The sequence below is a fragment of the Glycine soja genome, chromosome 15 (assembly GCF_004193775.1).
Source record: "Glycine soja cultivar W05 chromosome 15, ASM419377v2, whole genome shotgun sequence".
Lineage (NCBI taxonomy): Eukaryota > Viridiplantae > Streptophyta > Magnoliopsida > Fabales > Fabaceae > Glycine > Glycine soja.
This window is the reverse complement of record NC_041016.1, coordinates 19,440,175-19,584,353: the sequence shown is the minus strand read 5'-3', so window position 1 is coordinate 19,584,353 and position 144,179 is coordinate 19,440,175. Positions and strand designations below refer to the sequence as shown.

The following is a 144,179-nucleotide window of genomic DNA, read 5'->3' as shown; positions in this document are numbered from 1 at the left end:
TGGGAAGAAGAGGGAGGGTTTGAGAGATGGGGGTGGGTTATTTAAAAGAAAAGGGAATTTAGAGAGGGGGAGAGGGAGGGTCTCGGGTTTTTATAAAACTGAAGGGGTTTTTTTTGTTATTATTAATTGAAACAGTTTGTTTCACCTTGTAGGAGAATTTTATTGGTCTCCTGAGATTTTACTAGACACAAATGAAGGTGAAACTCAAAGAAAACAGAGTTGTCTTTAGCAAATTGACTCACACTTAACAGATTTTTCAAAATTGGAGGAACATGTAACAACTTATGAAGCTTAAAGGTTATGGCAGTATCATTAGGAGAAATAAGAATTAAGGAACCAATGTTGGAGATACTTAAACCTTCACCTTTACCTATGAAAATCTGCTCAGGTCCATCAAAATGAGTAAATTGTTTAATATTTTGAGAATCACTAATAACATGAAAACTGGCTCCAGAATCTGGTATCAAAGTGGAGCTAAATGCACCATTACCATGAGAGGAGGAGTTTGTGAGCATGGCCCTGGGCTGATTGGGACTTGGAACGGTGGACTTAGCATTGGGATTAACCCAAGTATTGGAGGAACTGATTGAACCAATAGAATAAGGGATAGGTTACAGCATGGTGGGATCAAAAAAGGTTAGGGACTCATGTGGCTGAAAACCAATATCAGTTTTGAAAGGACATACATTAGCAGTGTGTCCATAATTAAGACAAATTTGGCACTGAAAATTGGCAAACCGGCCACCTCCACGACCTCTGTTGGAACCACTGCTACCACATCTAGAATTTTGATCAGAAAAGGTGCCATGACAACCCCCATGACCATACGAGCCTCAAGAGCCACCAGAATCACTATTTTTGTAAGTGTTTGGCTACGTGTAACCCTGGGTGTAACTCAATGACGTAGAACTGATCAATTGAGCATCTCAATTGTATCGTGTGAGCCTGGTTTCGTGACCATAAAGAAAAGCTTCGATTTCTGCAATTGGCAGAGTGTGGTTCTTACTCTCAATGATAGAAATTACTGGTGCATAATGATGCAATCCTACCCCCCAAGGATATTGGATAGAAGACTCCAAGAGGATTGGGCTAGATCTACTGAAGAAGGCCCTAGGGTTCTCATAAACCTCGGGGTAGATTTCTGAGTCCATGGGCCAAGGTTGGGTCCATTTTTCTTTGTAAATATTAGAATAGGTTTTCTTTCTTTTAGGTCTTGTATTTTGGCCATATTAGGTTTGTAGGATACCCTACAAATTAAGGGCACCCTACCCTACAAGTTAAGGATATCCTAGTAGGATAGGATTTTAGCCTTGTATTTCATGACATTTTAAGCAGTCTTTGTAGTAGGGACTTTTTTTGTATTTTCATGAATTTAGGGGGGGGGTGACTGTAGCTATTGGAAGAGTGTGTGTTCCATGAGGGTGAGCTTAGCTATTGGAAGGTTGTAACACTTGCTTCCCAAGGAAGCTTCTCAAGGAAGCTACCTAGGCTATAAATAGAAGCATGTGTAACACTTGTGATAACTTTGATGAATGAGAGTCTTATGAGACCCACTTCAAAGTTCAACTTCTCTCTCTATCTTTCCTTCATTCCCATGCCCCTTTCTCTCTCATTCTCTTCCTTCATTGAAGTTTCCTCTCTAAGCTTCTTATCCAATGCACTCTCTTGGTGGTGAAGCTTCTTCTTCCATGGCTTATTCCCTAGTGGATGACACATCCTCTCACCTCTTCTCCTTTATCTTCTACTACAACTCCATGGATGAAAATCACCATTAAAGGACCTCATTGAAGCTCAAAGATCCAGCCTCCATAGAAACTTCTCAAGCAAGCTTCCATCACATAATCATATGTTAATCCTTCGAGGAGCGCATCAACATACTCCTCATGATGAACAGGAACACCTACACTAGCCAGTTCATCTACGTATCCTTTGATCTTGCGCAAATATTCATCAATCGATTTCCCATTAAGAGTGACTGCACACATCACAATGCAGAGTTGATGTACACGAGATTTAGTGTGGAGACTAAAATATTCATGGATTTTGTCCCAAAGCTGGTAGGAATGGTTGGAACCTAAAACTCTTGACAACACAAACTTCGAAAGCGTAGATTGCAACCAAACAAGAAGCGATTGGTCTTGAACTTCCAAGGTTTCATACTTTGGATTGATGCGATCAACAATGCAATCATACTCGGTGAGATAACGAGGCGAAACAACCGAATTAACGACAAATTGCTGCAGCTTGTGCAATTTGATCACTGGTTCGACGTGATGTCACCAGTGGAGATAATTCAAATCATCAAGCTTATTTGTAATAGAGTTAGAGAATGACTGAGAAATGAGATTTGACAGAGTAGAAGCCACGAAAGCACAAAATAGGACCTTGAAGAAATATAGTGATTACGAAAAATGGATCTAGATATGATTTTTGATAAACTGAGAGAAAAATAGAGAAGAAAAAGGAGGAGAATAAAGCTGATTCTATTGATCTGAAAAGTTCGTTATAGGTAGTTACAATCCAGGTATTTATAGACCTCTATCCTGGATTACTAACTAACATGAAATGGGTGCTGTTAGCAAAAGCTAACAACCCTTACAGACATAATAAAAAACTGTTTTTATAGTTATACATTGACATATACTAATACACATCATCCACCAAATCATCACTTAATTATGTTCTGTAATTTGTAGGATTTGAGGAATCACTGTCTTAGTGCTAACAGTTTTTTGTTTTCTCATCTGAAAAATGAGGAAAAATAACTTGTTATGTTTTGTTGGTTCTTCAGTTTTTTTTTGGTATGCATATGCTGAAAAAGGGTTTTGCTCTGCTCCTTCAGAATCAAAATCAAAGCCTCTTTATTGGAAAGTCGACAGCCCGCACTCTCTCCTATCCATCTTCAAGGTTAGTCAACTATTTTTGTAATTGTAATGTTTTTTTATATCTTAAAAAATGATTTTTATTATAATGTTGACGTAAATTGTTTAATGGAGCAGGAAGAAAACAAAGACTGCTGGTGGTTATGTTGGTTAATTTGAAAAATCGAGATGATACTGGATAAATCTGAAGTCGTGTATAACACTTTCAGATTGAATCAAATTTCGGGGTTCAACCAAAATTGTTCAATCAGATAAAATCAGAAGATTATAATTCAAGAGTTTTGTTTTTGGTCTTGTATGTTTTGTCACCCGTTATGCTTTCTGAACCAGAATGATTATTTATAATTAAAGAACAGGTGACTTTTGGCGGTTAATGGAAGTTATTTCTTTTTTAAAAACTGTCGTTGATGGAAGTTTTAGTAACTTCCATGTAACTTCCAACCGTTGATGGAAGTTTTAGTAACTTCCATGTAACTTCCAAAATTTGCCTAAACCGAACATCTCGTTATTACATTAAAACAAGCGTGCACTCTTATTTTAACATAATAAAGAGATCAATTACACTAAAATGTCCAACAAACCTCCCCCATTTTAGTGTAATTACCGATCAAATCACCAAAGTCATAACATACAACAAACTACTGCATAGATGAAATATCGTGACGATTGAATTTCATCTTAGCAAATTATACGTTTCAAATATTCGAATATCAGGGTGTCACTAAGGATTGAACCCTTTCTATTCATAATGAATACATGAAGATAATCTGCACAATAGTTTATAACATTACTCTTGCTCGATACTAGTTTACTAGCCTGTGTCCCTATCCTTCATAAGCATATCAAAGCCAAGTCCCAGCTTCTTGAAGCGGCTAAACTTCATACTTATATAGCTGGTCCTTTTCTTTCTTGCACCTGCAAATGCAATTTTTCAAAAGAACCGTTGAGAAGTTATACTTCAACCTCCTTAACTTACAGAACCGAACACATTCTTTTTGGGATACTTTCGATGATGTGTTCCAATCTCTACATGTTAAGCTTTCCACATTGAATTCAGCACCTAATGTCATATTAGATGGGAATTGGGTATCTTAATATAAGAGATTTCAGATGGACTTTAATCCTAATCCCACAGCCGACCTTTTCACGAGATCTCTACTTAACCCTTTGGTTAAATGATCGGCCAAATTATGCTGAGTTCTCACAAACTCCACTGATATCACACCATGCATGATTAACTCCCGAACCATGTTGTGTCTAACACCCAAGTGTCTAGACTTCCTATTATACACTTGACTATATGCCTTAGCCAAAGTTCATATGGGGTAACCTTATTCCTTTTGTTAGGAATTCGGTTCAACAAGTAACAGGCTGTCAACATAGCCTCACCCCAAAATCCTTCACTTAAACCCGAATAGGATAACATGGAATTCACCATTTCTTTCAAGGTTCTATTCTTCCTTTCGGCTACACCATTCTGTTGTGGTGTATAGGGAGCTGTAGTTTGATGTATTATTCCAGTAGATTGAAAATAAATCGGATCATAATACTCACCTCCCCTATCCGTACGAAGAGTTTTGATTAGCCCATTTTGATGAAGTTCTACCTCTTTCTTATAAATTTTAAATTTATCAAGAACTTCATCTTTTGTATTTAATAAATATACATAACAATACCTTGATGCATCATCAATAAAAGTAACAAGATATTTTTTATGACCTAATGATGGAGTAGCATGCAAATCACACAAATCACTATGAATAAGGTCTAAGACTCTAGTCTCACTTTTAACATCCTTAAAAGGTTTCCTAGTGATCTTGGTCAACATGCAAGTTTTGCATTTTTCAATGTTCATATCAAAAGGAGGAATCATACTTGTTTTTGACATATCTTTTAATCTTTTGTAATGAACATGTCCTAATCTAGCATGCCAAATTTCTGATTTTGTCATATTAGTTATAGAACTACACGAGGCCATACAAACAGATTCATGAACAAAAGGAACATCAATGTTTAATTTAAACATTCCATTACAACGATAACCAAATCCAACAAACGAACCATGACTTGACAAGATGTACTTGTCACTTTCAAGTACTTGCTTGAAACCATAATTATTTAAAACCATACCAGACAATAAGTTCTTACGAATACCAGGTACAAATAAGACATTATCCAAATACAAACTTTTTCCGGAAGTAAAAACTAAATTCACACAACCTAATCCTAGGATTGGTTCAGTTGCAACATTGCCCATCTTCACAATAGAGCCATCATTGATTGGTCTAAATTCCTTGAACCAACGACGACCTTTGCACACATGGCTTGTTGCTCCCGAATCAAACCACCAAGCAACGTCATCATCCTGCACATAGAATGCATCAGATATTAGTGATACATAATTTGAATTCGTATTCGAATTAAAATTATTCACTACAATCTGACCTTGTTGCTTTTCAGGATCATTAGACCCACTTGGACCAGCCTTGTTCTTTCCTTTGAACACCCGACAATCCCTCTTTAAATGACCAGGTTTCCCACACTTCCAACATGACAATTTTGTCTGTTTGTTTGGACCTTTGTTCTTATTTCCTTGAAATTTTCGTTTGTTACCTTTAGCATTGTAATTTTGCTTAACTGTTCCACTTTCCTCTACCATATTAACGAAAGAGGAACCTGCTACGTTTTTATCATTGACTTTGTCAATTTCCTGAGCCCTCAGCGACTCCTCAACCAGAGTCAACTCTTCCTTCTTATGTTTCATGGTATACTTGAAGTCTTTCCAAGAAGAAGGCAGTTTATCAATTATAGATGAAACTGCAATGGATTCATCCATTTTCAAATCATGTTGAGTAAACTGACCCAAAATCCGCAGCAGTTCATTATATTGTTCCATAACAGGCCTCGAATCAATCATTTTGTAATTAAAGAAATTACTAAGAATTTGTTACTTGAGGCATCTTCTGCCATATACTTGGATTCAAGAGAGTCCCATAATTCCTTAGCAGACTCAACATTTTGATAAATATCAAAGAGAGAGTCAGACATACCGTTCAGAATGTGTCCACGACAAATATAATCGTCGTTCTCCCATTTCGAACGCTTCCTTGTTTGATCCAGAGTTTCGTCTTCCATAAACACCGGCATCGGTGTACTCAGCACATACACCACCTTCAATGTTGTCAAGAGAAAGTGCATCTTCTTCTGCCATCTTCTGAAATCCTGCCCTTCAAACTTGTCCAACTTCGCAAACATAACTAAATTTATTTCAAATTTGTTATGTTTACTAAGTTGCCTGAGTATATTCTCGTCGGATGAGATATAGTTGCTTCAGCATACTAGAATCAATTCTTCTAGTCATATAGACTACATGCTCATATACAATGATGCATTTGAATGTTTTTTCCTTCCTTCCTTGAATATTTGAAGTATATGTAAAGACATTGAAAAAGGAATTACTTTGAAAAGGTGATTGCATTTCAGAAAATCTAGTTTCATCCCTCACAAGGATTCTTCTCTCTCCAAAGTGTGTTTCTCTGGTCCAATGCTTCATGTCACACATGTTCAAGAACAAATTTCACGTACCACAACTCTAAAAAGTTCTGGAATGGCAGCTTGAAAGTTGTAACTGCATCCTAACAAAATATTTTTCTTTCATAATTCTGTGTCATTATGTCTGGTTCCATGTTTGTTCACTGTCCTGGAAACAACCTCCACACTATATATCATTTGTCTTTTGTTTTAGCCTAATTTTTAGTGTTTGACAATATCTTAATTGCTTCTATTTTTAGGGATCAAAATAATACTGGATTGCAAATTCCATCATATCCTCCAAGTCTACCTTTACACTTTCCCTTCACTCAGACATAGGATTTCATTTGTGACGTTTGATATTTTATGTATGGTACGTGCAATTCATAGTCTGCCATGAAATTGAATTTTTCTGGTACACTTGTGAGATATGCTTGGCCTCTTTTCCAAAAAATTCAAAATCGGACTATCCCTACCTTCTAAACTTGTTATTTGACTTATTTAAGTTTTTGCATTCTACCCCTCCCCAATTTCTTTTCCATGACACTCCGAACCATTTGACAATTTCTTGCTCTAAATGCATTTTTGATACATTTACAAGATTCTTATGTGTAGATGTATCTTTGTGCTCCAAGGTGTTGTCACCCTCACTAATGCTGCTGGTGTTAGCCAACTACTGAAGGTAAGTTTACGGTTATTATGTAAATGAAGTTGTTCTGTCAGTATGATCACCAATTTTAAGTACATGAATTATTTTTATTAATTATTGTTTTTTTTAATAAATGATTATATGCAAAAATTATTCTTTTTCCTAACAGAGAACGAATTCAATAAGAGTTGCTTTCAATATTATCTGTCATGCATGTGATCCAGAACGGAAGAAGGCATGGAATGCAATGTTATCTAGTCACCTTTTTTCCTGTTAAGTGATAATGTTAATACAGTTTCTTTTCTTTCGATGTTGCACGACAATCTGAGTGTGTGCAAGCCAATTTTAGTCATGGCTTTTTGAAGTAAGCTCACACAAGATTCAAGAATAAATTCTTTGATGAAATGAGAGAAATATGTTTGAAGATCATTTGTTTCTTGAACGATTCTTTAAAAAAAAAAAATCTATCGGATTTTTGAGTCATAGGAGATTTTATGATTTGATTTGGAGGAATTTTAAGAATAGAAAAGAATAACTAAATTGAGTTCATTGATTTGTCCTAGATATCAATAGATCCATAAATAATTTTTTATTCCAAATCAAATAAAATTTAAAAAAAAAAAGTGAAAGTGTACTAGAAAATTATTTCTCTCTACCGGCCGTCCCATTTCTAAATGAGGCGTTGGAAAATTGTTGAAGTAGTTGAATAGGAGGATCCTATTTAATTAGGAAGGACAATGCGTATCTTATTAAGGCCGACAATTATTTTTATATATTGTCATTCCTTTCATAATTATTAATTACATTTGTATAAAATAATCTCAATCATTAAGTATGAAGAATATGTAGAACAATCGATTTTACTTGACATGTTCGTTTTATAAAAAGTAAAATATAAAATATTGATTATAAAAAATAAAGATAATTTATAAATAAATAAATATTAGAGATTAAAAAATTTTGATAAAATGATTCAAATTAAAAAAAATACTGTTTGGTTATTTTGTGGGTTTTTAAAACTGTCAGAAAATGAAATTTTTTTCCAAAAAAATACAAAAATGAACTTTGTGGCAGTTTATGAAACCGCCAGAAAATAAAAAAAAGCAAAAAATGTTTTTTAACTGTCACGAATCACTGTTTTTTTTAGGGTAGCAATACTGAACAAGACCATCATATGTAAGAACTTTCTAGGAGTGGTGTTATGTGCATAGGTTTTGGTTTAAATCACAGTCTAGACTTGGTAATTTATGTAGTGTCACATTTAAAATTGCATGACTAAATATGTTGATTTTTTTTTTTGGTAGACTACATATGTTGAATGTTGCATGAATCCCATTTAAAGTTTGTGAGCTTATTTCTTTACCTAGGGATTTATGTCTTGTTTTTCGCTAGACTTCTAGTTGAAATTTTGTTGTGTCATCACCTACATTTCTCTATCTTAATTATTCTCTAAAATGAGACTCCATCATTACATTCTATTCTATATAGCATTAAAAAATAAGAGATAAATTGAGTAATATAGCAGATCTATGAGAACAAAAGATGAAGAAAAGTCTTTTAACAAGTTTAGAATAGTACAAAGATGTTGACATGGAAAAAAAGTAAAACTGACATGCATGTCCAGGCTATATTTCACGCTTCAAAATTTATAAATAAATAATAAATAATGATTCAGTTCACAGACAAGGATGCTATTTTTCAGGTTGACTAGAACATCTTTTAATCTGCGTATAGAAGCTATGGTATATGGAGTTAAACTAATGACCAGATTATTGAAATAGAATCGTAGAAAATAGGTGCTCTTCTTTTATCTAATAGAGATAGGAGCACATCACTAACTTGATGGTGAAAATGGTATATACAATTGATACTTCAATACACACCTACATAACTACCCCACCTCAAAGAGAATCGCAAAATATATACATTATCTAGCTTCCAAATTATTTTCTGTCAGGCCATGACTTCTGAGCTCCCTAGCTATTCCTTTTTGTGAACACCCAAATCATTAGATAGCTTCTTGCATAGCTACATAACAAAAAAAATGTACATATAAGCCTTGAATTTTCTGGACGAGGGAGCATAGAGAGAGATAGTACTCATACCTGTCTATATACAGAAGCATCTCCACATGACTTACTTAACTCTACTACATATAGGGATGGACTTATTTCAAACACCTGGTTTTGAGAACAAGATAGTTTCATAGTGTCAGAAAACTATATATGCAAATTGCAGATATTTAAGCTGTGGACATCAGTATAAGAAGTTTAGCTAAGTCTCAACATGCATTACCTCTGCTGCCACTGAGAGGTTACCAAGACATTTCTGTGTTTTGATCTCTTGCACCACTTTCAACTGAAATCCAACATTGTAAAGACTATTTAGCAAAACTAATAATAGAATAGTTTAATAGTCATACACTAACAGTGTAAAACAGTTTTGTATTGTTGTTCAATCACAGATCACCGTTGATATGATTTTTAAGTAGTTATTATATTGTGAATGTCAGCAAAGTTACCGTACACGATGATTTGTGATTGAATGATAATATAAAATTATTTTACACCATTAGGGCATAGTCTTTCTTCTCAACTACTAATACTTCAATTTATTAGCATGTGTGCTGGGTATAACACAATAAGCCTTAACAAAAATAATCAATGGTACTGACCATCCCATTTTTCTTCTGGACTCTGAATCCCATTTCAGTTACAATGTCTTCAAGCCTCTCAACTAAATCTTTTGGTGAATGGATGGATGTAAATCTTATTTTCCTCTCAGAAACATCCTGGAATATTAAGTACAATGTGTGCTAAATTGAGTGAACTTCTTAGGAAGTGGTAAATATCTTAGAAGTTAAAACATAGGGAAATAAGGTCAAAACATAATAAATATATGTCCTTCCAAGCGACAATAAACTTCCATGATCCCATATCCTCACCTCTTGCTCAAAAAGACCAGAGAGGTCTAGACTTGAAGACATTGATATCAACTGAAATGCATTGATTAGTGTTGGTGATCTTGGACTCCCTTGATCTGCTTCAAGTGACTGTTACGAAAATAATTGTTCAGATTACAGGCGAAAACATAAAGGAAAAACAAAATAAAAAAAGTGATACCAATTATTAATGATAGACAACTAAATGTTACAAAGTATACCACATCATGGATGGAAAAGTCTTCATCAATATACACACTCTCTTCCTCATCTTCTGGATTTGCAGGACTATAACCCTCCTTGAACCATTCATCTTCTTTGATCATAGCCATTGTTATCCGGGTTTTAAGATTGACATCAAGCATTCTCTTTATAATGTTTTGAGAACCAGGTGATAGCCATCTTGGTATCTGAACTTCTCCTTTAAGAATCTGTGATCCTCGTGGCAAAGAAAACGATATTTAGCTTATAAAAGTACTAAAATAAACTATGTAAAAATGATCATAGATACAACTAATGTGAATACCTTTTGATAGAGAACTGCGAGATTTCTGTCATCAAAAGGAAGGTATCCTGTTAGAATTACATACAAGATAACACCACATGACCATATATCTGATGTTGCACCATCATAGCCTTTATTGGCAAGAATCTCAGGGGCAACATAGTTGGGACTTCCACATGTTGTATGTAGCAACCCATCTGCCTGAAATTTTCACAGTTATCGCATGAGTCAATTACCAAAAGGATGAAAGGGTAAAGAGGAGTAACATCTATCCATAAGCATTAATCTGTATTGACCATGAATTTCAATGATCAAGAATTGAAAAAAAAAATTGATCTCTAGGAATCAAAGACATGTACCAAGGACTTTACAATAACTCACGTATCCTACTCAACCAACGGAGCTAAATCCTCTTGGTATAGTAAGAAACAATATGATACTTTAAAATATTCCAAAATTTTCACTTAATTTCAAAATAACTAGTTAGAATGGTTTTTGTAAAAAAAAAAATATGTTTATACAGAACTAAAATAACTAGTTATAGTAGGCATATCAATGATATGGAAATGTGTTTTTTTAACATATGTTTATTAAGAACTTTCCTAAGCTTCCATAGTGAAAAATAAGAAGTTGCCTTGAGGAATGGTTCATAGAATTGGTATCTCACCCTAAAATGCTGGGGTAAAGCACTAAGGTTAAAATCGGTTATCTTTATGTTCCCTTTGGCATCCACAAGTACATTCTCCAGCTGCAAGAAATTATCATTTGTGTAAAAGTGACCCCAAAATTTGGTAACAATGGAGCATAGTTTCAGTTCTAGCTCCAAAATACTATAACAGATCTCAAGAAGACAAATGAAATACCTTGAGATCCCTGTGGAAGACACCTTTATTGTGGCAGAAGCTTACACAATCAATCAACTGTTGGAATATCTTCCTACCTACAGCTTCTTTTAGTTTACCTTTGGATGCCTGTGAAGACAAATAGTTCATTGATTGTCATTGCCAATTAGGCAATAGATCATCATGTATGTATTATGAATAATAAACAAGCAAATGCTCCTTACAATTTTGTCAAATAACTCTCCTCCATTCACATACTCAAGTACCATATAAATTTTGGTTTTGCTAGCCAAGACCTGCATAATTACAGGTACAAATCATAATCAGAACATCAAGGTTTCATAGAGTCAAGCTGCTTTGTAAATGCAATAAATCACTTTATTGTTCTTCAATCTGAGGTTTGAAGCTGTTAGAGATGTGACAAATCATTCACATGTCTTACACCTATTAGTTTAAACATTTGTGTCTCAATATTCTTCTACTAAAAAGCTGAATAGTAATACAAGACAAATGTTCTTGTGCAATATTTACGTTTTAAGCCTAAACCCTTCGTGTGAAAGGGTGTAATATATAATATAAAATCATTCATGTGTTTCTACTAGGCAGATTAATCTTTTGGAATATATAAGTGTGGTCCATTTGACAGCTGCAACTTATATAAAGAAACTGCTACTTCTAAAAAAAGGAAAGAAAAAAACGAGCTGCTACTGCCTACTCGTCAATTGATGCAGATTCAAGACTTTATTCATTTAGGATAAAGTAAATGTAAGTATCTCTATAACATAATGTATTTTTTTTTGTATACATAATATTATAATGCTTATATGCATAATACATATAGGATTAGAACTTGTATAAATGTTTCTAGAGTAAAAAACTTGGTGTATAAGATTTTATATCTAGTGAGACCATATGATACTTATGCATAAGATGTGTGCTGATTAAACCTCCTGATACGTGTGTTTTTTATTTTTACGGATTAAAAAAACAAGTGTTGATGATGGTAAGTAGAGACTTATGAGGCGCCTCCAAACATTAAACACAGTGTCCTGTGATTCACTAATTTTTCCAGTAACAGACACTGAATTGTTTTATTCAATTATGATCATAATGACAAATTATGGGCGAATGCTTAATGATCGAAGATAAAAAAAGAAGATATAAAATGTAGTATTTAACAAGTAATATACGTAACTCTCATTTACAAATTTTGAATACATCGCTTTATGGAGGGACAGTGTCATCTGAAGAATATGTTATTATTTCACGCATAAAACGTATGCCTGCTCATGATGATAAGTAGAACCATATGAAGACCAACAGTGGGATACTTGAATTATGTATTCCACGGATGAGCCACTAAATATTTAATTTTACAACAACACTGACAAATTATGGGTGAATACTTCGTTGTTAAAAAAATTAAAGCATATATGTTGAATTCCATTTTATATAACAAATAATAATGTAATCCTTGTCATGTGTTGGTATAATACCATTCGTTAAAATTATACCACAGTAATGAAGTGTGCGAACGAAATAGGTGTTATATTTTTAGTATATTTTTGAATTTCATTATTACTCGTGTAGTTTTTAGTAGGTCTCTATATTTGACCATAACTTTATATTAATTAAAATAAGTAATTAATATAATCCTCTCTATATGTAAAAATTAGAATAGTTGTTTTGAATGGAAGTTAAAAAACTACTCTTCATCCAGGGCATTTGTAAGAATTTTTATTTATTTATTTATTTTTTTATCTATAGTTAAAAATAACCTTGTATCATAATTTGTATATTCAAATTCATTTTTTATTTTAAATTTTAGTTATACAAGATTAATAGTTATCTTGTAGTACAGGTTAAAATATTAATGATACTAAACAACGAAAATGATTTTATATAGAGAATAAAAAATTAAAATAAGTGTTACTTAGTACCATCCAAAAAATTATTTAAACCTAAAATTCCAAGTGTAATCCCACCGCCACCGGGGATATTGACGCACGTAGCTAGCCTACTTTGTAGCAAAGGAAAACATTAATTTATAAAATATATTCAATGAAACAATCTATTTTTTTACTCAATAATTCTTTTAGGCAGACACGATCTAATAATTAAGATTGAGAGGGAAATACTATACTATTACTAGTTTTAATGGGTCAATACCACATAAGTGCTAATGACATATATTACTAAATCAAGTAGTCCTAAATTTAATTATTATTTTCGATAGAGGTAACTTTTGAATTAAATATTGTGATAAAAAAATCAATTGACCAACTATTAATAATAAAAAGGTTCAATTGGCCAACTGCACAAAAAAGAAAAAAAATACTTGTTTCAATAATTAATTTTAACGCGAAAAGGAACCGAAGAATAATTCGAAGCATAAAGTACAAGGGTGTAGTTCAAGGTTCCAAAAAAATATACAAAAGCAAAACTAGATTCCAAACGTGTTTTGAAAGACACGTAAGCATAACTGGATTCCAATTTCCAAACGTGTTTTTGAGAGATCGTAATTAGCGGCAAAATTTAGCTTCACCACACGACTAGTATTATTTTTTTATATAATTTTATCCCTTATGAAAACTGCATATTGTTAGTGGTCCTCAATTCAACCCACTAATCAATTAAATCCCTTCAAGTGAAATGAATGCCTATGTTTTTCAATAATCCAATAACTGGGGCCATAGACTTGATTACTCTAAGATCAGATAAAGGGTGACTATGACGTCAATTAAGGCAATTGAGACACAAAATGTGCACCAATGAGGGGAGAATGTAGACATGTGAATCAATAATTGAGGTAAGTGTGGACCTTGATGCTGAGAGATTTGGGTAGTACGTGTGTGAAATAGACATTATGATCGCTCGTGAGATAAAGCGGTAAAAGTGGGTTGTACCCACGAGTTAGTACATATTTAGCTTAAAGTTTATAAACTTCAGTTTTAAGATAAATTTAAGTTTACAAACTGAATTGAATTTGTAAAAGCAATAAAATTTTATTTATATAAAATAAAATTTTTAGACAGAATTTTCATTTTCAAACGTACTTTTAAAAGTAACCAAAAGTGTCACAAAAATAAATTTACTCTTCAAAAATACCTTTAACATCTAAAAGTAATTTTTAAATAGTTAATCAAACATATCCTTAAGCTAGTCACTTCAGGGTTTGAGTAAAGTTAGGTTAGTAAAATCAACTCATCTCAATTATAAAAGAAAAGCAGGTTGATTTACTTATAGAACCTTGCTCATTTGGATCCATGAGCCAACTTTTTTTTTCATAATTTCAAGTGTTATTATCACAACTTCTCACAAATTCAGAGACAAATTTGTGGAGTAAAATGATAGTTTATTCTAAAAAAATTATATTAAGTTTTACCACTCTAATTTTTCTTTAAAATAAAAATATCTAAACATAAATCTATTACTCTAAAATCAATTTTATAAAATCAAATATTCATTCGAAATTAATTTTGAGGCTCATCCAAACACACCAAATGAATTTCACACTGTCGAACATATATGAATACCGAGTTACTCATGCGTGTTTTAAATAGATAAATCTGAATCATCCAATTTTGTTTTAATTACTCCAATTTGCTGACTATGTCAATGAGTGAAGAAACTGTAGACATTATTGATCCGATAACCACGTAAGACATGTTTCCACAAAGAAAATAAAAGCGAAGCTAACTTTTTCTGACTAAGCAGAGAAATGCCAAAACAACACATCAAAAATGGAAATACTTCTAAAATCAATGATTTTAAAGTGCATTAACTGCACTTTTACACGTATAAAAGAAAAAGAAAAAACACATGGTCAAGAAAAAAAATAAAAAAACAAAGCAAACATTAAGGGATAAACGAAAAATAGTGCATCCACCAGTGGATCAATTCAAAAACCCAGAAAAAATTGAGGGCAAATGAAGGATAAGTGGGGACAGAAAATATAATATTTGAAAAAAAAAAAAAAAGCCAATTGTACTAACGTATATAAGAGCAACAAGTGTAACAAAAAACAACCTTAAATTTTGATATCGTTATTTAAATTATGTTTTACGTTTCTTATAGATTGCAGATAGAATATGGTGTGACTCATAGAATTAGGATGTTACCTCGTATAATCTAACAACGTTCGGATGCTTCAGCAGCTTCAAGGTGAATATTTCCCTCTTTATCTGCTATGAAAAAATGAAGATGAGAAAACTGATCTTTTGTATTAATTTGAATCATAAATTATAAGCAAAGAGAGGTAAAGAAACAAACATACATACATAAAATTTGCACAAAAATTGCAAAACAAAATGAATATAGAACCCTATTACACTGTAAAAGTGTAGGACCACCTAATTTCCAGTCTTCTTTTGTGCCAGAAGATTTTGGAACATTTGATTCATGCTTCTCATTGAACTCTTCCCATGAATTGGGACAAAACCCAAGTATGAAAACTCCCAATTTGTGAAAACACAAACTTTGCACAAAAATTGCAAAACAAAATGGATATAGAACCCAATTACATTATAGGACCACCTAATTTCAAGTTTTGTTTTGTGACAGAAGATTTAAGAGAATTTAATTCATGCTTCCCATTGAAATTTTCCCATGACTTGGGACAAAACCCAAGTTTGAAAACTCCCAATTTGTAAAACCACATACCAAAAACAGATTAAAAATGAATAAAAAGCAATAATAATTGAGGAAGTCATTGAACCAGACCTGATCAGTGTTATTGAGGTCAATGATCTTGCTCTTGTCAAGGATCTTAACAGCAAAAAGTTTGCCAGAATGAGTGTCCCTTGCCAACTTGACTTTTCCAAAATTGCCTTCTCCAAGTGTCTTTCCCAACTCGTATTTCCCAAGCCGCATTCCCTGCCCCTCATTTCTCCCAAGGTTTAAAATCACCATCACCAAAATCACCCTCTAAAACACCACGGGTACGCGTGAGATGTTATAAACTTCTGATACTTGTCTTAAATTCCTACCAAAAAAACACCCTTTTGCCAAAAACCAATTCCACTACACTGCCCTTCTCTCCCTGATGCCAAAAGCGATGAAACAAGGCCCCCCAAGATCAAACAAACCCAAAAGATTGCTTCTTTGTGTTGGTGAACCTTCTGGGTCCTTCAATGCTTGTTTGCTTTGATGAATTGCAATTGCAATTTTGGAAGATAATTAATGTGGCAACGGTTGAAACTGGAACAAGCTGAAACGGTTTGGAGAGGGCGACGCAAAACGACTTCTCTATTTATAAGGATATAACAAATGAGATTTTCGGAACAATAAAGGGTGTTGCTAGGTGCACCCAGCATTATTGCTGGTGCACCCAACACTTAACATGAAAAGACAAAAATATCCTTGCGTATTTTTAAAAATATTTTTGTCCACCCAGCTTATTCAAGTTGATCCGCATAGGTTTTATTTGATCCGAGAGTTGATTTTTAAGACTTACGGATCAAGTTGATCCATAAGTTGATTTTTAAGAAGTGTTTCATGGATCAAGTTGATCCGTATGCTTCAAACGGTTGTAACTTTTGATAGAAATGTCCGTTTGAGGTCCATAATATGTCAAAACGCTCGAAATTGAAGGAGGAATCCCCTTAAAATTTCTTGAAGGGGATTTGATCAACTCATTTTTCCAAAAAAACGCCTCTAAGTAGCTCAAAAATAGGATTTAAGATTAAGAAAATAGGATTTGGTCAACTTGATCCGCAAACTTCTTTAAAATGTTTGGTGGTGGTGTTGTTGTGCTGCTCTGCTCTACTTCTTCCTCGTGCATTCTCCTCGACTGGCGTTTGGTGACGTGGTGGTGGTGCTTTACGGATCAATTTGATCTGCATGTACATTTTAAAGTTGCGGATCAACTTGATCCGCAGAAGAATTACGGATCAAGTTAATCCACAATTTGTAGATCAACTTGATCCGTAATTCTTTTGCGGATCAACTTGATCCATAACAATCAACTTGATCTGCAGCTTTAAAATCTACATGCAGATCAAGTTGATCCGTAAAGATTTTACGGATCAAGTTGATCCACTACACCTGAACGCACAAACAACAAAAATGCATACCTCGTATGCCGCTGCCGATCACCGCTACCTTCACCGAACCTAACCGTTGCCAAGGAATCGAAGATAGTACGGCACCAAAGAGAGAAAAGCGAGAAGAAGAGTGCGTAACAATGACTGCTCTGATTTAAAAAAAAAAAAAAAAAACACAGCTTTTTAAAGGAGAAAGAAGACAGGAGCAGTTTTGTCATTTTAAAAGAATGATGGTGCACCAGCAATGTTGCTGGGTGCACCTAGCAATTCCCAACAATAAAACAAGAACGTGTTGTTGGTATTAGGATAAGAAGTGGATTGCGATTTGGAAAATTCAACTTGAACCCTGCTTCCTCTGCTTTCGGTTTGATTCACACAGGAAAGGGGAATAAATGCCTTGGAACACGCCCTTTCCTGTTTTGAAACGATCGTCAATAAATACTTCCAACTCCTTTGTTGAATATGGGGGGAAGTGTTATACTAATATTTTTATTTATTTAAAGTTTGTGTTTATATATATGGGGAAAAAAAAAATGTACTCATAAATAGACTATTCGTAATTTTGATTGGTTCAAATCGTTCAACTTCGACAACTGATTCCCCACACGTATCCTCGGATCACTTTTACGTTACAACATTGGTGGATGGTTCACGCTTGGTGTTCGGTGTTTTCCATCAAAGGAGGCTGGAGCTTTCTTAATAATAAATATTAAATTAATTAAATAAATATAATAATACCACTAGAGTTTAACTCGGTTGAATGAATTCGTTCTTATCAAGTCCTTTACTCCATCGACCAGTTGGATAATAAAGTAAGTGAGAGTTTGAGATGCTTATATGATGAGATCAAATGAGACTTCAATTCTCTGTTGGTGTCTACCTTATAATATTACAGAATTTTTGAAGATCCTAGGTACACAAAGGAAAAAAAAATATCTATATTTGTCTTAGATTCTTACAAATAAAAAAATAAATATAATAATTAAATATATTACATTGTTTATTATATTATGGAAGTCATTGTTTTAAATCATAAAATTCATCAAACAATAGAATATATATCAGAGTTAAAAAAGATTTAATTTATATGACTGGAGCTATAAATTTTTTAGTTCATTGATCAATCACAAATTTATATCTTTAAAAAGTTTGAATCTTGTTTCAATTATCTTAAAAATCACATATATCATAAATTGTGATTAAACGAGGATATAAAATATTTTACATTAACACTGTAATCAAACATCTTTAATAGAGTCAAGCAAAATTTGTAAAAACAATTATTCTAAAATATGTGTTTTAGAATACTAATGTTGCATTAAATATTTTTTAAGACTACCTTTAATCAATACTTAATCGAAATAGTATATAGTAAGAGTAAATAAACAATTAATAAGAGGAAAAAAAGATATATTAGAAAGTGTAATATGAAATGAATGGAGTATTGGGTTGTTAAGTTATCAAATGTTTGAATTATTTAATCTTGGGAATTATGTTTAATCTTGTACGCCCGTGATTGTTAGTTATAATTCTGGTTCAAATATTCGTTATAAGTAAATGTTACTTGTCTTGGAAGCATAGGCAACATCGTTATGTACTCTTTCTTTCATATTACTTTCACTTTTAATTTTTTTATCGGTCTTTTTGAAGAAAATTCTTATTTCATTTATCAATCATTTTGAAATAATATGAATTATTAATTTTAAATATATGTACTTATATGAGAAGAAAATAATAATAATAATAACTGATATGTCAAAATAGTAAATATAAAATAGAAAACATATTAAGAGATTATAAATAATTTTAATATAAATATTATTTTTTTTTATTTATGTATTTACCTTTATATCTTTTATTTCTGAGTTTTTTCTTTGCATTATTTTTTTATAGACCACACGTAGTGTACTACATTGGAGATAGTTATATTTTCTTTTTATAGATTACATGTGATATATTCAATACTTGAATGTAAGACATTTGGTTGAAAGGAAACAATTTTGCAACAATTGATCTAAGTAATTTTTCGTGCATCATCTAGGGATGTTCATGTATAAGAGTCACTTACGAATGTGAATTAACATAAATCAATCTAAATAATTTGGGTTGGATATTTTTTATATTTAGATCAAATTTGACCCAACTCACTCAAACATGTTGGGTTTTTGGTCAGGTCACAAATTTTCATATATGAACCCGCTAACTCATTGAATGACACATTAACCCGTTATTTTGTATTAAATAATTATTATCATTATTATTATTTTTATATATAATATATATTTTTAAATTAAAAAAAATCAATTACTATTATTATAATACTAAGTAACTAAGAGTGAAAGTGTATCTTCTTTTCTCAATTCTCATGATTTTTTACTTAGTTATTCTCATGAAATCAAAATTTCAACTCTCAGCTGGTTGCATAACATCTATTTTAGTTTTTAATTTGTTTCAAATTATTTAAGATATAATTGAACTTTCAATTGCACTACTTATTTGACTATTTAAGAACATTGGAATTTTCAAGCTATGTTGGAATATTTTTAATTATTTTTTTTGAATTTTTTGACTTCGTGGGTGTGATGTTTGAACTTGTTTATTATATTTCAATTTTTAAATTATGTTTAACATAGTATGTTAGCATAAGTGATGACAATGACAACAATGTGATTTCTCCTTGATCTTTTTTTCACTATTTGATTACAAGTAACAATTATAAGATAGTATTTGGTATTCCATTTAATAAAAATGTTAACTTATAAAAAATATTGAATTTTAAAAATAATTAACAAACAAATTTAAATGCTTTGGCTTGTTGACTTAACACAATCCAAATCGTTTACAAATGACTTGGTTTGGTTTTCATTTTTAATTTTTTTTCTTAAAAATCGACTCAAATTAACTCATTCAAATTTGATTGGATTGGATCATGGGTTTCGTCACACTTAACCCAACTGATCTGTGTACACCCCTAACATTAATTTTTTTTTAAAAATTGATATTAATCTTCCTTGTAATTCTTCATATATATATATATATATATGGTTTAATTATTCATTTGGTCTATATAGCTCTTCCATTTGTATCTTTTAGTCCTTATAACTTGAAAGTGATTTTTTTAGTCCCTAAAGTTATATTTTAATTCTCTTTTAGTTCCTGTAATTTAAATGTGATCTTTTTAGTTCTTATAATTTGCATTTTAATTTACTTTTAGTTCCTAGAATTTGAAAGTGATATTTTTAGTCCCTATATTTTATATTTTAATTCATTTTTGGTCTTTACCATCAAAATATGAGTAATATTATCAATTAAAATTAACTACAAAAATATTAACAAGTAATTTGTAACTAATTTATTGCAATATAGTTTGTAATAAAAAAATAGTTAATAATTTATAACTAATTTGTAACTAATTATTTTTATATTTTTTTTAATAAGGACTAAAAAGTAATTAAAATAAATTATAGGGACTAAAAAATCACTTTCAAATTATAGGGACTGAAAGGTAATAAAACTATATATGGGAAGAAAAAAATAATTTTATATATATATATATATATATATATATATATATATATATATATATATATATATATATATATATATATATATATATATATATATATATATTCAAACTGTCGACGTTATTAAAATTGTTCCATCACTACGCTCAAACTTACTTACCACTAAACTTATTATATTTAACTTCTCTCATTTATTAATGAATAAACTAAAAGTGATTGTTTTGACTCTTGAGACCGGAAACTTAACAAGTCCTTACAAAGTTGTGTTTTATTACTTCATATGACTTCCAAAAAGACGTTAACTTTTACCTATAATGTGAGTCACATATTTTGCTATAACGAAATAATATATAACAAAATACTCGTAAAGTAATTAAGTGAGGTTTTACTAATTATTTAGATTATTGGTTATTACATTGAGCTAAAAGCCTATTGTAAGAGCCAAAATCTACTATAAAGAAACAACTTATAGGGAGTTAAAAGTCCTTTTGTAAAAATTTTATCGGAAAATTTTATTGACAACCTCAAAGAAATCTTATGTAATTGAGTGACGTTTTACTAATTATTTAGATTGTTGGCTGTTACATTGAGCTAAAAGCCTATTGTAAGAGCAAAAATTTACTATAAGTAGACAACCTATAGTGAGCTAAAAGTTTCTTTGTAAAACTTTCATCAGTAAATTTTATTGACAACCTCGAAGAAGTTCTATATAATACAATGAGTTAAGTTCACTTGAACTCAACTCGAAGATAATATAATGGGTTTAATCATTAATAATTTGACCGTCGATAATAAGATGACTTAGTCATTAATAAGTAATGAGGAAAAATATATATGAACTAGCATGTATAATGAATTATAGTGGACTAACACTACTAGAAATGTGTGTTTTTACGATAGTCATTCTATGACACTTTTTTTAGAACTGTCTTAGAAAACGAACCGGTGATATTTTTGTAATTATCTTACTGAAAAAAGCCTTGTAGGACACACGTTTTAAGACGATTATTGAAAAGCGTCTTAGAATGTGTGTTGGTCATAAAAGTTACGACGGGTTTTATTAAAACACCATCGTTATCTCAGTGACTCTTCGTCTTCAACATTTTAAACCCTTCACTCACTCACTCCTGTTCGTAAATGTCTATCACTTTTCTCACCATGGCCGAGTCCTGCCTCCTCTCTTCTCCCTCACCAAAACCAAACCCCTCTCTCTTTACACCCCCCTCCAAATCCCTCTCTCTTTAAGAATCCAACCACTCCAATCCATTCCCCCTTTTGACTTCCCTTATAGCTCGCTACTCCTTCCTCTTGGCCCTCCTCCTCCTCCTCTTCATCGTCGTGGCCAACGCCGCTGATGACATCCTAATCCGTTAGGTGGTGTCGGATGCCGTCGGCGAAGCGGCGGGAAAAGAGGATGAGGATCACCTGCTAAACGTGGAGCACCACTTCGTAAGCTTTAAGGCGAAGTTTGGGAAGAAGTATGCGACCAAGGAGGAGCACGACCGTCGCTTCGGAATTAGTCTAATTAACATAAGAAGCATTATTACTTAGAACAACAACGTATTAAAAAAATGCATGGGTCAAAAGGTTCTTAAAAAATGCAAATAATATATTTAAATGTTACTTGGAATAATCAAATAATATAACATAAGAATTTAATTTAAATGTACTATCAAGGAAGTCATCAAATAATATATTTATTATTTTAAGAATTAAAAAATTATTATCTTTTTTAAATTAACTAAAATATTTTAGTACATGAAAATAGTTAAAAATTTAAATAATTGAGAAAATTATTAATGATATTCATTAAGTATTGGAATTAGTCTAATTAATATATACTGATGATTGTTCAATTCTATAAATTATTGGAGTCAATTGAACATAATTAGTGGCCATTTTGACAACTAATTATTAATCCTTTAAAAATGGTATTCAAGTCTTTCCACCACCATCAACAAAGAAAGTAAATTTGACATTAATTAAATTTTGAAACTTATGGCCACTGAATCGATCACTTTACTCAGACATGCCTACAATATTGCATACTATTAATTATCACGCAACCTCCCATTAGAGGAGAGTTCTTAATTTTGGGGTATTTTTTTTGGTAATGAATTTTTTGGGGGGTATTTAACAAAACTAGAAAATAAACTGATTGGAAATTAAAAAGTTAATTAGAAGGTAAAAAAGTAAGGGAACTAGAAGCTTCTTTTTTTCTTTTTTGAGAGGGGGAGCTTGAAGCTGATAAGCTAAGTTAACTAATGGAACTAAAATGTATCATAAAACTAAATATTATACCAGCAAATGAGTGCAAAAATATGTAAAAGGACCTAAATGGTGGAATTATGAATAAAATGCTTAACAAATCTCTATTGAATGGGCATAATGATAGCTCAACCAAATATGACTAACACCAACCATTTTAACTAGTATAGAGGACTGACCAAATTATCTTATGCATAAAATGCTATTTATATTTATAAATGTGAAGCTTATTGAAGTGAAAGTTAACTTTCTACCAACAAGGAGGATATAAACGTGCAATGATCTCAAATTCGTGGAGACTATAATTACATATTATATTTACCGATTCTTTTGAAGATATAAAAATTCTCTCTAAATATTCAAAAGGGAATGTAGTATATAGGCTAAACATAAACCACATTGGACACATGCCAAAGATATTAGAAATATGAGCTTATTCCTGGCCAAGGGACCAACCAAGTTGAAGGCCCATGTTCAGCCTACTTATTTATTTATTTATGAGATTCATTATTCAAGAAAGATTAAAATTGGAAAGAATGTTTAATTTTTCAGACTTTTATCTATTCAATTTTTTTTGAAAGAATTCAAATGTGTGCTATAATATATCACTGAAATTTTCACAACTTTTATGTAGCTGCAACAGATGTGAGCATGTGAGATTAACTGATTATTTATTTAATCCACCTACAAAATTAGATGTTTATAACAAAATTACCTGCTGGTCCCATCGCTGCAACTCTTCAGTGTCATCGTCAAAATGTATCACAGCCTCAATCTGCAATAAATCATAAAAATAGACCATAACTTTTTAAAGAGGTTTAGAAACTAAAAACTAGACATGACAAGAAAACCCATATTGAGTTTGGGTTCAGGTTTTTCCCAATAATCAAAAGTCGGATACGGGTACGGATATGAGATTACTACATTTGCCCCGACCCCGAACCCGGACCAGCCCCGCCACTTGAAATTTTTAGAATTTTTACATAATTTAATCAAAAGGCCTAGAATTTTTATTTAAATTTTTTTACATAATTTAATATTCTTTTTTTAACGATTTTTGTAGACACATGCGCTATAATAAATTTATTGATATATAAGTAGTTAAAAATAAATGTTTAACAGTCAATTTATTTTTTCTAAAATCAAATTTTTAATATGTTCTTTACAAAAAAAATATTTTTCTAATTTAAATCGGGTATGGGACGGGGTCGGGGATACCCGATACCCAACGGGTATGGGGATGAGATAATAAATTTTAACCCGTCAGGTATCGGGTACAAGTATGGGGACATGTTGGGGGAGTCGGGGTCGGGAATTGGGGAGACAATACCTGTCCCTGCCTCGCCCCATTGCCATGTCTACTAAAAACCTTACAATAATGTTTTCCCCACTCTGAGAACATATAAAAACTCTCCTCCTACATCATACCCTTTTACTAGTTCCCATACAGCAATCCAACAAGAAGATTCCTTCAATTATTATTTCTATTTCTTTAGAATACTTTTATAAACAGAGGTTGCAATTGTTATTTATACCTGATCAATAGAGGCACACAGAGCTTAAAATGCAAGAGAGGCACACAGAGCTTAAAATGCATGTAACCTAATAACAATAATGTTAAAATGATCTAGACATAAGAAATAAACTGATAGTATAATTTCCCAAACCTAATATTAGTATACAGTTTGCTAGCACTCAAAAGATTGTGCTCAATCATAGCGCGGTCCAGCACAGTGAAAATGTCTGGAAGAAGAGCTTGCTGTGGGAAATGTAAAAGCTGAGGCATAGTGACTATTACTTCCAAATATATGAAGATACCATATAACTAAAATAACCTGATGTGGTTTCAATTCTTTTGCAAAAGCATCAATTTTTGGTTTTCTGAGAATTCTCTCTAAATACACCTGATATTCAAGAGATTCATGTTATGTGATCAGTGTGGAAGGCCATATGACAGAGGAGGGATGGGGAGGGGGAATTTTGCCCGTGTAGTTTGCTGACTCTAATGCATTTGAATTGGCTTCCATCACCATAGTGTCTAGAGATTCAGTGGCAATAATATGGCACTTTTTTCGAGAGGTGCAACAATTAATTACTTGAAATTGTTGATACAGAAGACATGACTTTAGATCTTGAATGTCATCTGGGGGGATTCTAGGCAAATGTTTTTCTTCGGACCAATGTTTTCTCAGCTGTGTAAGTAAAAAAAAATAATTCAAAGCACACTCATTTAGCTTAGCAGGTAACAATTAAGAAAGTAATGTATTGACATTACCGTATACTACTTTAGTTCAAGTTACAAATTGTAGAACAGAAATTCATGTAGGATCTTTCCATAAACGAGTAGATGTAAAATATAAACTTTGGTAAACAACTTGGCAATTCAGAAGGATGTGGAAGATCATCACAGAATAAAGTGCCCAAAAAGTATAAACATAAAGATTGATGTAATTATATCATCAGCAGGCCACCTAAATTTCATATACCTTGATCAAACAATGAATTAATCAAAAACGCAACTTTCTCATCACTAGTAAACTCAGAGGTGAGTTTGTCCTCCTTTTCACGCAACACTAAAGCCTTCACTAAAGAGAGACTTAAGTTTGCCTTCTCTCTGGCAGATGACGAACCTCTTGATGAAGCTACAAAATCTTTGATCGAGTTTGTTTGCCCTCAAGACTTGGTCAAAAAGCCCAAAATTTTAATAGGCTAGTTGTATCGTTATTCATTAACCTGAAAATCATTCTGAATAACAAGAACAAGACACTCAAATATTTACACTACTCTTGCTTTAGTCATTATGAAGAAAATTTGAACAGCTATTACTGTTGGGTTGAAAAAAAAATGCATTAACCAATTGAGAGTAAGAAATAGACATCTCAGTTGCGAGAATTTGGTTAACAGAATCCTGCCTTATTCGATAAAAAGAATGGGGTATTTGGTCACAGTAGTTAAGCCTTCAACCGAGGGAATTGCTTCTGAAGCTTGGATTAATATTTTATATCACACATAATTAAATAAATCAATATGTGTATTTGAATCCAAAAAACATGCTCAGTTTACTAGAAAGAGTTCTCGGGCAGTTAACCATGAGATTATTAAGCATGGAGTATTAACTCATCACAAGCATACCATGTACGCATCAAATATTTTTCTAGCTTATGAGTAATGAAAGTGACATGTTCAGAATGACCCTGTTGAAAACAATGCTCATAGCTGACACTTGGCACTCATTATCAGAATTTCTAATATATTGGAAAAACTGCCTGGTTTAGAAACTTTTAATTGGAAGATAAAATCATTGAATTAAAATGTTCCAGATCTTCTTAGCTTGGCATCAAGATCATTTTTCACATTGATTGAGGATGTACATATTTTCATCATAAAATGGAGTAGAGGCCATGCTTACATCGCCAACTTTATCTATTACTTCGACTTCCTTTCTCCCTCTTCGCATGTTGTTTGTTCTATCTTGCCAACCCTGCTTTGTTCCTATATGTGGAGGTCTCCACTTTATATGCTTCAGTTCATCAAGAAACTGAAACATCCCATTACAAAAATAAAATAAAATCAATTTTGCCTAATAAGTATCCAAACATAACACAAACAAATAAGTGATCTTATGCTAAGCATCTTAGACTTAGACACATTTTGGACTGTAAGCACCTATCTGGTTCAAAACAAAACAAAATTTATTTTTCTCATTAATCATAATAATGTCACTTAATTTTCACTTTATTTTTCCTGCATTCAAAATTTTGTATAAGAAATGAGTAAACAACTTTTCCCTAAGGGAAGTAACATACAAATACTACGAATTTTCATTAGTTTCATAAAGTGACACACATCAAAGCTTAAGAACCTAGTTCATGTGTATATATTTTTTAGCCAAAAACAAAAAAACAAAATTGCATTTCAACCAACAACTATCTCTAAAATAAGCTAATCCAAACAAACACTCGTGATGTAAATTTTCATTTCCACACTCTAGCTTCATTTAAAACCAAACAAATATACTTCCCTTTGATAATTAAAAAAAAATCAGCACCACAGACAGAAGGGAATATATCAGTACGACATTCCCATAATTCCAAACCGTAAACACAAATTAGATTCAAATAGTTAAAATTAAATTCAACGTCGTCTATTTTTTTCAATACACACACACACACACTATAAGAAAATAAATTCAATAATAACGCAACGAGAAAGAGAACGAGAGAAAAAAGAAGGGAAAAACACGCAATTACTATTACCCACCTAGATCGATTTTGAAGTCCATGAGAACATGCTTCGCTTTCGCGGCTGCGGAATGGAACGCAGTTCGTGCTTTGGACATGAAAGAGCTCGTTTGAGAAGGAATTTGATGATAGAGATGAAAGAATGAATACAAACTTGCAACTGCGCATATGACCCATGGCTGTGGCTATCACTCGCTTGAAGCTGCGCGATGCTCTCTTCTCTCCACTTTGAAACCTAGATTCTATTCTATTTATTTATTTATAAAAGAAAAAGACAGTTTTTCTAAAACTGTCTTAGAATGGTAGTTTCTAAGCCGTTTTTTGTAAAACCGTCTTAGAATAATTGTATTTATTTACAAAAATGCCACCGCTTTTCTTTCTAAAATGGTTTTCTATCAATCGACTTAAAATCAGCATCGTAAAAACAACTTTTTCTAGTAGTGATAGGATTATTGTGAATAGGACATCAATAATCTAGATAGATAAATATATATGTAATGGTTTTTATTGGATAAAGATTAATAGATCTCATTTATTAAATTGCATATATAGAGGATGTATATGTGGATGTCATCATTGAACTGACTTAATTGAGAATTCTTAATAGTTAATATTACCTTGATATGTTAATAGAAAGTTCTCAAGAAGAAATATAATAATTTCCTTTGACTTGAGATTATCATAGTAATTAACAAGTTATTTGTTATATTTTAATTTCGGACACCTAATGTCTTAGGGCACTAGTTGAATGAATATTGTATATGATTAAATACTTGTAAAGTTAGTGATTAATCAAGAAGGAATTCATCAAATCTAGGTAATGAGTTTGAGCTCTATGATAAAATTAAGACCTTAGTTAGGGCAATTGAATGAAAGAGGAAAAGAGTTTCTTAAGTCATTCATTGATTGAATGTGTTAGCTTATTAGAGTTTGACAATAGTACGATGCTCTATAGTTAACCTTGAGCTACAAATGACATAAGAAAATATTACATTATTCTTCTATATATTGGTTCTTGAAGGTAAAAGATGTTACTTCATGCTATCTGGACGTTAAGGAGTGTTGTTAGACACCTTCCTTGATTAGTAAATTAATTATGATTAATTTACTACCAATTTAGTATTGAACATACGGGGTCACACACCAACGAGTGTTCCAATCTTTGTAAAAGAAAATAATTTATTTGATAATTAAATTAGAGAATTTAATTTACTCAAATAAATATTTTAGTGGAATATTATTATATTTTTTGCTAGCACCAATAATATAATTAATATAAAAAAGAGAGTATTATTTTATGAATGTGGAAGTTGTCCATAAAATAAGAACAATATTCTATTGCTACATATAAGGATCAGATCATGTGATTAATTATCGTAATTAGTCAAGTAATTAATTATGAAATATCTTTGTCGTATATTAGGAAGCTTCTTAAAATAAAAGATATGAGATAATTTTTATTTTTGTAAAGATAAAGAGATATGAAATTATTTTAAATAAAATATTTTCTTTTTTTTCTTTGAAAAAAGGCCTAAATCCATATCTCTTTAACATTATAAATAGAAGCATCTACCTAAGGCAAATTGCGCTAGAGACAAACTAGAAAAGTTCAAGTCTAGTTTTAGACTTAAAAAGTAGAAAGAAGATTTGTTCTTTAGAGTTCCACTCATCAAAGAGTTGATGATAGAGATTGGTCTTGGTGTGGATACATGTAAAGTCTTCACACTATTGAGAAAAAATTTATTGCTTCAAGAATGCACATCCGGGTACACAAACCTATTTTTCTCTATTTATTATTGTGGTATATTTTTTAATGCGAAATAGATCATAATTTTCCACTGCAAGTGTTGGGAACACTTCTATGTAACTATGAGAAGGCTAGCATAGTCTAGGCTAATGCTTCAAACCTCTCTAGAGGCTTCTTAATCAAGCTTTGTCTTATAAACGAAATAAACCATTAATAGCTAACTGTAGATAACTAAGAATTTTCTTCTAGGATGTTCGTTGGAACTAAAACTCTAGATTCAGAAGGAGTTCTGCTTCATCAGTCAACTTGCCACATGAAACGCTAAGAAATATATAAAAATTTGCTTCTTGTAGTTTCTCAAATTTTTACTATTGCACTCTATTCTTTCTTCTATGCATACATCTAGCATAATTTGAATTTTGAAATGTAGCTATTAGTGTTTTTTGTTATGTGGTTACCCTTATAACATCTTTTGGTGCTTGTCATGGGTGTTGCTTTTGAAGATTGTTCTTCTGCAGAATGTCACTGATGATGCTTTTGATGACTAGAGTGCTTATGTATCAGTCTTGTTGTCTTTAGGTTACTTTGTCTCTTCATGTGGACTTAATGACTTATGCTAGTTTGTACTCATGAACACCTGCATTTCTTCTTTAGAACTTGCAACTTCTAATTGGGTGTTTCTAAGCACTTTGCATAACTCTTGCTTATCCTATTGCTTCTGGTGTATGCTTTTGAATAATGAAGATATCTATATCTTGTTTCTTTTAAGTTAGCACCAGTGTCGTGTACGGTTGTGGTCAATCGACCATGGGTCATCCATTTCACATAGGTCAGTTGAGGACGACCGTAGTGACTCTGCTACAACCATGGTCAATTTGTTTTCATTATATGTTAAACAAAAAAAAAAGGATGGATTTTCTCACGACAACTTTGAGGCATAGATGGATTTTCTAAGGTAGCTGTAGGACGGGACCGCTTCTTTTGGGGTTCACCTCTATCTAGAGGAGGTTTTTCTTTTTCATTTTCAGTTTTTTAGTTCAACATTTATGTTCAATTGTTATTTTAGTAAACTAGTTTAGTCCATTTTATTTCAGTCTTTTATTTTGTTCTTATTCTCTTTTGATGCATTGAGGACATTACATGTATTAAGTGTATCATTGCTCCCCCAACTTTGAACCCTCTATGATATACGTGATTTTTTGCATTGTTTTGGTTCTATCACTATGAAAATTTCTTGGGTTTAGGATTTTGTGTTTTCAGTTATTCCCTTGTTAAATAAATAAATAGTGTGTATTGGGGTAATTAGAGTTTTCTTTAGGAGGGAACATTAGCATGTATATGACTATGAACCATTTCTTAGAGCTACCCTCAGATATATGAGTTTTGAGCCTTGATTCTCTTGGTGTGTGAATTGATCCTTTTAGTAGCATTGTTTTATTATGTGTTTGACATGAATATCCTTGGATGAGTTCTGAATTTTCTAAAAAGATGAGACATTGATAAGGTTGCTTAGGACCTGTGAATCTCTTGATAAGTTTTTCCCTATTTGATCACTTTGAGCCTGAATGATAATCTCTTTTTGGTCCTTTGAGCTATATTATGTTAACGGTTGATGTGAGGAAAAAAGAGGGAACTAATGTATAATATTATAGGTTGTGCCAGAGAGTAAATCGCAACTACTTCTCTCAAGTGAAATTAAAAATAAAAATAGGTTGATAAAAATAAAAATAATTAAAGCAAATAAAAAGAGAGAATGAAAAATGGATCAAAAGTTTGGGAGAAAAGAAAGATGCAAATATAGTTAAAAGTTCCTTCTTGCTTTTTGAGTGTTTTCATATGATTGAGTGGAACTCTTTGTTAGCCTGTTTCTTTGAGTACCTACCTTACATTACATACATAGCCCTATTACAAACCTAATATTTCTTACTTGTTTTGAGTTTTTGGGATTTATCTAAGTTGAGTTGATTGATATACAAAGTTTTGAACTTGTTTATTGAATTGTGTTCTTGAGTATGACTTTCTATTTGTATAACACTGAGAGATAGTGAGCTGAGTGAACTTGAAGTTCTTTTGAGACTACTTGCATGTTGATTATAAGCCTAATGAATTCCTGAGTTAATTTCTAATGCCCAAATGTGTGAGTTTTACTTTTGAATAAATGGGGATTTCTTATACATGAGTTTATTCTAGGGAAAATTTGTTTTGATTTAGAACTAGAACAATTTCTTGGGGACAAGCGATGTCATTTTTATATGAAGATTTGAAGACTTTGCCACTTGGTCACGGTCGTAATTATATGGTCAACTTTTCCACTTCTACTCGAAATGGGACTTCATCTCACACTTGTACTCCAACAATCTTTTTCTTAAGTGTGAGTCTCTTCCACACGATAGCCTCCCCCTCGAGTGAAAGTCATTATCATCCACGAGTATTTCATAGTAGCCCTTAGTGCCCATATGCTATGGGTACTTGCATTGCCGCTCCACCCACGAGGAGATTTACACCAATGAGCCATGAGCAACCACATAAGGGAACTTGATACCATACTTTAACCCAAAACCTTAAGGCTCAGGTTTATGGGTCTTTTCCTCACTTATATGGTGCTTAACTTTTCCACTTCTACCCAATGTGGGACTTCACCTCACACTTGTACTCCAACTAGTATGACCATAGTCTGCCTAATTATAGTAATTATCCTTAGGAAGCTATAAATAGGGTGCCAGTGTTTGTAACTTGAGACTTTTTGCCAATTCTATGAATTAGAAAGCACTTTTGAGGGTTTTGAAGGTTGTGAAGCGTAGGCAACACCATAAGAATGAATTGTAATCATAATTCTTTCCTTGCTGGTATGTCTATGCTAATTTCATATAGGCTTTCTAGTTATGCTTTGATCATGAGCGACTAGTCACCTTAGTCCAAAGGTTATGATGTAATTGTCCAATTGTACTCTTTTCTCTAATCTTAATGGAATTCCTCAGTATTTTATGTTAATTAATTATCTTCTTTATTTCTATTGTTATTTGGGAAATGATCATTCTTATGCTTAATTGAATGTACTGTGGTGATCATTTATGTATGTTTGGTAGACGAAGATAGAGAATGTTTTATACCAAATTTCATGATCAAACTATTTGGGTAATCTTTGATCGATTAATTAATCCTTAATTGATCATCTTTGGCATTGATCACATCCTTTAACTTAAATTAATATATCTATGATAATTAGAGTATTGATTTAAGGCAAAGAGCATCCTTTCACCTTGATCATAGGTTTTGGTTGACCTTGGGAATCAGTAATTAATTGTGGGAGGAATTTCATGAGAATTAGGATTGAGGGAAAATTAGTAGTAGTGAATCATAATCTCCGGTCACTTTTAATATCACTTAAATCTCTCTTTCGTGATACTTTATTTGTTTTCTCTTAAAATCAAAAACCACAAAGATACTTCAATCGTTTTTCAATCATCTCAACTGTTTAGTTTAATAATTTTGACTATTTTGAAAATACCACTGATTTCTAGGGTTCAATATCCGGACTTTTAGTTCATTATTACTACTGCGTAGGGTACACTTGCCCTTGTACGAATATTATTTTTACACATTAATGCTTCTTGATCTTGCCTTGTCTTATAAACACATTTTCAAAATAAACCATTAATAGCTAAGTGTAGATAACTTAGAATTTGCTTCTTGGAAGTTCATTCTCATTAAAACTCTAGATTCAAAAGGAGTCATGCTTCAACGATCAATTTGCCACATGCAACACTAAGAAATATATAAAAATTACTAGCATGTTAAGAACTTTAAGTGAATCAAGTTTAAGAAAAAGCAATAACATAGTATAAGACAATCTTCTCAAGATACATCATCAACTTCTTAATGTCAAGAAAGACAAACTAGTTTAAGATACATGCATTCCTTTCTGATGCTGCGTGCCTTGGTCTCAAAAACTTCTTGGAAGAATTGCATAGAGCTAACTAATAAACATAAGAATTTTCTAGTTTATCACATTTATAGGAAAATACTTGAGCAGATAAGCTAGATTCCCATGTTTGTCTATTCTTTCTTTTTGTTGGTTGGATCATCCTTATTCTTTTATCAATGAGGAATTCTACCATAATGGATTAAGCCTCCCTAACTATAGATATAGATGACTTGTTGTTTTGTTGTCTTAACGGGTTTGGTTAATGCCCCCTATGCTTCTTTTTGTTGGTTATTCTCTTTCGATTTTTAATATTATTTTGGTATGCTGCTAATGAGCTAGAGATAGGAGTGTCAACCTTGTTGGGATGCCTATCTCTATTGTAATGCATCTGTATATCATTCTTTGTTTTTTTTAAAAAATAGCAACACCAAACTATAAATTTGGAATCAATACACCAATTATTATGTTATTAAAAGATATAAGATTAAATAAATTTCATGATTTAATTATATCTTAATATGATTTCTAATTAGTTGATTGTATAAAACTTTTAGACCTAAGTGCATACAAATTAAACTATTAAAAATCATATTATTCTATCATATTGTCTATTTTTTAAGTCATGTTCACCTTTCTTGTTCAAGGGTAGAAGATTGCATATTCTCCCAATTTTAGACCGAGTTATATATGTCTTAGATATTCAATCCTAAATTAACTCTTCACAATATTATCACAAAATTTAACTATTAGCGATATAAGATCCCCGGTTGCAAGAGATCCATTGCATTTCGGATCATCCCTAACTAGCTCAATCTTAAATCCTGTTGACATTTGAAAAGCAAGACAAAACACACTTTGAATGGACTGATCATAGACAACCTTCAGCCTGTTCTCTGTAGCATTTTTTGTGATCGAAACATTTTGGTGTTTATGGTAGGACATGCATGGTAAAACTCTTCCTCACATCACGTCCCTATTTCTTGTTTGGGAGTGACACTTACATCGTAATTTGGACTTAGGATGGTACTAAGAATTTGTTCAACCATTTTGGTAAAGATGCTTTTGTTACAACGACTATTGGAGGCAAAGATGAAATTAAAGGGGGAAAAACATGTTTTATTAAACCTGAGATGTAGTTGGCAAAAACGTGTTTTGTTTACAGACTTGAACGACGGTGGTGAAATATCTTGGACCTAGAATTTAACTAATCAATTGTGAAACAACATAGGCTCATTGGATATGCTTCCAGCTACAACAACTAATTTTCTAGTAAAATGGCACATAGGAACATTCAGAAAAAGAGTAATTAAGATCAATCTCATGGGACATCAGTTTAACAACATTACGCTTCTCAATCCATGTTTCTCCTCTTGTAAAAAAATAAAATTCATGTTCCTCCTCTACCATGACTCTATCCTCTTTGCTCTCCTTATGAAATTATTTAATTTAATTTTATGCATAAAAATACTATATGCGTTTTTTTATATGTTTCACCACCTCATTGTATACTACTCCCTTTACTCTTTATTATAAGCCATAATTTTAAAGAAATTGGTGGTTCTTTTTTTACAACTGTGCAACATTTATTCTTTTTCTCAGTAGTTGCCCTTGGTAAATAGTAGCTCAAATATTTGCATTTTTTATTGATAGTGGTACACAATACTCTTCTCCTTTGGTAGTTAGGATAAGATATGATATAATAGGATGTGAAGATAAGATAAGAACAAACTAAAATAAGAACATGATAGACTATAATGTTATCTAACGTTCGGGGTGCACCAGAAAAGATAGGATATGAGATTTATAAGCTTAGTTTGATGGTAAAAGGAAAAGGAGAGAGAGAAGAGAGATTGTGGATTTGAATACCATGCTAAGAAAAACCTAACAATTTAATATGATTTTCTATTAACTTTCAATTTATTTTTTATAAACTATACAAAATTAATTTGTCTAAATTATATTTTATTTATGCAATTACTTTTCCTGAAATTATAAAAAGAATTATATAAGTATTTTAAAATTATATCTATTACTAAAATATGTTTCTTTAAAAACCAATTATTAATTTTTAGTATTTTAATTAATATTATAATTCAATTTACGTGTTAAAATTATTATATATATATATATATATATATATATATATATAAATTAATATATTACTATGTATTATATTTATTGTATATCTTATATACTTTTTTTTACATAATAATCATATATATATATATATATATATATATATATATATATATATATATATATATATTATATTAAAATACTACTGCATATTATGTTTAATATATATTTTTTGTGTATATATAGTGGTGGATGTATAATTTTTTTTTTGTGGAGTAAATAGTTTATAATATTTTTATAAAATAAAAATATCATCAATTTTTACAAAATAATGACATCATGACAAAAAAGTCCAAAACAAAAATAGAGGCACATGGTGCCTTTATTATTCAATTTGAGGGATTCATTGATAATTAGAATATATTTGTAGACAAGTTTACATATTTGGTCATGAGAAAAAACCAATAATATTGTAGTCACTCATGGTTATTTTGGCCCATTGATATCCGAATATGTAAGTTTCAAAAATTCTCATTCTTTACCTTTCTTACTTATCCTAACAAATACTCACTACTCTCATGTTCTTAGTCTTTTTTTATATTCTATTTTTTTCGCTACTAAAAAAAGGCTTTTTAACGACGGTTAAAAAGGCCTTTTAATGATGGTTCAACCGTTGTTAAAAATCAAAGTTTTTTTTTATGATGATTATTATAACAACCGTCGTAAAAAACTTGATATTTTTAAGATAGTTATTAAATAATAACCGTCTTAAAATGTCTACAATGAAAGACATTTTAAGACGATTATTTCTTGTTAATCGTCTTAGAAAGTATATATTCTAAGACAATTATTTTTAATAACCGTCTTAAAATGCTTACAATAAAAGATATTCTTAGACGGTTATTTCTTATTAACCGTCTTAAAAAATATACATTCTAAGACGGTTATTTCTAATAATCATCGTAGAATGCCAACAATGAAAGACATTCTAAGACAATTGTTTCTTATTAACCGTCTTAAAAAGTATATTTTTCGGATAACCGTCTTAGAATGCCTACAACGAAACACATTCTAAGACGGTTAATAAGAAATAACTGTCTTAGATAATACGTACAAATTAAATTTAGTTCTACAAGTCAAACAAATTAAAAACCTAAAACCATGGTGTGCTACACACTAACACAAAATTATATGAAATCTAAGAATAAGAAACATCTATTTAAAAATAGAGCTAAACATAAACTAAAAAAGACATGTATAGCCATATAAATTAAGTCATTGGAACACAATTTTCAACTCAGCAGCATCTTAAATATAATATAATCTAAGTAACCTATTTTTAACAACATATGATTACAACCAATGACAAGTGAAACCAATGAGATACTACATTAGTGAATTACCTGGGCAGTGATACATGCTTTCTTTCAAGTGACATAATTGGACAACATTTATGTGCATAAAACAAACACACTAAGAAGACTAACACCAACATTGTGTGCATGTTAACCAGTCATTGTAACACATGAAACTCCCATGTATAAAGATTCACAAGTCATGGTTGCTTTAATAAAATTCTTAAGTGCTAAAATAATATTTTTAAATTCTAATGTGTCCAAACTAAATGAAAAAGACAGAAAAGAAAGATTACCATGGGCATAAGACAAGTTATTGAACAAACACACCTTATTGCATTCTTCTTATCATCATAAGTAATACTTTATCACAAGCACTTGCCTAGCATTCAATAGTTAGAATAATTATCATATTTCAAATGCATGTATGTATTATGTGCAAGAAATACAAACAATCAAAACAATAAAGTGGTAAAAATGTATAATACATGTTTAACATTCACCAAAACAACCAAGAAATAACCTGGTAACATATATTTGTAAACTGTCTGGTGCTTCTGTAGATGCTATTCATATAATGCTGTTTAAAAAATAACTAAATAACTACATAACTATGACAATGAAATACATATGAAGTTAGATTTTGACAACAAAATGTAAATTCCAAAATCTAATGTAAATTTTATTGTTTTCATACTACGACATGATTAGCATCACAAACAACCATCCTTAGCATAACTAGTTAATTACTAGATTTTAGGATGCAAACAAATTAGTAAGAACATTCTTTGGTTTGGCTATTTTGTTTTTTTTTTTCATAAAATAGCTTTTCGGTAGAAGTTCTCAAGCAGTTTGACTGACAACATTTCCAGATAGAAAAATAAACTAATTCAAACACACACCAAGTTTTTAATTTACACGATGCTACTACCTACATGCCTAGTTGAGTCACTCTTTTAGCCTTTATACTATATTGCAGCCATATCCAATAATCACCAACGATATGGAAAAGGTTAAAACTTAATAGAGAAACAAAAAGTGGTGCCACACATAATACAACATTCATAGTCAACAAAACCAACATATGTATGAATAAATAATAACAAAGCCAGAGCTTATGCAGGACAAAAAAAAAAGGAATACAAAAATATATATTACCTTATGTCCATTAGAGAATAAGCTTGCACATGATTGTGGTTAAGAAGAATAAGTGGCTATCAACTCGTAGTGGTTCTAGACCTAACTTCTCTAGTGTTGAAAGAAACCTTTGTCTCACACTATCACAGCAAAACAATTTACATTTAAGCACAAGAAGAGAATTTGGAAATGCATATAGTATCTTTGGCCATACCTGCAGTACCTTGGGTGCAATATGAAGAAATAAAACAACATAAGTTAGGGGATACATGACTTACCTTTTACAATGTTATTAATAATCAAAATATAATTACATGATATATTTAAGAATATTACTACCTTAGCAAGATCGTTAAAACTACCAAATGTAACAAAGCCATTGCAAAGAGCAGGAGTTGGACAAACAGGACTAGCCTTAGGGGAAGGAGTGTAACAATGGAAGCTATCTGGTAATCGAACTAACTCTTCAGCATGCCTGTAATTTGGGAAAGCCCCAATCCATTTAAAATAAGCATTATTAACCAAGTATTTCAATTTCTATTACAAAAAAATGAAAATCACATTAATTTGTAGCATAATACAACAGAAATTGAAAGTGGAGGGTGCTAAGATAAGCTAAGAGCCTTAGTAGGTGTCAGTTAGTTAGGACAGCTAAGATAAGTAACTGTTAGTTGGTAGCTATTAGTTAGTTAAGAAACTATAAATAGTCAATTGAGGGAAATTAGTAAAGGTTACAGACAGAGAATTTGGAAGTGGAGGGTGCTGAGACCTCGAAACTCATTTGTATTCTGTCTTGGGTGTTGGAAGCAGCATAATAATAATACACATTTTTTTCCTCTATTTCTGGTCCTGTTCTATCATAATACAATGGAACCTTCAATTTGTATTACACAACATGACTAACATCAGAACTCTAGAAATTCTAGAATTGTCCAACAACATTTCCAGTGGTTGTCACAATTTCCCATGACTTTTCTGCCCATTATCAGACTTTTCCAACAATTTTTTTGCCTCCCATCAGAATTTTTCAGGTATACCTAGGTTCAATGCATCTTAGGAAGTCCAATTTGCTAGGTGGAAAAAACACTCAAGCACATTGAGAAAAAATTTCCTTTCTCTTTTGCTTACAAATATTGGTTCAATGTATCATAGACATCTACAGTACTAAGAAGGTAATTTATAAATCAATCCTCACCGGAATGACTGAATAAAAACCATTTGGTATTGGTTCTGAAAGCACTCCAGGGCGCTAGAGTGTTTGTGATGCTTTCTGAGAAGACAAAACATCTTTTTCAAAATGTCGAGGAGACTCCTTATTAGTTAAGGTCTCATCCTAAGAACCCAAAGAAACAGGTCCAAATTTTTCAACAAAATCTGAAGGCCACCACAACACATTAGATGGCCCTTGCTCTACCTACCCTGCATTTTCTCGTGTCTCCTCCATGTTCTTATATATTTGGAATGAAAAACCATTTCTCCACAATTATAAACCCATAAGAGACATATCCAGGCTAAAGGTTTTTCTTAAAATACAAAATCATTAAAATATATATTTCAGTAACTCCAACTGCTTCAAGCTGGAGATCATGTAACCTGCATGAACCAAAAAACAAGGATATGGTAGATTAAAAAAATAAAACACCAGATAAAAAAGGAATGAAAATTTTCAAAATCATAACACATAAAACTGAAGCTTAGAACCAAGTGCCAAAAAAAATTACTATACAAAAGGAATGAACAAGTCAAATGAAGAGACGTAAGTGTCCTGCATTCAATTTTATGAGTTGCATCAAGCTGATGGCCACTATCATGTAGCCATGAATCTTCCAATTAGTGCATATCATCTGGAATGCTTACATATAGGGAGGAAAAACAAGCATTTGCATTACATAAATAGGAATGTTTGCTTGCATTCGGCTTCACTGACCTACGTAACTATCATAATTAAACGTTAAGTTAAGCACGTGTTTGTTTGCACATTCAATGTGTGCGTCTAACAAGGGTAAATGCATAAGCAACTAACTATTTTTTGCTTCAGCCAGGAGGCATATCCAATTTTGTTAAACATAGAAGCAAACATGCACTAGAAAATATAACATAATTAGGGAGACATGGAATAAAAAAGAAAAGAAAAAAAGTGAATAATTTCATAAATTGATTTATTGGGTGTCCCAAAGGCCAGATTCTCCATACCTAGGTCAATTGTCAAACAATGTTAATATAAAAGCAATCAGGAAATGTCTATCTATCTTTTGTTGCAATTCTTAAGTCACATTTAGTCATAATTTATAAATGATGCAACAAATTTTCATGAAATCCAAAACACTAATGTTCATGACATTTTAAGAAAAAATTTTCTTGCAGAATGTATCCTAATTACATATTCCTCTTTCCCCTTTTTTCTGTTATCAAAATAGGGACAATTGCACATAAATCTCATGGGACCCACCCAAATAAATACTCTAAAAAATCTAAATGATGGGATGTTCTTTCATAGAAGTTCTTCAAATTTTAAGTATCTGAATTCAAATTTTGCTTCCTTCTGCACTATTGACATAAGTGATAAACAATGAACACACACTCACACAACAACCTTTTTAAAATATGACATCACCCCAATAGATACATAAAGTCAATCTTTTGGATGGCTACGAGAAAACAAAGGAAAGCACCCTGCAATGAAATGCTTCAAAAGTGAAAATATAGTGATCTAACAAAATAGCAGGTATCATAATAAAGTGAAGAACAGTTGTTTGACACAAAATAATTTGAACCTGAAACTACCATCATAGTCATAATTGTATTTTAACAAGCCTCAACTTCTGAAGTGCCTGGAATCTAGTTGAATTAGATTCATTTTATTTACACTATCACTAATTTCTCTCCATACAATCTGATGTGGATTCATTATATAGGAGAGCATAAATTTATGCTACTTTTATATCAAACCAAATTTTTTGGAGAATTATGTTCAGATTTTTTAAGATGAGCACATTCATATAAAAATAAAAACCATAGTCAATATAAGGTTAAAATATATGTGCTTAAGCTTAACTCTGCAAATGAGTGTGGATGCAGTGGAATCAAATACTATCACAACATTCTTCATTCCACAGTATCTAGTGGAAATAGCAACTTAGATTGCCTTATCACCTAACAGGTAAGCATGGATCACAGCAGCCAACATAACAAACTATATCCTACTCAATTTATAGCATTAACAATACTACTTTTCAAGTGTCCTATTATTATCACTTCCATGTTATATCATATCACATATGAAAACATTAGTAGCAGGCAGCAAACAAAATAATCCACCTATATTTGATATTGATGAGATACCAGAAAAAAGGATGCATTCGAAACTCATGCACGAACTTCATCCATGATGGTACAATCAAAATTAGGACAATTCCAAGGGAAGCAACAAACATAAGAGATCTCCCAATCTCACAATATCTTTTTGCTTCAGTAGAAGCTGTATTTATAAACCACTCGCATATTTGGAGAATATATTTCAAAGCTATTGGATATAGCAGAAGACCAAGCACAAGCCCCTACAATAATAGAAGTAGACGACTTTAATTGATCCAGCTATACCATTAATAATAAATTCGTAACTTATGGACAAATACCTGAATTATAATGCTTATCTCACTTTTACTTATTTCATATTCTACATTAACTAACTCTAATGACATCAATAGTCCATGTAGCTGTTCAAACAGTTTAATCACTAATTATTATGCACATATATACATATACGTAGGTCATCTGGGAACAATATCATGTTAAGAAGCACTAACCTTTTTAATAGTAAGCAACAACATGTCACCAAAATAGAGAACAATACCGAAAGTCACCAAAAATGTTTTGCCTGGTATCAGAGGCAAAAATAGGATTATTAAAAGAGCAGATGAACCAATTTCAATTGATATGACTGGTCAAGATGATTAGATTAAGAAAAATAGAAAGTGCATTCATCTTCCATAGTTAAGTGAAGGAATCCATGAACTATAAAAACATATCAATTCCAAGCATTTCTTCCTCTTTTTTATGAAACTTTTAATCCCATATCAATTGTGACAAAAGTAAATCCCAAACACCAAGAATAATAGGTGACTAAGACCACAAGTATAAAATAGAAATACCAATGAAAGCACATAAGGGAAAAGTTCTAAGGAAATGCTGAATTAGTTTCACAGATGCCAATCCATGACAAAGGACCCACACTAGCTTCAGTGCTGGGTGAAACCCTGCGAAGGAAGCTTCAGTGCTGGGTGAAACCCTGCGAAGGAAGAGACAATGAAATTTAAGCAGAAGGTGCATCCAAAACCTATATTGAATGGGTTTCATACCAACTTAGGTTGTTCCAAGGTCTAGTTCTTAAAAGATAACATCAAATTTCCCTTATGAACTATACATCTAATCCAATTTTGTACATTCCTTTTTTCTTTCAATTGAAACCCTACTTTAATGTTTTTAAATATTGATATTTTTATTACATATATGTTTCAAACATTCCAAACCTTAACAACACATCAAGCAGTCAAAATTAAGAAATAGCCACTGACCCATTTGCAACCAAGTCAACAATGTAGCAATTTTTAGTCACAAAGAACTCATTGATTACATGCGTCTTCCTTGCAATGATCCATACATCAGCACTAAAACAAGCTTAAATCGTACCTGCGACATCTCTTCAACACTACACGCAGCTTAACCTACCTAAGTAAGTAAGTGACTAACATACCATGGACAAAGCCCTGCTCTTCACGAACTGCCACTCCTTGATTCAAATGAACTTCGACCCAGGAAGAGTCATCCACGTCGTCGGGTTGAATGGAATAACAACGAAGTGGGGCTACGAGGTTTCAAATATTTAAGTGTTCACTCAATTACGACGAAGAGGGGCTAGGGTTCAAATTGTAACAAAGAGGGGGTATGAGGTTTGAAATGTCTAAGTCTTCACTCAATTACGATGAAGAGTGGCTAGGGTTCAAATTGTAACGATGAGGGGCTAGGGTTCAATTGTAACAGCAACGACGAGGCTAGCTAGCTGCTTCAATGCAAGGTGGGAGGTTCAGAGGCTATTCGCGCTTTTGTTTTTTTCCCCAATTACGACGCTCTTTAACTAAAACCCGTCGCAAATTTTATTACATATAACATTCTAAGGCGGTTTTTAATAACCGTCTTAGAATATGCGTCGTAAAATGCAATTTTTGTATAATAATTACAAAAATGCCACCGCACCACTTATTAAATCGGTTCTCTAAATAACTGTCGTAGAACACGCGACGTAAAAAGTGATTTTTTTAGTAGTGTTTCTTTTTCTTTTTTGTTTTTAGTTTAAATAGTTAGAGGCATGGAGTGCCTCTTTCCACTAATCAATAACTATTAATAAAGACAATTATCTCTTTTGGTGTACACTTTTCTTATTCTTAAATTATCCTTTAACATATATAATTGTTTTTATTTTCTTTCTGAACCTTCAAGATGTAACTGTTGTCGTCTTTACCTAAAAAACTACTATCACTACTTTCTTTAACTATTTTTTTTATTTTTTAAAAATAAAGATAGAGGCACATAGTGCCTTTTTTTCAACTAGTAAACATATAAACAAATATCAAAATGGAATTGATTGAAAACTTTAGAACTTATTAATTGTTATACAAACGGGTAAATGAGAGTGGTGTAAGTTTCTATTGCATTTACACATGTGAGAATTATCTATCTAATGATCTGTTAAAATTGTATAATAAAAAAGGAGAAAAAAAAATCAAAAGTTGAATGATAAAAAAAATTATATGATTTAATTAACCTGAAAAAATGGTAGTTTTTCTTTTATTAAATAAATTTTGTTACTAAATATATTTAATAAATCAATTAGTTATCAATCAAACACAATTAATGCAGTCAAATATGTCTCATTAAAACAATCAAATACTCAATAAATCAACAAAATTTTAACAAACTATAATCAATGTGTATATATATATATATATATATATATATATATATATATTACTATAAATTAAAATCTTACTGCATATTATGTTTAACATATTTTTATGTGTATATATAGTGGTGGATGTATAATTTTTTGTGTGTGGAGAGAATAAATAGTTTATAATATTTTTATAAAATAAAAATATCATAAATTTTTACAAAATAATGACATCATGACAAAAAAAATCCAAAACATTGGAAGATGATGGAAGAAAAATGGGATCAACTTTAATGAAAAATATTAAAGTGAACCTTTTAGAAATAAGATCACCAAATTAAACCTAAAAAGTAAATTAGAAAATTCTTATATACCTATTTTTTGATGGGACCAAGGCAAAAAAATATTATTACATACATAGATACAAATAAAACAAATCTTACGGGACAATTACTCTCACACCCTAATGAGTGGATCCATAATTGTGTGCGCATGTGTGACTAAGAAATAGATTCTAGAAGCTTAAAAAAGATATCCACATATATAGAGAAAGGAAGAACTCTTATCCTATCATGTTCTTTGTAACTCAGCTCTAGATAAAAAAATACATTAGAGATATATGATAGGATAAGTAACAAGATAACTCTATCATATTCTATTGATGCAACAAACAATGGATTATAACGAGACATGATAGTTATCTCATTACCACTAACAAGTTAATCCTATCATATTCCCTCCTATCATGGCCATCAAACGAAGGATTTTAATATTTTCTCATTACCACTAATAAGTTAATGATTATTAATAAAGATAAAATTGGTGCATTAGTAACATTTTTTTAAAATCAACAACATTAACTCTTTTTATGATAAGGATCAGATGGAGTACATTTGATATACTACATCTTTTACAACTTATGTTGTATTTTTTATTTTATCATTCAAAAATTAAAGACAAAATGAACTAAGAACGCATATGAATAGTCCCACTTGCATCTGACAAGATAGCCTGATTTAGGAAGGATGGGCACTTCTCTAAAATCACTAATCTATCTAAGGAAGAAGATCCTCTCCTAGCCAAAATGTGAGCACAAACATGGAGAAACTCCAATTTCTTGAGATTAAGATCTCGATCTGATTCAGCAAAGGAGCATAAATGTGAAAAGAGTCGATTTTAGCTGAAATCAAATCCACCACGAGTTGGGAATCAAATTCGCATATGATGTTAAAATACCATGATCCCAAGCCAAATGCATGTTGGATCAAGTGGCTTTAGAATAATTAAGAAGGGGGGTTGAATTAATTATTCCTAAACCTTTACTAATTAAAAATTTACTCTTCTAAGGCTTTTACTATGTTGTTAAGAGAATAAGGAGTAGAAGAGAAACTTAACCTAAAGTAAAAGCAGAAATTAAAATGCACAGCGGAAAGTAAAAGAGTAGGGAAGAAGGAGACAAACACACAAGAGTTTTTATACTAGTTCGGCAACAACCCGTGCCTACACCCAGTCCCCAAGCGACCTGTGGTCCTTGAGATTTCTTTTCCAACATTGTAAAAATCCTTTTACAAGCAAAGATCCACAAGGGATGTACCCTCCCTTGTTCTCTTTGAAACCCTAGTGAATGTACCTTCCACTAGAACTGATCCACAAGAGATGTACCCTCTCTTGTTCTCAGTCAAACCCAAGTAGATGTACCCTCTACTTGTACCACAAAGGATGTACCCTCCAATGTGTTAAGACAAAGATCTCAGGCGGTTAAACCTTTGATACTTTGTGAATGGGGATACAAAAGAATTCTCAGGTGGTTAGTCCGTTGAAATCTTTTGTATAAGGGAAAGGGAAAAATCAAAAGAATTCTCAGACTGTTTTGTTTTGAATTCTTTAACAAGGGAGATTGGAGACACAAAAGAATTCAGGCGGTTAGTCCTTTGTTCTTTTGGAAAAGGGAGAAGAGAGACACAAAAAGAATTTAGGCGGTTAGTCCTTGGCGAATTCTTTTTGGCAAAGGGAGAAGAGATGAAAAGAATGAATAGCACAAATTTTCAAGGTTTAGAAAACCAGAAAACTTTGGAAAGCTTTTGGCACAAAGAAGAAGAAGAAGTTCAAAGAGATTCAAGGCTTGTAAAGGATTGTATTGGATTGATATAAAAGATAGATTGAATTTGGATAGATTTTAAAAATGCAAAACAAAGCCTTGCTTTTATAGACTCTTCATGTCTGGTCAAGAAAACCATTTAGAAGAGTTATGACTTTTAGAAAAACTTAAAACCATTTTGAAAAAGTCAAAAACTAGTTAAAGAGTTACATCTTTTGATTTATTCAGAAACAATCACTGATAATCGATTACCAAATCAGTGTAATCGATTACACAAAGCTTTTATGTGAAAGGATGTGACTCTTCACATTTGAATTTGAATTTCAACGTTCAAAGGCACTGGTAATCGGTTACCAAAACATTGTAATCGATTACAACCTTTTGAAATCAATTAGAACGTTGTAAATTCATTTGAAAATTTTTTCAAATCCATTTTGCTACTAGTAATCGATTACAATAATCTGGTAATCGATTACCAGAGAGTAAAAACTCTTTGGTAAACATGTTTTGAGAAAAATCCATGTGCTACTCAGTTTTTGAAAAAACCTTTTCATACTTATCTTGATTATGTCTTCTCTTGATTCTTGAATCTTGAGTCTTGAATCTTGATCTTGATTCTTGGAAGCTTGAACCTTGAATCTTGATTCTTGAAGTCAAATTTCTTCTTGACCCTTTAAGTGTTCTTGATTCAATCTTGATTATCTTGTACATCTTGATCATCTTAAACATCTTGAACTCATTCTTTGATTATCATGAAGTGACCTTTGAGCTTTTTGTCATCACCTTTGTTATCATCAAAACATCTTTGAATCAATCTTGATTCATCATGAAGCTTTGCTTCTACAATGCAAACTTTTGAGAAATTGCAAGAAGTTCAGCATGAAGACTTGTACTATGACCACAGTAGCGCGAAAACCCCATGATGAAATTGCCCAGGCTATTTCGAATCAATCCACCAATACCAACAGCTCTTGGATTGTAAAGGCTACTACATCCGTATTGAGCTTGAACCAATGATCATGAGGAGGACACCGACTAATCAAACAAAGAGAAGCAACTGTAGAAGGACGAGGATAACTATTATGAACTAGCTTCAATAGGGTCTTGATCTTGTTAACTATCAACCACGCATGCCACACTTTATCTCAGAAAACTTAAGCATTCCTCGCGAGCTAAACAAACCAACAAGAAATCATCGAGTGTTGATTTTGAGGGGAAGAGATAATGAAGTACACCTAATCATTGACATCCATCTTGAAGAAATTTCTAGGAAGTTCATGAAATAACACAAGCCAAACAGTTTTCACCATGCTACAATCACAAACAACATGCAAAGAAGATTCCTCAGCCAAACAACACCTATTAAAGGACAAATCATACATAATATGATGGTTAAATCTAAATCTATTTGTTGGGAGATTCTCATGAACCAATAGACAAAAGAAGTGTTTAATGTTTTCTGGAATTTTAGCATTCCAAACCCAAGGCCAACCTCTATCATGGGCAATATTAGTGGGATACTCTTCAATAAGCCACCATTAAGAAGATTTGGATGAATAATTCCTAGAAGAATTCTCACCCCAGATAATAAGATCATCCTCCAAAGGATAAATGGTGAAGCTCTCTATTTGATTATGCAACTCATTAGGAATTATAGTTGCCAATCTATTCCAGCGCCAAATTCCATTATCATAAATGTCCTCCACTATCAAATGGGTATCCATAATGTTAACATAATCCTCCTGGGTACACAGTGGAACTTCATCAACTCAAGTATCATACCAAAGAGAGATGTGACCTCTACCAATTCTGAATTTGAAACCAGCTTTCAAGTCATGCACAACCTTCATGATAGATTGCCAAGTATAGGATGCCTCATCCTTGGGTTCCACATTAAGAATAGAGACTCCCTTCAAATACATAGCTGGAAGAATCTGCACCTAAAATTTATTATGATGATGCAACAAGTCACAAACATGTTTCCTAAGAAGAGCAATGTTAGTTTCCCTAGCTCTACGAATGCTAAGGCCAACACAAGACTTATGTTGAGTAATAGTACTCTCCCAATTCACCCAATGAGTTGAAGGTTTGTTCCAAACAAAGCCTCTCATCAATTTGTCATTATTATCACAAACTCCTTCAGGAGCCAAAGATTTAGCATGTTATAGATAGGCAAGGAGGTTAAAATAGATTTCCCAAGTGTAATCCTCCATGCTTTACTCAATAACTTACTCTTCCAACCAACAAGCTTGTAATTCACCCTATCCAAAAATGAGAAAAGTTGGCATTGGTGACCCTTCCCTTCAATAATGGAAACCCTAAATATTTCCCAAAATTGTAGGTGTGAGGAATGCCCATGATGGAGTGAAACTTATCAATTTTGTTCCAATGCATATTGGAGGACACATTGAATTTGCTTTTCTGAATATTAACTTTGAGCTTTCCTTGATGATATGAACTTCACTAGACTTGGCATGAGCAAAGAGAAGACCGCCATCAGCAAAAAACAAGCGAGACACCATAGGACCATCTTTGGATACCTTGATAGGAAGCCATTTGCCTTCAATAACTTTCTCCTGAATAAGTAAAGCCAACTTTTCCATACAAAGAACAAAAAGATAAGGTGACATGGGATCACCTTGTCTAAGACCTCTATTAGGAGCAAAGCTATCAAGTTTTTCACCATTCCACTTTAAAGACAAGTAATAAGTTGTAATGCAATTCATAATAAGAGCCATAATGGGAGGAGGGAATCCGAACTCAATGAGAGTAAGACGAAGGTTAAGAGAAACATGCATGCATATTGTACAATTAAAATATTGATGTCAAATACTAATGATAAAGTAAATGCCTTACAAATTACAACTGACCTATTAATAATTCCTTTCAAGTAGTTGTTGGGCTTATTGTGCAAGGAACAAAACTAGACGATAACATTGTCCTTAGGCCATATAACGACTAGTTTCCAATGTTCATTGCATTGAAGAACAATAAGTTATTATAGTGTATACATCATTTAAATTGATTTGTTTGGTTTTACTTACCCATTCAAGTAGGCTCCTAGGTAGATATCTCTCTATGAATCATGCATCCATTTCTTAATATGATCCTTAGATTCAAATTGTGATTGCCCTGATCTCTGTATGGACTGTGGCTCAAGGAATCCCCGATCACAGACTTAACTCATTCATATGCCTATTATTGTTAAAATAAAGTAAATTATGCACCATGTTCTATAGGTTTTGACGGTCCCTCTGATCCCAGTTTATCCTACACAGTTAATAAACACAAGTCAATGACAATTAACACTTTATTAATGATAATCCTTGTTTATCCTTTTTTGATAATAATAAACACACCAAAAAGTAAATACCTTTTCTGAAAAATGTTGTACAAGATGTGTTGTCCAAGCAAGGAAGGTGTTAAGGGTTTGCCCCACTAACTGAACCACTTCAGTGGATATAGGGACGCGAGCATCACCATCTCGAACTCCCTCAACACCTACCTTCACCTGATCATTGCCCAAAGGGACGGTTGTGCACGATTGTGGACCTTTCATAAACTCTTCCAAGGGCAACTAGGCACGGATGACTGTCATCAACATACAACCCATGTCTGTCTGGTGCACCTGTGTCTAGGTCCTGCCCTGAGGGATCGACACAACTTCCCTTTGTGCTGACAGGTACAGTAAAATGAGCAACCTCAGGCTCAGGAGAAGGTACGAGTCCCTGGGATTGCATCTGGCTGAAAGACAATATTAGTTGTCTCGTCACTTTTTCAGGGATTGACTACTCCAGCTCGTCCCTGATATTCTGTGTCATCCCTCCTTAAGATTTTTATTTTATTCAATGCAACTCTTCTGGCTAATCGATGTAGAAGTGCAAGAGCTTGTTGAAGCTGGTCCAAAGTATTGCTTGATCGTTACACCGTCTCTATCAGCACGAACACGCCTAGACTGCTCTGATCGCCCAATGGAAGCAATCAATACATCCTGACATTCATAGGCAATAAAGTTGCCATGTGCAGACTGCTCTTCCTGGGAATCTTGCAGTCAGCAAAATATTGCATGAGTTTATGAAATATTGTTGTTATTATAAAAAAATGACCATTTAAATAAAAAATAACTTATAATTTTATATGCAATTTCGTGTGCTACCTCAAATGTCATTTGACCAGAGTTTTTTGTGTGAGTCATCCTCCACTTCACGTGTTGTCTAATGGGAGATGCAGGATCAAGGATTGTTTCAGTGCTCCCAGATTAGGCTACTTGCTCCAATTGTTTCTTTTGTTTTTCCTCCATTGACTTTTGTTCTAGAAAATCATAACCCCCGTGAGACAACACATGATTTTGGATGGCCTGTGCCTTCTTTATAACGTCTTGTGAGAATTATACATTATGTCAACAAAATGTTCTTGAAAATAATGCATAAATGTGAATTTCATAAAAAAATTGAAGTCAACTAACCTCTCATGAAGGGTTTCTATGGGTTTGACAAAATTGGTTCCACTCTTCGTTCCTAATACTATACTTCTCAGACTTTCTGATCGTCAACCTCCTTGCCTTGAGCCAGAGCCCATTTAGAGGTCAAATTTGACTTAAATTACTTTCATCGCTCTCCTACGGTTTGAAAGATTTTCTTCTTCATCCTTTGATTAGACGCGTCTAAAATATCAAATTTATCTTGTGATACAAAAATACATTTAATAGTTAGTCAACAACAACAATTTTCTTTTCAGTGTCCCAAAAAATCATGCACACAAAAGGTCATCAATAAAAATGATGTCACGTCAATAAGAGTCACACGTATTATATCCAACCACTACTAGAAAATATGTTTTTTGCATCGATTATTTATGACTTTCAACATTGGTTATTAACCGATGTTGAAAGTATTAACGTTAACATCGGTTTTTGAAAACCGATGTTAACGTAAAAATGATAACATCGGTTATTTAAATAACCGATGTTATATAATAAGAATTACACAATAAAAGGTATCAATGTTCATACTAGCAACGTTAACATCGGTTTTCTACAAAAACCGATGTTAACTTATACATTAGCATCGATTTTTGTACAAAAATCGATGTCGATGTTAATTGATACATTAACCTTTTGGATGGATTGATATGTGCCACCAATTTCAATGCCCTTACGAACAAAAGGAACAGAACCAGTAGCAATGATGATATTTTTTGCAGTTACTATCTTGTCTGAAGAGCCAACTTTCACCTTTTGAGGACCCTGCACAGATTGCACAAAAATATAGAATATTCAAAATAATTATTTTCATTTGATGTGCACTTATAACAATTGAATAATATTGTTGCAACTCCTCTCCTCATGCCTATAAATACAGAATATTTAGACACCTAGTTTTGGGAAAGATTTTGCAGACCATGCTGTTGAGTTGCACAAAAATAATAGAGTCAACTCAAAGTAACTGTGAGGTTAATTGCATAAAAAAGTGAAATAATGCTTAGAGTAGGCAATCCTAGCTTAAATCTTACCTTTTCCTTTTAAGGGGCAAGACAACAAAATATTATTTGTTCTACTATATCCCACTTACTGGATTGAGTAGGTTCAGCCACATCAATCAATTGATGCCACGGACTCCATTAACTAATGTTAGTTAACTGGATTTTGTAAAGTCACTGTGAGGTTCATTGCATAAAAAGTGAAATAATCCTCAGAGTAGACAGTCCTAGCTTAAATCTTACCCTTTCCTTGATGTCACCCAAAGTAAGCAAGTACAACTTATAGAATTCCTCTCTGAATGCAACCACAAACCTAAATAAAGTTTACAAACCAGAAAGAATAAGACAATTAGGATCCATTTCATTCATATAAATTTAAGGGACAAGACAACAAAATATTACATATGCATACATTCAAACTTTATTGACTCACTAATCTTATATTTCCTTAATGTGGGTGTGAGAGAGAAACCAAACTAGGATACATCTACTATTTTTTTATTTTATATATCTGAGGGATTCAAAGAGTGTCAAGATACATCTACTATATTATAGTATTTTCACTTTTAAAGGACTAAAGAGGAATACTTGACCATTATCATGTATAGGGATAACAAAAAAGAATTCACACCTGCAGATAAAATCCATGCCAGAATGAAAAGTTAATGACGGCTTCACGGGTACCTGCTACCTGTGGGTATGAGATTTTATGTTTGTTCTTCTAGGGTCACAACACTCAACTCATCGATGAGGGGGGCTTATTGCGTGTTGTGATCTAAATCGACGAGGGGGGCTTATGGCCATGACTGAGAGTGAATGGAAACCATATTCCTTATGCACACGATGTGGTTTCAGTGACGTACCTCAATCGCGGTAGAGATGAACTCGTTTGTGGTAGTTGCAGCTTCAGCGACAGTGGTAGCTTCAGCAGTGCAGTTTCCAACAGTCACAGGGTCAGGAGGAAGGAGAAAGGAGAAAAGGTTTTGAGTGTGTGGGGGTGAAAATGAATTTGTGTTTTAATTTATGAACAGAGCAACATCGGTTTTTTTTTTAATAACCGATGTTAACTAACTCGACTTATTTACCAAAATGGCGCCGTGCTTTTCTTAATATCGATTTTTTGAAAAGCCAATGTTAATCGTGCGATGTTAAATCTATATATTCTAGTAGTGGACACCTAAATTTTTAGCACCCCATGCCCCAGTTTCATTTCAATCTTAATTCACCTTAATTTCTAATATATACGAGAAGCATGTTCCTGGTGTAGGTGTAATGAAGCGATGATGTTCACATGAAAACAAATTGTCGTCACAAATATTTGAGTTTCTCAAACTCAATAATGAGATATAGATTTGAAAAGTGAATTATGATCTTTTTTGGTTGATGAAAATTGAAAAGTAAAGGTTTTAATTGCCAACCACTTTGCCCTAAGCATAACCTTCAACTACAACAAATTAATCTTGTGAAATTCACGTTTGTGTGTGAACTCAAGGTCCACAAGGCATAAGCTGTAAAGTGTAACCTAAATTTGGTGGTGGGTGTGCAAACTGTGCCACATGTCAATGATGTTCATCGTTCAAGGCCATGGACCATGTATGTGTCCCGTTTCAGAATATCTATATTTTTCCTCTCACCATATCTTTTTTTTTCTCGAAAGATCCTCTCACCATGTCTTTTCATTTGGTCCTATTGAGGTTTTTATTAATAGGAATTGGTACTATAGAGCTATTGTTTACCACACATTAATTTGGTCCTAAGAAAAAATCATAAATATTTGTTTGTTGTCTTTACTTGTGTGAATAATCATGGACCAATTGTCAGACTCAATGGTTATTCCCTTTCATTTCATTGAAGGCAAGATCCAAGGGAGATCAGAAGTAGTTAATTTTACGTTTATTTCTCTTTAAATGAATAATTATTAAATTCACATTTTATAATTTATAGGAATATTTTTTTATATTATTTGAATTATTAATATGTTTTATTTTATTTTATTTTTAAAAAATATATGTTAGTAGATATCTCAATAAGTATTTAAATATATTTTAGATCTACACATGCTTTAGAAAATTACTATTATTGACGGCGTTATCATAGGTAGGATCTCCTTCACTTTAGTAATGTTTTCATGCTTCCTTTTGAATTTTATTAAAAAAAAAGTTGATTTATTTTATTTTTTATTTTAATTTTTGTTTGCACACTTGATTTGAGATAAAAAAAAATTAAGTGAAGTTGTTTAATTACATTTGGTTTGGACGTATGTTTTTATGTTTTACATTTACAATTAATTGCATAGTTTCAATGTTTTAAATATATTATAGCTAATAAAAAATAATTTATTTATTATTTTGATCACACGATAATTTATTATTGTAATTATAATTTTAAAAAAAATAGTAAATTAAAATTAAGGTATTTTATAAAATAAAAATTCTTATAAGATTTAGTGATTTAATTAAACCAAATGTATACTCATGGTAAATTTGTTAATTATTTATAAATTCTGTCAAATATTCTATACATAATATTTTGTTAGAAAGTAATTTAAAATAAAAAATAAAAAAGGAGAAAAAATCAAAAGTAAAATGATAAAAAAATAATTTTGATTATATATTACTATATTTAAAAATACTTATTTTTTACATTTTTACTTTGACCAAAAAAATATAACATATCGATTTACACAGTTATTATATCTACTATATAAAATTCAAAAAATAGAATAAAATTAAATCTGAATATTCAAATCTAAACGATTCTTATATGTTATAATTGATTTATACACTAGTATAAGAATTTGTGCAATGCATGGAGATATATTAAGATTATTAATATATAATAATTATATTATATAAAAATGTTAATGATATTCACATTTTTAAATATAGGTTAAAATATAATTTTTCTTATTATTTTCTGAAATTTTTGATTTTATACCTTCTATTTAATTGAGATATTTATTCGTCACTTTTCAAAAAACTTTCATTGTAGTCCCTTCGTTTTTAAATTGAAATATTTCACCTTTTAAAAAAATCTTTGACTGTAATCCCTTTATTTTCACTTTTAAAAAATTTACGATTTTAGTCCTACTAATTTCAAATGTTGACTATGGGATCTTTTAATTCATTTCTATATAAATTAAGTTTATCAGCAATTAATTAAGCAATTAAAACAACATCAGCTACTTCATAATAGAGTAGACAGTCAATGTTTGAAGTTGACCACAATGAATAAAATAGTGATTTTATTAAAAGTAGAGAAGAAATATCTCAATTAAAAAAATCGGGGGACTAAAATTACGGGTTTGAAAAGATAGATGAACATAAATTATATTTTATCTATAAATTAAAATTATATTCTAAATTTATATCATATCTTATTGAGTGATATTTATTTACTTTTAAATTACCTTGATAAATAGGTAAAATTCATGACCAATCATTATCTCTCACCTAAGTGACAATAAAACATATTTGGTAGTTTGTAAAATAAATGTCAATCAAATCAATAAGTGTTTAACATCAATTTGTACTTTGTTTCATTTTTAAAAATGATCTCTTTTAAAATAAATTGACACCAATTAGTAAATTGTATTTAATACTAATAATAAAGGAAATACCCTTATTTGGTGTACACATTTCATTAGATAATTTTATCTTTTGCTAGATTTTAAAAGCCTCTCAATCTGTCATTATACCTCTAGAAGTTAAAAGAATTATGATCCCCATGCCCCCTAAAATTTGAGGGATTCGTTAATAATTAGAATATATTCATAGACAAGGTTACATATTTGGTCAAGAGAAAGAAACCAATAATATTGTAGTCGTTCATGGTTATTTTGGCCCATTGATATTCCAATATGCAAGTTTCAACAATTCTCGTTCTTTACATTTCTTACTTCTCCTAACAACTACCCACTACTCTCATGTTCTTAGTTTTTTTTTTTTACTTCTATTTTTTTCTTTTTCTTTTTAGTTAAAATAGAGGCATGGAGTGCCTCTCTCCACTAATCTATAGCTATTAATAAAAACAATTATCTCTTTTACCTTCAAGATGTAATTGCTATCGTTTTTCCTAAAAAGCTGCTATCACCAGCTACTTTCTATAACTACCTTTTTTTTTCTTTTTCTTTTTTAAAAATAAAGATTGAGGCACATAGTACCTTTTTTTAACTAGTAAACATATAAAACAAATATCAAAATGGAATTGATTGAAAACTTTGGAACTTATTAATGGTTAAACAAAATGGTAATTGCCAAGTGGTGTAAGTTTTTATTGCATTTACACATGTGGGAATTATCTATTTAATGATCTATTAAAATTGAATAATAAAAAAGGAGAAAAAAAATCAAAAGTAGAATCATAAAAGAAATTATATGATTTAAGTAATCTAAAAAAATGGTAGTTTGTCTTTTATTAAATAAATTTTGAAACTAAATATATTTAATAAATCAATTAGTTATCAATCAAACACAATTAATGCAGTCAAATATGTCTCATTAAAACAATCAAATACTCAATATATCAACCAAATTTCAATAAACTATAATCAACAAGAACATTAGTATTTAATACTATATTTATATTTAATATGGATCTTTTATTCTAACTCCATACATTAAAATAATTTTGATTATATATTACTATATTTTAAAAAAAAATACTTGTAATCAAATATTTTTCATATTTTTACTTTAATAAAATAAAATATACCATATTAATTTACACGCAATACTGGACAAAGTGCTTTTTATGTTGGTCAAAAGACACATTCGACTTTTTATGACGGTTCCATAAAAATCATTTTACAAAAATGTATCATTCTAAGACGGTTCTTAACTAAAAATCGTCTTAGAAGGATATCATTTTATGATGGTTCTTAGCTAAAAACCATCTTAGAAGGATAGATTTTCTAGGACGGTTAGAATGCATTTTTTTTTAAAAAAAATTAAAATATTTTGAGGATTCTAAGACGGGTTTCCCAAAAAAGCATTTTAGATTGTAAACATCTTAAGACAATTTTTCAAAGAACAGTCTAAGAATGAGTTTTTTTTAAAAAAAATTAAAAATTTTAAAAAAATTGAGGCACATGCATACACTGAAATAACAAAATCCAATAGAGGATTTCAAACATTTATATAATTTTCTACAATTGTGAAATTTTCTACACAATTTATATAATCTAATACTAACACATAAAAATTCTCAAACATGATAAAAATGACTCAAAATTCATGATATTCACAATCAACAATAAAAAGGCATGCGTCTTAAACAAAACAAACAAGTAATTACCGATAAAAGTCAAATGCAACTTTCCTAGATAGGAATCATCCCCCTAGTTGAACTTTCACTGTTTTCTAGGGGAAAAAAGTGTTCTATTTAAAAAAGAGAAAGTAGGATAAACCTTTTTCCAATCAACATAATCAATAAACTGATCATCCATTGTTTCTTTTGTTGACAAGTACATAATATTTTTTCTCTCTCAGCTTGTGTCGGTCTTTGAAGATGAAATATTCTATCCATGCGACCTGGCCTCTGCAAGGCCTCATCAATTTGCTTGAGATTTCTAATAGTAGCCATCAAAACAACCCCATCTTGTTTCTCAAATCTGCATAGAATAACAACCAGTTGTTAGCTATTACTTACATATATGAGCATATCTTCATTCTAAGACAATCAAAAGAAGCAAAAACTACATATTACCCATCAAGTTCCACAAGTAGTTGATTGATGAAAGTTTCATGGCCTTGATTTTTGGTATGAATATATGTACCACGTACACCAACAAACAAGTCAAAATCCTCCACAAAGTGGGGCCAGTTAGTGATTGGCCAGCCATTCTAGTCCAGTTCCAAGAATGCTGGCATGAACATACATATAAACATAATTTGAGTATTTGACTAATATAACTACCAGAACAAGTGCATAACAAATTGACTGTTTTCATTGTATCAAGGCACAGTAACAACAAAGGCCAAATGAAACTGAACCATATGAATTATGAAGTTCATTTTAATAGATATCTAGAACATTTTTTAATCTTGTGAGCTATACTTGTGATTAGTAACTTGTTTTACTCAATTATAGAGATATAAACAGTGAAAGATAAGAAGATAAAAAATAAATATTAAAGTGGTTTAAAGAAGATAACCAGATCTCTAGTTGTCTGAAACAATTCACGAACATTGGAGGCACTTTGTCCAACCCACAACCTAGCCTCCAATTGTTGGGCCTTAATTTCAACAATGAACACCTTAGCCTCAGCAACTATAGCCAATGCTAGACATGTCTTACCTGTACCCCTCTCGCCTACAATAAGAACACCCTGCAATATAGAAAATAGTTCCTAGGAGTTAATATAGGTCTTTTCAAACCAAAGTGCATGAGACATTAGATATACAATTAACAGTTCAGCAAAATGTTAGAAACATGGTCAACTACAAGTTTACATTGTTATGAAATGAGATTATTAGAATTGAGAACATGCTTTGATTGAAATGAAGTGAAAGAAAATAGGTAGGCAATTAATATACAAACCTCCCTATTTTCTTAGTGTACCTCCCTTTTTAATTTTTATTCCAAAAAATATGCTTAGTTCAAAATTAAAGACCTGGCCGAAAACTTATTTTCAGATACATGCTTTGGAACACAAATGAAGTTTGGAACTACCTATGAATGTAGCTGAGTTGTTTAGGTCTTCAGGAACACATGTAACTAATGACAAAAAAAAGGGAACACATGTGACAAAGCAAAGGGAAAAATTAAATCAAACAGGGACGACCATTTATGTGAGTCAAGTGTGTAGAAAAAGGTCAAATAATATTTCCTTCCTATAATTTTTAAATTGATGAAGTCGAGTGTATAACTTTCAGGAATTAAAAACACATAAAAAAATGTCTGAAAACAATGGATGGACATAATTAATTACAAGTAATTACCAATAACTATTCTAGCTATTTAGCTATATATTATGTTCATATTTGATAATTATAATAATTAATTATAATTTTTAAATATCACATATAAATGTATTACTAATTATTTTTATTCTCTTTGTGTTCTTAAAAAAAGTTAAAAGGAAAATAATTACTAAAAAAATAAAAAGAAAAAAAACATTTTAAAATTCAGTTTTGGGAATAAAAATATTCTCTCTATGTTTTGGGAGTACCAAATTCTCAATGAAGGTACAAAGCATGCATTCTCTCTACATTTTGTAATGAAAAAACATCAATTCCATAAAATTTTATTTAGGGAATACTTCATACTAGTATATCTTAATAGATTGTACTTGGTAACATAGTTGGGGGGTGGGGGTGGATGGGGTTAAAGGTGTAGCATTAGTTTGAAAAATAATTATAAAGCACTTATGTGTAGAAATATTTAGAGGTCTACCCAAGGGAAACAAACTAACTTATGGCTGCAGATGCAGTAGTTGGGAAGTCAGACAACACACCATCAACAGAGAAACACTTTTAGTTGACAGAGATAGTAGAAATTTTTCTACACTCAATTTCTGTTGCTTGAAGAATGAAGCATGCTGCATTGTATTTTAAAATAGAAGGAAAATGATAAGTAAACAACATAGATTAAAGTTAGACCCCAAATGCATAAATTCAGGACCTGCCTTGAAACAAAAAATGCATTCCAGTACAAGGACAAGAAATAAATACTCTTTCATTTACTTGAACATTTAACCAGAGGCCTGTAGTTGGTGATTTTATTGATTTAGCTACTTGTTCAACAGTGAGAATGTCAAGCTTGTTTCATCAAACTTTCGAGTCCGACAGTACATTCCCTGAAGAACTTTCCAGCAACAAGAAAATTATCAGTGATTACAAGCACATAACAAATCAAATAGTGGAACAAGTTTCCCACTTTTGAGATTATCAAAGGCAAGCACCAAGAACTGCTTTGATGAATATGACATCAATTTAGTCCGGAAATTGATGCAACCAATCAATTAGGTCCCTAAAATTTACATCCAATTTGGTTCTTAACATTATATAATATCAACTCAATCACTTGGTCCTTGAATTTGACAACCATTAGTCAATTTGGTTCCTGATGTTAGGAATCAAATTTACTAATAATTACCATAATTAAAGACTAAATTGCTTTTTTCGTAATGTCAAGAACAAAATGCATGGATAATTGTTAAGGCCAAGGGTTAAATTTCCTTTTTCATAATGCCTAGGACCAAATAGGCCCACTGTGCAAAAAAACTAAATTGATGTTTTCCTCCTAAATCCATACTTAAGTAATCAATGTCATCACAAATTCTAGTTTCCTATATATCTTTAGACAAATATCTTATTTATTTGATAAAAAAATGACTATACACTGATACTAGTAATTAAAAGAATTTAACACAATCACAAATGACTGTGTATGATAAATTTATTAACGTCAATAATAATTACAATAAAATTTATGACAAGATATTATTGACAGATCTTATAACAACAATGCCTCTAAATTATTTTCATCTTCCTTGAGAAGAAACCCAGACTCAGCAATAGCACTCTGATATTCTTTATCAGCAATTAACACTTTCACTTTAAGAAGCTTAGCCTGCAGAAAATAATGCATATAGAGCTAACATGCTGGTTCCACACACCAAATACCAGCCCAAACCCAATGCTTAGAGAGACACAAAACATAAAACATATTTATGGAACTATAAAAGCATAAAAGAGTTACCTTATTGCAAGCTGAAGAAAAAACAAGAACAAGCTTCTCATAATGGAAAGGGCAAACACCAAAACTTGGTAAAAAGAGAATACAAGGAAAATCATCCACGTTTTTGCACCCCGCCTTCTCATAGTGCACATTGAGTTTAGGTTTCCATCCCTAAAAACAACTACTTATTGGAGCACCGGATTCACCTTTTGAATCATCAAGCAGACTTGGAATCAGAACCTTGGTTATTACAGGCTCCTCTATCCCTGAAATATCCCTTGCTCCCTCTTCACCAGGCTTCTTACACACCTAGCTAGAACACCACCCAAAAACCATTTCGGTAACAGAGTTCAAACAACGAGAAAATATATAGGGTTAGAGACGAAATGGATCATAAGACTTGAAACTTGTTTGACAAATCAATATGTTTGTAAGATGATATTGAAACATATATAATAGACAGAAGAAATATGTACGTTCTCGTCAATATCTTAAGGAATTCTGATCCATACCTTCATTCATATCATTTGAACCACTTTTTTTTTGTCAGCATCATTTGAACCACTGGGGTGTAGAGCTGCACATTTTACCACCTCTACATAAATGATACTAGTCCTTTTAATTTAATCTAAAAATGCTAGTCTTTTATTTTTCTACCATATTGGGAGAAACACATTTTAAGACATGACTCACACAAAATAAACACTTTTTCCTCTATAATCAGAAAACCAAACAAGGGAAAAGTTTTTTTTTCTCTACTTTTCTTTTAAAGTTCCTTCTAATTCTATTCATACCAAACAAAGTGTTAAAAGAAAGCATTTTTTTACACTTAATTTTTATAATACTACTTACCAAGTGCAATTCCACCTGTTGGTGCTGGAAAAGAAAAGATTTTCCTACTCTATTTTTAGCATGAAATAATGAGTGCATGAGATCGTAAAAATTGAAGACTGTGAAAAAGTTTTTCTCCCTTTTATTTGTTAATTCTTGATATGAATGAACAAAAGTTGCAACCTTTTTTATTTTTTTCCCTTAAGTTGCTACTCCTTTGGTTAAATGAAACAAACTAAACAGAAATGGTGCAACTTGATATAATAAGAGTTGAGTAAAGTAAAACACTATCTTTGATACAAGGGCGCAAATACTCTCCAGTTTTTGTATGCTCATCACGTCAAACTATTGTATCAATAGCATCATTTGTTCTCTCCAAAAGTGTTGTAAGGTCCATGTATTCAGCCTACCCAAAAAAACAAATTTATTATTTATTAAACACTAAAAAAGTTTTTTTTAATGCTCATGATACTTCTCTTTCCACCTCCTCAAGAAATAAAATAACCTCAAGTCATTTTTATTTTCCTTTTTTGTTTTGCAAACCATAAAATAAAATAGTTGAGTACACAAGCAAGCAAGAAACGAAGAAGAAGGAAGGCTACCTCGGAATTGGCTTTAGAGTAAATAATTTCCTCTACCCTAAGCACAACAACGGGTAGCTTCTCTTGGTACTCTTTGTTCTTCTTAGTAGAAGACCCATGTCGTTGACAACCCTATTATTATTCAACAATAAAAAAAAGATTAAAGTGAGAAACAAAAGGAAGAAACTTTTAGGAAGCATTGTAAATACCTTAAATTCCTTGCTATGTATCTCCTCAATAGCCTTTTGTGCTACCTCTTTTGTTTTAAAAGCCACAAAGGAATAACCCTTGTGTTCTCCAGTGTCCCTGTCTTTCATTAATCGCACTTGAAAATTAAAAATGAATATTTTTTAACAACAATCCTAATTTTCCCCACCTACAGAAAGGGACAGGTTTATAACATCATTAGAGCAATTCGTCAAGGCTTTGACCTCAAGAATATCACCAATAGGTATTACCCTGACTCGGAACCAAAGAAAAAAGAAAATCACAACAAAGATTTTAAAAAATCTAGCACTATCAAGTAATCACCGGAAACTTATTCCACGATCAGCATTGCGAATGATCAATTCAAGTATTCACAAGCGAAAAGGAATAAAACGAGAAAGAGAGTTAGGGAAGTCAGAGAGGAGAAACATAAGATCTAATACAAGGATGTTGAGAATTGAGAAATCTAACTAGGCGAACCCTACTGTAGCATTCGGAAATGGAAATGAAACACGGATCTGAAAGCAAAAGAGATTGATTCGATAATGGAAATGGCAACAACAACGGAGAGAAATGAAAATGCAAAGGGCGAATGAGAGAGAAAGCATATCAAATTACGAAAGGGGAAGTGCACCTTCGTCGTCGCGGTCATCATCTTTCTTCACAAGCGGCTGAGCCATCACTAATCACTGGTGAGAATCTTTGAGAAGTGAGATGAGATCTTTGTTCAAGTATGTAAATGAATCCGTGCTGAAGAAGAAGAATCCAATTTTCGAGGTTGGCGAAGAAGGAGGAGGAGATGGAAGATGCAGAAAACCTAGCACAAAAATGCGAGAGGTTGGCATAGAGAGTGAAAGGGAGAGTGAGAATAAAGAGAGGCGCGAGAGAGTAGAGGAAGATATTTAAAAACAATAGAAAATCTTCTAAGACGGTTTTTGCTAAACAGTCTTAGAATGATTGTATTTATTTATAAAAATACCACCGCATTTCTTTCTAAGACGCTTGTTTATCAACCGACTTGAAATCAGCGTTGTAAAAATTAATTTTTCTAGTAATGACGGTTCTTATATTTATTATATAAGATTGAAAAATAAAATAAATATAAAATCTAAGTATTTCAATTTATAGAATTGTTATATACTATTGGAAATAGAATACAATAGAATAATTATAAAATATATATTAATTGAATTATTTGGAGGGAATGAATATGAAAGTATCACGTGACATCATCCCATGGAATAAAATTCTTTTATATATATATATATATATATATATATATATATATATATATATATATATAGATATATATATATATATATAGATATATTGTAGATAGTATACATTATTAGATTTAATTGCATTTTTTTATCTCTTTAGTTTTAATTATTTTCATTTAACTCCTATGGGTTTTCAAATGTTCAAATTAATTTCCCCATTCAAAAATTCCATCTAATACTTGACAGAAAGGTAACAGATAATTTATATTAATTTTTATAAATTTGAAACAGGAAAATATCTTCAGTAGTTAAATAAAAATAAAAAACAAAACATGACTACTGTACATCCTACGTTTTTTATTTTTTTATTTTTATTTGACTATTTTATACATTTTCTTTGTTAATTTATATAAATCAGTTACATGTCACGGCCATATTTATGTTAATTATTAGATGAGATTTGAGATGAGACTTTACTTAGATTAAAAAATGTTTCTAAGGTTCTAAATTATTTAACAAAAAATTAACCATGTAGACATAATTAGTTCCTAAATCCAATATTGTTGCCTATATAAATGTTGTCCTGAGTATTCTAATCTCAGGTTAGTATTCTCACCCCCAAAGGTGTCTGAATCCAATAATTTCACCAAGACTAGTTTTGCTAAATATGCCCCAATTTTCATATGAATTAAATTAGAGATTTATCTTTCGTGCAAAAATCAGAGGATTAAAAAAATTCAGAGGATTCACATACCAAGAAATTGATGTTTTTTTTTAATGTGACACTACTACAATAATAATAAATTACGACGCATTAATAACTACGGTCGGCATAGACCCGTCTTTGAAAATGACATAGTGGCAGTATTGTAATTATGTAAATTAAAATTTTGAATTTAAGTACGGTTATTCAAAAACCGTAGTAATTGAGTTCTGGTCACTCTCTCTCTCTTTCTTCTCACACTCAGACGCTCCTTCACTCTTCACACAATTTCAAAATCCCTAATCCATCCTTTACGCTGCATTCTTCTCAGATGTGTGTGTTTGGCGTTCCGCATTTGGCTGTGTTGAGGCATTTGGTTTCCTCAGATGCCTCATGTGAGATGAGGAAGAAAATCATAGATCCCTCCTCTGAGAAGAAGTTCCACGGTGTTCGGCAGCGACTGTGGGGGAAATGGGTGGCGGAGGTTCAGAATCTGGCAAGATGAGTGCATCTCTGGTTGCGAACCTATGACACTGCCGAAGAAGCTACTATGGTTTACTACAATGTCCTAATTCATCTTCGTGGCCCTAACGCATTAACAAACTTCACGCCGCCGCAAAGAGATTCTCCGTCTCCATCTTCACTGCCAGTGGTGGCGGAGACTCTGGCGGAGGTTTGTGAAATGAAGGTGTTGGTCATCGAAGAAGACTTCGGCTCCGGCTATGATTCCAGCGAGTATCATTGCTTTCCTAGCTCCACCTCACTGCTTCATATTTTCAGGTTATTGGTATATTAGATAAATTAAAGAATGACAAGAGCCAAAACAAGGAGCTGTTGGATTCATCACCAAATGAGGATGACGATGATTTGGATGGTGAAGATCTTGAAGAAGGCATCATTTATGAGGAATAGATGCCTCCCATTGTATCAGTATCACTATTGTGCCTCTTTCATATTGACAAACCTTTCAGTGTTGATAGGTATGTTTTAATTAACCTACGTCGAGCATTACTTTTGATAATCTTACTTAGTGCTTAATTATAGTTTTATTTTAAGATAAATAGTTAGTCTCAAGCTTTCAACAGGATTTGTCCCAAGTTTGGTTTGCTTCGTTCAGTTAACAAATCAATTACTTATGTGCAGTGATTGGAAACACTTCACTAAAATGCTTGCTGGAAAGATGTTCTACTCTTGTAGTTGTGACAACATTATCTGAACACAAAAGCCTTGCGTTGCTGGAAAGATGTTTTTTGGATCTCTTTTTTTAAAAAAGTATATCTAATATAAATTTGACGATAAATTTGTGCTATAAACAGAGTGTTGAAAAGGAAGAGTCATTGAGGAAAAGGGCATGGGAAGAAAGCAAGAAGATGTGGGTGGTAGCAGGCCCTGCCATATTCACAAGGTTTTCAACGTTTGGAATCATGGTGGTTAGTCAATCCTTCATTGGGCATATTGGGTCAACTGAACTAGCAGCCTATGCCATTGTTATGACTGTCCTAGTCAGGTTTGCAAATGGTGCATTGGTTAGTGTCTCTATACCTTTGGATGAAATTAAATTACTCAATCCAAACAAAAGCACCAAAAAATGAATGAAATTTAAATCATAGCATGTATACATAAATTTGACTACTAATATGAGAAAAAAAAATGAAAAAAGTGAGTATTCAACCATGAAAGTGAAACGACAGGTTCTGACCTTATAGCAAGTAAAGCCCTATATCAGAAAGAGTGTCACTTGGAAAAAAACAATATACATATATAGAAGAGGCTCATATACAGTCTGAGAAAAAAAAAAAGAAATTAAAGTAAGATATAGGATTATGATAGGAATACAATTAAATTGACAGAGACTTCCACTTCCACAAATATAAAATTTCAGTCTACACAATAGAATTTCTTTTTAAATTGAATTCATCTAACATTATTGAGGAACATTAGAATAACACAACCATTAAAATAAGATACAAGCTTACAGACTAAACATACTGCAGCAAAGTTTCTACAACCAGAAATTATAATGAAAGCTTTGTATGTGTATATATATATATGAGCACAAGGATAATAAATAGATTGCAAAATGATGATGAGAAAGCATATATGGCAGAACTTTGAGAGATCCAAGCAGGTATAATATGAACAAAGACCAAATAAAATAATAAATATAAAGAAGCTTGCTAGCAATGTCATTACTACAGCTATTATAAAGGGAGGTGTTTTGTTTCTTTTTTCCACTTTGTATTCGGGAGGTGAGCACCAATTGTGCACTCTAAACTAATCAAAATTCAATAATAATAAAAAATTACAAGTTTAATAATAAAACTCTATACTTTTTAAAAAAATTAGTGCCCTTAGTACTGAGATTTACAAGGATTTACCAAAACCTAGTACTGTGATGAGAGCATAAATACAAGGATTTTCCCTTCCAAGTGAATGGTAAAAGAATTTGTACAACGTAGATTGTATTCATAATCTCATATTTGTGCACCTACAATGTGGATATATATTCAATACAAAATGTGAAATAGACAACTAAATTGGGAAATATAACTCATCCTATTTAGAGATGGGTTGATGAATTGTAAAATGATGCGTTCCAAGCATATATATTTGTGAAATTTCATCACCTCAGTATCAGCTTTGTCGTTAGTCTCTTGATCACGTCCAGAAGGTTCCCTTGATTCGTGAGGTGTACATTCAGACTGGACAAATAAAATTCAAAAGACTGTTATTAACATGTTTTCCCATAAAGCAATGCCAACTCACTAACAAAAGGGAAATTCCTACATTCTTACCTTGTTCTGCATGCTTTTAGAGAGCATTTCAGGTAAACAAAAATAGCAATCTAGTCACCTCGGTACGATATTTGTTTAAAAGGGTTGATATCCAGTGCAAAGCTTCGATTCAAGTAGCCTCCAGTTCACTAGATAATTGCCTGGTCAGTCAAACCATCCCAAAAATCATTCTACAGAATAATCAGTGCAAAATAGAGTACTTGGCTAAATACAAAGGACCCTCAATCATTTTTCAATAGCTTCTACAGTAGTCAAACCACCCTAGAAAGAAAAACCATACCTCCTGGCAATGGACAAGATTGCTCCTACATCAAACGCTTCAGCTGGATCTGCCTTGAGGGCACGTAGCTCTTCATTGGTTTCACGAGCAACCTAACATATAAGCGATAGATAATTTCAAATTTATAGATTAAATGGAAGGAAGCAATGTCATTAAAAAAAAGCTATAAAAAAAACATAAAGCAAAACAATAGATGAGGAAAGAAAAAAAAAATTCTCAAGAGAACCTACAACTCTAATTTTCTCTTCTTTATCTGCTATACAAGGCAAAATGGCTCCAAGAATGTCAGCATAATATGGAACAAGCTGGTCTCCACCAAGCTTGACAAACTCATTTATCTGTAAAAATGAGAACACAAACATTATTTAAATTTAAATAAAAAGCAAATGAATCACAAAATAGTAACTAATCATTTTTCTTTTTGATATAGAAATTTTTTTTAGCTTTGAATAGATGCCAATCCTAAGCATAAAGTATTATAAGAGCAAATGGTTTACTATCAAGTCAAAGAATTGTAGTACCACTTACCCATGTGATAGTTGTTAGCCTAGTGAATTCATCTGGAGAACCTGCCCTATGTACCAGGATTTCAGCCATGCGACCATAATCTACAGACTTCAAGAGTAGCACTGCTCGAGTCAGAAAATGATAAATGAACAAAAAACTTTGCTTTTGTGTCAAAGTAGTAGTTGAAAATGAACCACAACTCTGTTAATTAATCAATACAAGCACAAGCTAACAGGTATATCAACCCTAAAAGATGGATTAGGGGAAAGATAAAAAAAATGGACAATGGCTGCAATAAGTTTTACTTGTACAGCAGAAATGGGGAAACCATAAAAAAAGGGATAATGACCATTCTTCACGTTACAAATGATTAGGTACAATTATTATTTAAATGAATTAAATACATTTTGATAATAATTGTTAATATTTTTCATTATTTTTATTTTTTTTGATGGGATATCAATCAGAACAAATAAAAATAATTAATTTTTTTTATTCAATAATGGTGCTAATGTAAGCACTTCTTTGAAAGGTACACCTTCTAAGACGGTGCTTATATCAGCACGTCTTAGAAGGTCAGCATTCAAAGACGATGCTGACATCAGCACGTTTTAGAAGGTCAGCATTCAAAGATGGTGCTTACATTAGCACCGTCTTTGAAAGGTAGCATTCTAAGAGGGTGCTGAGATCAGCACGTCTTAGAAGGTCAGCATTCAAAGACGGTGCTTACATCAGCATCATCTTAGAATGCTGACCTTCTAAGACGTGCTGATGTCAGCACTGTCTTTGAAAGTTGTAACCTCTAAGATGGTGTTGCTTTAGGAAGATCGTTGAAAACTGCGACTTCTAAGACGGTCATTGTTGCACCGTCGTTGAAGGTTTCGACATTCCACGATGTTGGAATCTACAACGGTCATCCACCATCGTTGTAGGCCGTATTCGACCATCGTAGAATAGCGTTTTTGTAGTAGGGTGAATAACCAAAGGCATTAGTGTGTTTGACAAGGAACTTATGTAAGTTATGAGCCCCTCTATTAACTTATAAGTTATTATCTTCGATCTCAAAAATATAAAAGATTTTTTTGTCATGGTCTCAAATATAAGAAAATTTAAAATAATTTTACTTTATTTAATGTTATTATCTCTAAGATATCTTTCATTTAATTAGAGTTTTAGTTTTAAATACTTTTTTATTCTTGATACCAAGTTTTAATGAAGGATAAGTTGGGGAAAACTTAATTTTAAACTGAAATTGATGCGATTAAATGTAGTTAACTACAAATTTCTTAGTTAGTGTGAATTAATTGTTTTTTGTATTTGAGACTGAAAGGAGTAGTTAATTTCACCAATGTGTTTCGTAAAGGTGTAAAACTAGCTCATAAGTTAGTGGATAGCTGATAAGTAAGGCTTTTGAGGAGCTTAAAAACTCATTTGCCTAACTTATAAGTTATTTTGACCAACTTATTTAATACACAAAGCTTATTTTTCATAAGTACTTCAAGTAACTTGTTTTTATAAGCTAGTCAAAATAACTTATGGAAAATAAACTAGCTTATAAACTACTATTTTTTTCTCTTTTAAATTTTATTCTCACTAATTTATTAAAAAATTCTTTAAATACTTTTATTCAATTAAAAAAAATTCTTTTACACTTTTATTATGTATTTAAACATTCTTACAAACAATAAATAACATATTTATCTTCTTAATTATTATGAAACTTGAAATGCTAATTTTTCTTATTATTTTATTTAATGTTAAAATATTTCTTTTAATGAATAAATACATTTTTATTTTCTATTTTTATTTAAAATATTTGGTCACAAAACAAATGTTCATAAAAATAGTAAATTGTAATTTTTTTTTAAAATAACATTATTAATAAAAAAATTAAATATTAGAATATTGATTTAAACAATATAAGTTTATTTAATTTAATTATACTTTTTGAAAAACGAAAAAAATGATTTAAAAGAGAACAATATGAGTTAAAAACTCTAAAATTTTAAAATTCTTATAGTACAAATTGTGACACCCTCTACCCCGACATATATATAAATAAATAACATATATTGGTAAACAAAATCACATGGGTAAAAGGTTCACATTCACTTCAATTACCAAATAAAACTCATTAAAAACATATTCGGCTCAAAATAAGGCCGTCAAAATTTACAAAAATATTTTGTTAAATCTCTGAGGTGAAATAAAGTAGACTAACATCATAAAATTAACAAAAAAAACTTATATCCCAATGTCACATCTTATCAGAGCGTTGTGTCCCGACGTCCTTCAACACAATATTCCTTAAAGCAGTTCACCTAGTCATCTGCTCCCCCGAACACAAAGTTCAAGATCATCACAGGATCCAAACACAAACAACAAACTGGGAGTGAGTTATCACATTCCTAACTAATAGAGAAACAAGACAACTAGATATACATATCATATAAACCAAATAAAACTTACTTTACACGTAATTCACGTAATTCACGTAATTCCACCACTTTGTCATTCAAAGTTCACTTTTCATCCATCAATCACACTTTTCAATCATCAATCACATTACACAAGAATCACACGCTCTGATCAAGACATAATAACACCTCAATTTCATAATAAACAATTAGCAAGCGCATGAGACAATTATGCTAAGACTCAAGCCTACATGCAATGTGGTACCATGTCAGTGAAAAACCACCCAGGGGCGCTTAGGAGTACATAACAAGACATACCACCCAATGGGTTTTCCAGATCACTCTCACTAAGTAAGATCATAGGGAGACCAGTCAGGGTCACGATGTTTTGCGAGAATGCTCCAACCATATGGGATCAGCATAGGCCTAAAGGAGCACTCAAACCTGATGACCCCCAAGGCCTACACTCCGAAGATTCCGTCAGGGTCTCTCCCTCCTGAATCAGGTCCAACCCCTAAAATCATTTTAGCACACAAACACTGCTAGTGAATTATACAATACCCACGACCTCACACTCGTGTCTTAAATACGTACAACATATTGCGCTACAATTTAACACTGGTTCCTAAATAGGAACCTACACTTTCTCTTTAACACTGGTTCCTAAATAGGAAACCTACACTTTCTCTTTAACACTGCGCATTTACACTTTTCTCAAGATAACACTGGTCGGGTTATTGTACAATTCACAGCTTACAACACAAATAATGTCACATCAAGAGTTAATCACACACTTATTCACAACCAAAACTCATTCACAATTTCACATCTCATAATGTCACAATCCACCATCACATGTTTTCACGTATCTCACAATTCAACACCTGTTCTACTTTACACTTTTACTCAATCTCAATAACAATATTATAATCTCAAGGCAACATATTATTCCACAACTCATCACATATTTCATTTATAAGCACTGCTCATGAATTATACAATACCATGACCTCACACTCATGTTTCAAACATGTTTAACATAATTGTGCTACAATTTAACACTGGTTCCTGACTAGGAACCTACACTTTCTCTTTAACACTGAGCATAAACACTGGTCGGGTTATTGTATAATTCATAGCTTACGATATAATTAATGTAAAATCAAGTGTTAACACATCCACTTATTCACAATCGAATATCATGTCCACACTTTAACATCTCATAACATCACATCAACCATCTCATAACATTCCCAATGATGTTCATAAGGTACAACATACACATGTTCATGAAATTTAACCATAATATTCTCAAACTCCAACACTTAATAATTTTTGGAATCATACTATAACACTCTACAATATTATTTACATAAATTATTAATATAAATAACTACCTCTATATCTATAAACTAGCATACATCATATTGAATCACAAATTTCAAAGTAAGCTTTCAATGCACAAATTCTAAATAATTATATGAACACTTTGGTCAGTTTCAATTATGATATTAATTTTTTAAATTATATATAAAAACCTAAACAGCAAGAAAAAGAGAAAATACAAAATCAATATCTCTCTCTAAGTTTCTCCTTACTTTATTTCATCAATTCATATTAATTAAAAAAGTACTCGATTTATAGGGTTCACGCTCAACACAATAGCATATCAATTTCACAAAAATTGGTCTGTCAAACATATATAATTCATTGTAATAATTATAAGGATAAAATGAAAATTGCAAAAACACCCCAAAACTCATTCCAATTGATATCTCTAAAGATCCCTACACATGTTCTCACTAATTCCCAATTGTTAATAACTCATCCCTTACATCTAAGCGGGCTCATGTGTCTTTCAACAACGATAGTGGCATCTCTAGCGGTTCCCTGAGATTTCTCCAGTTTTTCCTCCGACTGCTCTGATAGAGTTCCCAAACGTCAGAGAGACGGAGAAGGGATTGAAACCTCCATTTGTACTGTCTTCATGCGATTCCTTTTTCTCCCTCCACGAACATTTTCTCCCAAATCCCAACAGTGAAAGTGTGAGAAATTGAATTTAGAAAAACATATCCAAATTTCATTAAAATCCAACGGTTAACGAAACCGGGATCGTAATTTTACTGAGACCGTTTTGGGTTTATGCGGGAAAGGAAAAGGCTACAATTAGAAAGGTATTTCTCTCAGCTCAAACATGATATCAAAATTTCCAACGGTGAGAATGCTCAGAATTGGGGCTGCAAACGTAGTGCTCAAATTTCACGATGATCTAACATTGAACGAGTCCGAGATCGTCATTTTCTGAGATGAGTTAGGTGGTCTGCGGGTAAAAGAGAGAGTTTTGAGAGAAGAGAGAAAAAACGAAATTGTGAGGCAGAGGAGACTAGCATGTTGCTATTTATAGCTAGGGGCATTTACGACCTGTTATTTACTCTATTTATTTATAATTTTATAAAAACAAACTTTATTTTATTCTCTATCAAACAAATAAATAAAATACCCTTTTTATTTTCTTTCAAATCATTATTTTAATTAATAATTATATCTCCTTATTTATTTATTTATAAAATCTTATCATTTTTTTAAAACTCTATTTATTTATAAATAATAATCCTTTTTAATCTAGTTTACGAAAATTGGGATGCTACACAAATTACTTTTTAAGATAAAAAATTATTAAAAATAAATTAAAATATAAAAAATATTAAGTATGTTCTTTTACGTCATTTGACATTTAGGAACTAGTCAATTTATTTTACCGACTATTTTCAATTAACTTAGGTAGCTCGTAAGCTTCTAGTTTTTTCGGTTCCTTACTTATATCTTTTAAGCTTTCAAGTGGTTTTATAATATATCCAGTTTATTTAATTTAAATTGATTGGTAAGATTAATTGATAAGTTAATTGATAAATATGAAATGAGATATTTAATATTCAAATATTTAAATTTATTTTTAATAACTTATCGTACAATAATTTTGAATTATAAAAGAATAGTAAAGATTTGATGATTTTACTCATATTATCTAAAATTAAATTTTAATAAACTAATATTGTTTTAAATCAAAATTTTCCTTTTTTTTTTGGATAAGTTAGATTTACATTCAATAAACTTATGTTGTTTAAAATCAATTTTTTAATATTTAATTTGTTATTAATAATATTATTTTAAAACAAAAAATAAAATTTGTTTTTTCTTTATAATTTTGATTTTTTTTATAAACTTTGGTTAGTGATCAATTTTTTTTTCAAAAATAAACAATGTATTAATTCATAAAAGTAAATAATTTAACACTAAACAAAACAATAAAAAGTAGATTCCAAGTTTCATAATAACTAAAAAAATAAATATGCCATCTAAGTAAAAGAGTTTTTAAATTCAATAAAAAGGTAAAAAAGAATTTCAAATAAATTAATGAGAATAATATTAATATAAAGAAAAAGCTAGTAGCTTAAGCTAACTTATTCCATAAAGTATTTGAAATATGTATTTGTTTTCTTCGATTCATAAGATACGATTTTGTTATTCATTTGAACCAAATACAGGGATTTAATCAAATTTGATTGATCAGCAACAGTGTCACGTCAATCTGATTATACCAACTATAGCTGTATACATGCCATTCTGATTCAGTTGGAAACACAATCCCTTGCATTTATTTCTTTTTGCTTCGGCCTATGCTCTCATTGAAACCAAAAGTCAACTAAAACACCTTTCGGTCTAGGGAAAGTACCTTACTACGGCTTCCTTATTGTTGACCCAAAATACCAATGATCTTTATTTACACGGGGACTTTTAAAGCACTGTTAAATTAACACGATATCTAGGCCTTTCATAGACTTATTAATTTGAATAATATTGTATATCATCATCACAGCATTGTACAAGTTTGAAATGACACATCTTTTTTAAGTCAACAAGATACATTTGTTTCTTGTATTTCTCCACCATGTTGGTCCAATTGTCCATAGGAAGGAAAATTGTCAATTTGAGAACAATAGTGTGTGTATGAATCATGTGCAAGGTTCTGTGGCGGAACAAGAAAGAAAAATGTCTAAGTTTATAACCGAAATAATAACCTAATGCTTTTAAGGATTTGGAAGGGAGGTAAGGGAAAAAAGATGAACTGCATACCTGTTCCTGAGAGCCAAAATACATAAACGGTGTGTAATATAAAAAATTTGACACTCTAGAGGTATATATATCTGCATACCTACAATTGAAATAAATTTAAACAGTTAATTTTCAAGAAAGTGCAAAGTCTGGTATAATAGAGATCAGGGGTGTCTAGAAGAAATAACATACTTCTCAATTTGTCGCATCAAGTGGCTTTTATCCCACAAACCAGCACGCGATAGATAGCCCCACCTAATGTATGCAGATACAGCATGTTAATACCATAGGCATGTGGTATAAATAACTGAAATGCAAGACAAATAACATATATGTTGATTTGCCATGATGAACACTCCATATTTCCCTCTCTTACTAACGCCAAGGAAGAACAAAATGATAAATAGAAAAAAAAAACTCCAATGTATTACAATTTACAGCTTTCAAAAAGTTCAAATCTGATTACTGAGAAATACAAGTTCACACGTGTTCGAGATATAATTGTATCAGTTGTATTAGTACACTCTGCAAACTGCTGAACAACCTGAACTGACACAGGACTGCTAGTTATGTTAGTTGTGATTTAACTGTGTCATTCAGGATCACTAATGTAGTAACAAACAGTGCTCTGTCTAAATATAAAAACTCACTTTTGAGCTGATTGATTTAATAACAGATTCTTTTACAGAGAATTCTGAACTTTCTCTGACTTTCCACACTACTTTCTCTGACTTTCTTTCCTTAGTATGGTTTATTAAATACCGTGAGCATGTTATCCGAGTAATGGCATCAGCTGACAATGCCTTTCACAATTTTTCCTATTCACTCTCCTCGCCATCTCTTGCGACATCTCCTATTAAATTCTCTCACTCAGATTTTGACAAATTGGATGAGGAAAACTCTGTTAAAAAAAATTCCTGCTTATTATCTTTCGGACAGAATTTGGGGCAGAATGTTAGAAATATAATAGTTGAAGACTGTGACTTATGGTGAAATGCTTGAGTGAAAAAGCACTCACCAACATCTATATTTATATTTATTTCAAAACAAATGACATTAAAGACCAATAAAATGAAATGCAACTCCCTAATAAGAGCAGTGATGAGAATTATACAAAGTAGTATCTGTCTTTTCATCTATATCCTAGACATCAATTTCCAATATAGAAGTCGTTTCCAACATCTCCAAAAAGTATTGTATTATTAGTATTAACCTTATGCTATGTTAGCAAACTGCTGAATTGATAGTTACACTGTTAGTTACCTTCACATGCCATTTTTTCCCCTATATGATCTTGCATTTTGGATGTTTATGGCATGCTCACTGTAATATAGCAAGTTAATCCCTACACTCTTCAAGGCAACAAAGAGAAAAGGGAGGGGACAAAAAAAGTAGTAGCTGTGTCCAGATTCATGATAGAGGAGTTTTGAGTATTGAAAAAAATGAAGGGGACTATTTCAAACTCGGATATTTTGACAAAAATCAATCATCAGTCACAAATTCTTTCCCATGGCCAGTCAATAATAAGAATAAGCTATGTGTATATATACAGACCTGTGGCGGAAATCAATAATAACAGAGTATGATAAAGAATTTGTAAATCAATAGACCTGTTCTTTGAACTTACTTTTTATTAAAGAGCTCCCCATCTGCCTCTAGCATTGGAGCAATTTTTCCATCTAGTATTTGCATAACAAGAAGTAACTTTTGCATGCGTTCAGTAAGATTTTCTTTGTTCACATTAGTTGCAGCAACAATCTTCCAATACACAAAATTCAAAATATCAATATTAACAAAGACATGTAGTTGCCATTCTTGAATAATTATTCATATTGAATAAAACATGTAACCCAATGCATATTCAATAACGCCAAGTCGAGAACCAATGAAGTAAACATGTTCAATTCATCTAATCATTCAATCCTATAAGAACATACCAGGCATAGTTCTATAATGTTTGAACCTCTTTTGTGGAATCAGATCCAATATCCAAACCCACAAAATGGAGAGTATATATGAGAAGAAATAAGAAGGGAATATTTCATGAGGTGGGAGAGAGAGAAATGAGAAAATTAGTTGTGAGGGGAATTCGGTTATTGGGGGGGGGGGGGGGGGGGCTAGTCGGATGAGGAGGAGGTAGACAATTTGATGGTAGTTATGGGCAGAGGGCTCTTGCCTCTAGAGGAGCTTAGCTCTGGGAAGTAAGAAGCTTTAATTCCTTTGTATTTTCCTTTTATGCATTCATAACACACATTTCTATTCTCATTGGATATTACTGTTACTGTTGATTTCCTATTTTCTGATTGTGGTTCCTAGCATATAAGTATACACCAACTCAAATATTGTTGTTGTGAAAAGATTAATGACTGCATTGGATGATCATATTTGGCTTAAAAGTGTGGAAAAGGTGAATGAGACAACAAAACATAAAGCTAGGAGGTTCATGTGGGAAATAACATAACAAGGGAAAGGAAAATTCTCAATCAACAATTGCAAGATGGATGTGTACATATACGCCATAGAATATACAATATATATAATAAAAGGAGTAAAGGACCAAACTTACTTGGGCTGGACGCCCTTTACTTTGCCTCTGCAGAGCCAGCCGCAGTTGGTTAAAGAGATCAACAACAACCTCCTTTTGATTGATAAGCTCTACCAATGATTGTCTACGACCCCGGCTACGAATTAGGGCAGTGTACTGAATTTTTAACATTTTATAAAGCACAAAGAAGTTTTCAGCTTTGCAGATCAGTTAAAGTAGAATAGTTGCTCAACACAGTACATATGGTTTGCAAAATAAAAGAACTGTTAAATTAAAGGTAGAAAGTGCATTTTAACTTCATGTTTACTAGCATTCATATCATTTTTCCTTTTTCAACACAAGAGACCATATAACCTTTTTTCAGCTAGAGAGAAACAATTTTAGAGAGCATAATTAAACTAAAATCAGAAAAGTGTTATGTGTGAATTGATTGTACTGACTTCTTCTTCCAGTTCCCGACAAATCAATGCTGCTCGCCATCGCAAATGGACTTTGGGTTGACTAACATCAGTGTAAATATGGTCTCCAATATACAGTATCTCATCTCCATGTATATTTAGGGAACTTTCAACCATCTGCGCACTCCCCCCTGAGTACAAACCACCTGCAGAATATGGTAAGTAAAGTATAACAAAGTTAAATCATTTTAAAAATAACTTCAAATGTAACACATTGCAAAGTCAATTCATTTCCGTAATATATTCACAAGTAAAATTAGCAGCTCACTTATGTTCTGTGCAAATCAACATGATGTTTATTTATGTGATAGTAAAAGAAATAAAATATTGTCAATCAACATTTTAGCTGTATATTATATTGATAGAATCAATAAAATGCATTTCAATCATTATTTCTAATCAATTCTAGGATAGTAAGAACTAAGAACTTGATTACTAATTGTACTTAATAAAAAGAAAAGTCATTAGTGCTTTCCTTCTTTGAATTGGTGGCTTGCAATGCACACAAGTAACAAAAATGTCTACAATTTGTGACTCATCCTCTATTCCAAACTTTATAAAGGTAAGAACAGACCTAAATCCATAATGATATCAGTTATGCATGTAATGTGATAGACAATGCCAAAATATAAATAAATAGTCTTTTCCCTTGGTAAAGGATTGGAATACTATGTCCCAATTGATAAGACTTAATTTTAGTTTAAAGAGAAGAAGTAAATTCATCCAATACTTTTTCTATTTTTCCATTTTTTTTCTTTTGAATTAAAAAGGTAAGGAATAGTGTTCTACATAACATTCTTGATTTGATACGTTAAACAATAAAAGAAAAGTTTGAAGTCACATTTGATGTTCTTTATCAGAAAATCAGAAAATAAGAATAATCTCACACTCTGTGGAAAAGCAATGAAACATACTATATGGACATAGGGAGTACCTACCAGTTTGAGCCTTAAAGCATGGACGCATCAGGCCCTCTTCTGTCACCACCTCATACATGGGGTGTGACATTTGGAAGAATTCTGGTTTGTTTGCCGAGACAATTACCTACTCATGAACGAGAGCCACATCAATTTGTGCATTGCTTATTTCACAAAAAGTAAAGAGAATAATAGCATGTATTTTTCATTCCTCCACTATCAAGAGGATAACTTCATATTGTATTGATTATCTACAAGAACTTACAATGTCAAATAAATCTCTCCAACCCATGTCATTGGGAAGGAATCTATTGAATGAATGATGCATCATTTTGTGTGTATAATGATAATCTGAGTTGGTAATAAGTACAAGTTTTTTGCCTGCCTGTTTCATGAAAACAACCAAGTAATGAGCAGAAGCACATTATGTGCGAGGCAGAGATACACATACTATAAGCAATACCTCTTTCTGATCCAAAAGTGTGAAGAGTAATTCCGGATCAGGCTCCACAAACTGTTCAGGGTTAGACATAATCTCACTCTGCATAAATTCAGTAAGTCAATACGTGCATATAATTAAAGCACAGCATAAATAGATCATCCTAGGCATTGACAATATGTGTATGTGTTCACCTTGAGGCGGCCTTCTACGTGTGCCGCGATGAGAGCTTTTCCAACAACCTGAAGGTCAAGCCTAAGGTGAAAAAGAGAATATTTCTACTCAAATACAATACTGTTAAAATATGTGCACAATACCTTATAAAGCCCGTTATAATCAAAGGAGCCAAGATTGGATGGTATAATCCCACCATCAAGTTTGTCAACCATCTGAAAATAATCACATCACATTAATAAAGTCTCGTCCAATCCCAGTCAAATGTTGAATATACGTGTAAAATAAATGGTTATAATATAGGTAACCCATTAGTCACAAGACAAGAACCAAATAGACAAAATCTGCTTACTGGAGCTGCTTCATGTTAAAACTTCATATTTTAATATTTTGAAACTCTCACTTGAAAGAATAAAACATATGGAATCCCTAGTTGACCAATAAAGTGTAAAATACGGAGACTTGGTAGTTTCATTTAGGGTTCATATATATAGGTAGCAACACTCAATTTTAAGGAACTAACACTATCTATCACGTACCCAGGAATTGAAAAAAAAAAGAAGACAAATGCACTAAGATAAAAATGCTACCATACAATTTGTAGCTGAATACAACTCCAGTAAAATTTGAGAGGTTTTCAACAGGAATTGAAGCATACCTGCATGTAAGCCACAGCTTCGGACACAGAGAAGAATGTGTTGAGAAACTCCCATCGACTCTTTTGCCGCAGGTCCACCAGTTCTCTCCCATAGATCTCACTTCCATGCACATAAAATTAGGTAACACTTGAAATAAAGGGCAAACTGAATATTATTTAATTGATTTCAAAATACAAGCACTAATCAGCTTATATAGTCTAAACATAACCAGGAAATACAGAAATAAAATTTGTACTAATAAACTAATAATTGCATATATAATCTGAAAATTATATAGGATATTCTATGCCAAACTGATGCCCATTTACATATTTACAATATTCTCCCTCGAACAGGTGAATGGATGTCCGTCATTATCAGCTGGCAAATAAGATCTCAGAATCATTATGGTGGAAGCCGCCTGGTGAATACATCTACCAGTTGAAGTCTCAAAGGGATAGAGTCATCACCTTGAGGACAAGGTGAAACTTCAGGGGCGGAGTATTGATATGTAATTCTTGGTTAGATAGTGGTGTTAGTTTGTTAGTGAATCAAGTAGGTAATAATGTATATAAATAGGAAGAGGGAGTCATTCATTGGGTGGGAAATTAACAGGAAGTGTAGAGAGGTGCTAAGGTACTCTCGAATTAACCTCAAGAAGTGAATTCAACTGTTCAGTTAGTGTAACTTGGCAAAGAAAAAAAGTTCTTAGTTCATTGAGCGTTTTTCATGTTTTTCTCTCTCTCTCTCTCTTACCAGTTGATTCTATCATATTCTAATAGAAACAGTATGTTAGGTTCACCAAGTGAACCTCATGGAATTCGAGGACCAGGACTACCTCCGTAGAAGAAAGAAATGAAGAAGAAATGACTTTTTCTTTATTATATCCTCCTTGCATGGAAACAAGGATATTTATAACATGACAAGAAGCTACTAGACAAACATCACATGCCAAAATAAAAAAGCCATAACGAAAAGCACTAATGCTATCATGCCATAACAGTAACTACTCCTAGCACTATGATTCTAACAGAATTGCCCCTCAGCACTAAGAGCCTAACAGAATACACTAACAAATATAATCCTCTAGGTGAGTCATTATCTTCCTCTTCCTATCTCAGTAGCTGATCCATGTGCTACAAGAAGAGGTGAGTATGAGTTGACTGGAGGTTAGTTTCGCGATGGCTGCTTCGATGCAGTCCATAGCGGAGTCAGCCATTGATGCCGTTGAGAGTCGAACTCAATGGCCGAGTCCACTCATTCCAAGGTCTCCTCGGACCGCCTTAAGGACGGAATTGTAAAGCTTACTTCTCATCAACTGTCCTTGAGTGAATCCCTCCATTCCATGACCATTAACCTTGACGAATTGATCCAGAGGCTGCCTGCTCCAGAATCTTCTAGTTCATCTCCTTTGTCCACAAACCAATCACCCCCTGCGACGGCTTCCACTTCCCATCGCATGAAGTTGGATGTTCCATGCTTCGATGGAACAGACCCACTGGGTTGGATCTTTAAGATCAACCAGTTTTTTGAGTACCACGCGACCCTCGACCATGAGCGTCTGACCATTGCCTCCTTCTACATGGACAGTCATGTGCTGGCCTGATTTCAATGGATGACCAGTAATGGTCAATTCACTTCCTGGCCAGTCTTTCTTGAAGAGCTGTAGACACGTTTCACATCCTCATAGTATAAGATCCTATGGGTGCCCTGTTCAAGTTCACCCAGAGGAGTACCGTCAACACTTACCTCTCTAAATTCGAGGATTTGGCCAAACGGATTATTGGTATTCCATCGCCATTCCTATTGAGGTGTTTCATCTCCGGTTTGACTCTGAAGATACGTCGGGAGGTTCAGGCCTTGCAACCCTTGACTTTGGCTCAGGCGGTGGGGCTGGCTTGTTTGCATGAAGAGAAGCTTCTCGATGCTGGATGAACAATGCGCCACAGAATTGCCCCTCAGCACTAAGAGCCTGACAGAATATACTAACAAACATAATCCTCTAGGTGAGTCATTATCTTCCTCTTCCTATCTATCACAGTAGCTGATCCATGTGCTTACGTAAGGAGTACAATAAGAGGGTTAACTTATTTGAGAGGATGGGGCACTGAACCAGTGAACCCTGAGGTGATACTTTGACTTCAAGAAAATTGAATATATGACGGCATTGTATCAACTTCCAAAGTTCATCAATAACTAGATGTGAAATAACATTTATTTATTTAAAGAGAATTATTGTAAGTGATATCTATTTTAACAAGTTGTTACTTTTTGCAGGGTATGTTCATATAACAAATTGACAAGAAGACTCTGCATGACTTTCTATAATCAAAATTCAGAATCACAATACTCAGCACTGACCTCACAGCACGCGTAGATAGCATTTTGGTTCCATGCATGGCTATTTTTATATAACCAAATCGATCAGCTTTAACCAAATTGCCTCCCTCTTTATCTATCACAAGACCTCTGATAACCTGAACAATTTAATGGAATTAAAATACCACTTAGAAAAATCAGACATGATAATAATCCAATGAATCACAAAATGCTTTAGCTTGCCAGAGATGACATGTTACCAGGTCTGGATCAAACGCAAGTCCATCAATAGGGAAACCCATATTCTTGAGGTTTTCCATACAGTAGTCATAAGCACGCCCTTCCCAAGCCTGTTAAAACTTGCGAACATATCAAAGAAGTTCAATTACAAGGATACATACACTAAATAACTTATAGTTTGAAAAAAAATCCAATAAATAACCTCTTTCATACTTATTGTTTGAAGTAGAATACACATGGTTTTTAGCATATATAAGAAAAAAACTTCAAGCAAAGTAAGGGGAAAATAATTTGTAGTTTTGTACTACTACTCATGAGGTAAATTGTCAAAATGAACAAATGCCGAAGAAAGAACATTCATTAAAAAACTCGTGTGATGCCACAATCAGAGTCTGTATCACCTAACACTGTAAAACCTAATTCTAAAATTACAAAAATTCTAATTTATTTTGTTTATATGTATTACATATAATACAAGTGAAGATTACACAAAGTTATAAGTGCAAGCATTGTAGTTAAATTATAATGGTTGTTGATAAAACTATATAACATTCTTGAGATCTCACATTAACTAGAAATTTGGTCAATATATTCCTTACAAGACTTGGACAGTCTTCACCTAACAAGTTGGTTATGTGGGATTGAGTTTGGCATAAACCCAAATTATAAGATCATGCAGAATGTATTCTAGATCCAATATTTGTCTACCTTCTAGATGTCTTTTCCTAGGCTTGAGTGTGTTGTTATTGTCTTATTGAGCCACCCCAGAAAAGACCATTGGCAGAACACTAGAAAGATGATAGTTGAACTGCTCAATCCCAAAATTAACTCAAGAGGCAACCAATGACCAATAAAGGTTCCAGCATTTCTTTCAAAACAGAAACAACTAATTAACACAAATTGAGAATGGCACCAATTCCTTTTAGCATCTCTGCTGGTGTGAAATCCTCTAAAATTAACAGAATAGTACAGCTGAAGATCCTTGGGGCAAATCCAATTCTCACCAAAAACATCAAACAAGTTATTCCAGAGAAGGGAAAGTGCTGAACAATGAAAAAAAATGAGAACCAATTTCAGAACTAGATTTGCACATCACACAGTAATCAGGAGAAAAGCAGCTAGAGGTCTTTGAAATTGAAGGGAATTATTGGCATTAATCCTGTTTAGAACTGCATTCCTTGTAAAGAATTTGACCTTAAAGGAAGCAATTGATTTCCAAATGGACTTATCTAACATGTAGGAATCATTAATGGTAGATGATGTTAGAAAATAAAAATAGAATTTGCAAGAAAAGAAACACAAGTTACAAAGAGAACAAATTCTCTTCTCTGGATTAGAATGAGATTGATTGAATCCGTCAACACCATAAGGTACTTTAAATCAAAGAGTTCCCTATTATGCATTTTCTAAAGAAATGAAAAATCCAGAAAATAGTAAAATAAACTGAAGAATAAAATCAGATTATATGGGCATTGAGCAAACTGAAGAAATGAAAGAGTCTAGAAAAGGCACAAAAATTACCCACCCAAAAGTCCTCTAATTTAATGATCAAACCATCACCCAAGGAAACAAGAGATATAGAAATAGCATAACCTTGAGATTTAAATTTTCAAGGGCTAGTATGAACAAATTTAACTGCTGAATTGGCATCCCACCCAATAGAATGCAAACTATACTTCAGATAACTTGATACCACAAAGAAGTAGTTTGGAGAGGAAAAGGCAAAATCCATATATAAGAAAATATTATTCAGTGTCTTTATATTCTCTTTTCTTTCTTTCCTACTTAAATCTCTACAATTTCAGCAATTACCTTCACATTATAATGCACCAAGGTATAGTCCATGTCATATCCAATAGCACTAATTGACCTTAGATTCAGCGTTCGGGTGCAGAATATTCCACGAGGTGAATTTCTCAACGAAGGACTCTGAATGAGGACACTAAATGTTATTTACTTAATGTACATTGATGAATTTTTAAGCCAAAATCTAAACAGAGTAGAGTGTGAGGGTAAAAATATAGAGACAGTGTCCATATCTTGAGGGAAAAGATATATAACATGTGGTAAAAGATATATAACAGGTCCATATCTTGAGGGAAAATAAAAATATTAGATAACTGTTAACCAGTAATTGAAAAGGAAGAAAAGCAAACGTTCAAATAATACAATGACACAACAAATTAATTTACTACTAAAAAATCCCACTATCATTATACAACTTCCTCAACTCTGACACACCAAATATAAAATTAATCCAAAATGAGTTTAATTTTGATATAGTGCTAGTATAAAGATTTTTCTGCTATCAATCAATTAGAAATCACCCTAAACATGACTTTTAAAATAATTATTAAAAAAAACAAATTTCAGTTATATGGAAATCCATGATTGGACATTAGTGTAAAAAACCTTTACACTGTCTATGTATTCAAATTATATTCTTAGTAAATTACATCAAAATCTCAAGTTTGTGAAACCTATGAAAACACCCTCTCTGGTTTTATATCATATTTAGTTGTTTATTAAGCATGTCAGAAAAAGTTATGCAAGGAGTATATGTACATGATATGAAAAATGTCAATGCAGTTTCTGAAACTAGATAATGGGATGTTTGCCATTTGCATAGGCTTTATAAACAGCCTAAGATTTATGCCGAATTTACTCTATAACTATTCACTTTGAGACTCCAAATTAAAACATAAAGCTAGTAGGACTAGTGCACCGGAATATCCAATTTTTTCAGTAAATCTTCAGCTTTTCTAGCCTCTGTTCTGGCCTCCTCAACTGGACCTTCAAATGCAGCATGTACATCAATTCCTACAAGGGAAACCATGATTGTTGCTACCATAATCAATATGACGGTGTTGGATATATACTTGACACAGACCAAAGATAAATATTTGCAATTAATATCAGAAGTTTGTGATAGAAAGTGTTAATTATATCAGAATTACTAAGCTCATGTTTAAGAAATTTTAAGGAAGAAAAGAAAGGGGGAAGCCCTAAAATTTGTCCTCCCCAAATCGGGGAGTAAGCATTAAATTAGACAACCATATGCATTTTACCCCATTGAAGTATATTCATTTCTCAACTTACCCTACTTAAGTTCAGTTTAAGAGAAAATGTTACTGTAGTTAAATCAAGTAGAAATTAACCTTGAGATACTTAAAACCAAACTTTAGGTGGGATTAAGTGATAAAGGTTAAACCTTTATTTTTCTAATGACAAGGTCATGAGTGTGTACTCTATTTCATTCAATTTAAAGGTAGCATTTTTACTTGAAACAAAACTTTCATGAGTTTTAAATGATTGAAAAACCTGTTAAGTTAAGAAATAGACTATACTTTTACCCCAGACTAAATAAGGGAAACAGCCATGGTCTGAGTGGCTTCCTCCAGTGCAAATGTTTTCAAGAAAAAGATCCTATATGAAATTTTTGTGGGGAAATATTTTGAACTTAGACCCCTAATCAATAGTATTTTTCTCTTTGGCTGCCTTATCAAAATTGCCTAATTTTCTAGCTCTAATTCTCTTCAAAGTATCTCCCCTTACTATGACTATAGCGCTCAAACAGGTGGAGATGACTGTTTCATCTCCTTCCTGCCTTCCCTTCTGCTAAAAGCAAAAGTTGAGCAAGGGTTATACTTAAATAAGGGAAATAGCTCCCCTTTTATTTAGTTTAACTATGAAACAAGGAAAAGAGAACTCTCATCCCTTTCTTACATAAAACATTCAAACAAGAGAAAATGACTTCTCTTTAATTCCCTACCTTCCCTCCCATTCCACTATAAACTGTGAAACATAACACATATCTAGAACAACATATAGAGAGCAGCTCATTTCAAATCATGCATACCTCTTAAAGCCATGACTAGAGATTAAAACCTTGTTGAAGATACACAAAATTGTACAAGACCTAACCAATTCTTCCTCCACTAAACCATATATCCCTCAATTGTTTAGACAAGAAACATATATTGTGGAAGGGGGATTTTGCCCTTTAAATACTTGTTTCGGACTACTTCATGGGCCTCAATAGAATGGGTCAAACAACAAGCCCAATAACATGTTTTTAATTAAGCCCAAGTTTATAATAACATAAGAGACCTACGATACGACAACGACAAAAATAAGGTAATTTTTATAAAACATAGGACATGATATGACTATTATATAATATATAAGTATAGAATTAATAACAGACACACATCCTAAACTAAAAGAGAGAATTGTTGTTTTCAAAGTGAGGATGAGTTATTATAGACATGATAAAATGCTCTAATTTATGTAATTGTTATACTCATATCTGTATTAGTATAGAAGTTTAAAAACTAAAAATATAATAATCATAAAATGTAACTAGGAGTATTTGAATTATCTGTGAAGTGTCAAACATGAATATATCCAACGTGGATATGATACGAACATGACTACTCTTACTGTTCGAAGTGTACATGTATGAATGAGCTCATCACATCAACAAGATATTTTGACTGAATGAGTTGGCATGCTTCTAGGATAGAGGAGTCTACTACATTATCTTATTGTCCAACAATCACCAGCTCATGATCTAAAACAAAAAATCCTGCTAACGGGTTTCCTAAGAGTACTTATTAAGAAATAAGAAAAAAGGAAAGCATTTATTGTAAAAGTAATATTATATCTTCCTAATACTTCATACAGACAATATTATCTGAAAAGGAAAATGTATTAATTTTTAGAAACATGAAAGAAAAATTCAATGCTTACCATACAAAGAAGTGAAGAGAAAATTGTAGAAAGATTTGGAATTATTCATAATGGAAATTACACCATTAAAGGTCGGAAACTTAAAAATCTTTCGTTTTCATTTAATACTTTCGATTGTTAAATTGTTAACAAATTCCCCAACAGGGCTCATTAGCATTTGCCAAATTCAAAAGTTCCAATCAATTAAGCAGAGATGCCAAAAAAAAAAGAAATGATACCAATATTAAGCAGCAATTAACAACCAAAGAAAAAAATGTTACAGACAAATTTAACATCCTGTGACAAAACAAAACCAACTCCATCCAAGCTGGTTCTATTCAATAATCAATTCATTAGGAGAAAGAATCAGAACAATGACTCAAACATGAAAGCCCCAAGGTTTCTATGGATCATTGGGAATAATATAGAGAGAAAAGATATCACAGGGTAATGATGCATTTTCTTTTGTTTAGTTGAAAAGAAAATGAGGAAAAAAAGTTAACATTTCCAAGCAAACATTCAATAATTTCAAAATTTTCCCTCATCTTTAATTTTTTATATGCGGCTGAACCAAACAGAGAATAAAGAAGAGAAGAAGAATCATTAACAATGCAACACAACACAAACCCATACATATTCGATCACATGGCTCCAACTAACCACCAACAGAAGAATTCACCAATCAATTAAGCACAAATGCCAACAAAAGGAAAGGTAGCTAGTAACAGCCAAAGAGAAAATGTAACAGACAAACTCACCATCCTGTGACAAAACAAACCAAATCCATCCAAGCAGGTTCTATTCAAAAATCAATACATTAAGGAGAAAAATCAGAACAACTGCTCAAACTGTTGGTTAATTTGAAAATCGAGATAATCCTGGATAAATCTGAAGTCGTGTATAAACACTTTCAGATTGAATCAAATTTCGGGGTTCAACCAAAATTGTTCAATCGGATAAAATCAGAAGATTATAATTCAAGAGTTTTGTTTTGGTCTTGTGAGTTTTTCACACGTTATGCTTTCTGAACCAGGATGATTATTTATAATCAAAGAACAGGTGGTTTTTGGCGGTTGATGGAAGTTATTTATTTTTAAAAATTGCCGTTAATGGAAGTTTTAGTAACTTCCATGTAACTTCCAACCGTTGATGGAAGTTTTAGTAACTTCCATGTAACTTCCAACCTTTGCCTAAACCGAACATCTCGTTGTTACATTAAAACAAGCGTGCACTCTTATTTTAACATAATAAAGAGATCAATTACACTAAAATGTCCAACAAACCTCCCCCATTTTAGTGTAATTACCGATCAAATCACCAAAGTCATAACATACCACAAACTACTGCATAGATGATATATCGTGACGATTGAATTTCATCTTAGCAAATTACACGTTTCAAATATTCGAATATCAGGGTGTCACTAAGGATTGAACCCTTTCTATTCATAATGAATACATGAAGATAATCTGCACAATAGTTTATAACATTACTCTTGCTCGACACTAGTTTTACTAGCCTGTGTCCCTATCCTTCATAAGCATATCAAAGCCAAGTCCCAGCTTCTTGAAGCGGCTAAACTTCATGCTTATATAGGTAGTCCTTTTCTTTCTTGCACCTGCAAATGCAATTTTTCAAAAGAACCATTGAGAAGTTATACTTCAACCTCCTTAACTTACAGAACCGAACACATTCCTTTTGGGATACTTTCGATGATGTGTTCCAATCTCTACATGTTAAGCTTTCCACATTGAATTCAGCACCTAATGTCATATTAGATGGGAATTGGGTATCTTAACATAAGAGATTTCAGATGGACTTTAATCCTAATCCCACAGCCGACCTTTTTACGAGATCTCTACTTAACCCTTTGGTTAAATGATCAGCCAAATTATGCTGAGTTCTCACAAACTCCACTGATATCACACCATGCATGATTAACTCCCGAACCATGTTGTGTCTAACACCCAAGTGTCTAGACTTCCCATTATACACTTGACTATATGCCTTAGCCAAAGTTGCCTGACTATCACACCTGATAGACATGGGAGGTATAGGTTTGGGCCACAATGGAATCTCATAGATTAGATTTCTTAGCCACTCAGCTTCTTTACCAGCTGCTGCTAAAGCTACAAATTCAGATTCCATTGTTGAATTTGTAATGCAGGTCTGTTTCTTGGATGCCCAAGAGATAGCACCTCCTCCAAGGAGGAATACCCAACCACTTGTGGATGAATAATCCTCCATATTGGTTATCCAACTTGCATCAGAGTAACCTTCAATAACCGAAGGAAATCCAGTATATGTCAAACCATAGTCAATGGTTCCCTTTAAGTACTTGAATACTCTATTCATAGCTTGCCAATGATGAGAACTAGGATTACTTGTAAACCTACTGAGTTTAGCAACAGCATAAGCTATATCAGGCCTAGTACTAATCATTGCATACATGAGTGATCCTATCGCCCTTGAGTATTCAAGTTGAGACACTGCTACACCTTTATTAGGTAATAGCTTCAGGTTAGGATCAATGGGAGTACTTACCGGAGAACAATCTTTAAAATTAAATTTCTCCAATATCTTCTCAATATAATGTGATTGAGAGATGGAAATACCATTGTTTCCACGTTTGATCTTTATTCCTAAGATCACATCCGCCTCCCCCATATCTTTCATATCAAACTTAGAAGATAAAAATGCCTTAGTTTCATCAACTTGATCTTGGTCGGTACCAAAGATCAACATGTCGTCTACATACAGACAAATGATAACTCCTTTGCCATGAGTATCAAACTTGCTGTATAGACATTTATCTGCTTGGTTTATAACAAAACCACTAGACAACACAACCTCATCAAATTTTTGATGCCATTGCTTAGGCGCTTGTTTCAAGCCATAAAGAGATTTCATCAGTTTACACACCTTATTTTCATTTCCTGGCATAACAAACCCTTCAGGTTGTTTCATGTATATCTCTTCATCCAATTCACCATTTAAGAATGCAGTTTTCACATCCATTTGGTGAATCATCAGATTGTGGATAGCAGCAAGTGCTAACAACAGTCTAATAGTGGATATCCTAGCAACAGGAGCATATGTATCGAAAAAATCAATACCCTCCTTTTGCCTAAAGCCTTGGATAACCAATCTGGCTTTGTACTTGTCAACAGTACCATCCACTTTCATCTTTCTCCTAAAGATCATCTTACATCCTAATGGCTTACATCCAGGAGGTAAGTCAACCAATTTCCATGTATTATTTTGCATGATGGAATCCATCTCACTTTGGATTGCTTCTTTCCAGAATACAGCATCCCTTGAAGCCATTGCTTCACTAAAAGTCTTTGGGTCTTCCTCAACATTAAGGCAATATTGATATTGAAATTCAATATCATTCCTTGACCCTTCAACCAAATAGAGTTGAAAGTCATCACCAAATGACTTAGCCTTTCTTACTCTCGTACTCTTTCTAGTTTCAGTACTAGTTGAAGGTATATCCTCAATATTAACTGAGACTTTCGACATGGAATTCATGTCCTTTGGCCTAGGTATAGATGTAAACCTTTGTTCATCAAAGATAGCATCCCGTGACTCTATAACCGAGTTCACAGCAACAGAATCATTAGATTCTAGCACATAGAATCTATATGCTTTAGAATGTTTAGCATATCCAATAAATATGCAATCTATACCTCTTTCACCTATGGTTTTCCTTTTAGGTTCTGTAAGCCTGACTACAGCCCTACATCCCCAAATTTTGAGATAACTCAAATTTGGTGTCTTTTTGTGCCAAAGTTCATATGGGGTAACCTTATTCCTTTTGTTAGGAATTCGGTTCAACAAGTAACAGGCTGTCAACATAGCCTCACCCCAAAATCCTTCACTTAAACCCGAATAGGATAACATGGAATTCACCATTTCTTTCAAGGTTCTATTCTTCCTTTCGGCTACACCATTCTGTTGTGGTGTATAGGGAGCTGTAGTTTGATGTATTATTCCAGTAGATTGAAAATAAACCGGATCATAATACTCACCTCCCCTATCCGTACGAAGAGTTTTGATTAGCCCATTTTGATGAAGTTCTACCTCTTTCTTATAAATTTTAAATTTATCAAGAGCTTCATCTTTTGTATTTAATAAATATACATAACAATACCTTGATGCATCATCAATAAAAGTAACAAGATATTTTTTATGACCTAATGATGGAGTAGCATGCAAATCACACAAATCACTATGAATAAGGTCTAAGACTTTAGTCTCACTTTTAACATCCTTAAAAGGTTTCCTAGTGATCTTGGTCAACATGCAAGTTTTGCATTTTTCAATGTTCATATCAAAAGGAGGAATCATACTTGTTTTTGACATATCTTTTAATCTTTTGTAATGAACATGTCCTAATCTAGCATGCCAAATTTCTGATTTTGTCATATTAGTTATAGAACTACATGAGGCCATACAAACAGATTCATGAACAAAAGGAACATCAATGTTTAATTTAAACATTCCATTACAACGATAACCAAATCCAACAAACGAACCATGTCTTGACAAGATGTACTTGTCACTTTCAAGTACTTGCTTGAAACCACAATTATTTAAAACCATACCAGACAATAAGTTCTTACGAATACCAGGTACAAATAAGACATTATCCAAATACAAACTTTTTCCGGAAGTAAAAACTAAATTCACACAACCTAATCCTAGGATTGGTTCAGTTGCAACATTGCCCATCTTCACAATAGAGCCATCATCGATTGGTCTAAATTCCTTGAACCAACGACGATCTTTGCACACATGGCTTGTTGCTCCCGAATCAAACCACCAAGCAACGTCATCATCCTGCACATAGAATGCATCAGATATTAGTGATACATAATTTGAATTCGTATTCGAATTAAAATTATTCACTACAATCTGACCTTGTTGCTTTTCAGGATCATTAGACCCACTTGGACCAGCCTTGTTCTTTCCTTTGAACACCCGGCAATCCCTCTTTAAATGACCAGGTTTCCCACACTTCCAACATGACAATTTTGTCTGTTTGTTTGGACCTTTGTTCTTATTTCCTTGAAATTTTCGTTTGTTACCTTTAGCATTGTAATTTTGCTTAACTGTTCCACTTTCCTCTACCATATTAACGGAAGAGGAACCTGCTACGGTTTTATTATTGACTTTGTCAATTTCCTGAGCCCTCAGCGACTCCTCAATCATGAAATGACTACCGAGTTGAACCAGAGTCAACTCTTCCTTCATATGTTTCAAGGTATGCTTGAAGTCTTTCCAAGAAGAAGGCAGTTTATCAATTATAGATGAAACTGCAATGGATTCATCCATTTTCAAATCATGTTGAGTAAACTGACCCAAAATCCGCAGCAGTTCATTATATTGCTCCATAACAGGCCTCGAATCAATCATTTTGTAATTAAAGAAATTACTAACTAAGAATTTGTTACTTGAGGCATCTTCTGCCATATACTTGGATTCAAGAGAGTCCCATAATTCCTTAGCAGACTCAACATTTTGATAAATATCAAAGAGAGAGTCAGACATACCGTTCAGAATGTGTCCACGACAAATGTAATCGTCGTTCTCCCATTTCGAACGCTTCCTTGTTTGATCCAGAGTTTCGCCTTCCATATACACCGGCATCGGTGTACTCAGCACATACACCACATTCAATGTTGTCAAGAGAAAGTGCATCTTCTTCTGCCATCTTCTGAAATCCTGCCCTTCAAACTTGTCCAACTTCGCAAACTTGCTTATCATCTTCGAACTATCGTTCGTCATCTCGAAAAATTTGATTCAATCTTTTGTTGGTTAATTTGAAAATCGAGATAATCCTGGATAAATCTGAAGTCGTGTATAAACACTTTCAGATTGAATCAAATTTCGGGGTTCAACCAAAATTGTTCAATCGGATAAAATCAGAAGATTATAATTCAAGAGTTTTGTTTTGGTCTTGTGAGTTTTTCACACGTTATGCTTTCTGAACCAGGATGATTATTTATAATCAAAGAACAGGTGGTTTTTGGCGGTTGATGGAAGTTATTTATTTTTAAAAATTGCCGTTAATGGAAGTTTTAGTAACTTCCATGTAACTTCCAACCGTTGATGGAAGTTTTAGTAACTTCCATGTAACTTCCAACCTTTGCCTAAACCGAACATCTCGTTGTTACATTAAAACAAGCGTGCACTCTTATTTTAACATAATAAAGAGATCAATTACACTAAAATGTCCAACACAAACTTGGAAACCTTATAGTATCTTTGGAACTGTAGAAAAAAATAGATTGCAAAGAAAACACGAATAATGGTTTATTTTCCTATTTTTAGTTAAAAAGAAAAATAAGGAAAATTTGACTTTCACTAACAAAATTCAAATAAATCTTTCTTTCCATTTTCTCTCTTCCGTTCAAATTTCAAAATTTTCCTCTTTCAATTTTTTCTTCTGTTGAACCAAAATAGAGAATAACGAAGAGAAAAAGAATGAATTACTGTGCAACATATAACATCCCATTTTTTTAATACAATAAATTAAAAATGATTTTATTTAAAATAAATATATTTTTAGAAAAATAATGAGTTTTTTGTATTTTATTAATTAAAATAATTATTTTAAGGTAAATAAAATAAATTAGAAAAAAATATTTTATTTATTCATATGACCGGAAGTAAAATAGATTTTCTTTATATAAAATGATAAAATAAAGAAAAATAGAATAAGTAATAGGCTCAACATACCCTAGGTATAAATAGAGACATAATGAGTCACTTTTTACATTTATGACACGTTTCTACACTCTCTTCCTCTCAAATCCGTTCTCTCTTCTCTTCTTTTCAAAACCCTCTCTTTTCTTGCATATACTCAAACCTATCTCAGTAAAACAACGATCCCGGAATCGTTAACCGTTGGATTGTCATGAAATTTGAACATGAGGTTCAAAATTTATTTTAACACAGATCCACCATTGGGGTTTTTAAGATAATATCTATGATGGAAGAAATATCCCTCGCACTGCGCTTTTTCTTTTATCGCATATACTCAAACATGTCCCAGTAAAACTAGAATCTCAGACTGGTTAATAATTGGATCCTTGTGAAATTTGGACACCACCTTTGGAACTCATTTTTGCACAGTCTCACCATTGGGATTTACAAAATAATATTCTTGAAGAGAGAAACTAGTCTTGCACCTTGATAGTGAAATGGAGGCTGCAATCTATTCTCCTTCTCTGTAACGCATGGAAATCCTAGCAGAACAATCAAAGGAAAAACTTGAGGAGTCTCATGGAACCGCTAGAGATGCCGTTATCACTATTGGACTACACTCGTGAGTCGGCTTAGAGGTAAGGGATGAGTTTGTCGCAATTAAGGTTAGAATAAACATGTGTAGGGATCCTTAAAAGATCAAATTGGGGTTTATTTTGGTATGTTTATTGTATTAAAATTCTTCCTATATGATTGTGTGAAATTGTTTGAGGGGTTTTACTCCCCATGTCGTGAGAAACATTTTTGTTTAAATTATTTATACTTTGGACAAGATTTGCTAGATTGGCATAATAAATTGTTATATTGAGAATATGAAATTGTGATTCAAATTGTGAGTAAGTGACAAATTGAACCTGTGATGAATGGTGAGATACATGTGTATTGAGATGTTGTATGTATTGAGTTGTGAGTTATGAACTATGCAATCACACAATTATAAGACCCTTTAAGAATGACGAGTTTTTGCGCGACAAGTATTGTGATGGGATCCACTGTGGGAACCCGACGAATTGAATCACTTTGAGACACAACGAGTTAAAATTATTTTGAAAATGATTAAGAAATTATGTGTATTGTATAGTTCATAGGTAAAGTGTATATGATTCATGAGGTGCGATAATATGTTACCTTGGGATTATACCATTGTGATTGAGACCGAGTGTATGGGATAAATTGAGTATGTATTGACTTGTAATATATATGTGCATTGGGATGTTGTGTGCATTGAGTTGTGAGCTATGAATCATACAATCACGCGACTATAAGACCCTTTAAGGGTGACAAGTTAATGTGCAACGAGTATTGTGATGGGAACAACTGTGGGGACCCGACGAGTTTAATCACAAGCACAACAAGATAAAATTATTTTGAGAACAATTAAGGAGTTATATGTTTTCTATAGTTCATAGATAGAGTCTATGTGCTAAAATATTTTCTGGGTTGGACCTAAATCAGGAGGAAGAGGCCCTGACGAACTATTCGGAGTCTAGGCCTTGGGGGTAAATACACCTAGTTTGAGTGCTCCTTTGAGTCTGTGTTGATCCCACATGGTTGCAGGATTCTCGTAAAACAGCGTGACCTTGACTAGTCTTCCTATGATTTTACCTAGTGAGAGTGACCTGACTTACCAGTGTATGGTCTGTCTTGCTATGTACTCCTAGGCTCTTGACAAGGTTTTTCACTGACATGGTACCACATTGCGTATAGAATTGAGTTTTAGTGTATCTATTGCATAATGCTTGTGTATTGATCGATATTGATTGATTTAGTGATATTGTGTTTTGATCTTTGAGTACATGAATGATGTGAAAATGAATGAGATGTGTTGTGTTGAGATGTGATGTTACACGACAAGTGGTGGAATGATGTGAGCGATGTTTAAGTAAGTTGTATTAAATTTATATGATTTGTATATCTGCATGTTGTCTTGTTTCTCCCTATTAGTTAGGAATGTGATAACTCACTCCCAGTGTGTTGTTTGTGTTTGGATCCTGTGATGATCTCGAACTTTGTGTTCGTGGGAGCAGATGACTAGGTGGATTGCTTTAAGGAACCTTGTGGTGAAGGACGTTGGACACAATGCTCTAATAGGATATGACATTGAGGCATGAGTTTTTGTTTAATTACATGATGCTTTGAGCCAAAAATGTTTATAACACGTTTTATTTGGTAATAATGAAGTGAATGTGAACCTTTTACCTACGTGAACTCTTTTATGTTCATTGAATAAAATCTCATTTTATGTAATTACGTATTTTCATGTATTTTATTATATAAATATGTATATCGGGGTAGAGGGTGTCACACAACGCAACATAAATACATATATTTAGAAAGTGAGTTATGGACCTAACTCAACTCTACAAAACTGGCTTGTAAGGTGAGGTTTGCACCTCACTTATATATACTAACTTGATCATATTATTATGTGGGATCTCCAACACACCCATCACGTGAGGATTGGACATCTCGAGCATCTAGTTTACAAGAATGGACATCTGCGGGTGGTTTGATAGCGGTCCCACAACAGGTAGCACAATAGGTCCCATAACAAATTGTTAGGATAGACTTTGACACCATTTTAGAAAGTAAGTTATGAGCCTAACTTAATCCTACAAAACTAACTTTGTAAGGTGAGATTTTTCCTCACTTATATACACTAATTTGACCATATCAACAGTCAATGTGAGATCTCCAACACATACACACTCACATGCTACAACTAACCACAACCCCTCCCCCCACCACACACACACACAAAATTAAAGCATACACAAAATCGTGACAACAAATGACAATGGAAGAAGTTGGGAGCATTGTAACAACAAAATCGTTGGATAACTAAGTTTTTTAAGCATGTTGTTCTATTTCTAACAAAACAAGTGTGCAAAGAAAATTTTATTAGAAGAGATAAAGCTCACTCCTATGATCTTTCTCAATAGAAATGTAGAAAAGATTAGGTAACAGAAATAACTTTGTTGGGAGAAGCAAAACTTAATTCAATGATCTCTAACCCTCAATCTAATTACCAATTTGATTCCCTTGATTCTGTAAGATTTAGTTTGGTCCTCAAGTTTTTGGCCATTTCCATCCAATTCTGATTGTTTTCTTTTAAGAATGGTGGTAATTATTAGCCACAATTATTTATTAAGTTGTCTTTCATTGATTTGCATTTCGATTTTTGTTAGTGCTTAGCTCTACTGAGTTTTAAAAGATTGGCTAAAATTTTGTTAAAACATAAGCACTTAGACAATGAAGGAAAGCTGGAGTTGCTGCACATGATGTCCAACGTTATGTCAAGGAATCAGATTGGGCTGCACAATGCACAAGGCAAGATAAAATGTCAAATGAAGAATTGAAGCTGCAGGATCCACGATGTCGGATACAATGTCCAGGACATCCTGCCCGAAAATACTGGACACATAAATCTGTTATATCTTTAACAGATTGTGCAGGATCCACGATGTCGGATACAATGTCCAGGACATCCTGCCCGAAAATACTGGACACATAAATCTGTTATATCTTTAACAGATTATTGTGCAGTTAGCAACAGATTAGATGATCTATCTTTAGGAACGAATTAAAAGATAATTAAAGTTCGAATTACAAACTTGAATAGTTCGTTCAGGGATTAAAGATTAAAGATAAAAACTAAAAGATCAAACTTTATCTTTTAGATCTTTAAGTGCAGATTTTTCAGGAGAATGATAGATCTCATCCAGCGCAAGTTGTTGCAGCCCAGATACGCACACTGCTATATAAACATGAAGGCTGCACGGGTTTTATCACCAAGTCCGGGATTGAAGAGTTATTTTGTGAGTTTTGGGACTTGAGTGTTTTGTGAGCCACCTTGATGTTACCCTAACATCAAGTGTTGGACCTGAGTGTGTAGAGTTGATCTCTATTGTTCAGAGAGCAATCTCTGGTGTGTCTTTGATTTATTTGTAAACACGGGAGAGTGATTGAGAGGGAGTGAGAGGGGTTCTCATATCTAAGAGTGGCTCTTAGGTAGAGGTTGCACGGGTAGTGGTTAGGTGAGAAGGTTGTAAACAGTGGCTGTTAGATCTTCGAACTAACACTATTTTAGTGGATTTCCTCCCTGGCTTGGTAGCCCCCAGATGTAGGTGACGTTGCACCGAACTGGGTTAACAATTCTCTTGTGTTATTTACTTGTTTAATCTGTTCATACTGTCAAATATAATCTGCATGTTCTGAAGCGTGATGTCGTGACATCCGGTACGACATCTGTGATCGATATCAGAATTTCAATTTTTATTTTATTGCTTTGAGTTTCGATTTCGATTTTATTGATTTGTATTTCATTGATTTTGATTTCAATTTTGAGACTGCCCATAAAAGCTACAAAATGCTTGCTTTGCAACACCCTATTTGTGGAACGGGTGGTGATTAATGGGGCATCAATGAAAATAGGAAGGGCAGTATTAGTGGCAACAACTAAGGTCAAAGGAATGGAGGTAGTAGAAGCAATGCATACTTAGTTATCTTGTTACTTGTTGTTTGTTGTGTATGTTGTTATGTGGAAACAAATATACAACCAAGAACTTGTTGCAAACATAATTTTTGGTTAAATGCACATATTCTTGCAAAGATACAGAGGTCGGAAAAATTAATGCCTTAAACAACGTGCACACATTTCAAAATAATTAAGGTACATAAGTTGTTGAACACTTGAATTATTCAAAGACTAGTAAATCTGGGAACTGACTTGACTAATTGCTCTAATCATGGGATTGCTTTTTGTTTCATGTTATTATCATGCTTTTATTGAAGATTGAAAAAGTAAATATTCCTCATCCAAAAAACTAGAGAACTTTGGAACAAGCTATCAAGACAAGATAAATTTCCAGCAGAAGGTAAGGCTATCCTTTAAATTTTCTTGTTTTTTTTTTATATATTTTTTAGTGGTAATCTGTTTTAATTGATAATATTAAAGCATACTTATGGTTTTTTAATCTGATTTTCTGGTTGGAGTTGTCTAGATGGTAACTATGTACATTTAAGCATACTTGTTATATGTGTACATATGGTTTTCTGGTCATTCCCACTGCTAAATATCAACTCACATTCATAGGAGTTGATGGTAGCTACATGGTTTTTTGTTTAAGTATACATAGTTGATGATGCAATTGATGTACCCTTTTACATATATAAGCACCAACCTAGTAGACTCAAATAGGCTTATTAGTATTTTTTTCTGTGTAGTAGTTAGAATGATTGTTATATGATTAAATTAAGGTGGAGCGATGTAGTCAATTGACCACATAAATTTGTGTAGAATATGTATGTTTAAAGATGACATGTTGAAATAATGTAAGCTTTTGCTGATCCGGAGACAACATAAATTTGCATCCAAGTATGGTCTTCAAAGTCCAGAGACAACTTTAGGGACATATGAAGTTCTTGAGGCCATTTCCCATTGCAACTCAACTAGAGGCCCCAGGGGAAGATATTGGGTACTTGACCTAGTTGATGGCACGTTAGGATTTGTACGTGACGATGAGTATGTTGCTTTAACTATGACCGAGGATGGAAAAGTTGTTCTTGTTAAAATGAAATTTTAGTAGTGAAGGAAATATTTGAAAATGAGAGAGATTAGAAAGTTATGGAGGAAGAAGGTATTTGTATAAATGATTACTTGTTGATTTGATTTTATACAAACTCTAATACAACACCCATATTTATACTAGTGACTCTTTCCAAATCAATGGTTAGGATTTTGCCAACACACTTAATCTAATGGTTACAAATGTTTCTCTAGAACTTTCTTCATGCATACAAAATTAATCACACATCCTAGAATATTCTACATACTATTATAATTATCTTTTAAATAGATTCTTTAAGAACATGCTTTTAGAATCATTACTAAAAATTGAGTCTTTTACGTCATACGACGTCAGTTACGAGACATCGTTGAAGCGGGTGTCGTAAAATGTTTTGGGGTCTATGATGATGGTTCCATAGGATCGTCTTAGAATTTTTGTCATTCTAAGACGGTCTTGTCCTTGAGACCATCTTAAAATATATGTACATTTTAAGACGGTCTTGCCGTTGAGACCGTCTTAGAATATACAGACATTCTAAGATGGTCTTGACCTTGAGACCGTCTTAGAATGTAGTATATTCTAAGAGGGTCTTGAAATCAAGACCGTCTTAGAATGTACTAAATTCTAAGACAGTTCTCGGTAGAACCATCTTAGAATGTGTGGTTTTTTTTAAATCCCATTTTGTTTTGAATGCCCTTATATACAATAATGATTCAGGCCAATATGTTTTAATTAAATTTGCACCTATAAAGGTCAATAAGGATGCAACATGCAATAGATCCACATCATATGATTTCATTTTAATTAAATATGCACCTATAAAGGCCAATACATTTTAATTAAATTTGCTTGTTCTGAATAGTCATAGGAAATTTCAAATAATTACTTATAGATGATCCTTTGTTGTATTCCAATACTCCATACTCTCTCGAGACCAAGGTTCAATGTGGTTTGAAGCCTGCAAGATAATGACAAATGGAAAATGTTAAAAAGCAGAAACTTTCTTTAACTCGCTAATTAAATGTAGTTTTCAATGAGAACATGCAGGGTGTAAATTTTCATTTATAGGAATGATGCCAAAATAAAAAGAGGAAAAAAATGAACACATAAATCAAAATGAGACCTCTAAATTCCAATAGTTAATGAAGTACCTTAAGTGACAGCATCCCATATTTTCACAGTAGAATCCTCTGAACCTGTTATTATTATAGGAACCTCAGGATGAGGACATATTGTTGTACATATGTAGTTTCTAGAATGACAATCCCATACCTGTAGAAATGTGGAATAAGGTTTTGAATCAAAAAATTTATATCTCAAATGGTGGCTTAAATAAAAGCATCAGTTCTGAATGCTAGAATTAATTATATCAACAGAGAAAAGGAACAAAGGTCGCCAAAAGAAATCTAAAGCATTCAGAAAACTAAATTAAATTAATTATAGAAAATATAACAACCTGATTCACTTGATCAAGCTTGTTGATAGTGTTTAGGCGTACGTCATGAAATTCATCCTTCAAAAAGGAAAGGAAAATAGGAAGAAGCTGCTCAATTGTTGCTTCCTGCAATGAAGATAAGGTAGAACGGAGATGCACATTTACACCAAATAAAACTACTACTATCACAATGGCCTAGAAAATAGATTTTGTTGATTATCTTTTATTGGAGAATGGAGACAGAAGATACAAATTTCTAGGAAACTAAAGAGACAGGGGGAGAAAGGCTAAAAATTGGTGATACAATATTAGTTGCATCACAATCTAGTAAATTCAATATAAGTGTTCATACACTACTACAAAAAGCCCTTTTTAAGGCACGTGCTTTACGTCGGTTGTACAAGGAACCGCTTTAATAAGTGGTGCGGTGGCATTTTTTAAATTATTGTGTTACAAATGGCATTTTAGGATGCACATTCTAAGGCGGTTATTGAAAACCGCCTTAGAATGTTATGTTTCTTATAATTTACGCCGGTTTTTAGTAAAAAACCGTTGTAATTTTCAAAATAAAAAAAAACAAAACCGCGCAACCTCGTCCTTGTCCACCTCTCTGCTACGAACTCCTTTCTTTGAACCCTAGCGCATGTTTCTTCCCCTTTCTGCTTGTTCACCCCTCTGCTACGAACTCCTTTCTTTGAACCCTAGCCTGTGTTTCTGCTTGTCCTTTCTTTGAACCCTAGCGCATGTTTCTTCCCCCTTCTTCTTGGTCCTTTCTTTGACATTCAACATTGAACCTCAGCTCTTCGACATTGTAGCCTTCTTCCATTGAACTGGACGAGGTCGACTTCATCGCTCCAAGTTCCCGGGTTGAAGTTTCATGAAGAAAGAGATTTGCTAGTGACTTACAAACTTTGTTAGGTTAAGGTTATTTGAAGCTTGTTTTTGGTTAAGGGGTTCGTGTACTGTTATTATCTAAGTTCACGGGTTCCATATAATTTTTGTTAATGGTGATGTTTGCTAATCGTGGTTGCAGGGAAGAAGCGTGCATGTCAGCGATGAGTTGTTGGTGAAGAAGCTAATCCATTTTTGATTGGGCTGCAAACAGGTCAGTGGCTTTTTTTTTATTGAAGCTCTGGTTCATGTTCATATGATGTTTTATTAATTTTATATTTTGTTCATATGTTAAAGTTTGTTCATATACAACTGAATGTTAGCTTGACATGGTAATTGTTACGATGATAATAAAGTTGTTGGTCTTTAATCCCTTCCAGAAGTTAGTGTAGAAGCCTAATTTTAGTGAAACTTAAATTAAAAAAAAAAACTAATGTTGGTCAAAGAACTAATAATACTAAGAACTAATATTTGTCAATTAAAAAAAAGGACTCCTGTTCTTGGTCTGTCTGTTTAAAAAAAAGGACTCCTGTTCTTGGTACTGCTGAACTATATATAAATTATAACTAATAGCAACCAAGATCATTTTATTTTATTCCACACAGTTACTAACTTTCTGCTTGTACTCCACGGCCTGTGCTTCAGCATGCAAATGTAGCTCTGAAATATGAGCTTTTATTTGTCGAATCTGTCAGACAACCAACAAAAAAGATGAATCTTTATCTGTTACGAGAAACTTCATTGATAGTAGAAATCTACAGTTCAGCAAAGATTGTTGAAGCCTGAGTTTCCCATTGTTCAATCTCATTTGTTCCCTTAAGTACTTCATCACCTAGCTTCTTTTCCCTCAGTTTAGTTTCTCCAAGCGCTTGACGTAGGTACCCCATTTCAGACTCCAACTTCTGATTCACTTCAGACAGGCATATGAGCTCTTCATTTTGATGATCCTTGTCTGAGGACAATTTCAAAATTTGATTAGCCTCTTCAAGCATCACCCTAGCTTCATCATATTTAATCTTCAGATCTTCCACCATTCTTTGCAATTCTGTTTTCTCAGTATGTAAAACATGAAACATCTCAGCTGCTTCCAAAAGCTCATTTTCCTTTAGATGCAACATCTCCCTTTCATCCCTAATCTGACAGCTTAAATGACCATTGATAGATTCAACTAAATGTAGTTCAACATTTGACTTTACGAATGACTCTTTAAGATGTGAATTTTCCATTTCTGCATTTTCTAATTTGCACATCATTACTCTTAATCTCTCATCAAGGTCATTATTTGCTAAACAATGTTTATCAAGATCTTCACCTAGCTCTTTAAGTTCCATGAGTTTTTCAAAGATAATATCCTCATAAATCAGGGAAAGATTAGATTGAGCTATTGCCTCATGGATCATGATGCATATTTCTTCTTCCAAGTTACTTTTCTCTTCACCTAGATCTAGAAATCTTCTTGTCAAGGGCTTCTTCTCTTCCAATATCTTGCAACTATCCTCCTGTAAATTGTTGTGACTCTTTTCCAAGTCTGACAACTGCTTTTGTAGATTGTCTGTCTCAATTGTCATTACTTCCATTCTATCTTCTACTTTGCTTATTGTCAACTCCAACTCCTGATTCTTCTGCAATATCTTTTGGACCTCTATTTGTAATGCCAAGAACTGCTTAGACTGGATATTGAACTCCTCATCAAGGGTGTTTCTTTGTGTCACAAGATTTTCCACCTTTAGTTTCAACTGCTCTAGGAATGTAATCAGAATTGAATTCTCAATGGCCATTTGCTGGCTTCCATTGAAAATTGTGTCAAAAGATTTCTGCCTCTCCTGAAGTTTTCCATATATGTGGTTCAGGAGCATTTGGTCTTCTTCAAGCATATCCTCACCGAAATGCCCACTGTTATTGTCAGGAGTCTTCAACACCTGAATCAAGCCAATCCTTAGTATTTTAATTTTCTTAGACAGAGAATTCACATCAATCTGCTTTTAAACATTTTTAGTCTCCAATTTAGATATCATTTTGTCAGACATTTTGGAAGTCTCCAAAAGTCTCTAACACTCAACTAGAAAGGAGAGGTTCTTTTTCTCCAAATCATCAATACATTTCTGCAAGATGAAAATTTCAAGTCGAGCATGTATAGCTCTGTCCAGTTCCTCCTCATATTCCTTTTTCTTGCAATTTGCATCTTCTTGTAGAATAAGAATTTGTAATTCCTTCTCAGCCAATTCATCTTCATTCAATTTCAAAACTCTGGAATTCTCTTCCCTCTCAGAATATAGGGAAACTAGTAGCTCTTCTACCTTTTGAAGTGCAGACTCCTTTTCTCCTTTTAGTTCCAAATGCTTCAATTCCAATTCACTGTGCAGTTTCTCAAGATCTTTCAGTGTTTGATGAGTTATGTTCAACAGTGAAACTAAGGTTTCTTTCTCTTGACAGATACTGGACTTCTCATGGTCAAGTGATCGGCATGTGTCTTCTAATACCTTGGACTTCACCCTTAACCCTTCAAGTTCAGCATTCACATCAAATAGTGAATTTTCCAATAGGTTTCTCTTTTCTAAGAGCTTCTCCAACTTTTCAGTTGTGGATTGTAACTGAGAAAACAAGGTGGCCTTCTCAGCAGCAAGATTTAATTTCTCCACCAGTAGAGATTGGCATGTTTCTTCCAACACATTTACCTTTCCTCTGACGCTATCCAGCTCAACATTCAAGTCTGAAAGGGAATTCTGTAAAACAATATTTTTCTCTAGAAGTTTCTCCATTGTTTCCAATTTTACCAAAAGAGCTTTTTTCTCTCCTTTGTCAGCCTCACACGTTTCCTTCAGCTTTAAGTTCTCATCTTGCAATTTTTTCACAGATGATCCAAAGCACTGTGGGTCTAAGTCAGTTGACCGGACTTCCTTGTTGGACAAGTGGCCTCAGATATCTTAAGAAGGGGGGGGGGGTTGAATTAAGATATCACAACTTATTTCCCCAATTAAAAATTCTATTTCTCTTTCTATTCCAGTTATAAATTCCCTTAATAATGAATTTCTTAAATATTTATTCAAATAGAACCGATTGAATACGAATATAAAACAATAATAAATAAAGGAGTTTAAGAGAAGAGAAAATGCAAACTCAGATTTATACTGGTTTGGCCACACCCTTGTGCCTACGTCCAGTCCCCAAGCAACCCGCTTGAGAGTTCCACTATCTTGTAAATTCCTTTTACAAGTTCTAAACACACAAGGACAACCCTTCCTTTGTGTTTAGAATTCTTTCACAACAAGAGACCCTCGGTCTCTTAATCCCCTTTTAGAATGAAGAAGAAGAAAAGAAGAAATCTCTCTTGAAAGAGATAGATTTAACAATTTGAGCACTCAAATAATTCCTTATTGAATCACAAGTAATTTGGCCAAGGAATTTTTAAGAGGATAAAACGATTTTACTTTTTAAGAGAATAAGACCTTTTTGTTCTGGAAAAAAACTTAGCAAATTCGTGTCTCAAGTCACATATATATATAGGCCTATGATAGCCATTCAAAAACCACACAAAAAGATGTGACTGTTGAGAATGTTTTCTGAAAAACTCCTCTGGTAATCGATTACAATATGTGTGTGATCGATTACACGCTTTAAAATTTGAATTAAAACGTTCAGAAACTACTGGTAATCGATTACCATATATGTGTAATCGATTACACAGTTCAAATTTTGAATTCAAATTTTAATAGCTGTTGTAAATCAGTTTTGGCCACTGGTAATCGATTACATCCTCTGGTAATCGATTACCAGAGAGTAAATTTGTGGAAAAAGACTTTTTAACTTAAAATTCTTGGCCAAACCTTTTGCTACTTCAATTGGAATTCCCTTCCTATTTAATATACCCTTTCTAAGACTCTATAGACTGTCTTGATCATCCATCTTAAGTATATTTAATTGCTTTGTCTTGAGTAAATCTTTGAGAAGCATATGATTCATGTAATCCTTTGGCATCATCAAAACATTTAGCTTGATCCTTTGTCTACAATCTCCCCCTTTTTGATGATGACAACACCTGAAATCAAGACAAGCTATATACAAGATGATAGCACGTTCACACAATCCTTACTCCCCCTATCTTTTGGCATGTATGCCTAACTTTACTTGATAATTGATTTCTAACCCAAGTGTGCTCTCCCAAGTTCTCTCCCCCTTTGGCAACATCAAAAAGAACTAGAGCAAATCAATCAATATCCAAACATTAACACAATAAATATCCAAAACAAAGCTAACCATTAAATCAAAATAACTCCATACAGCGTCATAATTAACCAAAACAAAAAGCGAGAAATATAATAATAGTGCAAGAGTACGATACCTAGAATAAAAAGCCAAATACACGGTGATAAAAAAAAGTACTAATAATACTTAACCACTAATAAAACTAAGTCATAATAATAGCATATAATCTAAGAGGATGAAGGAGGCGGAGGTGGTGGATCAAAACAAGTCCGGATGAAAGAGACATCTTCTTCAACTCTGGTAATCCTTGATTCCATAGCATCGAACCTCATGTCAACTTGTAATTCCATGGCATCAAACTTGTCACCAACAAAAGTCTGAAGTCCATCAAACTTGTCCATAAGCCTTCGAAGAAGAGTGGAATTATCTTCATCTGGGAGGTTGCCTTCTTCATCAGCGGGTTGAGTGCCCTTTTTGACCCAAGAGCCATCACGCTCTTTGCGGTAACCAAAAGAAGCAATCACAGCAGCACCAATTAAAAAATATCTCTTGATTGGAACATAAGGTTCAGAATCAAGAGGAATTTGAAAATGGTGGAAAAAGAGAGTGACAAGCTGTGGATACGGCAAAGGTGCATTTAATCGCAATGCCTTATGCATGCGATATCTTACAAGGTGTGCCCAGTCAAGTTGACGGCCGGTATGAAAGGCCCACATGATAATTAGATCTTCCTCAGAAACCTGGGCAAGGTTGGAAGACCGTGGAAGCAGAATACGCACAATCAAATAGTGAAGGATGCGGCTTTCAAAAGCCAATGACCCGGCAAGAAGACGTCCGGTCATATCCGCATTGTTGGTGCAAACCAACTGGCGAGCATCATGGGCAGAGAAATCAAATTTCCTGTCGTCATTCAGTGTACCTTCAAATGGTACACCGTCACTGGGTAATTTGGTTAAGTCATGAAAAAGGGACTGATCAATGACCATTTTTATCCCAAAAAGTTCAGAAATCAGAGTGCTGTCCTGAATTTCAAGATTACAATAAAAAGCTTTAACCAATTCAGGATAAATAGGCAATTGTAATGACATAAAAGGTAGAAGACCTAAGTTCTGAAAGGCTTAAATGCAATCAAAGGTTTCAGCAGAAAAGAATTCCATATCAATAAACTTAGGGTCGATAATGGAACGAGATGAGAAAAGATTGGAGTACCGTTTCTGTTGTTCGTCGGAAGAAAACACTGGGGAAGAGGACAATGAGGGTGGAATTGGTGTTGTGGATGCACTAGTGGCTCCAAAACGATGAGCTCTTGAAGCCGAAGCGGAGGCGGAAGAACCCTTTCGTTTCTTTGACGATTCTGCCATTTTAGGGAGGTTTTGCAGATTTTAATCGGTGGAATCAAAAGAAAAATGAAAAAGAAGAAGATTGCAATTTACGGGAGTTGATTTGATGAAGAAACGAGTGAGATATGAAGGTTTTGAGGTTTAGGAATGGAGGAACGGTGCAAGGAAGAAGGAGCTGCGTAAGAGATTCTAAAAACGTGATATTTATAAAGCAGGATGCGTGGTAATCGATTACAAGTAATGGTAATCGATTACAGGAGGAGGCAGCTTACTGGTAATCGATTACATGAATACTGTAATCGATTACAGGCCATCTGTTCTAGTGTAATCGATTACAGTATTCATGTAATCGATTACCAGAACAAAAAAATAGCCTTTTCCTTAAAAGAAAACTTATTTCTAAGTCTAAAAACTTATACTATCTTAAGAGTTAATTACACTAACAAGAAAAGTAAACTAAGTTAAACAAAACAAGTGTCATACTTCATCAAAACACAATCAATCATTAAAAAAAAAATACCTATCCAAATCACTAAGATCTAAAAGCCCTAATTCTCTTCTTATTGAGAAAAATATTTCTTTTGGGAGAGGTTTTGTAAAGATATTAGCAAGCTGATTCTTTGTATCAACAAACTCTAATATACAATCTCCCTTTAGGACATGATCTCTAAGAAAATGATGCATAATTTCTATATGTTTGGTTCTAGAGTGTTGAACAGGGTTTTTGGATAGATTTATGGCATTAGTATTATCACACCTAATTGGTATACGATCAAGAAGGATGCCATAGTCAGATAATTGTTGCTTCATCCATAAAATCTGTGCACAACAACTGCCGGCAGAAATATATTCCGCTTCAGCAGTGGATAAAGCAACACTGTTTTGTTTCTTACTATGCCATGAGACAAGAGCGGATCCAATGAATTGACAAATTCCACTTGTGCTTTTTCTATCAGTTTTAGATCCGGCAAAGTCAGAATCAGAATATCCTATTAAGTTACATGTTGAGTTCTTAGGATACCATAATCCTAAATTTATTGTACCTAATAGATATCTCACGATTCTCTTAACTGCACTCAAATGTGATTGTTTGGGGTTGGATTGAAACCTAGCACACATGCATACACTAAACATAATATCAGGTCTACTGGCAGATAAATAGAGAAGAGATCCGATCATACCTCGATATTGTTTCATGTCTATAGATTGACCAGATTCATCTTTATCTAAGTAACAGCTAGTGCTCATCGGTGTAGCCATGTGTTTTGCACTTTCCATCCCAAATCTTTTGATCAATTCCTTGCAGTACTTGGCTTGATTGATGAATATACCTTCTTGAGTTTGCTTGATTTGTAATCCCAGAAAGTATTTTAGTTCTCCCATCATTGACATTTCAAATTCACTTTTCATATCAAGGGAAAACTCCTTGCACAATGAATCATTAGTGGATCCAAAAATTATATCATCAACATATATTTGAACCAACAAAATATCATTATGCTTTCTCTTTATGAACAATGTGGTATCCACTTTACCTCTAGAGAATTCTTTTTCTATAAGAAAATTGCTTAAACGTTCATACCACGCCCTAGGGGCTTGTTTTAAACCATAAAGAGCCTTTTGCAATTTATAAACATGAGTTGGTTTATCCGGGATTTCAAAGCCTGGGGGTTGTTCAACATATACTTCTTCTTGAATTAAACCATTTAGAAAAGCACTTTTAACATCCATTTGATAGAGTTTAAAATTCATTATGGATGCATATGCTAAAAGCATTCTAATGGCTTCTAATCTTGCAACTGGAGCATATGTTTGTTCATAGTCTATTCCCTCTTCTTGATTATACCCTTTTGCTACTAATCTAGCCTTATTTCTAATAATTATGCCATGTTCATATAATTTATTTCTAAAAACCCATTTTGTTCCTATGACAGGATAATTTTCAGGTTTTTCTACTAGTTTCCACACATTATTTCTTTCAAATTGATTCAGTTCTTCTTACATGGCAATTATCCAGTTATCATCTACTATGGCTTCTTTTATATTTTTAGGTTCAATCATAGATACAAAAGCCATATTATTGCATAAATCTTTAAGAGAATGTCTAGTTGTTACCCCTTTTGATATATCACCAATAATGTTGTCGAGGGGATGATCTCTTGAGGCTTTCCATTCTCTTGGAAGTTCATTATTTCTTCTAGCTCCATTATCTTGAGAATCCTCATTTCTTCCTTCATCTTTTTCTTTAGATTCATTTCCATGAATATGTGTATCTTCTAAGGAATCTGAAATATCATCTAAAAAATCCTTCCTTGGAAGAATGGCATTAGACTCATCAAAGGAAACATGTATAGACTCTTCAATTGTCATTGTTCTTTTATTATATATTCTATAAGCTTTACTATGCAGAGAATATCCAAGGAAAATACCTTCATCTGACTTAGCATCAAATTTTCCTAAGTTATCTTTTCCATTATTCAATACGAAACATTTACAACCAAAGATATGAAGATGTGAGATGTTTGGTTTTCTACCATTGAACAACTCATATGGAGTTTTCTTTAAAATGGGTCTTATTAAAGCCCTATTTAAAATGTAGCATGCAGTGTTAACGGCTTCAGCCCAAAAGTGTTTTGGAAGAGGAGTATCATTTAATAAAGTTCTAGCAATCTCTTCCAAAGATCTATTTTTCCTTTCAACAACACCATTTTGTTGAGGAGTTCTTGGTGCAGAAAAATTATGCTCAATCCCATGCTTATCACAAAATAATTCAAATTCTTTATTTTCAAACTCACCCCCATGATCACTCCTAATAGATATAATCTTGAGATTTTTCTTATTTTGAATGATTTTTGCAAGTTTTCTTAATGCTTGAAATGCATCATTATTATGAGTGATAAAAAGAGTCCATGTGTATCTAGAATAATCATCAACTATAACAAGAGCATAGTAACTTCCTCCAAAACTCATGATTCTGGAAGGACCAAACAAATCCATATGAAGTAATTGTAAGGGTTGAGTAGTTGAAACAATGTTTTTAGATTTGAAAGAAACTCTAGTTTGTTTTCCCTTTTGGCATGCATCACATAGCCTATCTTTTTCAAATCTTAGTTTTGGTAATCCAACAACTAAATCTTTTGATATTAATCTATTTATGTGTTCCATGTTTATATGTGCAATCCGTTTATGCCACAACCATGGATCATCATCTTTACTAAGAAAACATTGATTATTATCTAGTTTTTGACTTAAGTCTATCATGTAAACATTGTTGACTCTAAACCCTATATGCTTTATATTCGTATCATGTTTATGTTCAATGACACATTTTTGAGAATCAAATGATACCAGATAGCCTTTATCACATAATTGACTCACACTAAGCAGACTGTGTTTAAGACCTTCAACAAGTAGAACATTTTCAATGGAGGTTGAAGCATTTGTACCTATTTTTCCAACTCCAAGAATTCTACCTTTGTTGTTGTCACCATAAGTTACATGTCCACTTTTCTTGGGAGAGATATGTGTGAATTTTGATTTGTCTCCCGTCATATGTTTTGAGCAACCACTATCTATGTACCACTTTTTCCTCAAGGGTTCCTACAAAATCAAGGTTGTAACTTAGGTACCCAAACTTTATTGGGTCCTTGTATGTTAGTATGAATAAAGGATCCTTTTGGGACCCAAATCATTTTGATTTTGTTACAATTTCTTCTAAAATAGCATGTAGATGTGCCATGCCCTTTTCTTCCACAATAAAAACATGTGATAGAACTAGAATTGTATTTTTGTGTGGAAGTAGAGAAGTTTTTATGAAATTTTTGTTGTTTTTCAGATTTATATCCTAATCCAGCCTTATTGGAGACATGTCTTTGTTTTCCTAATATGACATCTAAATTATTTTTACTATAACAGAATTTTGCAAGAGAGTTTTTCAATTCTTTGATTTCTTTTTCATACTTTTCACAACAACTACAAGAATCTGACATTTTCTTGTCAGAAATAGTAGAAATGTGAACTTTTTCATTTGATTTAGAAATTGAGACTTCATTTCTAAGATGATCTAATTCTTTGTTTAATTTTAAAATTTCATTTTCTAAATTTGAAATTGTTTTCTTTGAAGATGAAACTAACTTTTCAAGTTTAATTGACTCTTTATGCAAATCAGCAAATGCATCTTGCAATTCATCAAAAGAAATAGATAAATTGTTTGAAGATGTTACCTCTTCATCACTTTCATAACTTTTTGCCATATGGCAGAGGTTTATTTCTTCATTTTCTGAATCTTCAGAAGATTCCATATCGTTTTCATCCCATGTAATGTATGCTTTCTTCAATTTCTTTTCATTAATATTTTTCTTTTCAGACTTCTCCATCTTTTTCTTGAAGATGGGACAATCAACCCTCAGATGTCCAGGTTGATTGCACTCAAAGCATTTTAGAGTAGAGGATGAAGTTTCTGTCCTTCTTTTAGGTTTAAAATTTGGTCGCTTTTGATTTCCTCTGACTCTTAGGAACTTGTTGAATCTTTTTACAAACAGACTAATATCTTCATCATTATCCAAGTCAATTGAATCTTCTTTATCACTGTCTTCTTGGATTGCAGATGAGGCTTTAAGAGCGATTCCTTTCTTCTTCTTATCAGTTTCTTCATGCTGATTTAATCTTAGTAATTCCATTTCATGCTCCTGCAATTTTCCAAATAATGTAGCAAGAGACATACTAGATAAATCTTGAGATTCTGTGATGGCTGTTACTTTTGGTTGCCATTCTTTATTAAGACATCTTAAGACTTTATTTACTAGATCTTCATTTTGAAAAGTTTTTCCTAGAGATGCAAGATGATTAACTATGTGTGTGAACCTCTTTTGCATGTCTTGTATACTTTCATTTATATTCATCCTAAAAAGTTCATATTCACGAGTTAAAGTGTTTATCCTAGATCTTTTAACATCTGTAGTGCCTTCATGTGTTACTTGTAGTGTATCCCACATATCCTTAGCACTTTTACAATTTGAAACCCTAAAGTATTCATCTATTCCTAAGGCAGATGTAATAATATTTTTGGCCTTTAAATTATATTGTACTATCTTCTTTCTTCCTCAGCCCAATCTGCTCTTGGTTTTTCTATTGTTGCACTTCCGGCTATTATAGAAGGAACATAAGGTCCTTGTTCTATGGCTTCCCAAATATTTAAATCTATTGCCTCTATAAAGATTTGTATGCGGGTTTTCCAGTAGTGGTAACCCACTCCATTAAAAATGGGAGGTCTATTTATAGAATTTCCCTCGGGAAACAAGTAGTTTGATGAGGCCATAATTCTTGAAGCTTCTAAACTTTATACAAGAATGAAGCTCTGATACCACTTGTTGGACAAGTGGCCTCAGATATCTTAAGAAGGGGGGGGGGGTTGAATTAAGATATCACAACTTATTTCCCCAATTAAAAATTCTATTTCTCTTTCTATTCCAGTTATAAATTCCCTTAATAATGAATTTCTTAAATATTGATTCAAATAGAACCGATTGAATATGAATATAAAACAATAATAAATAAAGGAGTTTAAGAGAAGAGAAAATGCAAACTCAGATTTATACTGGTTCGGCCACACCCTTGTGCCTACGTCCAGTCCCCAAGCAACCCGCTTGAGAGTTCCACTATCTTGTAAATTCCTTTTACAAGTTCTAAACACACAAGGACAACCCTTCCTTTGTGTTTAGATTTCTTTCACAACAAGAGACCCTCGGTCTCTTAATCCCCTTTTAGAATGAAGAAGAAGAAGAAAAGAAGAAATCTCTCTTGAAAGAGATAGATTTAACAATTTGAGCACTCAAATAATTCCTTATTGAATCACAAGTAATTTGGCCAAGGAATTTTTAAGAGGATAAAACGATTTTACTTTTTAAGAGAATAAGACCTTTTTGTTCTGGAAAAAAACTTAGCAAATTCGTCTCTCAAGTCACATATATATATAGGCCTATGATAGCCATTCAAAAACCACACAAAAGGATGTGACTGTTGAGAATGTTTTCTGAAAAACTCCTCTGGTAATCGATTACAATATGTGTGTAATCGATTACACGCTTTAAAATTTGAATTAAAACATTCAGAAACTACTGGTAATCGATTACCATATATGTGTAATCGATTACACAGTTCAAATTTTGAATTCAAATTTTAATAGCTGTTGTAAATCAGTTTTGGCCACTGGTAATCGATTACATCCTCTGGTAATCGATTACCAGAGAGTAAATTTGTGGAAAAAGACTTTTTAACTTAAAATTCTTGGCCAAACCTTTTGCTACTTCAATTGGAATTCCCTTCCTATTTAATATACCCTTTCTAAGACTCTATAGACTGTCTTGATCATCCATCTTGAGTATCTTTAATTGCTTTGTCTTGAGTAAATCTTTGAGAAGCATATGATTCATGTAATCCTTTGGCATCATCAAAACATTTAGCTTGATCCTTTGTCTACATTCCTCTATCACGGCTTCATGTTTTTTATTCACATCATTAAGCTCTTCTTTAAGACAGTAAATTTCTTGCTGAAGAGCATTTCTTTCATCAATTCGAAGCTCCACCTCCTGTTCAACTTTCTCTATTGTCTCCCTCAAATTCAAAATCTCATCCTGCAAAATTTTTATAGACAAAGATGAACAAATTTTGACCTCATTTAGAATTTGGTTTTCCTCACTCACCCTGTGTACTTCATCCTCTAAAGCCTGCTTACGAGATTCCACATTCCTCAGTATTTCCACTTTACTGTTAAGTTCAGAAGCAAGAGATCTAAGCTCTTCCTGAGACTGAGAATGCAACTGCTGAAGAGTTTGGAAAGCAGTTTTAGCCTCAATGAATCGCAGTCTCTCCTCTTGTATGCAACCCCAAAGTCTACCCAATTCCTGCTGCTTCTCATTAAGTTGTTCACTTTGAGACCCCACTTTTTGTGCCAAAGATTGTAATTCTGACTGCAGAGTGTGATTTGATGTCTCCAAGAGAAGACATTTCTATTCTGAACTCTGTAACTTTTCAACCCCATCAACTATCTTGGAATTTAGCCTATGCACCTTCTCTTCAGCACAAGAGAGCTTATACTCCAAACTGGAAATTATCTCTATGCATTGCTGATAGTGGAGAGCAACATCTTCCTTTTCTTCATTAAGTTTAGTAACTTGTAATTCCAAAGCTTCGATTTCTTTTTCTGCTATATCAGCATGCTCCTTAATCCTTCATGCATTCTCCTCAACTTCTTTTATTCTCTCCTCCAGTTTTGATATTGTCTCCAAGAACTGGTTATATTGAACAAGGGTAGCTTCCTTTTCAGCTTTTACTCTAGCAAGTTCCTGCTTTAGGGACTCAGTCTCAGTTTCAGCTTTAGTAGCTCGATCATTAAGTTCTCTTGCTTCCTTTTGCAAAGAAGAAATATTTTTCTCTAGATTAGATATTTTCTCCAAGCATTCCTGGTACTGAAGAATACTAGCTTCACTTTCAGCCTGTAATTTGATTTGGGCTTCCTTTAAGGCTTGAACTTCAGCTTCAGCTTTACTTGCTCGCTCATCGAGTTTTTGAGAATTCTCTTGTGCAGTAGACACTTCTAACTCGAGATTAGACATTTTCTCCAAACTCTGCTGATACTGAAGCAAGCCAGCTTCCTTTTCATCTTCTAATTTGGCAATGGCTTACTTCAAGGCCAAAATTTCCGTCTCAGCTTTTGTCACGCGTTCAGACTCAGACAAAGTGTTGTTGCTTCCACTGTTTTGCTCATTACTCTCCTCCTGCGTCTCAAAAAAATTGAGCCCCCTTCTAGCAAACTTTGTAAGATTTTCTTGTTCTCCAGGGATGTAGAGGTCATTGAGCTGTTTCAAACCGGTTTTGTTCAAAGGAGAATCGGGTTCACTAGTATAACCACCATTTCTTTTGATAGCATGGAAATGAGCAGAAGCATCCTTTTGTGGTTCACCTGGATCAAGAAATGCACGTGAAGGGTGTCGCATTTCTGGAGTATGTGGCTTAGTCTCCGTAGGAGAAACAACAGGTAAATCATCTGTCAGCATCATAGGAACTTGATTAGGAAATGCTTCAGCCATGGTCTTATGGGCGTGGCGGATCACTCCAGTTGCATGATCATATCTCTCAGCCAATGCCCGATATGCCCTGTAAAACTCTTCAACCATTTTCATAAGCTCTGGGCGTTTTTTATAATACATTTGTGCTCTCCTGGCAAAGGAATCTGCATCTTCTTCAATAAGCTTAATCATTTGCTTCACCTTGGCATCCATATATGTGCAAGAGGGAATATCCTTGTGATAAGTTCAAACGTTTTTAAAACACAGACAGTACCAAATGGATGATAACAGAAAAATTAAATATTGTCACATCTCTCTGAGAGAATAAGCAAATAAATGATATAATTGAGAATAAAGGAAGTAGACTTGGCTCAGTATACTAGCACATACAGAGCATGTAACATGTCCCTGGAGGAAAGAACTAATATGTTGTGAAACAAAATAAATCACATCTCTCCATGCTTCAACATCTATAGCTAGAAAAAGAAAAATATTTTGGAGAAGATATTAACTAACAAAGATGATTTGAAAATATTCATGTAGACACATATTTGCAGTTTCAGGAAAATGCTTCCATAAAAATCCATATATGCCCCTTAAATTTTGAAATGAAACTGAAAACAAATTTAAACCACATTTTATTATTGTGGCAGACATTACTGAAGATGAAATATACTTTCATTGGCAAGTCCTATATTATAAAGCTTCTAGCAAAAAAAGCATTTTGGCTACAATTTTAAGGCCTTATAGTCATAACAATCTCAACATATTCCCTTTCAATTCGATGTCAGAAACATATATTTCCCCCATATATAACAAATCGATAAATGGTGTGTGATTCAATGAAGGTGCCAATTCATGAAAAATAACTGTTAAAAACTAAGTTACTACCAAAGGCAGCAGAGAGATAGAAGGCATTACCTGTGAGATTTTCCTGGAGCCATTTTGAATTTTTGGGGCTTATGTGGCTGTCCCATCACCATGAATACATTCTCCTGGAATTTGCTTGAGACTTAGTCGCCATGGCTCTGGCAAAAGGACAACAACACTTTCTCTTTCGATGTTATAGGAACTTAACCCTTGAAAGATTTGAAGAAGCAACTACGAAGTCAACCAAAGTCTACATTGTTTCTGCTTGTGTTGTATTAATTGGAACAGACAAAACCAAAAGAAAACAAGCATTCAGTTTCAGATAAATCAAAACCACGTCTCTTTCTTTTCTAAAAAATGATCTGAAACAACACAAAAGTACCTTATCAGTTGGGCCTCAATGAATCAACCTCTAAAATTGAATGAACAAATACCTCTGAGGGTTTGTCAGAAATGGTGACAGTGCAGAATCTATGGAGCACTGCAATTCTGGTAAGATTTAGCAATTGCTTTTTGATCCTGTGCACTCATCATCCACTCTTATAGTCTTATTGGTTATTGCTTTTGAAACTTCTTCTATTAATCTTCTAAATTACAACTTGATCAATTGATGACCGTAGAAATCCAAACAATCCAAAAAGTAGCTTTTCTACCACACTCCTCCCCTTACAAAATTCATTCTAGCATTACTACTCCATACTTGGAATGGGACATTAAAACCCTTTTTCCAGTGCCTTCAGCCACGACCAAATCATGGTGGAGGTTTTTGAAATCTAATTACTCCTTTTGCCCTTTTGAAATAATGGTGGAGGGTAACTGACTAAGACTTACAAGTAAAAGTGAAAATCTGAATTGACTTTATATTGGCATTAATTTCTAATTTAAAATCTGTTGATGACTAAGCATTTTCTATAAACAAAGCTTAAGCCTGATTTTACTTATAAATGGACACAATGAATATTAAAAATTAATACTTCTATATTTTATATAATTTGGCATCTTATGTATAGGCCTAGCACAGTGGTGCTGAAAGATGAGAAAGGTATAATATAATGCACTAATGTGTTTTATTGACAACAAATCACTTTATTATATTATTAAAAGATTTTTTTTAATTAATATCTGGCAGAAGAAGGTGAAAGAAGAAAATCACAGGGCAGAAGAGAAGAAGATCCAAGCTGCCGTCGGATTTCGCCATGTTATTGATCTCCTTTCATCAAAACAGAAGTTGATAGTTGGTTACAATTGTTTTTTAGGTACCAATGACATTCTAAATCCTTGAAAAGCTATTTAATTTTATAAGACACTAAGATGATATATACCATTCCATGATACAAATATTGCTCATGTCTACATCAAATTTATTGGCCCTCTTTCGGGGAGTCCTGATGAGTTTGTCGCCTCTGTTAACAAGTGCTTTCCACACATTGTTGACACCATTATACTCTTGAACACTAATTTGATGTTCCAAGAAAAGATGAAAAGGTCCAGAAAATCACTGGCCTCTGCTTAGGTAAGTGTTTTTTTCATTTGTGTATCGTTAACTGCGTTTTTCCCCTGTTTAAGCTGACTGATGGTGGAAGACTTGATATTAGCAGCGTTATACATTAAATCTAGCTATTGTCAAGCACTCAGCTTGCCTGACTGATGCTAAAGATATGAAATGGAAGGAATAGGTTCCTTTTAAAAGGGGTTTGAGTTTTAATCTTGACTAGAAAAGAAAAGCAGTTGGTTGAGTTTGTTAGTTTGCCTACATTATTCCCGCATCCCCTTTTCTTTGTTTTTCCTGAACAAATTTAATTAAAACTTGGCAATAGTTTGATCAATGTCTTAGATTATAAAACAGTTGATGCATGATCAGCTTTCCCATCAATCATGCAAGATTCTATCATCCTTAATATATATATTTTGAAGTTGATATCTCTAACTAGGTGACATTTATAATCACCGAGCCTCTTGCAATAGTTTAGCATGAATGTAATCAAGTATCAAACACAATCAGTTAACTTCTAGTAGATTGTGTTTTACATCGACTTGTTGGCAAAATTTATAGTGGAAATATGAAGAGCTTGACTTGTTGCCTTTGCTATATTGTTGTATAAAAGTAAAATAGAAATATATTCTTATTTCCTCATTGGTAGTATTTAAGTATGGCTACTGGTTATTCTTTTCATGGAACAAAATTTTTTTGAAGCCCGTTGAAGGCATGGGATTTGAGGATCTCTCTAAATATGGGTCATAACACATATTGGAAGATTATTTTAGTGATTATGTGGGGAATTCAGAATTATCCAAAAACCATATTTAAATGTCAAACCAGACACTGCATTCAAAGACGGTTATTACATAATAACCGTATTTGAATGTTGAACCAGATGTAACAATCAAAGACGGTTATGATAATAACGACCGAGATGTAACATTCAAAGACAATTATTATGTACTAACCGACTTTGAATGTTGAACCAGATGTAACAATTAAAGACGGTTATTATGTAATAATCATCTTTGAATGTTGAACCAGATGTAACATTCAAAGACGGTTATTATGTACTAACCGACTTTGAAGTTCGAACCAGACACTGCATTCAACGACGGTTATTATCTAATAACCGTCTTTGAATGTCGAATCAGACACTGCATTCAAAGACGGTTATTACATAACAACCGTCTTTGAATTGTTCTAACTTTCAAAGACGGTTATTATAATAACCGTCGTAAAAAGTAATTGTGTTTCAACGATGTTATATACAACGATAGTTTACAACCGTCGTTAAAAGCACTTAATAACTGTCGTAAAAAGCCATTTTTCTAGTAGTGATACCAAAAAAGGGCAAATGTTAGTTATCACAAAGTAACTGTGGTAACTGCACAAGCAGTCAAACATATAAAAAAGGCTAAATTAATCTGTTAGTTCCTGAGCTATTTGGAAATTTTTGAATCTCTATACTTCAGAAGTTTGTAATTAGGTCTTATATATCATTTTTATTAGGTTCTGACAAGGGTTCGAAGCACATGTACCTATTTGAAAATTGTTAAATAATTCAAGGAGCCACTAAATAATTAAACCACAACCTTTACCAATTCCTAAATTTCTTGAAATCTCTCAAATAGATCCCTATACTTTGAAAAGAACCCTAACAAAAACCTAGCCAGGGACCAATTACAAACTTTTAAAGTACAAGGACCTATTTAAATATTCTTATATAGTTCAGGGGCTAATAGATTATATATTAACTTAACCTAAAAATATACTTGCTATCTTTACAAATGACACAACAAGTTTTTCCTCAAACACACCATAAAATACAATATTGAATAATTAGAAGGACCCTCAAGCCCCAAACAACAGATTTCACCTTCATGATACTGATAATGTGTATGTCTGTCTAGAGAACAATAACTGCCGAAAGGACCCCAAAACATTCACCAATTTCTTAACTAACCTACTCTGCCAGCTTTTAACATCTAACCTAACTTGCTCCCAACTCCATCAAACTGAATACCTTCCTCTCTCCTATTCTCCATTGTTGCATAGTCAGTCTATTTTGCTTTAATTTAATATTCCTCCATTATTTATATCCTACTTACCCACATTTGTTGATTCCCTACTTACTGTCCCATACCTTGTACCAAAAGCCTTAGTACTAGTGAGTCTATTAAATTTACATAACTAAAAGTAGAGAAGAGAAAAGGAAAAACAATTGTAATTCTAACAGCAAAATCATGAAGCCACATTACAAATCTGGGAGTCATACCTGAGGGGTCAGTATTGGTTGTGCGATTGTTGAAGATGCAAATAGTAGTTTCTGCAGATTTTTAATAAGATTGCGCCTACAGATTTCAAATTGACATGCACACTTGTCAGTTTCTTTTTAAATAGGAAAAAAAAAAGACAATCCAAACTTGAGAATTATGTGAAAGAAACTCATTGCTCTCTCACTAAAAACATGAATAAACTTTATATACAATTGTGAATAGAAAATTGTTTGGACATGGACTCCAAATTTGACAGTAATGCAAATGATCAGGGATAGAATGTCTTCACAACAATTCTTTATAGTTAAACATACAAGAGTTGTTATGTAGTATTTGAATTTAGCCTCTTGTGCTGTAGGATAAAAAGGATTGCCACAACTATCAATAACAAAAAATACTTTCTTGAATAAGCATGTCTATCCAAGTTTTGGTAAATCTCTACACCACATAGGCTAAGTTTACACAAATATCAGCCTCCAATGATTTAGCAGATTATATCAAATGAAACCAATGCAAAACTTTGATAAACTTGCACCAATCAATGTCTTTATAGAAAATGATTTTGATTAATCCAAGTCCAACCATTGAATTATTATTATGCAGAACTTGCATGTCAAATTTAGAAGATTTAAACAATAATAAAGCATCTAATGAAGTGGTTGATATTGTTGTTTCTTTAAAAAGTATGGTGTACTTTTTGTTTTGAGACATTTCAATGGAGTAGAAAACAATGTTAGATTAACATGAAATTTTATAAACATGATGTTTATGATACAAACTATCAATCCATTAGAGGGTTTTGAGATATTCATTAAGCGAAAAAGTTATGGATTGGCATAATATTAACTTTGATTTACTCCATGGTACATATCCCAACCCTATAATTGCAATAGAGAATATAATTTTGACATAAAAAAGAGCACTATTATCTACACTTTATCCTCTAAACCACACCTCCTAAGCTTTAAAGCATCCAAGTCCTTCAATGCCAAAGGAAAAAAAAGTAGAATCTATTTAATAAACTATTCTTAGCAAAAGACTAATAAAACCACGTTCCAACTATTTCATGTTAATCACCAAGAAATTTCAATTGCAACTGTTGGTTTTGTGGAGGAAATTATAAAAAACATAGGAGAGAAGAGAGACAATACGTATGCAGAGGAAATAGAATTATTCTATTCTAATTCAAATTGTTCTCAGCAGTGATACAATAAATAGCAAAAGATAAACTAATTAGATAACAAGATACTAGCAAAACAAAATATTAAAACTAACTTGCTCCTTAAAGATAGGAACCACTTATTGACTAGGCTAATCCATTAAAACTGACTTACTCCTAAAATATAGGAAACCAACTTATTTACTAAATCCTATTTTAAAAACTGAAAAATAAAATATTATGTAGTTACAAAAGTAAATCTTCAACACTCCTCCTTGCTTTTGGAACTGCAAACTCCAATTCTTTGAATTCAAGTTTGTTGATAGGTAGTGACTTTGTAAACATGTCAGCCAGTTGATCTTTAGACTTACAATAAATTAAGTTCACTTCACCACTTTGTTGCTTCTTTATCAAATAATAGAACTTGATGCTGAAATGTTTAGTCTTCCCATGACACACGGGATTGTTTGCAATAGCAATGGCTACTTGATTGTCAACAAAAATTCTAGTTTTGTTCTTTTGAGCAAATAGAATGTTTGGCCTTGTTGTAGTGAGATACATTAGACATCCAATCAAGCTCCCATAATATCCTTCATCAATGTTATCAACACCTTCTTCTTTTCTGAACTTCTCCTTTTGATTCATTAGTGTGCTAGTAGATTTGCATTCCTCCATTTGAAACTTCAAATTTTCTTTTGCATATTTCCTTTTTTCATGTTTAGCATTCTTTCAAGATGGCAATGATCAAGTCTTTTGTGCTTGAATTCCGTGGGTGTGACTTGAGTGAAATAGGTTGTATGCTCCTCCCCTGCTGGATCAAATGAGAAGCTTTTACCTTTCATTTTAACCCTTAGAACTTCCCGGCCAAAATTGTCATAGATAAAGCAATGTTGATGTTCAAAGGACACTTTAAATCCCTTTTTAATCAACTGACCTATGCTTAGCAAGTTTTGGTCAATGTTAGGTACATAAAGAACATCTGATATTAATTTGATACCTGAACACGTTGAAATTGCAACAGTTCCTTTTCCTTTTACTGGAATATAACCACCATTCCCAATTCTGACCTTTGAGACATTAGTTGGCTTCAAATATTTGAATAAAGTCTTATTATATGTCATATGGTTCGTACAACCACTATCAATCAACCAACTTTCACTTGATTCACTACTCAAGAAGCATGTGGCCACAAACAGTTGGTCCTTCTCTTCTTGATTAGCAATCTGAGCTCCCTCATCATGGTGATTTTTGTTGGGGCAGATCACCGCTTCATGCCCTATCTAGTCGCACTTGTTACATTTTGCATCTGGTCTCCTCCAATATCTGAAAGGTGCATGACCTTTTTTGCCACAATGCTGACAAGGTGGATAATTTTTCTTTTTATCCTTACCTTGGTTGTTTGCACTATTTTCGCTGCTTGCTGGTTGATTCTTCTTGAAAAAATCATTTTTGCTTTCATCAACTTCATGATGTTTGGCGGGCAAAGCACCTTTGACAACACGATCTTGCCTCATCAACCTTCGCTGCTCTTGAGCTTGCAGGGCACGTAGCACTTCTGCTAATGTGATTTTCGACAGATCCTTTGTGTTCTCCAATGAAGCTATAGATGCTTCATACCTCTCCGACACCGTTACCAAAATTTTCTCTACAATTCTCGAATCAGCAAAATCACTTCCCAACAACTTTATCTTGTTGGCAATACCCAACAATTTGTTTGAGTATTCTTTGATTGTCTCCGACTCTTCCATCCTTTGAAGCTCAAATTCCCTCCTTAAATTCAGCACTTGCATACTTCGTATTCTATCATCTCCAGCGTATTCCTCTTTCAGATAATTCCAAATTGCTTTGGGTGATTTAAGAGTCATGATTCTGATGAATATCAATTGTGAAACACCAGTGAACAAACATGACCTCGCCTTTGCCTTCTTCATCTTTCTTTCCTTGTGATTTTTAATTTGGGCCACGGTAGGATTTTCAGGCAGCGGATATATTTCATAATCCTCTTCCACAGCATCCCATAAATCCAAAGACTCCATGTAGGATTGCATTTTCACTTCCCAAAGATCATAATTCTCTCCATCAAAGATTGGAAGAGTTATGTGGGTAAAACTTGCTTCACCTTCCATGGTACAGGGTCCCGTAAGAATAAGGCTCTGATACCAATTGTTGGTTTTGTGGAGGAAATTATAAAAAACAGAGGAGAGAAGAGAGACAATACGTATGCAGAGGAAATATAATTATTCTATTCTAATTCAAATTGTTCTCAACAATGATACAATAAATAGCAAAAGATAAACTAATTAGATAACAAGATATTAACAAAACAAAATATTAAAACTAACTTGCTCCTTAAAGATAGGATCCACTTAGTGACTAAGATAATCCATTAAAACTGACTTACTCCTAAAATATAGGAAACCAACTTATTTACTAAATCCTATTTTAAAAACTGAAAAATAAAATATTATGCAGTTACAAAAGTAAATCTTCAGCAGCAACCAACAAGTCAGGAATGATTGCATGTCTGCACTCTCAGATTGGATTAGACTCCTATGTTCTCTCCATAACTAACTCATCCATATTCCATCTCACTCCCCACTTAAAAGAAAGTTAAAGGGGTCTAGAAAACTAGTATTCACTCCATGAGTACCCAAGTGAAAAAATAATCAGACAAATTAAAGAGGAACAAGCAAGTTGAATATTTGAAATAAAATAAGAGCAATGACCAAAGAATCATACAGAATTAAAGAAAAAGTGCAATGGGAAATTCTAAGGATACATACCACTCGACCCTCAGTTGTAGACAAGTATGCTTGCAGCTCAGACTCAATAACCTTGAGTAACGAAAATGCTCCAAGCATTGCTTCTTTTACAATTGGCAAGCTATCTTTTTTTACTGATGCCTGGCAACCAAATTGATGAGATGGTTTATGAACTGCAACAAGAATTGAGAGGTTTGTTACCAGAGGTTATAAGTTTAAAAATTCAAACATTAGATAATTTAACACAATGATTTCGGTTGTGCCACATACAATGATTACAAGTATTGGACTAACAGAACTCATAAAAAATCATATGTATTTTCTTATTTGAAGAATGAAGAAGAAACGCTCACAAGCTTTTACATTTTATTAATGACAATGGCCAACTAAAAAAAGTCAATTCAGGAATGTAAGTATAATTATTAAAAGACTGACTCATGGAAACTTTTTTCTTTATATTATGTTTGGATGAGGATTTTTATATTTCCAAAGAATTTAAAGTACATAGAAATTCAATTGCACTAGGGTTAACCCCATAGGCCCAACACTGGCCTATGGAGGGAGGCATCCAGCTAGAGGGGAACAATTTAGTTGAGAAGGGATGTCACTGGGAAGAAGATTGATGCATGTAATCATTTTGGAAGGATGGAGAGTTGGTTATGAACCCTGGCTGGGGGTAATAGGGTAAGGAATTATTTTAGAAATGGTTGGGCAAGCCTGCTGGCTTGAGGGAGGGTTCTTTCCTATCCTATGTTTTGTCATTTTTACTGTTTTATCATTCTGTTTTCCTATTCCAAATATCAGAAGCTTGTCTCTCATTATATATATATATATATATACATACATACACACACACAGTTGCTGTCATGTACCTGGGAGAAGTTAACAATAACTGGGAGTATATATGCAACACAATCTTGCGGCTCCAACAGCTTGCCAAGAGCAGCACAACCCTCCATAGCCAACAATCTGATGTAATCTTGATCTGTTCCAAGATTACAATTGCATATTAAAAGAGTAAAGTACATTCACGAGACTCTACAACATGCTCACACATGTAAATATTTAACAGACAAATGACAAACACTTTCCATCTACAAAGAACAAGAAATATGTATTCAATTACCATCTTGAGTAAGATCATAAAAAATTGACATGACATGAGTCTTAAAATGAGAATATTCCAGTAAGAGTTTCTAGGCTTCAATTAACCAAACATTAAGTCATTGTTCTATGATTTGCATTTATCATAAAAAACCTACACTGACTTTGTGTTTTGAATTAGCTTGTATTATGCATATAATAGTATACTCGAGAGCTATTTAGCTTAGAAGATATTTTGTAAAAACCAAGCAAAACCAAACATGCGAATAACTACAGGTCAAAGATGATTAATACATTTATTTTTAACCTCTTTGGCATGCAATAACTTCATTAATGCAAATGCAATTTTACTTTAAAGTGAACCACCAGCAGTGTAGCCTAGCAAGCCTATAAATAATCGATCTCAACCATGCTAAGCCTTAAGCAATAAACATCAATCTAAGATTAAAAAAAAAGATATGAATTACTAATCAGTTCCTGCATTTTGTTGTGGTATAACTCAAGCTTATCTTTTGAATCCAAATTCACATTCTGAGTTTCTTCAAACTACAATAGCAAAGAGAAACATTTTTTATTTATAATTTCTCATAATGTGCAAGACAACCAAGACCACTTACAAATAAATAGATGGTTGAAAATATTACTGAATATGCGGAATTATTTTTGGGTTCAAAAGTAACTCCAGCCACATAATTCATTTTGAGCATACTTGCAAAATTATATTTAAGACCAAAAATTAACTTTGGTCCACCCGACAAACAACAATAAAAAGTGGCATACAGTTGCTTTTGGATCAAAATGTGATTTGGATCCCCATAAGGCCATCAATAGTTTTGAAGTATCAAAACAGAAGCACTAAGGGACTGTGAATTTATTTTTGTGTGTCCTTTCTACTTGAGCAGTTTCTAGTTAAACTTTCAAGAGATTATGGCAGAAATAAGGAAACAATGATTTTAAGAGAGGGTGCAATTTATACAATTCTTTGGTGCATTCAGTTGGGAGAGAAGTGCTTCATATTTTCAAAGGTATCTCTTTACCTTGCATTTGTTAGTAGATATAGTTGAATCCGTGGCTTCAGGATGAGTTTTATAATCTTCCCATTTCTAAAAACCTGGTACCTTTTTTAAAAATAAATAGAGAGAATCATAAATACATTAAGATGAAGAGAAGATAATTACAAAGGGATAGGAGAAAATCATAAATAAAGTATCTTCCTTAATTACAAAAACACAAGCATCATTGAAAAATGAAAAACATAATGGATAACCTTAACTTTCCCAAATATATTTATACATGGACAAAAAATATAAAGGCAGAGCAAATACCTTTTTCTCCACAGTTGTTGCCTCTTGAGGCTTTGAATTCAGTATATTCTACTCACCATTTTTTGCACGATTCAAAAAGGAATCCTCCAACACAGGTGTTCCTGACTATTGCTGATTGTGTTGTTGAGTGCCATCAGCCTGGGTAGAACTTCCATGAACTGGTGGCCTCAAACCAGTTGTTGGTGCCACTAGCTGAGCACCTAGAATCCCTTGTTGCTGTTGAAAACCTTGAGACAGATAAAAGTAAAAAAAAAAATCATCAAGAAATATCCTATAAGACTAAGAGAAAAGGAAAAGTTTGAAATAGTGTTGAACCATCAATGAAAAGATCTTGCTTTCATTATCCTGATCAGACAAGTCCCACACCAAGCATAGGTTAAAATGAGGTATCGGAAACAAAGCAACTTGGCCTGCAACAAATTCAATGAGTTGGTTTTCTTATACTTCAGAACCAGCAACTTTCAACACTTATGCCCTTTGTATCTGTCTAGTTTTCTCATTGTCAACCATGCAAGCATATCTTCGTTACAACATGAGAAACTCGATCATGGAATTAATGAAAAATGAAAGTGAAAACTATTTACGGTAACACACGGTATAATGCCTGCATGATACCATGAGGGGTGAATTAGCACCACATATTCCAATTCTGCAGGAGGCACCTTACACAAGTAATTTCATACCTTGATATATATATATATATATAAGTAGAGCAATTTACTGATTTTCCAATTGGAAACTGAATTGTTATGACTTTGAGTACTTGATAATAACCATTGTTATCCACCTTGTGTTTCTGCATGGCAACAAGCATAGGTTGGAAGTCATATTGATAAAAAAAATGGATGTTTTATCCAATTGAGGAAGCATTTCATCCAACAAATGATTTGTACAAAGAAATCCAACATGTGGTTATTGGGTTATTGGACAAAAGTGGACAATAAGCACCAGATAAAAACACATGGTACACACTACTCAAATAAATGTCAACTGAGCATAATAAAGAAAATGTAAACAATCCAATGTCTAGTGTGAAACGAAAATTCCATCTTTGTCATCTACATGTTGCTAAATTCCATGTTTTTAATATGCAGAAAATATGAAATATATTTACTAAAGCTACTGAAGGTCAAAATAACACATGGCAGTAACTCAAAAGAATTTTGAAGACATAATGACATACCTTTGGTTCAATCCATCGAGGTACAACTTGATCTCCCTTTCCTTCCAAACTACTGGTTAATGTCTTCATTGCACTAGTTCCAAAATACCAATAACATATATAATATCAAAAACATTATGTTTAACCACTATAATTGTTATACAATATTTGACTTTAAATTTACAAAGTAACCTATTAATTTCACCCTTGATGTTAACATCAGGCTTCTTACGTAGAGAACATAACCAAACAACAATATTGTCCCATGGACATAGAACAATAAGTTGCCAATGTGCCCTGAAGACAAAAAACATTAGTTACGCAATTATAATGTATTTTCTAAACATTGTTCAACATCAAGTGGACTTACTGATTCAGATAAGCTCCCAGGTACACTTGTCGTTGTGATTCCTTGACCCATGTTTGAATGTATTGTTGAGATTCTTAACGTTTGTCCTTTGTGTTGTGTATACATTGATGTTCAAGGAAACCATATAGTGATCCATAACCTAAGCTTGTGCTCCAATTATTCATGAACCTATTTCAACCAAATTTCGGCAATTTTGTAAGTTTTATATTGTAGCCAACATTAATTATCAGCTAATATATAATTTGAACAGCTACTAAACCAAATTAACTTACATCGTCCACAACTGTCGTATGGATATGTTCAAACATTTGTCACCTAAAATTATCTCGGTTACATTTGCGTGTGTGATGAAAAAACCCTCTTTGACATTAGGTATCCCAAATTTTGCCCCATCCCATGGCAACTCAATAGGCTTTTGGTAAACATCAAAAAGGTTCTTAACCAATTCTCCCAATGGATCAACTGCAAGCACTGAAATGTCCATTCCTGCAGATGTAACCCTTTTTGGCATACACATTTATGAATCCTACATGTTTAATGAAATTTCAATTGCGATAGTTTTCAACAAAAATGTCGTTGAAATTAATATTGAGAGGGAAAACACTATTCCTCATTAGCTACAGGTTTTACAAGATGTGTCGGCCACCCAACGAATGTCTCAATGACCTGCCTCACAAATTGAATCTCTGATGTCAAAAAAGGGACCTGAGCGTCACTGTGGTAAACTTTGACAACACTCACCCTAACCACATCATCTGCATAAGGGACATTGTGTATGGTGGATGCACTGTCATACACTTTTCCCAATGCAACTAGTTTAGTACACTAGTCATGAACTACGTACAAGCCCATAGTATCCACGTGCACATCAAAAGGCTCTTTAGCTGATGGAATTGTGTCAACTTCAGCACAACTCCCCTTGGTGCTCACACGTGTAGCTGCCACTTGTATATCAGGTGGCTCAAGTGGCGATGAGTGTTGTGATGCAATTTGGGATAACTCTAATTTTATTGCTTGCTTCAACTCTTGTTTAATTAATTCCAAACTGCGTTTGTTTTCCTCTTTTACCTTCCTCCTCCACGCTTCCTGTAAGTTTTGTTTTCTTCCTCTACTTCTTTTCTCAACTGTTCCTTCAAGTTGTCGATGATTTAAGCCAGTTTTTGTTTATTGATTGATGTACAAGAACTATTTGAGCCACGAGATGCCTATCCATAATATTGGCTTGTGACACCTTTCCCTACCTCACGTACGTGACCTGGATGCTCTGGCCGGCCAATAACCGTGTTCAATATGTCATCACAACCATGCAAAACAAAGCTTCCCTGGGTCGTCTGTTCTTCTAAAGAGTCATGTTAAAAGCACAACATGGCATTAAACATATCATAGGTTATGATTGATGTACTAAGTAAGAATGTGAAATGCGGAGGTAATTACTCATAATTTTGTCTGATATTTCTTGGGCTGCTGTAGAGGTCATCTGCCCATATTGCTTTGTGCGGGCCATCTTCTACTTCACATGTCTTGAAACCGGTGATGGTGGGTCGAGACTCAATGAAGAATTTTTAGTAAATTCTGCTTGGTGTTCTCGTGTCTTCCTTTTTTGGTCCAATAGTTTTTTTTCCAGGTAGATCATAACCCCCACGAGACAGTAAGTGGTGTAGTAATTGTATTTTTGAATTTCCCGATCCTTTTTCCATATTCCCTTACAAATAACCACCAACAATTTTTTTACAAAATTAGTAAATAAATAAATGATAAGAATTTCAATTTTTTATTTCAAAAGTCCTTAAATATACCTACCAGGTAGGGGTTTGGCGGCTTTTTGCAAATTTTGCCCATGTTGCTGCATCAATACCATACTTAACAGAAGGATCATCTTTTTTATTATCGTCATTGTCAGCATAAACATATTTTGTCATTAGAGATGACTTAAATTGCCTGCATCTGGTAGCAACCGTTGACATCACCTTCTTTTTAGCCTTATCACCTTCAGGGATGTCAACTTTTCCCTCCAAATCAAAATTTTTATGTATCAGTTAGTGAATAATAATAATTTTAAATTATTTAAACATGTGTCCAATAGTAATGTCAACTTAAATACGCACTTACCAAAATGTCATCCCAAGCTAGGTTTTTTAAAGATTCTGGTACATCATTCCAATTGGAGTGGATAATAGGAATTTTTTCACGCGCTACAACCCCCAAATAACTATGGAACTTTTCTTTCTGGGGGCCTGATCCTCTCCCAGTGGTAGGATTGACATTAACCATTGGTCGTGGCTAATCCAAACCTCAGATAGTCAAACTTCTCAACTGGGTCGATTGTCTAGTCTTCCTAGATGTAGCCTCCAAAGGCATATCTGAATGTTGAGGGGATCCTGGGGGTGTTGCCATATTAGTATGCGTAAGTCAAACAAATTAAGTTAGGGCCTCATCATTTATATAAACAACATATAAGCATTAACTTGAAAATATGAAAATACAAAAATGTATTACAATTATGAGATATGTTATATACATTACTTTGTTCATACGCAGTTATGTACGAATATTTTCCCATAAACCTTCATCATGATCGTTATGATTTGCATGGTCATGATCCTCCTGATGTTCCCAGTTATGAAAGGCATTTGTTCATAGAAAATCACCATCTCGCTGACATCAAGTGTTGAACCATCAATCCATTCACTTATAGAAGTTGTTCTCCCTTGAAGAACAACTAACCATCTTGAGTCGCATGGATCTTAGACATAAAACACCTGTCTAGCTTGCACTGCCATGATGAATGGATCATTATTGTAAGCATCCTTTTGAAGGTCTACCAAAGTAAATCCCATTTTGTCTTTACATACTCCAGTATTTCTATTAACCTACAAACACATGAAAACAACCACTCTAAATTCACAGTAATCAAGCTCCCAAATTTCTTCAATTACTCCATAGTAAGGCATGGACGCTTGAACTGGATTCTTATCAGAAACATTAGAAAAATGATTTGAATGACCGTCAACACTGACCCTGCTGTTTTGTACGATACTGTTTGCATCCTGTGATTTTGTGTAGAAAGAATAGTGATTGATATCATATCCTTTCCAAGTTGGAACATTTAGATTTGGACCAACAACTAACAATCTTAATGTCTTTGAAGGATTGCCATCTGCCAAGATTATTTCTCTAAACCAGCTGATGAAAGTTCTATTGTGCTCTTGTAACAACCTCATCTTTTTCATTTTTGGATGAGTAGCAGTGACATGTTTTTTGTGAGCATCTATGTGTGGGATCACCTCTGTTGTGTTTTTCAATACGTATAAATGAGTTTGTGACAACTACTGGCGACCCATGGTTACAACATTGAATCCTCGTGTAGCCCTACCTTCAATGTTGCAATCATGACGACTTTCATGAACCCCGACTAGTTTAGCACTATTAATATACTCTTAACAAAATTCAATAGCTTCTTCAGCAACATATCTTTCAACAATACTTGCTTTTGGTCGATATTGATTCTTTGTATATCCTTTCAATACCTTCATGTATCGTTGTCATACCCTAATTTCGTCTGGGGATTATTACTTGATGACATGCAACCTTTGGTTAGCCGCTTTGAGATACTTGGCGTCCTTTGTTGCACCATAAATGAAGTCCCGAGACATCTCAGAAATCAAAAGGAAGCAGGCTTGCACGATCCGTGAAATTCTGTAATGTGGCGGAAGTCGAAAAGAGGTGTTTTTGCGCAATCCGTGAGTTTCCATAACTTCTTCGAAAGCTAAAAAAGAGTAAATACATAATCCGTAAGGATTCGTAACCTTGCGGAAGGAAAATAAGTATCGTTACGAAATTCGTAAAGTTTCGTAACATTACGGAAAAAGAATTACCAAAAAAAATATAAGGGGGGGTGCACTTAGTAAAAAGGGGGGGTGCAAATAGCAATCTGGCCCACTTGGGCCTTCCAGCTCCTTCCTCCAGAAGGCTGTTGCTTCTGGAGGAAGCAACCTTGCTCGCCTGGGCAAGCTAAGCTCGCCTGGGCGAGCTGGGTGGCAAGCTTCTCCCCCATTTTGCTATAAATAGGGGGAGAAGTGAAGAAGAAAAGGGTTCAGCCTCTTAGGCACTTCTCTCTCTCTCGAAATTGCGGAGGAAAATTATTTCCGTGAAGAAAATCCAAGCCGAGGCGCTTCCGTAACGTTTCCGTGAGTAATTACGTGAAGATTCTCGACCGTTCTTCAAGATTCATCGTTCGTTCTTCGTTTTCTTCAATCTTCAACGGGTAAGTACTTCAAACCAAGCTTTTCAATTCATTCTATGTACCCGTGGTGGTCCACATTTTGTTTCATGTATTTTTATTCTCGTTTTCATTTACTTATTATACCCCATTTTGACGTGCTTAAGCCATTTATTTAAGTCATTTCTTGCCTAATCTAAAAATAAAATAAATTTCCACTGATCGTTTGAATTGTATCATCCGTTAATTTCGGTTAAAATGAATTCCAACCGTTCGGTCGTGCCGTAACCACGTTGGAAATCAAAAAAGAGGTAAAATAATAATATAATAATAAAAAAATGCCCTTTTAGTAAAATAAAGCGAAAAATCAATCGAACGTTTTCTCTTTGGGATTTCTCATTCTTAATTGAATTGACTAAATAACTAAAGTGAAATTAAGGCTAAAATCAACTCGCCTAGTCAAGCTCGTCCACAAAAATAGGGTTTTGAAAGTTTATCATTTCAGTTTCTTACCAAGTAAAATGGATCATTTTTAAGGTCCAACGCCTTAAAATGATCACCCTTCAAGTAAAAAGAATCACTTAATTCACGCATAAGAAAGAACTACGTAGGTCTGATTTCCTCTCCAAAGGAGGGTACGTAGGAGCAAAAGCCCCGCTTTTGTCGACCTCAAAAAAAATAATAATAATAAAAAGAAATAAAAGTTAAGATAACACAATTCCACAATTCTAAAAAATAGACTGTTGTCCTTTGGGACAAATGTGAGAGGTGCTAATACCTTCCTCAAGCGTAAATACAACTCCCGAACTTAGAATTTTCCTTTTGACCAGTTTCCTTCGGTTTTTCTGACGTTTTCCACAAATAAATGTTGGTGGCGACTCCGCGCATCTTTCCTCCTTTGGAAAGCGCGCCCGTGAGCCTCACCTTCGCTCGCCCGCGAAGGGCACATTGCGACAATTGGCGACTCCACTGGGGAGTGATTTTGTGAGTTAGGCCTATTTTAGGAATTGTGGAATTGTGAAACTTTGTGTGTGCTTTTATTGAACTGTGTAAAATGTAAATAACTGTTGTCTATTTCGCATTCTTTACACTGCATTCTAAGCACCCACGGGTTTGAGTAAAAAGGGGGCCCTACACCCGGGTTCATGGGAATTTAAGGAGTGGAGGTGAATCTATCATCATGCTAGGTCTCCGACTTGCTTGATAATAGTGAAAACCTGTCTAGAGCTTTCTCTCTTTATAATGTGTTGTCGCTGGTATTCCATACCGCCACAATATTATTATCTTGAGTGATGATACCTCTAGAGAACGGCCATGTGAGTTGTAAATTGTTGGGAAGTTAGTTATTAGCAACCCCTAGATATTATCCCATAGGTTCCCAAAATAGGGGCAAAGAGCAAACACGCTCCGTGCCATTTGTTCTCATGCATCTTTTGATAAATAGCACTAGTTTATAGTTTTTGCTAGTGGTGTTTGTTTTCTTTAGAGTAGTACGTAACCTTTTTAATGCTACGTCGAGGCACCATCGTGCCCAAACATAGCATTAAAATTGGGTCTCTGCGGTCTCGTATGTATGAATTACCCCTTTATCTTGTTTTCTTTCCGTTTCATGCATACGCATTACATCATTCATGTCGGAGTCTTGATCCACCCCCTTTTTAGGTAAATGATGGGGACAAATCCAAACGGCAAAAGGTTTTATCAAGTCAAGGTTAAAGGTCTAGATGTCACTAGCCTCAAGGAATTGGGACGATTGATGGGACCCCTCCAAAGGCAAGCCTTCCGCAAAGTTTACGGGATGATTCTAGATTTGACCGTAGCGGAGGTATTTACGGAAGCTGTTGTATCCCTCGCCCAATACTATGACCAACCGTTGAGGTGTTTCACGTTTGGGGACTTCCAAATGGTACCAACTATTGAAGAGTTTGAGGAAATATTAGGATGCCCTCTTAGGGGGAGAAAGCCGTATCTTTTCTCCGGTTTTCCTCCTTCCTTGAGCAAGATTGCGGCTGTGGTTGGTGATTCAGCAAAGGAGTTGGATTGCACGAAGCAAACTCGGAACGGCGTAGTGGGCTTGCCTCGGAAATACTTGGAAGGTAAGGCAAGGGATATGGCGAGCCAAGAGAAGTGGGGCCCGTTTGCGGATATTTTAGCTTTGCTGATTTTTGGGGTTGTCCTCTTTCCGAACGTTGACGGTTTGGTAGACTTAGCCGCCATTGATGCTTTCCTCGCATATCACCATAGCAAGGAAAGTCCAGTGGTGGCTATCTTGGCAGATTTATTTGACACCTTTGACCGGAGGTGTGAGAAAAACAGTGCACGGATTGTCTGTTGTTTACCCGCTCTCTGTGTGTGGTTGATTTCACACTTATTCCAACAAGACACGAGACACCCGTGTCCGCTTCAAAGCTATCGCTCATGCGCCGAAAAAGAAAGAGTCGATTGGGACCAACATTTGGCGAGGATAGGGGGCAGCGCGATCAATTGGTTTCCTCGTTGGAAGGAAGGCAAGGAAGGAGTTCAGAAAAATGGATAATGAAGAGGGCGCGCAGGAACAGATGAAGGCCGATCTATCGGCCTTAAAAGATCAAATGGCTTCCATCTCGGAGGTCATGTTAAAACTCCAGAAAACCATAGAGGATAAAGCCACGGCAACCGCCTCCAGTACAGTTAGGGAAGCGGAGCCGGTGCTGCAGCCCGCCTTGAATCCGGGCCTAGACAGAAACACAGCCGTGTTCGGTCGAAGGTATAGTCCGCAAGCTTATCCTTATGGCCTGCCTCCGGACTTCACCCCCCGTGCCACCCCGGAAGATTTAAGCCAAGCCCCTACTTTCGAGGGGCAACTCCCACCTTATGAAGACTATCCCGGGCAAGACGATGGGGAAGGAGATACCCATCTTGGCCCCCTGCTCCACCTCAAAGATCCGTCCCCGCATGAACTACCCCAACCGAACATAGTCCGCCATATCCCGGCCTCACCCACACCTGTAAAAGAATCTGTTCCCTTTGCGGAAGATAAGGGAAAGATTGAGGCGCTTGAAGAGAGGTTAAGAGCAGTCGAGGGCCTTGGCAATTACCGATTCTCGGATTTGGCGGATTTATGTCTTGTGCCCAACATCGTCATCCCTCCCAAGTTCAAAGTACCAGACTTTGATAAGTACAAAGGGACGACATGTCCAAAAAGGCATCTTCGGATGTATTGCCGGAAGATGGGGGCGTATTCCGCGGACGAAAAGTTGTTGGTCCATTTCTTTCAAGATAGCTTGGCCGGAGCAACAGTGGCATGATATACCAATCTGGAAGCTTCCCAGATCCGATCATGGAAGGACTTGGCAACTGCTTTCATTAGGCAGTACCAGTACAATACGGACATGGCTCCCGATCGGAACCAGCTAAACGAGAGCATGAGTCCATTAAGGAATATGCCCAAAGATGGAGAGATCTCGCAGCCCAAGTCATACCGCCCATGACAGAGAGGGAGATGATCACAATTATGGTAGATACGTTACCCACATTCTACTATGAAAAGCTGATAGGCTACATGCCAGCTAACTTTGCGGATCTCGTCTTCGCCGGAGAAAGGATTGAATTCGGGCTACGAAAAGGCAAGTTCGAATATGCTGCCAATATGGCCCCCAACAACAACAGAAGAGCCCCAGTAGTGGGCGCGAGGAAAAAGGAAGGAGATGCCCACGCGATCACCACCGCCCCAACATGGATGAAAGCACCCCAAAATATCCAAAGCTCATACCAGCCCAATCCCCCAAATTTTTTAATCCGAGCTGGGAATTCTCTCCCGACTCAAATAAAAGGACCACCCGCAACAGAAAAAGCGCCGGCCCAATGCACAGCTCCAGCCGCTCCCCGGCCATTTAATAATACAGCCCCCGGCGCGACCTATAAATATGCGCAGCACCCGCCCCCGAAAGACAACTTCCCTCCTATTCCCATGGCATACTCCGAGTTATGGCCTTCATTATTGGAGAATCATTTGGTAGTGGCGATACCCGGGAAGGTTCTCCAGCCACCCTACCCCAAGTGGTATGACCCGGGTGCCAAGTGTGTGTACCATAGTGGAGTCCCCGGACACAATATTGACTCCTGCATCCCGTTCAAGTATAAGGTGCAGCACCTAATTAGTGCCGGCTGGCTATCGTTTCAGGAGGAAGGCCCAAATGTTAAAACCAACCCGCTAGCTAGTCATGGAGGGGCTAGCGTGAACGCCGTCAAAGAGGATGGCCCATCGCGGGCAAAGAGGTTAGGAGAGGTAGCTACTTCTAGATGCTTCATCTATCAATCACTGCAAGTGGCATGCATGGTCTCCAGTGGTGGAGGCGAAAGGGATGAATGTTTGTTTCACCTCGGGGAGTCACATGACATGGAAACCTGTCCCACGGTAGAAGAATTGCTTCAACGGCTCATGGATTGCAGGCAGCTTGAAGTGTCCATAGAAGGGGGGGAAGAACCACAAGTTTGCATGCAGTCGGAAGAGAAGAGGGTTCCTCTAACCCCCAAGGCCCTAGTAATATGTTTTACTAGGAAAGAGACCGGCTCCACACCCATATACCCCCGGGCGGCGCCCAAGCCGACGCCATTTGCATATCAAAGTAATAAGGCCGTTCCGTGGAAGTATACCCCTCTTTGTCCAGCGAAAGAGTTGCAACCGAAGTTGACTCCCTATCGGCTAAGGTAACCAACATCACCGGCCTCAGTGGCGTAACCCGCAGTGGTCGGGTGTTCGCTTCCCCTCACCCGGCGGAATTGCCCTCTAAAGGGAAAGCGCCCATGGTCCAAGAGCCCACAGATATAGCCACCCCCTCGAAAGAAGTAGATCCTCCAGTAGTAAGAGGGGCCGAAAAGAAAGAAGGACTTCAAGGAAAAACAGTGACTTTGGAAGAGGCCCACGAGTTCCTCCGCCTCATCCAACAAAGCGAGTTTAAGGTAGTCGAACAACTGAATAAAACTCCAGCAAGGATCTCTTTGCTTGAACTACTCATAAACTCTGAGCCTCATCGTGCGCTGTTGATGAAGATTCTTAACGATGCCCATGTAGTACATGATATCTCGGTGGAGGGTTTCGAAGGCATCGTTAATCATATAACCACCAACAACTACATCGCGTTTGCGGAAGAAGAGATTCCCGTTGAGGGGAGAGGACACAACAAGGCTCTACATGTGTCGGTGAGATGTATGGACCACGTTGTCGCAAAGGTACATATCGACAATGGATCGAGTTTAAATGTAATGCCGAAGACCACTTTGGAAAAGCTTCCTTTTAGTGCATCACGTTTAAAACCAAGCTCGATGGTGGTGCAAGCCTTTGATGGTACTCGGCGGGAAGTAATGGGGGAAATCGACATTACCATTCAGATAGGCCCCCACACTTGCAATGTGGTGTTTCAAGTAATGGATATAAATCCCGCCTATAGCTGCCTCTTGGGAAGACCATGGATTCATGCCCTGGGAGTGGTCCCTTCAACGCTTCACCAGAAATTGAAGTTCGCAGTGGGTGGACTTTTAGTGATAGTGTCGGGTGAAGAGGACATGTTAGTGAGCTGCCCCTCCTCCGCACCATACGTAGAAGCGGCGGAAGAATCATTGGAAACAACTTTCCAATCCTTTGAAGTGGTGAGCTGCGCCTCTGTGGAACCAAGTTCGTCGCTACCTTCTCTCTCCAAAGCGGCCATAATGGTGGTGCGCGTTATGCTCAGGAATGGATTTGAGCCCGGAATGGGTCTGGGCAAGGACTGCCTCGGGAATGCCAACGTGGTCGATATCAAGGGAAATCCATACAAGTATGGATTAGGGTATGAACCCGGGATGCCGGGGAGGAGGAACGTGCCGTCAAGATTTCGGGCGGATAGGGTGTGGCCCGGCCGTATTACCCAGTGTTTCACCAGTGCTGGAATGGTGTCCGAAGAGGAGGTGGCCGCAATAGAAGAGGAGTACCCTCAAGACCCACTAAGTTTTGTGCAACCATGCCACCACGATTCCCAAGTGGGGAAATGACGCGTGATAAGCCAGTCAGAAGTCTATACCGCTGATTCAATGTAATTAGAGCCTATAGATTTCCGTTCTCTTTTGTTTTGTGAAACCTACCTTATTAAATAAACAAAGAGATCTTGTTTCATCTGTTCTTGCAGTACCACCCTTTCTCATATCATTTTGCATGTTTTTTGTTTCTTTGGTCTTGTTTGGTATAGATATGAGGGTCGATTCTTTGAGGATCCTAACAACGAGGGTTTGACGATCGATTTCGATCGAGATATAAGCCAAACGATAAACGAGGAAGAGGAAGAGGACGTCCTGTCACCAGAGTTGGAGAGGTTGGTCGCTCAGGAAGAACGTGAAATGAAGCCTCACCAAGAAGCAACCGAATTGGTAAACTTGGGGACCACAGGGGAAAAGAAAGAAGTGAAGGTAGGAACCGGTATGACCGCGCCTATCCGCCAAGGCTTGATAACCCTTCTTGAAGAGTATCAAGATGTCTTCGCATGGTCATATCAAGACATGCCCAGTCTAGATTCCGACATTGTGCAGCATAAGTTGCCTTTGAATCCTGGGTCTTCCCCGGTTAAGCAGAAATTACGAAGAATGAAACCCGAGATGTCTTTAAAAATTAAAGAGGAAGTAAGGAAGCAATTTGATGCCGGATTCTTAGCTGTGGCGCGGTATCCGGAGTGGGTGGCCAACATTGTCCCAGTCCCGAAAAAGGACGGCAAGGTTCGAATGTGTGTAGACTACCGGGACTTGAACCGGGCCCATCCAAAAGACAATTTTCCCTTGCCACACATTGACATATTGGTAGATAATACAGCCAAATTCACCCTTTTCTCATTTATGGATGGTTTCTCGGGATATAATCAAATTGTTGGGGCAACCTATCAGCGTGCCATGGTGGCGTTGTTCCATGATATGATGCATAAGGAAATAGAGGTCTACGTAGATGACATGATTGCCAAGTCTCGGGCTGAGGACGAACACCTTGTCAATCTGCGTAAGCTGTTTGGAAGGTTGCGAAAATACCAATTAAAACTAAACCCAACCAAGTGCACCTTTGCGGTGAAGTCGGGGAAGCTGCTAGGATTTATCATAAGTCAGAAAGGGATAGAGATAGATCCTGAGAAAGTGAAGGCCATCCTTGAAATGCCGGAACCACGCACGGAGAAGCAGGTTTGGGGGTTTTTAGGCAGGTTGAATTATATCGCGAGATTTATCTCGCAACTCACCCCTACCTGTGAGCCCATTTTTAAGCTATTACGTAAGAACCAGGCAGTCCTGTGGAACAGTGACTGCCAAGAGGCCTTCGAGAAGATCAAACAGAGTCTCGCGAATCCCCCGGTGCTCATGCCACTTGTAACAGGAAGACCTCTTTTCCTGTACATGACCGTGTTGGACGAGTCTATGGGGTGCGTGTTGGGTCAGCATGATGATTCTGGGAAAAAGGAGCAAGCCATCTACTATATGAGCAAGAAGTTTACCGCATGTGAGATGAATTACTCAATGCTGGAAAGGACGTGTTGTGCTCTGGTATGGGCATCACATCGACTTAGGCAGTACATGCTCAGCCATACCACATGGCTTATTTCCAAAATGGATCCCGTGAAATACATCTTTGAAAAACCGGCCCTTACGGGACGAATCGCTAGGTGGCAGGTACTATTATCTGAATTCGATATCGTTTACGTCACCCAAAAAGCGGTAAAGGGAAGTGCCTTAGCAGATTATTTGGCCCAGCAACCCCTCCAGGATTATCGGCCGATGCACCCCGAGTTCCCAGATGAAGATATCATGGCCCTGTTTGAAGAGAATCGGACGCATGAGGACATAGACAAATGGATTGTTTGCTTCGATGGGGCATCTAATGCTTTGGGCCACAGAGTAGGGACAGTCCTTGTATCCCCGGATGATCAGTGTATTCCTTTCACGGCTAGGCTAGGTTTTGATTGTACCAACAATATGGCCGAGTACGAAGCATGCGCCCTCGGGGTTCAGGCGGCCATTGATTTTGATGTAAAACTACTCAAGGTTTATGGGGACTCAACTTTGGTGATTCGCTTGTTGAAAGGAGAATGGGAAACTAGGGATTCGAAGTTGATACCCTATCAAACTCACATCTTGAGATTAGCCAAGTACTTTGACGACATTTCCTTCCACTACATACCTCGGGAAGAAAACCAAATGGCTGATGCACTAGCCACCCTAGCTTCCATGTTTCAACTTGCCCCACACGGGGATCTGCCATACATCGAGTTCAAATCTCAAGGCAGACCAGCATATTGTTATGCAATAGAGGAAGAGCGGGATGGGAAACCATGGTATTTTGACATCAAGCAGTATGTCGAGAACAAAGAATACCCACCAGGGATTTCTGACAATGACAAAAGGACGTTGAGGAGATTGGCTACTAGTTTCTTTGTAAGTGGTACCATCCTGTACAAACGAAACCACGACATGACCCTCCTACGATGCGTGGATGCCAAAGAGGCGAACTTCATGATTGAGGAGATCCACGAGGGTTCCTTTGGGACACATGCCAATGCGCATGCTATGGCCAGAAAAATCCTTAGGGTCAGTTATTATTGGCTCACCATGGAAAGCGATTGCTGCGCTCATGTCAGGAAATGTCATGAATGTCAGGCATACGCGGACAATGTCAATGTTCCGCCACATCCTCTGAATTTTATGTCCGCCCCTTGGCCTTTTTCTATGTGGGGAATAGATGTCATTGGGGCCATCGAACCCAAGGCATCGAATGGTCACCGCTTCATTCTTGTGGCGATAGATTACTTCACCAAATGGGTCGAAGCAGCTTCTTATACTAATGTCACAAGAAATGTGGTAGTTAGATTCATAAAGAAGGAGTTGGTTTGTCGATACGGACTCCCCAAGAAGATCATTACTGACAATGGCACCAATCTGAACAATAAGATGATGCAGGAGATGTGCGAAGACTTCAAGATCCAGCATCATAACTCTACCCCTTATCGGCAAAAGATGAATGGGGCTGTAGAGGCTGTGAATAAGAATATCAAGAAGATTGTTCAAAAGATGACAGTGTCATACAAAGATTGGCATGAGATGTTGCCTTTCGCCCTACACGGGTATAGAACCTCGGTGCGAACTTCTACTGGGGCAATGCCATATTCCTTGGTTTATGGGATGGAGGCAGTACTCCCATTTGAGGTAGAGGTTCCTTCTCAGAGGATAATGGCGGAGTCAGGCCTAGAAGAGTCAGAATGGGCTCAAGCACGCTACGACCAACTTAACCTTATTGAAGGTAAGCGTTTGGATGCCATGAGCCATGGGCGTTTGTATCAACGAAGGATAAAGAACGCATTCGACAAGAAGGTACGCCCGTGCAAGTTCAACGAGGGGGACCTTGTGCTGAAGAAGATGTCCCATGCTGTTAAAGATAATCGAGGCAAGTGGGCCCCGAATTATAAAGGGCCTTTCGTGGTGAAAAGAGCTTTTTCTGGGGGTGCTCTGATACTCACCCACATGGATGGCGAGGAATTGCCTTTGCCCGTGAACTTCGATGTAGTTAAACGATATTACGCTTGAAGTCTGGGGCAATCGAGGGGATCGTTGCAGTTTCTTTTAATTCTGAGTTTTTTGTTTTTCTTGGTTTCCTCCAGGGATTCCCTTCCTCTGTATTTGTCTCGTTCTTTTAAGAAAAGATGGGCGAGGTTTTTGTCATTCCTTTGGTTTCAAACCTTGTGTTTTAGATTTGTTATAGCTTGAGCCCTCTTCGCTCGGTGTATGGGGTGCCCCAAATGCTTATTTAAAATTGAATCTAACCGGCCGCCACTAAAAGAATGTCATCGCATTAGGAACATTCATACATGCACACACACATGCATATTTTGTGGTAACAGGGGCATAGCCTTCTTAGGTCAACGGTTAGAAGTCAAGACAAGTTGACTGCGGAAATCAACCAAGGTAAGACGATGACCGGACACGATTGGCCACGGATTTTGTTTCCTACTTGCAGGTACATGGGGACGGATGCAAGTGGGGATAGGGTCACGACCGATCGGTCGTTGCCCCTTCTCGGCGCTAAACAAGAAGAGAACATCGCTGCAAGGCAGCCCAAAATGGCCCCGAGGAAACTTGCCTCAAAGAGATCCAGGAAGGATAAAGCGGCCGAAGGAACTAGTTCCGCTCCCGAGTATGATAGTCACCGCTTTAGGAGCGCTGAACACCAGCAGCGCTTCGAGGCCATCAAGGGATGGTCATTTCTCCGGGAGCGACGAGTCCAGCTCAGGGACGATGAGTATACCGATTTCCAGGAGGAGATAGTTCGCCGGTGGTAGGCATCACTGGTTACCCCCAAGGCCAAGTTCGATCCGGACATAGTCCTCAAATTTTATGCCAATGCTTGGCCTACAGAGGAGGGCGTGCGAGATATGAGGTCCTGGGTGAGGGGTCAGTGGATCCCGTTCGATGCAGATGCTATCGGCCAGCTCCTGGGATATCCTTTAGTGCTGGAAGAGGGTTAGGAATGCGAGTATGGCCAGAGGAGGAACCGGTCCGATGGGTTCGACGAGGAGGCCATCGCCCAGTTCCTATGTATACCGGGGCAGGATTTTGCCCGGACTGCTGCCGGGAGATGGGTGCGGATCATGCGCACCAACATGACCACCCTGACTCAGATATGGATGACTTTGCTGCTCAGCAACATCCTGCCCAGCGATCATAATTTCGACCTCCCCCTGCCGAAGTGTCAGCTGGTGTACGCCATCCTGACGCGGACGAGCATTCATATGGCTCAGTTAATCGCTGATGCCATCTATATATTTGCAGGTATGGCGCCTACCAGGCACCCTCTGGACCCGGATAAGTCCAACAGGGCCCTGGGATTTCCCGCCTTGATCACAGGACTCTGCCAGTCGTTCGGCGTCCCCGTCTCACCTAGCAAGGTGATTCGGCCGCCCATCACCCGAGCTTTTATTGAGAAGTACTGCACACAGAGATAGGTCCAGGGTGATGCACCACAGGCCGCGGACGCGCCACCACCTCATCAGGCTGGTCCAGTCGGATCGTTTGATACGGAGCAGTATTTGCGGCATTTGGTTCGCCAGCAGGCGGCCAACCACCGGGCACATGTACAGACCCATGACTGTCTTTACCAGATGAGCCTCAGACTGCAGATCCAGGGTTTTATTTCTTTTCCGTGCCCTACTCCGGACCAGTTCAGGGCAGAGGTCGCATGGCCTGGAGATTGGCCTGAGGCCCGGGCAGGAGAGGCACCAGCCGAGGCACCAGCAGAGGCCCCCGACGAGGCAGATGCGGCCCGCGAGGACGAGGAGATGACTGATTTACTTGATTTCTTAGGAGGGAGCGGAGCCACATGATTGGGAGATCTCTTGATCTATATTTCTTTTTGTTTCCATTTGTTTTTTCTGTTACATATCATCTTATTTTTGTTTGACTAGGGGACTAACGTTTGTTTCATGTTTTGAATTTTGTTTTGTACATACATATCGTTTGAGTCGTTACGTCGGTACTTGTTTCATTGTTATCAATAGTGTTTGTTGAAATTCCGGAACCGTGTAGAGTTTTTCGTTTAGGAACGTCGTCCTAAAAATAAAATGAACCAAAAATCCTAATAAAAAGAGAGAAGCGTTGTGAATAAAAGTCATGTTCATAAAGAAAAGAAAAAAACTTTTATCTATACATATATGTAAAAGGAAAATGTGTACAGAAGGTCTTTGTGTGTAAATGATGTGTGGAAAGAAATTCTTTTGTGTATGAGCAACAAGTGTATATAAAGAAACTTTTGTATGAGCCATGGGTGTGTGTTGGAGAAAAACGGAAAAGATCTTTGAATGTAAATAGGGTTTGACCGTGTGACGTAAAGAGAGAGAGTTCCAATGCATATACAGAAAGAGTTTGTTATGTACAAGAGTGTAGATATACAAAGAAAATTTCTTCATAGAGGACCATAGGTGTATAATTTTGTGAATATATAAAAATGAAACAAAAAAGAAAAAAAAAAGAAAGAAAGACCGCAAAGGTCGACATGTTATAGCTAAGAAGTATAAATCATTCGTAAAGAGCAAACGTATCTTCTGGAAACAAGGGACTGATGCTAAGAGTTTATTTTCCGGAATGAACCGAGATAAGGATGGATGAATTCATTGAACTGATGAAAGAACATAACTTGGAAACGTTGGGTATGTCTGTGTAAATTCCCAACCGTAGTATCACAATGCCATAAATAGGATGCTTGAGTGCCCACCTGGCTGTAGCCATGACTAATTTTGCACGTTGTTTTCAAATCATCATTGTCACGCGTGCCTTATGGAACAATATGGAAGCTCGTCCTGAAATTGACACCTTGACACCCAAATTTGTTTCGCCCCAGATATCAAGATTGGGTTCACACGATAAAAGACCCCATTGAAAGACAACCTTAGACCTTTTTGAACCTTGGCCTATAAGAAAAGGAATCCTCATTCTGTCCCCCGAAGCAAAGGACAGCGGAATCTCCTCAAGGGAGAACGAATAGAATGCTAAAACCCGATTTCCCAAAGAAAGGGATGGGGAAGGAGAAGTGAAAAGAAAGAAAAGGAAGAAATGGAAAGAAAGAAAAAGAAAAAAGATGAAAATAAAGAAAAGAACAAAAAAGAAGAGGAAAGATTCCCGGTCAAAGGTCGAAGGGAAGTGAAAAGGGAAAAGAAGCAATTCTCAATTAATGAAAGAAAGAGGGCAAAAATTCTTCAAGCCAGATTGCCACTCGAAATCATTTTTTGACTGGTAATATCCCACCCCACGTGAACAAAGAGGAAAAGACCGAAACACCCAGCTTCCTCTCCAAAAACACCACCCTCGAGAAAATCCTATTGGTTCGTGATCGTACGTTTGATCTTTGATTCGATAGGAAATCGTGTGCAAAATAGAGTCATGGTGCAGTTATGATTTGGGAATAGGATAAAACACTTGCCTTGTGAGTTTTATACACTATGAGTGATTTATTTTCAGCTTAGCCCGATGTTTCCCCTGCGTGTTCATTTAAAAGCTAAAAGTTGACATCCTACCCTTCATTCTCAATTACAAGGAAGATTACCCTTAGCAAAAGTATATTGTTTCTCTAAGATATGGTGCTCTCGCGAATGATTTATTTTTCTTTGCAAAAAGCATGTTATCCTTTTAGGTGGAAAAACCCGGTGGACCGTTC

The 144,179-nt window shown here is 34.2% G+C and overlaps 4 protein-coding genes, 1 long non-coding RNA gene and 1 pseudogene across 7 annotated transcripts; all 6 read right to left on the bottom strand.

Moving 5' to 3' along the window:
- Window positions 1-8,655: 8,655 nt before the first annotated feature.
- LOC114386471 (CBL-interacting serine/threonine-protein kinase 1-like) lies at window positions 8,656-17,809 on the bottom strand. 3 transcript variants are annotated; one of them, XM_028346483.1, is made up of 13 exons: window positions 17,425-17,806; window positions 16,073-16,597; window positions 15,472-15,534; window positions 11,575-11,646; window positions 11,372-11,479; window positions 11,176-11,256; window positions 10,530-10,709; window positions 10,225-10,434; window positions 10,007-10,114; window positions 9,737-9,853; window positions 9,358-9,420; window positions 9,168-9,242; window positions 8,660-9,090 (listed from the first exon to the last, which is right to left on the bottom strand). In XM_028346483.1, exons 2-13 carry the CDS (start codon window positions 16,259-16,261, stop codon window positions 9,043-9,045), a joined length of 1,314 nt encoding a protein of 437 aa, XP_028202284.1. In that variant the 5' UTR covers window positions 16,262-16,597; window positions 17,425-17,806; the 3' UTR covers window positions 8,660-9,042. The 3 variants fall into 3 exon arrangements, with proteins under 3 accessions (XP_028202285.1, XP_028202284.1, XP_028202283.1); XM_028346482.1 differs by having other exon boundaries at window positions 16,073-17,806; XM_028346484.1 differs by lacking the exon at window positions 11,176-11,256 and having other exon boundaries at window positions 8,656-9,090; window positions 16,073-17,809.
- A 38,651-nt stretch (window positions 17,810-56,460) lies between these two features.
- LOC114387808 lies at window positions 56,461-58,787 on the bottom strand. Its single transcript, XR_003661413.1, has 4 exons — window positions 58,605-58,787; window positions 57,345-57,518; window positions 56,897-57,053; window positions 56,461-56,801 (listed from the first exon to the last, which is right to left on the bottom strand). It is a non-coding gene; the product is annotated as an uncharacterized LOC114387808 (long non-coding RNA).
- A 2,116-nt stretch (window positions 58,788-60,903) lies between these two features.
- Window positions 60,904-62,333, bottom strand: LOC114387807 (heterogeneous nuclear ribonucleoprotein Q-like). Its single transcript, XM_028348013.1, has 3 exons — window positions 61,494-62,333; window positions 61,306-61,416; window positions 60,904-61,109 (listed from the first exon to the last, which is right to left on the bottom strand). The coding sequence occupies exons 1-3, from the start codon at window positions 61,599-61,601 to the stop codon at window positions 61,044-61,046; spliced, it is 285 nt and encodes a 94-aa protein (XP_028203814.1). The 5' UTR covers window positions 61,602-62,333; the 3' UTR covers window positions 60,904-61,043.
- Window positions 62,334-66,318: 3,985 nt separating this feature from the next.
- On the bottom strand, window positions 66,319-67,598 carry LOC114385932 (protein VAC14 homolog). Its single transcript, XM_028345961.1, has 5 exons — window positions 67,518-67,598; window positions 67,018-67,197; window positions 66,720-66,827; window positions 66,490-66,581; window positions 66,319-66,349 (listed from the first exon to the last, which is right to left on the bottom strand). Exons 1-5 carry the CDS (start codon window positions 67,596-67,598, stop codon window positions 66,319-66,321), a joined length of 492 nt encoding a protein of 163 aa, XP_028201762.1.
- Window positions 67,599-72,961: 5,363 nt separating this feature from the next.
- LOC114387740 (cytosolic purine 5'-nucleotidase-like) lies at window positions 72,962-85,224 on the bottom strand. Its single transcript, XM_028347947.1, has 17 exons — window positions 85,116-85,224; window positions 83,982-84,076; window positions 83,069-83,185; window positions 81,277-81,366; window positions 81,059-81,174; window positions 78,718-78,817; window positions 78,203-78,274; window positions 78,080-78,127; window positions 77,910-77,987; window positions 77,712-77,831; window positions 77,468-77,573; window positions 76,512-76,675; window positions 76,093-76,227; window positions 75,154-75,284; window positions 73,719-73,781; window positions 73,548-73,626; window positions 72,962-73,440 (listed from the first exon to the last, which is right to left on the bottom strand). Exons 1-17 carry the CDS (start codon window positions 85,126-85,128, stop codon window positions 73,327-73,329), a joined length of 1,641 nt encoding a protein of 546 aa, XP_028203748.1. The 5' UTR covers window positions 85,129-85,224; the 3' UTR covers window positions 72,962-73,326.
- Window positions 85,225-101,376: 16,152 nt separating this feature from the next.
- On the bottom strand, window positions 101,377-115,290 carry LOC114385931 (annotated as a pseudogene).
- Between the last annotated feature and the right edge of the window lie 28,889 nt (window positions 115,291-144,179).

Excerpts from the sequence above, each read along its gene's own strand:
- LOC114387740 (XM_028347947.1), bottom strand. Across the intron at positions 77,988-78,079 it reads ACGTAGAAGGCCGCCTCAAG|AGTGAGATTATGTCTAACCC; the intron begins GTGAACACATAC and ends GAATTTATGCAG. Across the intron at positions 73,782-75,153 it reads GGGGAGCTCTTTAATAAAAA|GTGGGGCTATCTATCGCGTG; the intron begins GTAAGTTCAAAG and ends TGCATACATTAG.
- LOC114385932 (XM_028345961.1), bottom strand. The coding sequence starts at position 67,598 with ATGTCAGCATCGTCTTTGAATGCTGACCTTCTAAGACGTGCTGATATA. Across the intron at positions 66,828-67,017 it reads GGCTAACAACTATCACATGG|ATAAATGAGTTTGTCAAGCT; the intron begins GTAAGTGGTACT and ends TCATTTTTACAG. Across the intron at positions 66,350-66,489 it reads ATCTTGTCCATTGCCAGGAG|GCAATTATCTAGTGAACTGG; the intron begins GTATGGTTTTTC and ends TTGACTGACCAG.
- LOC114386471 (XM_028346482.1), bottom strand. The coding sequence starts at position 16,261 with ATGGTGATTTTAAACCTTGGGAGAAATGAGGGGCAGGGAATGCGGCTT. Across the intron at positions 15,535-16,072 it reads ACCTCAATAACACTGATCAG|ATAAAGAGGGAAATATTCAC; the intron begins GTCTGGTTCAAT and ends TTTTCATAGCAG. Across the intron at positions 9,091-9,167 it reads ATGCTTCTGTATATAGACAG|CTATGCAAGAAGCTATCTAA; the intron begins GTATGAGTACTA and ends TTTGTTATGTAG.
- LOC114387807 (XM_028348013.1), bottom strand. The coding sequence starts at position 61,601 with ATGAAAGACAGGGACACTGGAGAACACAAGGGTTATTCCTTTGTGGCT. Across the intron at positions 61,417-61,493 it reads TACATAGCAAGGAATTTAAG|GGTTGTCAACGACATGGGTC; the intron begins GTATTTACAATG and ends GAATAATAATAG. Across the intron at positions 61,110-61,305 it reads ACTCTAAAGCCAATTCCGAG|GCTGAATACATGGACCTTAC; the intron begins GTAGCCTTCCTT and ends TTTTTTGGGTAG.